Source organism: Macrobrachium rosenbergii, chromosome 4, assembly GCF_040412425.1.
Source record: "Macrobrachium rosenbergii isolate ZJJX-2024 chromosome 4, ASM4041242v1, whole genome shotgun sequence".
In the NCBI taxonomy this organism is placed as follows: domain Eukaryota; kingdom Metazoa; phylum Arthropoda; class Malacostraca; order Decapoda; family Palaemonidae; genus Macrobrachium; species Macrobrachium rosenbergii.
This window is the reverse complement of record NC_089744.1, coordinates 21,945,452-22,089,630: the sequence shown is the minus strand read 5'-3', so window position 1 is coordinate 22,089,630 and position 144,179 is coordinate 21,945,452. Positions and strand designations below refer to the sequence as shown.

General features: G+C 37.0%; 4 protein-coding genes across 8 annotated transcripts; 2 read left to right on the top strand and 2 right to left on the bottom strand.

Moving 5' to 3' along the window:
• Positions 1 to 6,335: 6,335 nt before the first annotated feature.
• Positions 6,336 to 22,515, bottom strand: LOC136831228 (WD repeat-containing protein 43). Its single transcript, XM_067091259.1, has 11 exons — positions 22,359 to 22,515; positions 19,515 to 19,688; positions 17,387 to 17,607; positions 16,716 to 16,952; positions 15,881 to 16,036; positions 13,276 to 13,444; positions 12,865 to 13,008; positions 11,966 to 12,115; positions 9,589 to 9,740; positions 7,721 to 7,968; positions 6,336 to 6,844 (listed from the first exon to the last, which is right to left on the bottom strand). Exons 2-11 carry the CDS (start codon positions 19,683 to 19,685, stop codon positions 6,474 to 6,476), a joined length of 2,019 nt encoding a protein of 672 aa, XP_066947360.1. The 5' UTR covers positions 19,686 to 19,688; positions 22,359 to 22,515; the 3' UTR covers positions 6,336 to 6,473.
• Positions 22,516 to 30,664: 8,149 nt separating this feature from the next.
• LOC136831231 (sulfhydryl oxidase 2-like) lies at positions 30,665 to 129,833 on the bottom strand. 4 transcript variants are annotated; one of them, XM_067091286.1, is made up of 7 exons: positions 129,602 to 129,833; positions 83,370 to 83,494; positions 82,940 to 83,067; positions 81,707 to 81,830; positions 81,389 to 81,590; positions 72,922 to 74,053; positions 30,665 to 31,012 (listed from the first exon to the last, which is right to left on the bottom strand). In XM_067091286.1, exons 2-7 carry the CDS (start codon positions 83,412 to 83,414, stop codon positions 30,922 to 30,924), a joined length of 1,722 nt encoding a protein of 573 aa, XP_066947387.1. In that variant the 5' UTR covers positions 83,415 to 83,494; positions 129,602 to 129,833; the 3' UTR covers positions 30,665 to 30,921. The 4 variants fall into 4 exon arrangements, with proteins under 4 accessions (XP_066947387.1, XP_066947369.1, XP_066947397.1 ...); XM_067091268.1 differs by lacking the exon at positions 129,602 to 129,833 and adding an exon at positions 89,305 to 89,573; XM_067091296.1 differs by lacking the exon at positions 30,665 to 31,012 and adding an exon at positions 58,123 to 60,667.
• LOC136831256 (kynurenine/alpha-aminoadipate aminotransferase, mitochondrial-like) lies at positions 103,694 to 121,689 on the top strand. The gene is made up of 11 exons (XM_067091332.1): positions 103,694 to 104,393; positions 106,900 to 106,967; positions 112,206 to 112,374; positions 113,491 to 113,680; positions 115,437 to 115,556; positions 116,427 to 116,576; positions 118,050 to 118,229; positions 119,067 to 119,193; positions 119,918 to 119,967; positions 120,343 to 120,501; positions 121,249 to 121,689. The coding sequence occupies exons 2-11, from the start codon at positions 106,901 to 106,903 to the stop codon at positions 121,315 to 121,317; spliced, it is 1,281 nt and encodes a 426-aa protein (XP_066947433.1). The 5' UTR covers positions 103,694 to 104,393; position 106,900; the 3' UTR covers positions 121,318 to 121,689.
• LOC136831248 (facilitated trehalose transporter Tret1-2 homolog) lies at positions 127,756 to 140,059 on the top strand. 2 transcript variants are annotated; one of them, XM_067091309.1, is made up of 7 exons: positions 127,756 to 127,986; positions 132,864 to 132,940; positions 133,979 to 134,132; positions 135,828 to 135,990; positions 136,460 to 137,227; positions 137,614 to 137,752; positions 138,744 to 140,059. In XM_067091309.1, the coding sequence occupies exons 1-7, from the start codon at positions 127,968 to 127,970 to the stop codon at positions 138,924 to 138,926; spliced, it is 1,503 nt and encodes a 500-aa protein (XP_066947410.1). In that variant the 5' UTR covers positions 127,756 to 127,967; the 3' UTR covers positions 138,927 to 140,059. The 2 variants fall into 2 exon arrangements, with proteins under 2 accessions (XP_066947410.1, XP_066947420.1); XM_067091319.1 differs by having other exon boundaries at positions 127,833 to 127,986; positions 132,856 to 132,940.
• The last annotated feature ends 4,120 nt before the right edge of the window (positions 140,060 to 144,179 follow it).

Below are 144,179 nucleotides of genomic sequence, written 5' to 3'. Positions count from 1 at the left end.
ATTCCAATTCTACTCACATTGCACTTTTCCTGTCTGAAAATTTACGAAGAATATGAATTAATCATTCATTAATGTAATGATCTTACTCAGAATTTTATGAGGGCAAATGTTATATTGCCTAATTCTGCCGTCTGACCCCCTTCCCTTTATATAGGTCATCTATCAAAAGCTGCAATGCCCACTCCCACCAAATAATGGAATAAATATAAAAAAGAGTGAATGTCGTTAATCGTTTTCATCACATAGAGGTTTTGGAAGCTTTGTACATATCAAGCTTTGATTTTTAAAGGCTTGGGAAGCTTTATACGTATCAAGCTTTGATTTTTAGAGGTTTTGGAAGCTTTTCACGCATCAAGCTTTGATTTTTAAAGGTTTGGGAAGCTTCATACGTATCAAGCTTTGATTTTTAGAGGCTTTGGAAGCTTTACACGTATCAGGCTTTGATTCTTAGAGGTTTGGGAAGCTTTATACGTATCAAGTTTTGATTTTGAGAGGCTTGGGAAGCTTTACACGTATAAGGCTTTGATTCTTAGAGGTTTTTGGAAGCTTTTCACGCACCAAGCTTTGATTTTTAGAGGTTTAGAAGCTTTGTACGTATCAAGCTTTGATTTTTAGAGGTTTTGGAAGCTTCACGCGTATCAAGCTTTGATTTTTAGAGGTTTAGAAGCTTTGTACATATCAAGCTTTGATTTTTAGAGGTTTTGGAAGCTTTATACGTATCAAGCTTTGATTTTTAGAGGTTTTGGAAGCTTTGTACGTATCAAGCTTTGATGTAACCCGTGGCAATAGATTTCATCCCCCTTTGTGCGTGATATCGATTCCAGGGTGTAATTTAACGAGCGCCACACTGGGCACGGGCGGTGGCCTGGAAAAAAATTGGTAGATGGAGCGTGCATGAAACATAAAACATATGACAGGTTATTATAACTTAAGAGTTTAAACGATAAATTGAACTAGTAAAATAGTGGATTTTTTTATGATGCATTCAACACCAAATATGTGCAATTTGATAACCGATTTACTGCATAAAATGTAGATTTTGATAACCAATTTTCTGCATCAAACGTAGATATTGATAGATGATTTACTGAATATAACGTAGATTATGATAACCGATTTACTGCATAAAACATGGATTATGATAACCAATTTACTTCATAAAACGTAAATTTTAATGACTGATTTCCTGCATAAAACGTAGATAATGGTAACCGATGTACTGCATACAACGTAAGTTTTGATAACCAATTTGCTGCATTAAACGTAGATGTTGACAACAGATTTACTGCATAAAACGTAGATTATCATTACCAATTTACTACATAAAACGTAGATAATGATAACCGATTTACTGCATACAACATAGATAATGATAACCAATTTACTGCATAAAACGTAGATAATGATAACAGATTTACTGCATAAAACGTAAATTTTGATGACCGATTTACTGCATACAACGTAGATAATGATAACCGATTTACTGCATACAACGTAGATAATGATAACCGATTTACTGCATACAACGTAGATAATGATAACCGATTTACTGCATAAAACGTAGATAATGATAACAGATTTACTGCATAAAATGTAAATTTTGATGACCGATTTACTGCATACCACGTAGATAATGATAACCGATTTCCTGCATAAAACGTAGATAATGATAACCGATTTCCTGCATAAAACGTAGATAACGATAACTGATTTACTTCATAAAACGTAAATTTTGATGACCGATTTCCTGCATATAACGCAGATAGTGATAACCAATTTACTGCATAAAACAAATATTGATAACCGATTTACTGCATAAAACATAAATATTGATAACCTACTCATTTCATAAAACGTAAATTTTGACGACCGATTTCCTGCATAAAACGTAGATTATGATAACTAATTTACTGCATAAAATCTAGATAATGATAACCGGTTTGCTTCATGAAACGTAGATTATGATAACCGATTTTCTGCATCAAGCGTAGATATTAACAGCTGATTTACTGCATATAACGTAGATTATGATAACCGATTTACTGCATACAATGCAAGTTTTGATAACCGATTTTCTGCATTAAACGTAGATGTTGATAAACGATTAACTGCATAAAACGTAGAGTCAGTGGGCTATAACCGATTTACTGCATAAAACGTAAATATTGATAACCTACTTATTTCATGAAGCGTAAATATTGATAACCGATTTCTTACATAAAACATAGATAATGATAACCGATTTTCTGCATGAAAAGTAGATACTGATAGCTGATTTACGTCATAAAACGTAGATTATGTTAACCGATTTACTGCATGAAACATAGATTATGATAACCGATTTTCTGATTTACTGCATAAAACGTAGATTATGATAACCGATCTGCTGCATCAAACGTAGGTATTGATAGCTGATTTACTGCATAAAACGTAGACAATGATAACCGATTTACTGCACGAACCGCAGATTCTGGATAGGGGTTGACGCATGAAAAGCGTTCATTTTAAACCACAAGGTTTATCGCCCTAAATCATAGATTTATGAGTGACAGATTTTGCATGTTAAACACAAACCTCGTGTGGTTGTAAGTAACACAAAACGTAGACTTCAATTAACGCCCAACGTATAAAAAGACGATTTTAGGCTGTAATCCGGTTTTGATGGCGTGCGCTTAGACTATAAAAAGATAATTTGTTTAAAATTACAACGGAAATTCGTGCTTGCGCCGTCCTTCAGCGAAGTTTAGATGAGTAATTCAGTCACTGAGTTCTTTTTTAACTATAGCATATTCATGCAATAAAAAATTTCGGTAATATGAAACAGACGATTCGGTAAATCTCATAATTATGAACGGTACGTACCTTTCTGAACCACCTTCTGTAGTACGTTCGTGCACACCACGGCCTAGAAACCGAGGTACACCACGACCACGCATACTAATGTAAGGGCCAATTGAGAAAGGCTGACCCAGGACTAGACTGTAAGTTTAAACATGGACTATCGCTATTACAATAAAAGAAAAATTGTTCACATCGGTTTTTTTTTTTTTTCTCTTATAATACGTTTGAAAGTCACTTCAAGCGCTACACTTTTGAATATCGTCTATCATTGCTACTACTGTTGCTGCGATTGATAATCATGAAACACTCAAATTTTTACTGCTCACTTGAATATAAGAATATATCAATGGTTTTCTTCTTTCGAGGCAAAAGAGGTCATAATCCAAGCTAGTGCTTGGTCATGCATGGAGACACTGCGTATTTAGAAATTTCGGCTTTCTGTCGAACTTATGCTTCCTTAGAAAAAATAAATAAATAAAAAAAAGCATCACTCATCTCTTCCAAGACCTTACCTCCATCCATTTTCTTCTCTTGAAGTTCCTGGACTCTTATTTTATACCATAAAATAAGAGTTGTAGGAGTTGCAGGATTTTGTCACTCTCTCTAAAAGAATTCGTTTAAAATGTAAGGCAAAGGCTTTACCGCTTTAACGGCACCTCCGGCTATACATCATGCTATTGCAAAATATTTTTTTGGCTGTTTATTATATACTGTAACGGCTTCCCACGGTTCGGCTCCCGATGCATTTTATTTTGTGCTTCCTTCATATTTTAACGTATTTGTTGTTTACTGTTTTACATACTGAGAGTTTTACTTTTAAATACGGTAACTGTTCATGATTTGCAAAAGTCCTAAATTACCTTCGGGGTGTCTTTCATCCCTCTTAGTATCAGATTTACTAATAGGCCATTTCTCTCCTTGGTCAGCCCGAATTTTCTGATTAGTAATAATTATAGAATATTGCTTGATAATTTTGATTAGTTCTGATGCGATTAGTGTGGCCCAGGATCAGTTGCTCGGCCTTTGACAGGTAGCTAAGACTAGGAATTGCTTTTTACGCTCCCGGTACAGACAAATCACAAGTAGATAAAAGACAATTCTCGGTTTCCAATATGTTGCCGGAATCAGAGCCTGCTTTTTCTTTCTGAATTAAGCTCACCTAATTTGCTTGGTTTTCCAAGGTCTTGCTTAAATTAAGGTATTTGATTTTCTATCCCGTTAGCCTCGGGATTTTAAAAGATTCCTCCTTCCTGTTACTCCGTAAAGAACAACGTGCCAGTGCTTAACTGATTCAATAAGTGATGGACCTACTTGATGGGCATTGCTCTATACTGAATAGTATTATAATTTTCTTACTTCTTCCCCTGGTGTTTTAGAATTTCCGTTTTCCTCAGATTCTATTATACCCTCAAGACAGTGTTTCTCATTTCACGCAACTATTAGCTGTTCATTATTACATGCCAAAAACTCACGTTGCTTTCTTGGAGGGAAACGGGAAGGATATATACTTTTAAATTCCCAAGCTAATGGAACAGAAAATCCAGTGCATAATTTTAAATAATACCCGGCAAAATCACGTGCTTGCAAGATTACGCACTAACCTGTAATTTAAAATCACCAGACCTGTTTGAAGATACACAGAAACAAGGATAGAGTTTTGGAATGAAGCTCGAGTTCACGAGGCTGCACATAAGGAACAGAAAAAAGCACCATGCGGGTTGTCATGGGACTGTTACCTTGGCAACAAAGGAAACCGTGCTAAAAGATTTAGACAAAAGTGCATTGATCACATTCGTTTCAGCATCCACCGTACTTTGCACACTTACAGTATACTGTATATCCGTTACCTAAGAAATCTTGTTTTTTTCTAGATTTTTGAGTCATACCAATGAGTAATGAAATCCAGTAAGTTGCGGTGCTGCTGTAAGAACAATTTGTTATATAAGCGCAGTCGTGGTCTGGCTTAGAAAGTAATTTGGCTGTGTATGACGAGGATGCCACTCTCCTTGCGTCGATTCCACATCCTGATTGAAGATTCATAGCTTTCGATTCTCTTAATAGTTTTATGAAATCGGTACATTGGAAAAATGATGGGGAATTAAGGTGAACCTGACAAACCCTTAGTATGATTAATATTAGGTCTAGGTTACTTGATCCCTCCCCACCTCAAGATCTTATACACTAACTTTTCCTAAACTACAAGCTAATTATATATTGTGCTATTACTAGTCCTTTCTTATTCGTGACTTTTCTGTTGTGAGGTTCAGTACCACATCGTTTTCTGCGAGTTTTGTTCTAGCTGTGATCAAATTAAGTCATGATCTTGCTAATCATGTGGTTGAATGATTGAAAAATTCACAAGTTCATTAGTAGGTGGAAATGGTTTTGTGTTAAGCAGGCTTACAGAAGTTTTATTTCGTAGTTTGTTTCTCTTATTGATCTCATGTACTTCATTCTGTACTTTTTGTACCAGGATGCTTTCCTTAACTGAGCCTGTAGCAATCTATTTTTTCAAATAGTTTTGCAGTTTGGCTAATTATAGTAGTAGTCTGTGTATTAGGTAACTTTAAGTATGAATAAATTAACAATATCAATCATATTAATATATGCTGGTGAAGGCTGTAATTTCTCTGATAGGCAAGATACATTAGATCAGTAATCACTGATCTTGAGGTTAGTGCAGCTTTCAACTGTTGATCATGGCTTTTTCTAAAGTTTGGGCAGATGGGAGTTGTGGGAGCATTTCTTAGCATTATCATTCAGTTTTTCTACTATATTGCACTGAGTAGTTGCTGATGGGAACTACAGTATAATGGTTACGGGAATGAGATATTTGGTATTTCTCAGGGTAGTGTTCTTGGACTACTATTTTTCATGTGTAATCATGTATGTAAGATATGTGGTTTAACCTTGAAAACAAAATTGTTGCATATGCAGATGATGAACTTCTCGTACAGATACCATCTATCAAGTATATACTCTGGTCACTGATTCTTAATGTTCTCTCTGGCATTGCAGTTCAGTTATCCCACTTTGCATGCTTTACAACACTTTCTCTAGTTCTGATCATGCTTTGCACTTAGATCTTTTAAGTCTCTACCATGCACTATATAGTCCTAGACGTGAAGTTTAATCCTTTAGATTGTCTTAACTCTTCTTTTGACAAGCTCAGTCCCACACATTTCTTAGAAGTTTTGTTTCCATTGTACCCAAATTATGGAATGGACCTCCTAGTCCTGTAGTTGAACCCCTGATTCATCTTCAAAGTTCAAAACTAGGGTGCTAATCAAGTTTATTGTTGAGCAGGATTATGAGATCCATTTCATTGTTTGTTTTATTCTATTAATCTTCCCGTGTTCTTTCATTTATATATCTTGTGCATTCTTCTGCTTTTCCAAATGGGGTTGCGGCTTGGCTAATAATAATAATAATAAAAATTAAATGATAATAATAATAATCTAAATACTTTAGGAACTGTTTACAAGAAAACTCTCTTCCATATTAAAATAATTTAATTGCAACTCTTCTCTCATGCTATGGCTGTCAAACATAAAAATATTAAAAATGTTCTGAAATTTTTCGTTAAACTTTGGAAAGAAAACAATCAGGATGTCCACCGGTCCTTTGGATGATCACTCTTCACTGTCACTGTCCGTACCACCATCATCATCACCATTCATATCAACGTCACTGTTTTCACTGGCATCATCCTCATCATCGCCATCCTCACCGTCCTCATCATCATCCTCAGCATTTTTCCTATCCTCTTCGTCGTTTTCACCATCAACGCTCTCTTCCTCGTCTTCATCATCACTGTCCTCTCCTTTCCCAGCTTTATTGTTTAACTTTCGTTTGACAGCTCCAGACTGTGGGTCTGTTTCCATTTCTGATTCTTCATCAGTTGGGCCATTCATCTGATCTATATCTGACAGCTCATCCCAATTGTCCTCAGACTCTGATACACCAATCATTGTGTCCAACACGTCATCTTCATCAGAAGATTCTGAAAGTTAATTACAAAAATATAACATTTGGAATTTAAGGTTCCACAGAAAGTTTTGTACTATACACAGTGATGAATACAATTGGTATGGAAAATGCACTTAATATTCGAAAACTGATGCATGCACATTCATTAATCAGCAGTATGCTACAAGGAATATTATAAAGAAAAAACTTACAAACCCAAATTCCAGTCTTTTAAAAATAATTATCTCCAAACACCATTTTATAAAAGTTGGATAATTACAGCTATTACCAACTTAATATAGAGATAAAGTGACTAAAAACTAGTTAATAAAATGTTCTAAGTGATTGCATTCAATGCATTCAATCCACTATATGGACCTATACTGCAATGTATTTAGAATCAAATGTAGCTTGAAACGGTATCATAAATAACTTATATCACATAATAGAAATCTGCAAAACATCACATCTACATTTTCATCTATCTCTTTTTTTCCATATCTTGGGGCTTCCTACTTGTTCTGCTCATTCCATACTTACATTGTCTTCCAGCCTCTAGACAATACTCTGCCATTCTGCAATATTATCTTCCCCATGTTCTCTGGCCATAAATCTTATTTTAAGGTCACGCAATAAAAAAATAAAAAAATCTTTTTCTTTGTCAGTTGCCATATTTCTGTTGTATATAGTAGTACAGGCCTCATGCACATGTTCTATGGAAAAGGTGAAGTGTAGCCAGTAAATTATGTGCATAAAATCTGCATAGTATTATTGGTAGCATTTGTCATCATAACCATGACTATGGAGTTGAAACTTGCCAACTTCAAATAAAGTTCTACCATAAATTTGAACCTCCTTTTGAGATGACTCCTAATGTTAAAGGATGACAAATGAAAATGAGAGTACATACCATCTCTGTAAACAAGTAAAGCTTCTGGTTCTGTATCCTTCTGTTTAACCTCTTGTTGTCTTGCTGCAACATGTGTTAAAATTAGGTCCAGTCGTGCATGTAACTGCGTCACCTGAGAAAAAGTCGACATACGTGCTGCACTGATGTTGAAGAAGGGTTGCATTAACTCCTGTCGATCAGGGACCGTACTTAGGTGACTCATGTGATGATACAGAACTGATCGTACCCATTTGACATGATTTGCATTTCTGAAATTGACACAATTTTGCTGTAGAAATTTTTTATCTTGAATTCAATCTATCATGTAAAAGTGTATTTATCATAAAATACACCTTTACAGTTTAAAAAATTTAATCTAAAGTTCCTACCAAGTTGTCTAACTTCCATAACTTCACTTTCCTCATATTTCCACCTCTCATTTAAGATCAAATCCTTAGGAGACCAAAATGTAAAGAAATGTTTTAACCAACCTGCTTTACAGAACAACAGAACCCACAGGACTCCTTAAAGCCTAATAAACAATTCTGTGTATTAAATTCTACATAACATACAATTCAAAAAAGGGTCTAATTCAACAAGAACACTAAAAAAAGTTCCTTTTTTGTCAAGAACACTTAGAGGATATGTGAATGAGTGTCAATATGCAATTCCAAGAATTGTGCAACAAGATCATGTGGTGTAATGTGATGTGTTGTACTACACTTGAAGTAAAAACTATGGTTATGCTGGGTGATTTAACTTAAGGGGACAGTAATAAAGAAAAAGATATAGTAGGTTTGGAGTGAATGATAACTAAATATCCTATGGAAACGTATTATTTGAAGGGAATGGCTGTTGGAAATGCAGTGCGAGTTCAAATAATCAATGTTTGTAAGTATACCTGCCAGACATGGTGGTGACAAAAAATGTTATATTACGTAACAGTACAGAAAATAAAAGAATACCAATGATTTCAATAGTGAGGAAAGGTTGTTGGAAGTATAGCTGCTTATCACTGTTAAAAATTAAATTTAGGTACCTTTAGTTGGTGAAGGATCTGAAATGTGGCTTTGAAAGTAAATATCAGTCTGACAGAAAAGGTGAGAGCACTATGTATACAAAAGTGGATGAAGTATAGGCTAGATGAAATATAGGTTAAGATAAGATGCAAAGGTGATAGGAACTAATGGGGAAATTTCTGCTTCTCAAAGGGGGAATGGATAGTGACCCTTGCCTGGGTACTGTAGATTACACTAAAAGATTTTTTGGCATGCACTAAAACGAGAGGAAGCTTTTGACACAACTGACAGAGATATTCTAACCTTTCTCTTCATCACATCATCATATGCAATTTAAAGTCTGTAATTACAATGCCTTATAATTCTGTATGTTACTAATTCTTTGCAGAATTCAATCAACCTAGTTGTACTGCTTCTGTCATTTTTATTTTTCATCTGCTTCCTACAGCATTCTTCAATGGGCTGACCAACTCAAACTTTTTTCTTGCTCTAATATTCACCCCCTCACATAAGACAAATCCTTGGCAATCTGGTTTAACTCCTGAATATGTTTAGAAGTGGTTCAGCCAGATGGAGGGAAAAGAGGATAAGGTGGTGAAAAGGTGTATTTCTTATCTAGCAGCAAACTGTGCATTGTGTGTGCATGTGAATGAAGTTCTGCTTATGAACCTTCTTTGTGAGTGAATGAAGCAACAATGTTTAAAATTTTTCTGCACAGGAGGTTCACCACGGATCCAAAAGTCAAAATAAGAATTAGGCAGCCAATAGCACTGCATCTTGAGCCAACCATATATAATAAAAAGCAGCTTTCTGTCAGAAAAAAACTTTACAACATAACACATCTCCCATGTAAACTCTAAAAATACTTACTTGTGACCTTTTCCCATTATGGCAACTGCTAGCTGTTCCAAGAGAGGAACAACTGCTTGGACAGGAAGCCGTCGAACTGTCTTGTTGATGGCTTTCAGATCACCACGGTCAAAAACATTTCTGAGAATATTCTGGTCTTTACTGTGCAATCCCTGAAAATAAAAACATGATTAACAGTTGAAGAAAGTCCACTTCCATTATGCACTTACATTAATTTTCATTGTCTGTCTTGCTGAAAAAGATTTAATACAACACAGGCTGTTTAGGACGGGGGTTCTGTTCCTATGCCACGTTGTAAGCTGAAAATCGTCATAAGCTGAAAATTTTTCGAAAATCGTAAAAAATCCTAAGAAAACCTTACTTTTAATGCTTTGGGTGCATTGAAAACGATGTAAACTGCATTTTTATTGAGTTTTTCATCAAAACAACCTCCAAACTTTTATTATTCTGCTGTTTTGTAGCCATACTTCTTGTTGGATAGGCGTCGTAACCCCAGAACATGCGTTGTAAACCAAAAATAATTTCTGATGAATATATTTGAAAAGCGTCATAACATCAGAATGTTGTAAGCCGGACCTGTCGTAACCCAGGGACTGCCTGTATATACTTTTACTTTTTTCAGTACGTAATAATATCCATTTTCGTATTTAATACCTTTTTCGAAGTGTATCCAGGTAAAGATATCAAATCAAGCTTCTTACATTTTGGTTAGATGAGGATGAAATGCTTAAAATAGCAATCGCTTACGTTTTTTTTTTTTTTTTTTTTTTTTTTTCACACTATCCCCTTGAAAGACCTTACTGCAGCATGAAAGTACTTCACTTTTATAACCACTTCTACAGTAAACATCCAATCATTTGACAACTGACTCGAGGGAAAATCCTATTATTTAGCAAATTTAAAAAATACTGTAATCCCAATATATTTTTTAAATCACTTACACAACTTACTGTTAAACAAAAAATCTGGTCTGCCTTGACCTGTTCAGTCCCATGATAATATCCACGAATAGCAAATTACATGTAATTTGCAGCTCCTGTATGCAATTGTTTGGTGTCTGTTTAACTCTCTTTCTCTCTTGTGTTGTGTATCATTATTCAATTTCAAGTTTTGATAAATATCCCATAATAGAGTGATTAATATACTTGTTTATCATCAAATTTATTCAAGGTTTCAACCCATGATATGAAAATACATAAATTCATGTAACTTATGTTTTAAACTTTGTAAGGAAATCATAAATTTCTATATGTCACACCAACTAACAGTATTGCTATAATGCATGTTTAATAATCTCTCCGCACACACAATGTGACTGAAATGTTTACAAAATTCTTGTGTGGAGATTCCAAAATGCAGGTACAAAATGCTAGCTATTTCCTCAGAATAAATTCACCAAAACAAATGCTCTTATATGTTCCCAGTACTTTCTTTTTAATTTATAATATGCCTAGGTGTGATGCTGCACCAATTATTATTATATTAAAACAGCTTGCATAACCCCCCCTCAAAACTTACAATGAAATAATGATACGGAACAAGAGAAGGAAGACAAAATGAGACAGTGTCACACAACTGCTACACTGACTCTGGGGGTATCATGTAAACTATACGACTGGATCAGTTACTTACTGGGACGCAAGATTCCCAAAATGTCTGTTATGCATACTCAATATTATATTTGTATATTTAATAATTAATATACAATTTATTTTTATATTACTTTAGAGTAATGATATTGGCATAATGATGGCAACTTAACAGACTTAATGGATGATGGAATTTTAATCAGCAAAATCCATAAGATTTACAGTTTACATAATAATTATTAGAATAAATCACACATCTATAGAGACAGAACTCACTACAAGCACCAGAAGAATTAGGAAGGTCCATACCTCCTTGTGGGGAACCATAGGATGGGAAGTTGTAAATGAGTGGATATTTGTGGACATGGAAGCACAAGAAAGACAAGAATGGTGGAATTTCACAGAGGTCCTTGCATTGCAGAGCATTCAAGAAAATTACTTTATTTTTCCTTCTCAGCTAGTTTTCTTCTATCCTTAACTAATAGTTTTGCTTTGTTTTCTTACCGTATATTTAAGTATTGAGTGAACACCTATACAAAACATATACTATATATAATTATATGCAAAACTGATGAAGTTTAACAAACACCCAGATAGCTGTACATGCGAAGCTTAACAAGTACTCAGATGGCAATACATGCCAAATCTTCCATTCTAAATGCTAATTTAGGAAGACAAGTTGTAATTTTACCTCACTGGGTATCAATACATACTCATTTCACAGTTGATCTCAAAATTTACTTAAAATTACTTCTTGGAAGTATCTCAATCACACAAGCAAGGCCTACCTGTAATAGTAGTTGAGCAAAATCATCTGTCCCAGAAAATGATGTCCCTTGTGCACCTGAAGTATCAAGGGCAAGAACATTTAATCTTTCTTCCATGGGCAGAGATGCTACATTGTCTTCATCACCTCTTTTTCTCTTTGCCTTCCCTTTCTGTACAAAGAATAAAGACAATGATTAAGAAAATTCTAAATATATATTTTAATCTATAAATGCAAATCTCTAACACCACCTAATCTACTGGAATGCCAATCTACTCTGCCAAAAGCAGACCCGAACAAATTTACAAAATCTCACGTTCTGGTACAAGGAAACCAAGGAAGGTATTTTTGCATTTTTTGCTTAATAAAATCTGTGTTGAGCTCTAGTTCACTTGAAATAAGATTTCAAATACTGAAAGGGTGGATTTTTCTGCAGACTAAATAACAGAAACAATACACAAGTGTGGCATTATCACTTTTACTTTATTAATTCTAAATTACAAGTTATTACTACTCTAATACAAACGGGAAAAAATTCTGCTGAAACAAGGATAGATTTCCCAGAAAAGATCTCCACTTCTTCCTTTACCTCTTAAAATATGAAATACAATAATCATAACCAAGGAGATTTGCTTCTAAAATGCCAAAATGTCCTCTAAGCTTAACTGTATACAGTAGCTCATCAATTTTTTACGACAAAGCCTCATTTTCAAAACTCTTTCATCACAACCACTACATGAAGTTTCTCATAATATATGATTATGATAAATTTCCCAAGAATAAAATGGCTTTCAAATTTCTGAAAATTCTAAAAATAATTAGCAAATTTTCTGAAACTCAGAGCTCCTGTAGTGGCTATTCTTAAAATTCAAACTTGAGGATGGCAGACAAAAATTGTAAGTTAACTTCTAAAACTCTCACCTGAGCAGGAGCACTTTGTATTGGTCCAACAAAAGTTGCATCATCTGGAACAGTTGGGGTTAAAGTTTTTAACAAACTGAGTCCTTTTCCTGGTGATGGTTCGGCACGAATGAACTCTTGTTCTCCAACTATCTTTTCTAAGGACTGGAACAAAATGAGACGCCATATATTTTTATTGTATGAATCAACCTCTTAGCTATCATAAAATATGTCAAGAAAACAAATAATTTTCATAACCAGGCCTTATTTTCTTTATACAATAATATAAATTTGATAGAAAAAAATCATTTACCATAAAAACATGACATATTACTGTTAACAATACAGCTCACCCAGTACCACCACATATAGAAATCCTTCCCAAAGTACTAGTTTCATTTCCCAAAAACGAGAATACATGAAATTCCTTACCACACGCTCAAATATGAAGATGGATGATCTATTATATACTATGATGATGCTTGATTCTGAATCATTGCAGAAATGCGAAGCAACTATGGGAATTACACTTTTCTTATTATCTGACATGCTACAAATCTGCAAACTACCTGTGCTCTTGACAGCTTTCCCACCTTTATTCCTGAAAGTAAAAACAGCCGATACAGTAAGTAACCAAACAGTATTGATGATGAAATGTTAAGATCATCAAAATTAATTTCATACGTTGTTCAAGGTGTGCAAAGGAGGGAAGAAGAGCAGTCCCTCGTTCAAACAACAGATATTGAAGCAGTCTCAACCTGCATACAAAATCCTCCCATGGCCATAGATCCTTGAATCGTGAATATTTTAGCAATCACTCCCAACTCTCATAATAGTAATGCAGTAACATCTGCATGTATAGACATGTGCAAATGATATCAAAGGAGAAAGAACATAACTATTGTAACCCCAGTTATCGGCGGGGTTCCGTTCCCAAAGGCGTGACGATAGCTGAAAATTGGTGGCAAGAGCGCCGATCCCTGGTTATCAGCGCTGAAAATCCAGTTATCGTCAGCGCTAGATAAGCACCATAAAACCAGATCGCCGATAACTGGGGACTGCCTCTATACAATTTTACTCAATGTGTATACCTTATACATAAAGATACTAAACATACAATTTCTTTTTATTGCTACTATGCATCACTGTTGTTGATCAGTAATTTTGCTTGTTCCCAAGTGTCTAGTTATCTACAATTCATTCTTCATTCATAGTCACTATTCTCTTTTTATTGTTACTACTATACATCACTGTTGTTGATCAGGAATTTTGCTTGTTCTCAAGAGTCTAGTTACCTACAATTCATTCTTCATTCATAGTTACTGTTCTCTGAATTAGTTATTTATCAGCCATTGATTTTCTTTTCTCTCATTCATCCAATATTTTCGTATGTATATCCTTTTCATCTCTACCTCTCTCTCTTACTGAAGCAAATCATTTGTCGTCGTCATCATGTTTCCATTAATTACTTTCACATATTAATTTTATTACTGTTCTTAGAATTCTTTGTTTTCTGTGTTGTGTTGTGCTGTATAAGCTTGCTTTGTCATTTGTCTAATGAAAGTGCTTATGTATTTTTGTATAGTTGTTTAAAGTGTACCTGTTGAGTTTTGATACGTTCCGACATTCTATTACTAAGGGCCATAGCTACTCCGTTCAAAGCTGAATGGCTTTCTTCAAAATGGATCCACGTTCCAGTACACAGTCTTCACTCGTGCATAATCACTTGTTATCTTGGGGTATCCTATGCACTTGTTCAATTTATAATTATTATACTACAGTACTGCACTCTGGGTATATTTTTACTGAATTACAGTTGTGTACTTTACTTCTTAATAGTCAGGAAAACTTCTTATTTCAGCTCTAACTTTGCTTCTTGGACAGTCATTTCTAATATGTCTTATATTAGATTAAACTCTTTTATAAACAGATAGAAGGTACACTGTCTAGCTCTTGCAGGATTGTTCTGATCAGATTTCATACCTTCTGGTGTTCATTAGTTATGAAGTCACCTGATCAATGGTAAGCAAAATTCTGGGGCACTGCAGCATTTTCTTATCTTAGTACTTTATATTCATATTTAAAGCAATTCTGCAATGAGCAAATACATTTCATATTTACTACCTTTAAGGATACTTCTTAAATACCTAAAATTTGTATACTGTATTTTCATATTTTTTGTAAAAAAAAAATCCATATATTTTCAACAAAAAATTGCTTCCCAAATAAAGCTACAGTTCCCATATACTTTCCATGTGTCATCGTGTATGAATCTTGTAATCATATTAACAATTAACTTTTAGGCATTTTCCTAGTTTATTAATTATAGTGGTGTCTATCATACACCAAATTTTCCCTTGAATTTGTCACACAGATAATTATTCCTTTTAATGATGACCATCCTAACAAAGTTTTCCACAAGGATACAATTAAAGAATAGATGTAATCTCTTGAAGGCTGTTCTATTGTTTACATAGATAAATGCAAAGTTACCTGTGCCTTTAGGGTTGTTAAACTTCTGAGGTTGCACCAACCACCAGGAATAAAATGCAACTTAATTCTTTTACCTCAGTTGCACATGCCATCATTCAACCTCTAGAGATGAGGTGGCAAACTGTCCAATTTTACCCTCAATTTATGTTTTAAGGTGCAATGACAACCATTTCCATGTTTATGCTGGCTTCATCAAGATCATGATATGGCTAAAAATGGAATGGAGAAAAAAGGAAACAAAGTCCAAGTAACCTTACTTGGCTATCTATATTAATGAATAGATATCAAAAAGGGACATGACATAGTCTGATGTACCCTCAGGCGCTGGCCAGCTTTTTACAAAGTCTGTTTTTTCTGTTTGTGGAGATACAAGTACATGAAATAAAATTCTGTATGAGAAAAAACCACTTTGTATTCCTACAAGTCACACAATTATAGTTTTTAGCGGCCCTACAAGTCACACAATTATAGTTTTTAGCGGCAACTGAAAAACTTACTACCGTCAAACGTACATCAATTGATTTAAAAGCATTTAATCACTTACCCATTCAAGTGATGTGTAAATAATACTAAAGCACCTTTTTGAGTAGTAGCTGAGAGTGCCACAGTATTATTGCTTAGTTCACTCACGGCCATATTCGTTATAGTGTCATTTACCATAAAACTACAAAGAGGACTGTCACTCGAACTACTAGTTGACCTAAAAAAAGAAAATGGAGAATCAATCAGCAATATAAATTCCAGCAGATAACCTTTTAGGATTTAATCATATGATAATTTTTGCCATAAAAATATGTGTGAAAACTTGACATAAATAACTGACATCAATAAGTACCATAAAGACAATCCTTTCGTCTGTCTTTACATTGCAATGCATCAGTTGTTAAGAACATAAAATAACTGCTGAAAATTTTAAAAAAATATTTGTGATCAAGTAATCACTCTGTCAGGTTCTTTATAATTCAAGATTAAAGGTTAAAAAAAAAAAAAAAAAAAAAAAAAAAAAAATAAAATAAAGTGCACACTTCCCTTCTTCATCTTTTCCATTTTAATCAGATGATAAACTGTGGCCAACAAATTCTCCAATGTGGCAAATCAATTAATTAGTCATAAACACTGCAACTAAATAAAGCAGGAGTTGTGATGACAAGGTAAGCATCACAGAAACAGATGAACAAAAACTATAGGCCACATAGCTTGGTCGATACAGGAATAATAACACGCAATGCAAGGGGTCTTCAAAATATAAGCAACATAAATCAGATAAAATGTATATAAATCCAATGCAAATTTTGTATGGATTAGACAATTTGCTAGTCGTCAAAACATACATTTACCACAGCTGAATAACTTGTGTACTTCATATCCACTCCACTTACCAGGCGTATATAAATCGATCGTCTAAAGATGATGACAAAAAGTAATGACCACCAGTCTTCTCTTTCATGCGAATCTTTAGTAGCTGTGTAACTGGAGACAAATGTCCAGTAAAATTATTCTTTACTTTAACTTTTCCAGACTCGTGTCGATGCAGTACCTCAATTTTACGGTTGCCTATGGCTATCATCTTCTTACCAAACAAACAAATAGCAGTGCCTTCACAAACTTTATCTAATCTGTAAAAAGAAAGGTAATTAGCTGAGATTACACTGTAAAGTAAATGAATCTTTTAACTAATATGTCAAAATCTAAAAAATTAGGTGTTGTCACACTGAAAAAATGAAAACCAAATAAAAGGAATGAGTGGATAAATAACAATTTTCAATATAAAATGACCAGCTGTCTTGGGCTCTTCACATAATTACTGGTTAACAAGGATCTGGAAATATTTTGTCATGCTAACCATAAACAAAACAATCAACAAAGGCTAAAAGTTCGTTTTATCTTCCATAAACTTATAAGTGCCAAAAATTACACAGCTTAGTTCACAGGGAACTACTTTCTTCTAACACCCTAATATACAGCATTTACATTCCCCTACTGGAGTAAAGGACATTACTGCAACAAAAAAATGTTTACAAGAGCATTGCTAAACACCTGAAATACTCACACATCTTTCTTTCCTGTTTCAATATCCCATATGATGATGGTATTATCTCTTCCTAGGGATACAAGCCTGTCTGAACTGAACCAAGCAACATCCATTACAGCCTGATGTGATGAATGCTCAAATGTAGCTTTAACTTCTGATTCCTCTGGACTGTACAAAAGTACTGTTCCTGCTAGTGTCCCCATGGCTAACAGACTATGGCTGTCCTTGTTCTTCCCAGCCTGTTAATTACGTGTAAAAACATATATTAACTCTCAATTAAAAGCTACAAATTAAAACATGAACTGTTGAGACTATAACCAGTTACTGAGAGAGCTTACTGAATAAATGAAATGAGGAAAGAATAAAAAATTAAATTAAAAGAATAAAAAATTTATCATTAACAAAATATGACCAGTTAGTACACCATTAAGTAGACAAAATTCACCTCTTTCAATATATATTAACAAAAACAATGGTAACAATAAGTTAGAATAAAATAGGCAGTATATAATAAAAGCAGAGATAGGAAAGAGGAATAGGGACCAGGAGGTTTATACAGTCACCACCCTACTTATGAACATTCAAGTTACAAACATCCATAGACACAGACACAGTCAAGTTCAAATTTTGCTCTGTGTGCCTATTCTCTTAGTAAGAATTTTTGCAATGAACAGAAGAACATGAGGAAGAAGAAGCTGTTCCTTTAACTACTTCACTGATTATCGCGAGTATTCTCGTGATTAACTACCATGTATTCTTCTTACAATCACAAGAATGCTCATTCATACTCATAAATATTCCTACTTATGTTTATCTTCCCGATGTAACTTATTCTATGATGAATTCCTATTGCTATAATTCCTCTCTCCATAGGAAATGTTTAATATGTATTTTTTCAACAGATGGCAGTATGCATTGTTTACTTTGTGAACTTCCAATGTCAGACGCTGCTCCTGTGAAATTTTCTCCAAGTTCATAACTTTCAAAGCATGGAAAAAAATACAAAATTTCGAATTATGCACTACATATTAAAAGTCAACTTAAGAACAGTTCAAGATACAAACAGCCGCCCGGAACGTAACTCATTCGTAAGTAGGGTGGCGACTGTATAATTGTGACTTTCATACTTGGAGGACACTGGGAGAAATCTGGATTTTCATAAAAATAAACACAAGGGCAGTGAACATAAAAAAGAAATAATGTACTAAAGTAGCTGTACACTGCTGGGATAAAAATCATATGTTTATTTCAGAGTAAATCAATTCACAAAAGTAATGAAACTAAAAAATGCAAAGTAACAGATGGGGCACTTACACACTCATTACCCAACAACAGCAGAAAACACAACAATCTAGTAGCTTAGATAACAACAACAAATTAGCTTTAAGAGTCAAGCCTATTGGATCTAGTCAGCTGGTCAAATGGGGTGCTCATTTTTATACTGCAGACTGCTGAAAACCCCCAGATTAAAATAATGCAATGGATTAGCAAGGACTCCATGGAGGTATACAATAGCTCATGGACAAGAACAAGGGCTAGAAAATATATAAGGGTCACTGGACTGAATACATCACATGGACACTAAACAGATTATAGCAGGAGCTATAAAAAAGCTACGAGCAATATTCTGTAGTGTTCATTTGTAAAAACGTGTACTATACTCTATAACAAGAAGAAGACAGAAACACAACTTTTATGTACCAGGCCATTTTCTCCTATTATCAACTGGAACAATAATGTTCCTGGCCTTTTTATCAATAACAACAACAATAATAATAATAATAATAACTACACAACAGTACAGTAATACCGATACTGTACGAAAATTTAATCCATAAAATATGTTTCAGATTATTAAAAAAACCCTTTTATATTAATGAAGTTTCCTTTAATTTTGGATTCATAACCTAATTTTTTCATTACAATATCTTTCCCAACAGTGCAATGTCACCTTAGCTAAACAAAGTGAAATCCTGTTTCCTTTACATGAAAAAAAGAAAAAAAAATCAAAGAAATGAGATAACCTCCTGAAGACCTATAAAATATTTTAAACTTTTTTTTCAAGTAATACCCATTTTGCCAAAGACACACCAAAAATACTTCCATCTTATAAATGAAACATGGTTGTAATCTTTGTAAAACTTACCTTAGGAGAATATTTGATGCATGAAGTGGTAGCTTTGAGGTGCTCTGCCGGCTGATATTCATGCGCAAGAGCTCCAGAAGTTGTGTCCCAAATTCTCAGGACACCATCTGGTCCACTGTGTGCTAACTTTTCCCCGTCAGGGGTGAAACTTACTAGCTTTGACTTGGTCATCTCCTGTGAATGCAAAAAGTTCCATTCAAAGTATCATAATGAAATTATGTAATATTGTATATAAACAGCAGGACAGGTTATTTTAATTTCATAAGAGCTTATAGAAAAAGTGAACAACATGTGACACAGAGGCATGGAAGTAGAAATAGTAGGAGAAGTTACAATAAAAAAGTACAAAATATATAAGAAACAAGGTTAATGAGATTCAATAGTATGATACCTCATTAAAAACCAAACTTAAGATACAAGAACTGATACAAAGCAAAAGGGTCCTAAATGTTCATATGTATATAGGAATGAAACATGAAAACACTTTGTATCAGAATGTGAAATTTGAATAGATATCTAAGATATCTGAGGCTGATAATTTCTGCAATAACCTTATGCTGAAAACAGTGGTAATCTAATAGCAAATATATTTGCTTCCTTAGAATAATCATGATGAAAAAATGGAAAGATTTTACTGAAGGACTCTGGAACACAAAATAATAAGAATAAAGCAGCACATGACACAGAAAGGATAGGGAAATTTTAGGGGCTGTTACAAAAGCTTACCCTCTACAGTCATGAAGAAGACTATCAACCAAAATATGCAGATGTGTAAATATCAAAACTTAATGTATAAATAGATGTAGAGTGGGAAAATGCAAGCAAAGATGCAACAATGAAATTGGAAAAGAAACTTTTAATACACAGCACTGACCATTCAAAGTCACTTGCTAAGCAATACGAAAACCTAAGCATTTACAGAAACAGGAAAAACTTATGCTATTTGTAAAAGTTACTTTTACATGGCCCATCAAGTACATATGTAAAATATACTTGTTCTAATAGTTTTTTAAGCAATTTTGTTGAATTTGCTCTTCATTTCTGGGGGTCACTGCAGATCAGGGGTATAAACCTATCTTAGAAATGGTGAAAAATATAGGAAATCCTTAGAAAATGGGGAGGGATCCAGACCCTTCCCTGGCCAGGTCAGGGTACAACACCCTCAGTAAGGTTTGGTTGTTTTGTGCCCTTTTTAGCAAAGATCATTACTTATTCCATAAAAAGTTTATGAATTAAAATTCAACATTTGGCTATGCAATACATAAAATTTGGACTCTGCCATCACCATCAAGTTGTCCTTTATTAGCCTACAATTCATTCATTAAACATAAGCAGCTTTGCACAGGCTATTTAAGCTATTATAACTTACTGCTTACCATGTTGATGTAATACTACATTTTGACTTGCCCTTAATAAATTTTTAAGCATCATTATTATTTTGTCTTGGAATCCTTCCTTAGCTATCAAGCTTTTTGCCAAAAGTCCAAAAACCAATATTCCTGATGTAATTTTAACCAAATGATGCAAAAAGCACATTTTTGGAACTTTTTAAGAAAGATTTTCCCTGAAATGTCTTGTCCATTGTCCTGTAGTTTCTATGATGTACAGTATTTCAACAGGGATGCATTTTATTCAAATCCCAACTTAATGTGACTGATTGTATAATGCCATGCCATGACCTGGAGGGGGGGCAGTGCCCTTGGTTAAAGTTAGGTTATAGGCTAGGAAGGTTATCATAGGATGTATCCCTTTTAAACTGTCTCTGGCATACTATTATAATGGCTGTGGGTATAACTGAAAAATGCTACCATGCCTCTCTGGTCCAGTGACTACCAACTTACATGCACATTGTTCGCCATGTTTAGTACCAGCCCCTTGGGGGTGAAAGTAGAAACATACACAAAAGATGGTAATTATCATCAATACAGAAGGCATAACTATGAACAAACGCATAAACAAGAGGTGGGTAGTATGCAGAGTAGGGAGACAAGGATATTCAATGTTACTTGTGAGGGGGTTGGGGGGCAAAGCATACAGGCCAGGTCAGGGCACAGCACCCTTAGTTAGGTTAGGAAATTGAGGTCTGGTTAGGTCAGGACACGACATTCTAGGAAAGGTTAGGATTTCTCTAGGATTTCCCACACCTAACCCCATCTCCCTACTCTGTACCCACTCCCATAAGGTGATAAATATTTCAGTCAGCGTCTGGCTACCAGGCTGCGGCAGTAGTCTTTAGTTTTACACTGGCTGTGACCCATAAAAATAACCAGGAATCCTATAATAGGCTGGACACCCACTAGCCTAAGACTTATCTGTTCAAAAATAATTAGGCTTGCCTAAGATATATGGAGGAAAAAGCTGATCTATACATGAAATCTAGTCTACAGGCTCTACATACTGTAATTGACAGTGAAATAGGGGCCGCTGGATGGACCTAGCACGTCCTAACGGCAGGACTTCAAGATAAAACAATGTTGATAATTATGAATCCAACAAGAATCGAGTCAAAAATGTATTAGGTCAGCACGGGGAGCATTGTTATAATAGGTTTATCCTAACAAGCCTCAGCAAGGCTGCCCAAGTTCAACGCATAAACCATAATAAAGAACAATTAAGTTGCGGTGCCAGAGTTCCAAAATTACGTAAAATAATACACAATCAAACGTTACATCCAAATATATAGAATTTCTGATGTAGTAAACTTACGTTACCCTTAACCGCACTGTCAGATATGACGGTGGGCTGGCCATGTTACAACATAATGTTGCTGTATATAACTTTTAAGGATAAACACTTAACCTCCCGAATTACGTATTAATTAAACACTAATCTGAAGGTACTTACTAAATGTATCAATTTCTACTTGTTCGACTCATGTGTACACGTTTAATAAACATGCGCACGTGCAATTCGACACTATTTAGTTACCACACCACAAGTGTATTTACGTTAAGCAATCGAGGGTTTGCAGCGTACACTAGAGGAAAGCATTGGCGACAGTAGTAGGGGAGGACCTATGTGACGGCTCCCAGAAGCGTTGTAATTTTGGCAATGTTCCCACCAGTGCTTATTCAATTTTTCCTTTTCTTATATAGCCAACCTTCTCTCACTTTTTATGATTAATATTCGACTGTTTCGAAGTTATTATTGTTCTATTTTTTATGAAACTTGTTCATTGTATGCTTTATTGGCTGATCTTTTTCCTTGATTGTCTTCAAATGTATGATAAAGGTCGCTTGTCCTCCGAATCTGTGTCAAGGATGTTTATTGATTGTTGTTTCCATTGGACACAATGTGTCGCAGGTATTGTTTTAAGAATTATCATTACTTACATAATTAATCTCTTTGACCATCTTCCTCATTCTTGGCTGATTCAAATGATATCTAGAGTTACCTGGCCCTCAGAATTAAATAGAGCGGCAAGGTAAATTAACGGTGTTGAACCTCGGGATTGAATAACCACTTTTTTGGGGTAGTTGCACTGGCTGCTTATCAAAGCAAGAACAGTGTTTTGAAATAAGTGTCATCACACATCACACTATCAAGATTGGGTGTCAAAAATATTTGAAAAGGATTGCTGCGTATAATACAGCCAACAAATATTTATGCATTGAACGTATTGTTATAGGTATTATATCATTTAAAAAAATGAACTGCTCACTCATTCACTTTAAAGAAAAGTAGCATAATCCACAAATTTTCATACCGGGTGGATGTATGCCAAATTCATACTTCGGGGTGACGACCTCTAACTCTCGAAGAGCCTCATGTTCCACCTACTGGATGGAGTCATATTTAATCATTGCAGTCATCAATACAATAGAAGAATTGAACGGGAAAACCGCAAACACAGCACTAGGCTGTCGGTGTCTGCACCTTGAAGTTCTGCATACCCTGGACAAAAAGCCGAGTATAAATACCTTACATGAAAGTGTTCTCCCTACTGGTACTAAGCAGCATGGAGGCTGTGTGTGTGTGTGTGTGTGTGTGTGTGTGTGTGTGTGTGTGTGTGTGTGTGTGAGAGAGAGAGAGAGAGAGAGAGAGAGAGAGAGAGAGAGAGAGAGAGAGAGAATAGATACTTCCCGACACGAGAAAACCATAATATCTAAAAAGGATAACAAGAATCGAATCAGGAAATCAGATGCCATCGGACATCAGAAAGAGAGAAAAGGCTGTTACACCAGCTACACGAGCTGGGGACACAACAGCATAGGCTACACCGGCTGACCCCCGCCCCCCACAACAACGGAACTATAATTGCTTGAACACATTTGAGACGAGCAGCTAAATCATCTTTCAGTCTTTCGCTAATTCTAACTTGCTCTCCCACCAGAAGCACTTGTGCCCCTCTTGCATAGGACTATTATTATTATTATTATTATTATTATTATTATTATTATTATTATTATTATTATTATTATTATTATTATTTCTTGTGCAGTTAGTCCATCCTCATTAATCACAGTTCTACACGATTTTCTGTACTGTCATATCTTTAACTCCTCTGGTGAATGATGAGTGAAGTAAAGGAAATATTTTATTTATAAGTATGAATCTTTCCTAGATAGTGACCCCCCAAGGGTTTTCGGGGGTCGTTATCTAAGACTAATATTTCTTGGGAGTCATTATCTTTATGATATTTATAGTCTTCTATGTTTTCACGGTACTCCCCAACGGGCTTGTACTAAACGCCGCAAAGGTGGATACATACCGGGGTAAAACCCGTGGGAGTCACTATCCAAGAAATACTCATAAATAAAGTGGGATATTTAAAACAATGATTGATAGTTGGACGTAGGATTAGTTAGGGATCGACCTATCCAAGCTGATATGTAATATATGCTGTTAATCTACAAAAAATAATCTATATGTGGAGATTGTATCTTGATCCCCGTCTTTTTTTCTTAAAGTTAGCTTGAACGACAACGTTTTAAAAGACAAGGCCTTATTAAGAAGTTTATGATGCATTCTAGCTTACTTTCGCCAGTGAGCAGCTTTTCACGGAGATGGATAGTTCTAGGAACGAACAAGAAAATTAGCTTATACTCTGTGATTACCACAGTAGGATTCTGATATTCAAATGCTTAAGTCTTTTCACGTGATGAAAGGTTGGATATGGGAAGGAATGTACATACATCTCAGTTTCCCGTTCACCACAGAATGATCTGATAGGTCCCAGCGCTTGGCCTTTGGCCTAAATTCTGTATTCTCCTTTTTACTGTGAGTTTATTTCCGACTCATAGCGCGAAAAGTAAATTACGTTCTTGCTGTATTTGACTCAGCGACATGAACAATTTTAAAACTGCATAAGCTATGCTATATCATTAAAAAAAACCATCATAGCTTCTTTCTCTGTATCTAATCCAACTTTATGTAAGGTCGATGTTTTTGAAAGCTTTCTTCCACCCGGTACGGTCATACACATCGTCCTCTAACAATTACTGTCTCTCAGATCTTTAACAACATCCACCCACCTTCGCTTCGGTCTTCTTCTCGCTTCTTTGAACATTGCTCGACCAGGCACCTCCATTTGCATCATTCTCCTCGCTAAATATCTCATCCCTTCTCATCACATGGTCATACCACTGCATTCTTCTTTTCTGGGCCTTCTTAGATAGTTCTACGACTTTAGTAGTTCCCCTTACTGTTTCATTCTTTATCCTATCCGTTTTTGTCATTCACTCATCCATCTAAGCATTTTCATCTCTGTCACACACAACAGTACTGATAATAATGTGATGAATGGCGTTTTAAACGTTTATTCCTCATTCATTTATACTTATTTGGAATGGCATTGAACACACTAGTATATACCATAGTTATATATATATATATATATATATATATATATATATATATATATATATATATATATATATATATATATATATATATATATATGTGTGTGTGTGTGTGTGTGTGTGTGTGTGTGTGTGTGTGTGTGTGTGTGTATCTTCTTCTTCTTCTTCTTATAAGACTAAATCCACGATTTTGTCTTTATTTATATATATATTCATCACGTTCCATCTTTTCGTGATTCAGTTACACACACACACACACACACATATATATAATATTATGTGTATGTGTGTAGAATCGCAAACTTACCTACGTGATTACATGTGCATAAACATATTTTGCACGAGGCTTGTGAATTCGCCGTGTGCAAAGCAGTGTTACGACATCTAGCTGCAAACCAGATCAGTGGCTTAACACAGTAAATGTTCGCGGGAGCCCGCAGTACTGTGCTGGCTTCGCATGTTATGACTTAGAAAACAAATCCGTGGCGCCGGTAGTCAGCTCACGAGTCACGTCATGTTTTTTTAATTTGTCACTTCGTTGCAACATGTTCACGTTCATCTCCACTGCATGGAAATAACTTAATAGGCAAGTCTGTAACCACTGGTGGGTAAGGGACCTGGTCCCCTAGGCTGCAGTTGTTTACTGTGTATTCATAATTTTGTTTATTAGTTTGTTAGTTTATTGATGTTATTCATTTATTATCTCCTTTCTTATTTTCTCTCTTTCACCTGAAGGCATTCTGTTCCATAAAAGCTCTGCTTTGCAATTTGATAGCCTATTGTGCGCTTAGTTTAGCCATTCTTTGATCACTTTGTTAGTAACGATAGGACAACTAAATATTCGAAGTGGGAAAAAAATTGCTAATTTCTTCTTCCTGTTTCCCCTCCTGGATCCTATGCAAAATGAAAAATATATTTTCACATAAGCTTGCAACATGACAATTCCAATCCGCATTACATTCAATACGTTCGTTTATGCTTCGCTGAAAGGTATTTGTTCGGTCTAAATAACAGCGCTGATCACATTTGTCTTTGTCCTCGACTTTTCTTTGGTATTTCTTGCAAATCATTAATCTTTGCTCCTATTGAAACCCCATGTTTTTGTATTCAGTGTTGTTTTTACATGTTCTGCTCGCAGTTAAATTGTCACTTATTTCGTTATTTAATTTGAGAAACTGGTTATATATAGTGCCCCTTTCCATCTACTCCGTGTAATTGCGTTGCTCCCAGTATTGTTTATAACCAAATTCAAATTCCTACTCGTTTTAATATTCTGGTTCTGCGAAATGAACCACAGCACTCCCGCCTAGAAGAATGTGTAAATAATAATCTCTTTCGTTTCTGTGTCCGTTTTCTAGAAACTTTTTATTGTCCAATTTGGCGATGTTCGATGCTTTTATGTTTTTTTTATGTTGTTAATACGAGATATTACTTTCCCCTTTGTTATCTATAGCTCACACATTTCCTTGTTTCTACTGAAGTTTGATGCTGTATTCTGAGTCCTCTGGGTTTTTCTTTCTCAGAAAAGTTTTTCGTGGGGTTGTAACTAGTATTTCTGGCTAGCTAGAGCCTTCAAAATTCTGTGTTATTTGAATTTGATTTGAGGATCCTGTTGCTCGTGGGCGACAGTCCTTGTTCTCAGATATTCTTTGCGTTAAGGTTACTCTTTGTTTTAAAGGACGGTTTCCGATCAAACACGAAAACTGAACTCTGAGAAAATAATCGTATTGCTAAGCTAATTCAAAAGCTATTAATTCTATAATAAATATTCAGAGGAATCATGCTGAGAAGTGTAAGCGATTTCTGTTTAGTCTGAAAAACCGAACAATCTCAAACTTCTTATTACAAAGGATTTTTAAGGAACTGTGAACTTCTTTCAAGTTTTACAGTGCATAAATTTACTGGCCACTGGAAATTTTCGTACATCATCAGGAACACCTTGATGTATATACTGTATAACAATCTTCTTCGTTTTAACGTGCTTTTTTTCCCATTTTCTATGCGGGGTAAGCACGATGCCTTCTGTACGAAGGACTTTGATTTGGCGTTGGGGTAGGCCGTAGCCTCGATCGGCTGCCCTGCCTGACATCGCTTAGACCCCGGTAATGATGTGTACGTGTATCCCTTTCTCCCAAGCAGCGAGGAGAACTGGGCGGGTAGGTCGACAGTTCGAGACGTGTGAGGTGTCTGTTATGTTTTTAGAAGATTTTGGAGTGGCTTTGTTTATGTGTGTATTAGTCTGTAACACCCATTTGCTTTTCAGCAAACCTATCCGTTGATTACATACGTAATCCCGGGGTGTCTACACAGATAGCAAAGTGTCCGCCTTCACTGACCAGTCGGCTGCGGATTTGAACCCACGCCACGGACCTCTACGAAGTCCTAGGCCGCTGCTCTACCGACTGAGGCTCTATATATACTGTATAACAATGTCGGAGCCAATTTCACGCCAGACTTCAAAATCTGAATATGAGATTCCAATGTCTCCTTACTCGAATGATCCGAAAATGTTTTCAATGGTCCATATGATTTGGTCTTTCACGTCTCACAATGATATACTAGATTTCTGTTTAGCTGTTTTTACTGAAATGTCTTCTTGCGCACAGCAGTTAGCTCTGATAATACCTTGATCAACAGCAGACGTGATTCCGTCAACAGAAATGATAATTCAAGCTAAGATCGCACAAACAAGTTCTGCAGTAAAATATTTCATAGTTGACTGTCATGTCCATGTTAAAATCCTTCTTTTGAACACCTTTATTTTATAACCGTTTAATTCCACATTGTAGACAAAATCTCTTATATCGAGACTGAGCACTAAAATTACTGTGCGACTTTCAGTATAGGCCTGAACCCCGTAGCGGGGTAGTGCCTTCAGTGCACCTCATGCGGTACACTGTAGGCATTACTTAAGGTTCTTTGCAGCGTCCTTCCTTAGGCCCCTAGCTACAACTCCTTTTATTCCTTTTACTGACCCTTCGTTTATGTTGTCTTTCTTCCATCTTACTTGCCAACCCTCTCCTAACAATCGTTTCATAGTGCAACTGCTTTGAGGTTTTCTTCCTGTTACACCTTTAAACCCTTTTTTCAGCGCTGAATGATTTCATGAGTACTAGCGCTTGGCCTGTGGCCTAAACTTTATATTTCAATTCCAATTCCAAAATGGGTCTGAAGATTATTAGGCAAAGAAAAAGTGAAACGCAATTTTTTTTTTTTATTTATTAAGCATTTTTGTATGGAAACAGTATTAAGCCACCTACATTTTAGTTATATAATACCACTATATAGTCTCTGCATGAGGGTTTGGTGAAATAAACTTAATTCTCTACATATATAAAGGGTAACTATTCCTCATACAAAATAACGAATATAAGACGAAGTTTGAGCAAATTGCAAGTGGTTTCACTTGACCATTGTAAGATGAGATAAAGAACAGTTAATTTTACTTCATATTTAACAATATTCAGATCACCAACATGAAAATATATTACGAAGTAAATGCAGAAATTAAATATAATGGTTAGGCTACTTGATATGTTAAAATTATGCTGTTATGCATCAGTGTTAATATATTTTATGATATACAGTAACATGCAACATGAATAAGTGTTTTATAGTGTATCATCACTACAACAAATGTTCATACATTAAAATTCGCACCTATATAATAATTCATTTCATACCACTTCAGTCTACAGTGAACACTTTTAATTACTGTGCTGCTCAAAACCAAACCAAGATTTTACACTCACTACAGCTTGCACAGGTATCACCAATAAGTAGAAGATCATCTTTGGTCATGGTTATTTTCTATCGGTCTAAATTCATCCCATCAGTTAAGCCTAGGCCTAGGTTAAAATCTGCCACCCCACCACACGTAAATTTTGCAATTCCAACTTCATGTAGTTAATTATTGAATGATATTAGAGAATGGCGTGGTTCCACGAACCCTTCAGTGGTTGGAACAAAATTCTCTCAACTAGACTGCAATGGTTTCCCCTTTAGATCAATAGTGCATCCATGAACGTTGTACACAGGCGTGTGCAAGTATGTGAGGATAGCGACTTGCTTCATACTGTCATTACAGAAGATGGCTTCTACATACATTATTAATCATACTGTATATGTATATATATATATATATATATATATATATATATATATATATATATATATATATATATATATATATATATATATATATATATATATATATATATATATCGAAACTCGTTATAGTACAAATAAGCTACCGATTCTGAACATTGAGTTCTTGTCTTACACCACTTTTCGTAAGTTGTTAATCTTTCAAATCTTGATATTTATTATCTCGGTATTCTGGTCTTGTTCATCATCATAATCCTGATTTATATTTGGAGGTCAATCGTAGGTTATAGCTTTATGGCCTCATGAGTTCTATATCGTGACTGGTTTTGAACAGATATGGCTTTAATTTCCTTGAATACCCTAAGGTTTTCCCAATACCAGCTCTTGGAGCGGCGTAATGTATAATCAAAACATCGTTTAGCTACCTTTTAGGCCTACCAAGTAGCATATTTGGTTGTTCTTGATCATTTATTGAAATAAGAAAATTTTTAGAAATTTGCCGAATTACTTCCTGCCACATGTTTAAGTTATTAACTTTCATTCGAACAAAAAAATTTAAAAAGCAAATTTAATATTCTGGCAACTCGTTTGCCTACTATAAAAAAAATCCGTAGCGACCTTTCTACTTGAAGAAATTGTTATAGAGTACAGATCCAGTTTTAATTGATGTTTTAATAGATTATGAATGATTTCATGTAATGTGCCTCTAATTAGGAAGAATTTCCAATTCCAATTACAAGATTCCAAACATATCTAAAGATATATCTGCTCCCAAGAACAGTGATAATCTGGACATAGACATACTGTTATGGTTATAATTAGTATCATTCGAAACTGAGCTGAGCACATTCTCTATTATTTTACTATCCTGTGAAGAAATGACTAAAACCCTTACTCCTATATGACAAAAACTTCCCCCTGTATTCAGTCTTACGCTACGCAGTTAATGATGGGTTTGTTCAAACAACATGGTTCTCTAGTAACAAAAACTGACCTAAAAAACGTATGAAGAAAAATGAATAAATGAGATTCACTAGCAGAAAACTAATCCAGTCAGGTATACATATATATTTTTTTCCTCAGCGAGCGTACCGCTAGGCATTACCCTTCCGGTATCGGCAAATATTTTTGGTGTGAGGTTGCCGGTCCATTCCCTGCCCCATGGATGTTCCAAGATTTACACTGATGTATATACAGTATATATATATATATATATATATATATATATATATATATATATATATATATATATATATATAAAAAAATAGGCATGTCTTAAAAAATTAAATACGGAAGGCTAACACCTAGGCCTAACCTCCTGGGAAAAAATATACATTTATATTGTTATAGACATTAAGAGAATAGTAAGCTTCAACATTACGAGCATTTATGCCTTATGTAGATACCGTAAATACAGACCACGTATAAATGTGAGTATAAGTAAATGAGTGTTTGCATTTTTTACTTTTCAGATGATGGTTGAAAATACCTCTTGTCAATTATGCAACTTCTTCTTCTTTCTTTTCTTCTTCAGCATCAGCAACTTTTACTTGAGGGTCCTCTTGCTTGCAGATCATGTTAGTACCTTGTCTGCATAACGAGTCAAAATTGATTAGTTCTTCTCATTAAGAAAACCGTCTCATCTCACTATTTCAGTTAATTTTCAACATAAATGTTATACCAGGATCACATAAAATTTGATGAAGGTAAATGACCACCAGTAACTTATAAAAAAGAAAATGAAATATCTAAGAGTATATTGACAATAATGTGCAGTCATGCTCTAAAAATTATATTTGAAAATAAGAATCGCTCATCAAATACCACATTGTACTGTTGATTACATTTGTTCTAACTTTCAAATAATAGCAAGACATTATTTTTACAGAGCATGTGGGCTATCACATGTCTAATGAAGTCAAACCATTATTGTCTCCTCGCAATATACAAGGATCATTTACGCCATGCGAAGTTTGAAAAAAACGAAGACAAAAAGTGAAAAGTAACTCTTCTGTGCAGTGATCGTGAGAAAGTGCTTATAACAGAAAATAGAATCCCGTAAGAACTTTTTGATTTCTGAACAGTGTACTGAAAAACTTGTACTACTGCGAAAACTCTCGTTTCTAGTTTTAATAGTCAATACAGTTGTGAATATACGTATTAAACCGTGACGCCTTTTTCTAGAACAGTGAGAAACATTGATAATTATAGATATCATAATTGTGACAGTGATATGAAGTAGGGAACCGAAGGCAGACCACGTTGTCATGGTAACAATTTCTCTGGTCATTCGGTGTCCCTCGCGTTCGCAAACATAGCCCACTTGCCATTACTGAATAATCTTTTGCTCGCCCAGTACATTGTTTTCAAGCCCCATACGTTTCTTTAGGGCTCAGTCTTTGTTCTTTACTGCAGTCACCACTGAACTGCGCCTTTTCCAGTTTCCACCCCAAGAAAAAGTGAAGAGAAGATGAAGATAAAGAACTATCCTGCAAATGTGACGTCATGATGTGTCTACAGTTGTCATACACAAATAGAAAGTGAATGGCCAACCCATAATGCGTTTAAAAGTAATGGTCCAAATTCACTTCTCCCTCGTGTGTTTTTGTTTCCTGTTTTCACCTTCTTTCGACAGATCTGCAAACAAAAGTATATTGGCTGGAAATTGAACACTATCTGCTTACAGAAGCAGACACTGTAAAACAGCAAAGGGAATAAAGCTTTGCACCTCACAAAATGTATGGCACCAGCTGTGTTGGTGAAGTGAACACTGAAGAACAGGGAACCAGGTAAGAACCTGGCACGGGCTCCTGCTCTTTTGATAAATCTGAAAAAATGAGCAGTTTATATACTTACAGAAGCAGAGATTCACGATTTTCTCAAAATTATATGGGTCCGTATCCCCTAAGATATTTTTGTTTATTTACGTTCCCCCTTTATTCCCCCCCCCTTTTTTTTACAATCTCTGCTTCCGTAAGCAGATAAAATGCTAATATTTTCATTGTTTTCCACGATTCAATAAATATTTGATAAAGCTGTGTGCTGATCTTGACTTTACGCAATGAAGTGAATTTGGACCCCTAAACTGTAGGACTACCAAGTTTAAGAGGCGAGTTTTAGGAAATTTAGGCCAGTCTTACAACAGCCTATGCCTTGTCAAAGTGAGGCAGTTCTAGCTGGGAAAGCAACCCAATAAGGAATAGAAGGTAAAAATTTACCCCAAATCATTATTGCATTTCAGACTTGAAGAAAGAAAATATGATTTTCTTGTTTTAATGTGTTCTTTGAAAGTTTCTGACACTCGTTTCGTTTACATAGGTTAGTAATTATAAGAGATTGTGGATCCCACCCACATGTCCTACAGTTCGGGGACCACAGTGGGAAAGCCATGTTTTTGGATGAGGAGTAACTCAAGATGAGTAAAATACAGGTTTTGATTTAACCTAAACTAACCTAGGGAGCTGTGCCCTAACACGGCATCTTCAGAGGCACAATTGTTCCAGATCAGAGATTGCCCACTTTCATTTTGTCATTACCTGGTTATTGTGATAAACTTGGGAAAATTTTATCTTTGCCCTGAGCAGCAGGAAAAGTACCTGTGGGTGCTCATAGATATGGCATCAGCAAATCTTTCCCTTGGACTCTTGTATCAGCATGCTCAGGAAGGTTGCAGTGCAATTTTTGTTGCTATAGGAACAACCAGCTGAGCTTTAGCCACCAGTTGGCCTTGGAGAAGTGCATTTTGCATGGGTAACCCTACCTGCACTCATATTGGTAGTTGCTACGGCACTGGTCAGCACCCTTGAATAGAGTTCCCTTCTACTCTACATCTCTTGATTTATATCTATACAGATACACTGAAAGAGGATTGGGGCACATATCTGAATGGCACGCTTGTCTGTGGTGAGTGGGTGGAAGGTGAACATCACGTGCACATTGATGTTTTGGAAATGCTAGCAGAGTTGCCAGCCCTGTGAGCATTCAATGTACATGGTCACTTGGTAGTGTTGATGAGCAACAACACATGTAATGGTATATGTCAGTAAGCAGGGGGGAAATTGTACCACTTCACTAATGATCTGCTCTCCAATTCCAGGTCCCAGGTGATGAAGGATCCCTTCCAACATCCCTGGGACATTCTGGAGATGTATGCTTTCTGCTGTTCCATCTGATATGCCTAGTGATCAATCGAATGAGGCTGACAATGATCCTGCTGCTACCTCAGTCCCAAGCTGATTGGTTTCCTTATCTACTGGCTGTTTTGGTTGAGGCACCCTGAGAGATTCTCCTGTGGCCCACTCTTCTTGGTCAGCCACATGTGCTGAGGTATCATCAGGTGATACAGTCCCTCCAGTTAGCTACGTGCTTGGAGGTTATCCAGCAGCGTTTGCAAGAGAGAGAGGCTTTTCTTGCAGGACTGTGCAGGAGATGTCAGTACCTGCGATGATCCTCATCTAATGTATACAGGAAAGTGGGCCATCTTCTGCGATTGGTGTTGTAAAAGGGGTCTTTTGGTGTGAGCTTCAATTCAACAGATCGCTGCCTTTTTTGATTCCCTCCCTTGGGGACTTTGGTGGTATTGACACAGACAAGATGGTTACGTCTAGTGTGAATGATAAGGTAAGATATGAGAAGGATCTGGCATCTTGGGCCAAGTGAGCTGCATAATCAAGCATCCAGTCTTAGAGCATGGGCTGTTGTGATGCGACTTCTCCACTCTCCCTTTTAATGGGTGGGGGATATACAGTATAGTTATAATCTAACCCATTATGCATTTTAGCTAGATTGAGCTACTTGGATCACCTTTTGTAGGGTCATACTTAGTTCTCTAAGGGTTTTTCTTTTTTTTTTGAACTAGATCCCAAACACTTCTTGCTCAGGCTGAGGCTCTATTGCTCAGACATCCCTTGCTCCCAAAAGCAAAGTGTAAGGATGGTGAAGGCAGGTGAGATATTACCAAGTTTCTACAACCATTTCCAGTGCATAAAAAACTCTGGCTTGTATACCCAGAAAAAAAAACAATTTACTTTAGGCATTTGTTATTATCTGGGATGAATGTTACTTACAGTTGAAAATTAGCTTACATCTTTATGCTGTTAGGTGTAATCAGCATTCAAAATAAAAAAAAAAAATGTCTGCCTGACCCAGATGGGCTGACCATGAATCACCTGTTTCGCACCAAGTGGTGTTGGAATGTTTGTTCTTGCTAGAATTCTTCCTGCCGTTTCCACAGTCATACATTATTATTATTGTAAATTTTGGTCCATCACAGTCATCCTATTTGACTGGGTGGATTTTATAGTGTGGGGTTCCAGGTTGCATCCTGCCTCCTTAGGAGCCCATCACTTTTCTCACTATGTGCGCTGTTTCTAGTAGCACACTTTTCTGCATGAGTCCTGGAGCTACTGCAGCATCTAGTTTTTCCAGATTCTTTTTCAGGGATCTTGGGATCGTGCCTGGTGTTTCCACTGGCATATTCCATATCCTTCTTATTTCGATTTTCAGGTCTTGATACTTATCAATTTTTTCTCTTTCTTTCTCATCTACTCTGGTGTCCCCATGGTATTGTGACATCAATGAGTGATACTTTCTTGTTGATTTTGTCAATCAATGTCACGTGGTCTATTGGCATGTATCACCCTATCTGCTCTGATACCATAGTCCCAGGGGATCTTTGCCTGATCGTTTTCTATCACTCCCTCAGGTTAGTGTTCGCACCACTTATTAATTACTGCAAGCTAGCTGGTGTTTCTTGCACGGGTTCCAGTGGAGGGCTTTTGCAACTGAATCATGCCTCTTTTTGTACTGGTTCTGTGTAAGCACCGGACATTCGCTTGCTATGTGGTTTATGGTCTTGTCTTTCATATTGCACTTCCTGCACAAATACAAATGACCTAAAACAGGTTGCATTGATTTTATCACTTATAAATATATGAGGCCTTACGAACAAGATCTAACTTTCGCACAGCATTTGCTGAAACTTTCAGTAGATGCTTCTCAAAAGTTAGATGTGAGTCAAAAGTTATACTGTACCTAGAACAGTTAAAGCTTCAGACTTATTCAGCAAAGTTCCATCCACCTGATGGGGTGGGGAAATCTGTATGAGATCTGCTAATCAATGATGTTTTCATTTTACTGGAGTTCAGCCTCATACCCCACTAAGTAAGTATACCTTAGTTTTACCAGACCACTGAGCTGATTAACAGCTCTCCTAGGGCTGGCCCGAAGGATTAGACTTATTTTACGTGGCTAAGAATCATTTGGTTACTTAGCAACGGGACCTACAGCTTATTACTACACCATTCCCTGATCTGGTCCATTTCCCGATTAAGGCTGAGGGTAGCTTCATTTCTCATAAGTGGAGACTTTACTACACCCACAAGTGTTACATCATCGGTATACTGAACAATCTTGTTTTCCAGGCCAACAACCATATCACTTATACTGTATATAGTAAAAATAACAGTGGACAAAGAACACTGCCCTGTGGAATTTCAGACATAACAGGTCTTAGTTCACTAATGATCCCGTCCACAGCAACTCGCTGCTGCCTACCTGTAAGGAAATCTTGAAGTAGAAGCAGTCCCTGGGTTACAGCCTACTCGGCTTACAAAGTTCTGAGCTTATGACACTCTTCAAATATATTCATAAAAAATTATTTCCTGGGTTACAACGCATGTTCCGGGGACACGGCCCCAATCCGATGAAAGAAATGTGGCTCCAAAATGGCAGAATGGGCAAAATTTGGAGTTTTTTTTGATGAAAAACTCAATAAAAATGCAGGTTACATAATTTTCAAGACACCCTAAGGATTAAAAGTAAAGTTTTCTTACAATTTTTTATGATTTTTGGCTTACGACAATTTTTGGCTTATGACGCTGCGTCAGAACATAACCCGTCATAAACCGGAGACTGCCTGTACTGTAATCCTAAAACATATCCACCCACAATGAGATTCTGAACTGAATAAATAAGTGCCTTGTGATTTAATAAATCAAAAGCAGCACTAAAATCTATTTGATTTAATCTGCGCTCAAAACCCTTATTAAGGTTCCCTTGCAAATATCATGTCAAGTCTAAAAGAACACCGCAGGCACCTAAACGCTTCCTGTACACTGTATGCATACTGACTATCAGGTGACAATCCCTTAGATTCCACATACAGTACGTATTTATATAGTGGCTTAAAAACAAGTTTTTCAGCAACTTTGGAGAGCAGAGGGAGAGTAGAGATGGCCTGTAGTTACTGCAGTCTACAGATATGCCACTCCTTGGAACAGGCACTGTATTACTAAGGTTTTGTTCATCTGCAAAAATACCATGTCAACATAAAAATCTATAGAATCTACTAATTTTGGGAGACAACACGCTAGAAACTTTTTGTAAAAAAGATTATCTAGAATTTTCTTAACATCACTAGAGCAAAAAGCAAATTTTGTAAGAATAGGTTCAGGATGAAAAGTATCAGGGAGAGGGACTTCCTCAGCTAATTGCTTAGCTTCAAAAGCTCGATGAAGCAGTTCAGCCTTTTCCCTAAGGCCAGTAACCAATCTACCATCATCTGTTAGTATTGGTGGAATGGAAGAAGAGCCTGACCCAAAGATACAATAGATGATGCCAGGTTAGTCCACCACAGATGAGGCTGAGTAATTCCTTCAAGTTTCCTCTTTAATGAATTATTGTAATTTTTCTTGGCTGTATGGTAAGTTCTACTCGCAGCAAAATGGGTGTAATTTCAGTTGAATTTGGCCTGTTTGTCATGGTAGGCTCATCTACTGTACATGTATCATCAAACCATGGCAGGTCATTTGTCCTAAATTTGAATTGGCCGTACTAATTTTGAATACATGTATATTTTGACTGATTTTCTGCTGAATGGTATTGTGCTTGTTTTCTGTTTTGCATGATGTCATCTACAGCAAGCAGAAATAGAAGTGTTCTGTAGGGACGAGGTTTGTGTAGACCGAATTTATTAGGTTGAGCTTGATATTTGTATAGTGTGTTACCTGTAGGGGTAATGATTGTGGTTTTTCTTGTCATTGTGAAAATTGTAAGGAGATGATTAATCAATTTGTGAAACATTTTAAGATACAAGAGGCTGATAGATTGCATAGACAATTAGGTAAGTCTGGCTATCAGTCTTGGTCTTTTCCTTCTTCTGGAGTTGTTCCTCTCTCTTTTAGCTCTGTCTTTTCATGCTCCCCTTTTGGTTCATGGGAAATAGATAGATAAACTTGATGATATAAGTTTACTTTTATTGTCTGTTAGGCACTTGACTGAGTATATTATGGGTAAGGACTGTAGTGTTCTGCATAGTGATTGACCTTTTTCGGTTTCCCTCTGAGAGAGGCGTCAGGGCCTTTATCTGATGAACCAAAGCATGTCTCAGGATAGAGGTCTGTGCCCTTCAGTGCTTCTCTCTCAGTTGACTGCCATCTTGAAATTGACTCATTCTCTGAAAGATTTGTTTGGTTAAGTGCTTGTTTCAGTCGACTCCGAGAGGTTTTGAGTTTTGCAGAATGAGATGAGACAGATGTTATTCAAGGAGGCAATCAAGCCAGTTTTAGACAAGTCACAAGTTTTGCAATCACCCTTTTCTTGTTTCCAAGGCCTTAAGGGGCAGGAAACAGTATTGGATGTTTCCACACTCAGCAAGTTCATTCATCTGACTACCTTTTCAGTGGAGCCAGTTAGTTGTTCCTACACAAATACAAACCTTTGGTCTTTACGAGTCTAGGACAATTACCCCCCATGGACAATTACCCCCATGGACAATTACCCCCGAGGACAACTACCCCCTAGGACAACTACCCCCCTAGGACAACCACCCCCCTTAATTAAATTGACGTTAATCTCAGTAAATGCAATTAAATAGTTTTTGCTTTTAAGTACAATTAAATAGTTTCTGTCGTTACTTACTCTCTCATTTGCTTTAAGTGCAATTAAATAGTTTCTGTCATTACTTACTCTCTTTAATTGTTCTTAAGTGCATTTAAATAATTTCCGCTATTGTTTGGGATAATTTTTTTCCTAAATGTTTTCAAGCTGACTCTCTCTATTTTCTTTGCATTAGTGAAACCGCTGAGATCCCTTAAGCAACATGGAATTTATCAAAAGTTCTAGAGGAAAAGACAGACTAGTGCTTGATGGATATTTATATGTTAAGCAGAAAGATTTGGCTAATGGTTTAGTGTCGTTTTGAGTGCGAAGAAAGAAGAAACAAAGCCAGTTGCAAAGCTAAAGTAAAAGTACATATGCAGCAAAGCGAAGTTGTCGGTAGGCTTCATAGCCACACCCATGCGCCATCTCAAGCAAAAATTATAGCTGCGAAAACTATCCAAAAGGTCAAGAAGCGAGCCATCGAGACCGAGGAAACACCGCAAGTAATTCTTTCTGAAGCTTGTAGCACCATTGATTAAGAAACGGGAGCAACTCTACCACTGATTCATCATTTAAAACGTAACATTAGACGCCATCGACAACGTTTATCTCTTTCAAGACCGTTGCCTTTAAATAGCCAAGAACTTGTTTTAACAGATGAGCAGACCAAAACACAGGATGGTCAAGATTTTCTGCTTTTCGACTCTGGGACAGTTGAGAAACGAATTCTCATCTTCGGAACAAAGAAAAATTTGGATTACCTAAGTCAAACGTCACATTGGTCGCTAGATGGAATGTTCAAAACAGTGCCTACAATCTTTTCACAATTGTACACAATTCATGCATTGATAAATGATCGTTCAGTGCCTTTAATATACGCTCTTTTGCCTGATAAAAGCCAAACAACTTATTCGAACTTACTGGAGCAGTTGAAACTACTGAAACATGATTTAGCACCAAAGACTATAATGGTAGACTTTGAAAAAGCCATGATTAATAGTTTAAAACTGGCATTCCCGCAACCGAAATAAAGGGATGTTTTTTTCACTTTTGCCAAAGCATATACAGGAAAATTCAGTCTCATGGATTTCAGCAGCGATACCAAGATGATAGAGAGTTTTCCATCGCGATGAAAATGATAGCCGCTTTAGCTCTAGTACCGGCTTGTGATGTTGATAAATCATTTGAAACCCTGTGTGAATTTCTCCCCCCTGAAACATACGAAGTGCAAGACTACTTTGAAGACACCTACTTAGGACGGCCATGTCGAAGAGGACGACGGCGCGAACCATTGTTTGGAATAGAGTTATGGAATATGTATAACAGAACTGCAGATGAACTTCCTAGAACAAATAATGCAGTGGAAGGGTGGCACAGGAGTTCTTGAGCAAATGTTGGTTGTTGCCATCCAAATATTTGGAAGTTTATAACATATATTAAAAGAGAGCAAGGGTTACAACAAATGCATATGGTTCAATCTTTTGCAGGTTTTGCTAGACAGCCATCTCGAAAGAAATATTTAGATGTTTCAGCCCGTATTATTTCAGTTACTGAAAATTATGGAAACAGAGATCTGGTTGAATATTTACGATCTATTGCAATTAAATAATTTTGAAAATTTTTGTTATAAATTTTTTCCTAAATGGTTTCAAGCTGACTTAGTGTCTTCGGGGGGTAATTGTCCTAGGGGGTAGTTGTCCTAGGGGTAGTTGTCCTCGGGGTAATTGTCCATGGGGGTAATTGTCCACCGGGGGTAATTGTCCTGATACGGGTCTTTACATAGGATTCAGCTTGCAGGCACAAACTGGAATGGCCGTTTAACTTTCAGACAAGGTCATTAACTACTGACAGTAGGGGGAAACCCTGTCCACTCGTCAGTCTGCACTCCAACTTGCTTTCGGCCACCGTTGTGCGAAGACGTTTCTGTGCTTCTCAGCCCAACTCCCATCTGCTTTCTTTTATTTTGTTTTTTGTTGATATATTTTTGTATGATTGTTGTATGTATTACAGTATAGTTATATACAAACCCCTCGATCACTGTAGCTCTTTGAAGAGGAAACTGCTGGGTTAGGTGCTGTCCAGGGAAGGACAGACTGTGTATTCGGTTTCCTATTTTATTTTTTGAGGATCCTCAATTATTATCGTATGTCACACTGTGACATGAGTGTAGTAAAGAATCAAACCCGACTTCTTTTTTTTCAGGTGTTGTGGAGGCTGAGGGCATTAGAGAGTTATGAGCCTCTCAAGGCCTCTTGGGAAAGTCGAGTGTCTTTTGAACTTAATGATCACTCTTAGGCTAGAGGGGCTTGCCAGTATCTGCTCTGACCATGCTCCGGAAGACTTATTGGCTATGGTGTCTGCTAGCTGTAGGACTGCTCCTATTTCCTTGGTAACCCCTCATGCAGTACCGGGATTGAGTTCCCAGGTACTGCTGTGTACATCATCTCTGAGTGATGTTCTCCTCTACATGCTGTTGCCGAAGGCATGCTCGGCAGATTCAAGAAGAGGATAAGGAAGCCCTCTTTGTTGTCTTCGTTGTTGACTGCTGTTGCCTCCCCCCTTCTTCCAAAGCTAGCAAGCAAAGGAAGAGGAAGGTTGCCTCATGCTCCCAGGGTGGATGGATCTGGTCTACCAGTACCAGGCCTGGTCTCTCGCTAGTGGAAACCGCTACCCAGGGTTCTTCGAACCCCAGTGTACTGGTACTGGAACCAGTAGGCCTCTTACCCATGCCTTCAGTGCTAGCCCTGGTTTTCGCTAGCAGCACCACTACTTCCGATGCCAAGTGCATGGGTGCAACCACTACCCAGGGCCCTTTGAACCCTTTTGTATTGGTACATGCCCCAATAGGCCACCTACCTCGGCTATTGGTACCATCCCTGGTCTGTTGCCAGCGGTAACGTGGTACTGCTGTTCCCATTGCTGTCCGCACAGATGCAACTGCTACTCTTGGTTCTTCAGACCCCCAGTGTACCGGTACTGGCCCCAGGCCAGTGCCAGCCCCATTAGCCCGTCTGTCAGGGTTGGCAAAGGTCCCTGGTCTGCGGACCCAGTCCCAGCTACCAGCGCGAGCCGGTGAGGATAGGTGAACAGAGAGCATGTAGGTGCTCCTTTACCCCCCAACTCCCGCTCTTCAAGAGAATGGGCCAGGGGTCCTCGGGTGGTGGCCTGGTGACTGGCCTGGTCACTTGGGCAAGGTAAGAATGGGGTTCCCTGCTCAGTCTTCTTCCCTTGTATAAGCCTTGGCTTCTAAGTAGATTGAAGCATGCCCATGGGACAGCCCCTACTCACGTTCACGTCAGCGGGACTGCCCTCCTCCTCAGAATTTTTTCCAGCAGATGGGAGCTGGACAGGTTTGGGGCTTGGGACTGGGAATGTTCTCATTCCCATTCAAGCCCGTGAGACAGAGGCCTATGTTCCTGGTCCGGTCCGCAGACTGGACAGGACGCGCACCTAATGACTAAAGATTGCCAGGGGCTTTGGTGAGTGTTTCTCTTCTACGGAGTTACAGAGGCCTATTGTGGAGCTCATTAGAATGATACATCTTTTTAATGATTTCAAGGAAGAGACGTTATCTCTTCTTGCTCTGTGCTCCCTTGGGCAAGAGGATGCTCCTTGGTTCAGCTGTTCTTGCAAGGCACTTTCTCCACCTCTAGCCTACCAGGAGATATCATCTTCTCCCAGAGAGATTATTGCCATCTTTTAGGTTGACCCAGATCTGACTTGTCTGTGTCCTGATCTGTCTCTAGAGTGTCTCCATGTGGAGGGAGTCTCCCTATTGCAAGCAGAGGTAACGGCACCAGAGTTGACTGCCAGAGCAGCATTCCAGTTAGTCTTGTACATATATATCAATCTTTGGGTCTGTCATTGGCCAAGATGGTTTTTTCCTCGGGCCTCCAGACACCCAAGGGGAATGCAGCCCTCAAGAGACTATTTCTCTGGGAGGTAGTGAGATTATATACCTCCTCCACTTGGCAGCAAACAGCAACCTATGGGAGGCGAGTCACTGTGCTGCTTCAATCTTCTAGGTCTGTTAGTCCTGAGTTGGCTTTGACCCGTGGGGACAGACTGGTTCTTGGGTTCCCCCCCCCTTCTCTTTGTTAGAGGGAGGGAGAGGCCGCATGTGGACAAGCTTCTATGACTTCTCATAGAGGTACCGAGACTTCTACCCTGGTAGAAGATGGAGGGCGTCAGGGACGCAGCAGTTCTTCTCAGTTGCTGCTGATGGAGAAGAGTGCCTGTTGAGCCATTGGGCAAGCTTGGCAGTGGCAAGGAGCAGAAGCATGGGTAGTGGATGTCCATCAGATACAGTTCAGCTACCCTTACAGTATTTGTCATCACTCGCCCTCTTTCCGTCTTTGTCATCACTCGCCCTCTTTCTGGTCCAGAAGGACCTTGCCCCATGGGAAGAGATGAATGCAATGCTCCTGGAAGGCGCTGTGGGAGTCTTCTACCCCTCTTCGCACTGAACCGGTTTGTTCACTAAAACCGGTCCTAGATGGAACAGTCCATTCTGTTCTCAATTCCATCAGAGAGGGCGACTCTTTGCTTTTGGGGATTTGAAGGATGTGTATGTTCAATATCTACCCATCGGTCCTCCCGCAAGTATCTCCTCTTTTCCTTGGTGGGGGGGTGGTGTTCTATTTTAAGGTGCTTGTTTTGGACTCATAACCGCTCCTCCAAGGGTTCACTTGAGTGTTCATTTTTTATCTCTACTTGAGCTCAGATGCACGGGTACATCTATGGAAGTACCAGTGCGATTGGCTGGTCCTGGCGAGCTCATTGCCGCAGTAGTTAAGACAGAGATCAGCTTCTCAAGTTTTTGTCATGACTTTGGTATACAGCAGTGATCAACTTTGAGAAGTCAGATGTCATGCACAAGCAGAGGGTAGAGTATTTGAACATGCTGATAGACACGATATCTCATGTACGAGGCAACTTTCTCTTCCAGCAATTAAAGGTTATTGCTATGTTTTGTCTTCAGTTCTGTGGCACTGTAACTTGAATATCACTCATAACTTATACTATTTGAAAGAGGTCTTCCAATCTTTTGAGCTGGAAGTCCTGAAATCTTATCATTGTTTAGGATGAAATTTGGATGTAGTCCTTAAGTTTTTGATGTTACCTCAGTTTGAGCCTGTGGATAAAGCTTCCCTTAATAACTTAACTTTGAAGGCACTTTTTTTTGTTTAGCTCTTGCTACAGAAAAGCATATTAGTGGGCTTCGAACCCTTTCTGGTATATGGGCTTTGTTCAAGGGAACACATGTCCTTTTCTTCCATTGTTTAGGGCTAAAATCGATGTCAAAGTGAAAGCCCATCCCAGAATTGTGATAGTGCCTAATATACCTGCTTTAATAGGTAATGGGGTGTTAACTTAAAGCACTAAGGATTTACCTGGACAGTTTTAAACCTTTAAGAGGAGGAGTTAAGAATTTATTCTTTAGTGTTGGGGGGCCAAATATGCCTTAGTCCAAGAATGCTATGGCCTTTTTTCCCTGCTGCTTAATTAAGTAAGCACATGCAGAGTTGAATCCTGATTTTTTATTGTTTTTAAAAGTAAGTCTCATGACATAAGTGTCATAAGCACATCTTTTAACTTATAGACCTTTCACTAGAGAAGGTTGTCAATACAGCTCACTGGAGATGTAACCCCATTTTTGCCTTGCGTTAGTGTATTTGTGAATGTCGAAATTACATTTGAGAATTGTAAAGCCCTCAGTTCTATCATCCCATCGGGGACATTTTTTCCTGAACCAAATACAAGAGTAAACTTCCTCTCTCTTGCAGTTTGAGGAGTATGAAGGTACACATTGGTGTATAGGAGTGTAACTTCAAATCTAGAAATAATTGTTGTCTTCAGTGTTGGACTGTTGGTTATGGGCTTTTGACTCTGGCACAGAAGTCACTAGTACTTTATGAGATAGAATCCTTTTTCCCCTGTAAGGATCCTTTGACAAGTATGCTATCAGGAACTTGCACCCTGCTGTGGATCCATTATCTGGTGGTAGTACTTACCAGAAAGGATCACAAAGTAGGTAAGAAAGATTAGAAGCTTTTTTCCACTTTAAAATATTGTCTAAGTGGATGTTTCTTTGGCTGCACAAACACACCATCCTCATTCAATTTGGTAGTCAGCTAACTTTTAATAGTTGGTAAGATCCCTCCCAAATATTGAAAATGTTTATAATAGGGTTAAAGTGGAAACCCACCCAACCTCCTCACATCTTTAGTGGGTGGTCAGGAAGAATTCTGACAAGAGTGTAAATGTTCCAACACTGCCCGGTGGGAAACTGGTGAATATAGATGGTTCATCTGGGTCAGCCAAGCATTATTTTTTTTGTGTATGTTGAGTGCTGACAAACATAAGGGTGCGAAGATGTAAGCTAACTTTAACAGTGGGTAAGTGTCCAGATACTGTACAGCAATATGACAAATTTTTAATCAATTTGTATTTTTCATAACTAACAAACCTGCGGTTTTAACGTAGGGGAGCTTCGGTTCTTATGACATCATCTTGCCTTACAGTGGCTCTCCCCGAGACTGTTTTCAGAGCTACAGTTTCTGTGATGTCATCTCATTTCTCATCGGCTCTCCCTGCACTGTGCTCCTGTGTTCACCGTCTTCCATCCCTGGACTTTCTACATCTGTTTCTTCTGACTCTCGTTCAGACTATCTTTGACAGAGTCAAAGGTGTTTTTCTGAAGAAGTACGGCGGTACTAAGTTGCTGAAATCGAAGAAGAGACGTCAACACCATAGATCTCCTTCCTTGTCTTCATCTTCATTTCTTCTTCTTCTTCTTCGTCGTCTGTCCCATCCATTCCTGTCAGACGTTGGAAGAAGAGGGACTTAATAGTTCCTCTTCACAAGAAGTTTCGCAGGCCCTCATTGGGTTCTCTCTCTTCTTCTCCGGCAGCTGATCCTCGTTCATAAAAACACGTCTGTGTTGAACCCTTAACCAGTTCATAGCGCTTGATATGGGTTATTGTGGTTTCATCCAGGTGTTATTTCTTGTCATCAGGGAAGAAAGAAATCAGGTCCGCAATGTGGAAAGCAACCACTCTACTAATGCAGCCTTTGGACAGTGCTTGTATATAGAACTAGTGTCTGTTGCTAATGTAATGTGTTGTCAACACTGGTACTCTGAGCCTGTACTGTCTAGTACCAGTCAGACTCCATACTGTCCACAAGTACGCAGAGCCTTCCCATGTCTTTTCAGACAGGATGAATGCTCAGCCTGCTGCCCCAGTGTGTGTGGTGAGTGCAGTGGCTCCTCACCCTTGCTTCTCTGGAGTGTGCTTGTGTATAAGGTCCTTGGAATGTGCACATAAAGACTGGGTTTGGATGCAAACATGCACACACCAATCATCTTAGTGGTTCACCACAGACTAGTTTCCCTCACAAGATAGTGCTATACCCACTCTCTTGTGGCCTCTGCTAGTTTGATTTTCAATGAGCATAGGGAGCTCCAAGGGATGGATGACCAGGTTGGAACTCAATTCCATTAACACATTATCTGCAGCTTGGTTTATTTGGCTGGTGCTGGTGGTACTGATCAGTGCTGAATGGTGCATATATAAAGGGTGTTTGCACTGTATTAGAGGGGGATTGGTGAACACACCAAAGGGACTTGGGGGGATTGGTGAACACACCAAAGGGGCTTTCATGTCTCAGGTGTTCAGGGGCAGAGGACACTCCTCATCTGTGTACCAGCATTTTGGAAAGTTAATTAACACTGCTAGTCCTGCAAGCATTCCAAGACTGACGAGTCACTCCTTGCTGTTGTTAAGCAACATGTCCATAGTGACTTACATCAACAAGCGGGAGGAAGAGGACAGTTTCCCTTCAGTTGGCAAAATGGGTACACAGGTGGATGAATTGCCATGTCTTAGAGCCATTAGCCAGAGATATTTCATTGTTGTGGAATGTTTTGATAGGCCAGCTTAGATGCCAGAATATAATAGAATCTGGTAGTCTTTACTTCTTTGTGAGTGGTTAGCTTTTCGAGCTCTCAGAGTCACTGGTGATCAACCTGTTTACCATGTGACTAACAGTAAGCTCTAGGTGTTCTGGTCAGCCTTGGAGGACAGTTCCCAGCACCCTGGAACAGCCTGGACTCCTACACATCTTCCCTCACCTTTTGTCCCACCAGGTGATCAGCCATGTGTTGATCACTCTTGGCTTGGGGCTCAGATACCCAGTTAGTTCCTTGCCAAGTGATTTACCCATTCTGTTGGCTCTTGGCAGTTTTGGCCAGAGAAATTCCTTGAACCCCACTCTCCCATTCAGGGGAAATTAACCGTCTTTTGTGCTGAAACAATAGACTTCCTCTCAGTGGATCATGGACCTCCTGATCTACCTTTGTTGAATCAAGCTCCTCATAATTGTCGTGGTGAAAAGCTAGATGCCTTGAACTGAGCTTTCAGACTGAGAGCATAGATCTTTTGGTTATGGTTGAGCTGTCTGTGCTAGTAAGGAAATTTGATCAATCTTGCCCTCCAAGGACTTTGGCTTCTGGGAGATGGGACATGACTTGTCCTTCATAGCCTAAATATGGCCTCTAACTAAGACCTCACTTGCAGTACAGTAGCATCTCAACTTAACTAACACTTTGGAGTTTTCCTTTCTGATAAGTAACAAAGACCTTATATGGTATAATAGTGTGCACTTGAGTATTTTTAGATATACTGTATTACAGCTAACAGCAATTCCACTAGTTCCTAACCTAATCTATACTGTACACTTGACATTTCAGAGATTTGTTTAAAATGTATGACGCCTAAAATGGTAGCCTTGCAAAAAATAATGATACTAGTGTAGCTGATAAGTACTAAAGTTCATTAAGTTGAGGTGTTACTCTACTGTCGTTCCTTGGTGAAACATATTGGTGAGTACTGCATTGTGGCCCTCTTGTCTGGTGCTTGGAATGTTGGAATTGCTTTTGTGTGCTTTAATTCTTGAGGAATTGTCCTGACTGATGAGACGACAAAAAGCTTTTCTTTCCTCTCTCTGAGACCTTGCAAGAGGCTTCTATGGCTGGTGTGAGCTGTGTGTGCTATGAAAGCAGGACCCGACCTCTCATTTCGGCACCTCTTGCATGTACTAGTAAACACAAGAACACCTTTCTTTCTGGCCCTGTGATGTATCAAATGAGTGTATGACACTTCTGACAAGTAGACAGTCATGCAGTTCAGGTAAATCTCATGAAGTCAGGGAGCGTGGAACTGTTCCTGGCATTTCAGAGTAACTTTTCAGCAACACAGGTGGTGAGGGCAGGCATCTGGTGTATCAGACCAGCTTTATCTCATCCAAACTAAGGGGTATCAGACCACCTTTACCTCATACAAGTACCAACTAAGGGGCATCAGACTACCTTTACCTCATAAAAGTACTAACTAAAGGGTATCAGGCCACCTTTACCTCATACAAATACTAACTAAGGGGCATCCCAAACTCCTTTTTGTGGAACTGTAGTGATTGCAAGGCAGATTGTCCTTTTGGACAGAAAAACTTCTCACCCAAGGTAGTTGGAGAGCTTAAGGCTTGCATTAAATGGTACAGTGACTGGCTTCCCTCCATTCTTGCTCACTGTAGGGCAGCAGGTTTGCCTGAATACATACTGGAATAGGTGCTTACATACTGTAGGGAGCTACTCACTTGAGAAACCAGTGTGAGCTTTGAGGGGTAAGCTGTAATTCCTCTGCTCTTCCTTTTAACAAGTGGAGGCAGGGGGAAGGAGTTTCACTATACTCTGAACCTATCAGTCATATTGGTAAGATAGTTACCTTTCAACTTGGGCGATCCTTACAGGGGTAGCACGTGGTTCTCTGATCTTTTCCTTACTTGAGTGAGGCTTTAGACACCCTCACTCAGACCAAGGCCCTAATATTCCAGCATCCCTGTGCCAGACTGAGTAGGAAGTTGTTGGAATGATTGCTTTCCCGTACTCAACTTTTCTGGCTGGGATTGTGACATTTCTGGGTGGTTTTAGCTTACATTTAGACAGATGGTGACCTACCACTTAAGAGTTAGTTTCCAACATAAAAGGCAATTGTTTGTATTCCTTTAGGAACAAATAAATTTTTATATTGTATTTTTTCTGGGTACTGCAACAACTTACTTTCTCTCATTTCTTGTTAGTGTATTTCATTGCATTGTATGTATTGATGTGTATCTTTACTTTTCTTCCCCCAAAAAGTACAGTACCAAGAACTTACTTTAAAGCAATTTTTGATGATCTTACATGGGAGAATTTAATGCTGCAGTTTGGAAGCCACCATTGGCATCACTTGATCTATAGTAAATGTGTGAATTTTAAATATTCTTTTAAACTTCATTTTCCAATAACCTCAAGTAAGAAAAGCAAGAAAATTAATGGGAACAACTTCCATAACACTGCAGATGTAGCACATGATTTTTGAAGTTCAAATATGTGGATAATGCTCTTTAAATAAAAGGCCAAGGTTAAACAGCAAACTGTTTGTTGACAGGCAGCAGTTAATTACTAGCTTAGGGAAATTCATTTCAAAAAGTAAAAAAATCATGCATCACAGATCTTCATCAGTGACCAAGGGTACTTGGTGTACTAGTTCATTTCAAATCTTCAATCTCATTTCACTTAATATCAATGGTTCTCATGCTTGTTACATGCATCCCTGTGGATAGTATCTACTTAGGAAAGTTAGATGGCCTTATAAAAATTCTGTTGATAAACTTTTTCTATGAATATTGAAAACTTATCAACATTTGATCAGTTTTGAAAACTTAGGGTAGATACTCCAGATATATTTTCTGAAATATCTGCAACCTTATTCAGAATAAAAATTTTGTCTTTTTAATTACTGATGTTGCCAAATTCTGAAATGGTAATAATAAATACTGTACATCAAATGACAAGAGAAAAAAAATGATAATAATAATCAATTACAATAGAACTATATATTTCAATATCACAATCACAGTACATTGCAAATTTAAGTGGTTGAATACAAAACATACAGTAGTCATAACTATACAATTACATGGACGGTGAAAGAGCAACTTAAAAGCTATACATTCAAGGAATGCTTACACACCTCAATATACTAAACAGTATTATGAGTCTACTTTTTGGAATGTATTGTCCTTATTTTTTATAAACCCTTAAAACTTCACAATTATATCTTACAATTAGTGGTATAAAATCTCGCATAAACCTCTGAACAAAATATACAGTAAGTAAACAATAAACAATTACTAAATAGTTTATAAATACCCATTTTATTTCATACGAGAGAAATTTGTATTCTAAGCTTCACTTCAGCCCCAGTCTGAGAATCAGCCTTTATCAAAAATTATTTGAGACAATGTTTATAACTTTTTGGCACAAACTGCAATGGGAAAATCTTTAGAATTCAACACAGCTTTCAGTGTCAAAGCTATCACATAATGTGATTTAAGCCAAAATGAAAGCAACAAAGGAAACTGAAGTAAAAAACTACCATTGACATTTAAACATTCTCTAAGTAATGTAGTAGAAAGCGTAAAGTCTGAATACTTGTGAAAGCCATGCATGATGCATCATATGTGTCATATGTCCGGTTGGGTGTCTCAAATGATCAGGAAAAAATAACATATCTTTCCATGACAGCCACTACATTATTTTATGAAATAAAATAATTTATTTGATGTAAGATAAAAAAAAATACTGAAAGATAATGCAAATAATACGTTAGCATTGTTTCTATTAATGTAAATAGTGTGGCCCAAAGAAAATGTAAAAAACAAAATAGAAATGAGAATAAAAAATCTGACGAGTTCCCATGTGATAACTTAAAATAATGAACCACGTTAAGTAAGAGTAAATAGATTTTATTAAATAGAATGCCCTTACTGTATCATGCATTTTAACAACCTTCTATGACACTTACCTTTACAAGGCATTACGTAATTATATTAAATCTCCTTTGCTTTAAAAATCTAGTAACAAATAAAAATATTTATTGCACGTAGATTATACTTTTCTCAAATTAGTATGTAGTTTATCATTACTTTACTTTGCCATTCCCAGAGAATATGAATACCTTGAATACATCTAATGGTAGGTGTATAACAGCTACTTTCAATTCCCTTTTTCATGAGAAAATGAGTGGAGATATATTAGCAATACTTGTACTATGAATTTTTGCTTTCTAAAGATCACTCATCAGTACATAATATGTTATCTTAACTTGATTAATGAAGACCTGCATTCAAATTAATCTTGAATACTTAAACAATGTTGTTTCAGCTCTGGTAAAATTCCACTCGATTTTCCTGGGATAAATGTTACTTTGTAGCTGAAATTCTCAATTTGTGGCTCTTGGTATTGGTGGTAAGATTTTAACTTCAGTTATTCAGGTACGTCTCTCTCTCTCTCTCTTGTTATAAAACTTCTACACCCAGTCTTTGGTATGCTCTTCTACACCTCCATCAAGAGAGTGAATGCATGAGCCATTCTTAGCTGCTTCTCCTGCAGACACTTGGTGCAAGGGATCATTGCACTTTTCTTAGGCAAGATTATGATACTGGAATTCCTCTCGGTATAACTTTCCTCCATTCTTCTGTCTTGATGGATTTATATCATGCTCTCATAGTGAGAAGGCTGCAGTCTTTGGCAACTCTCTTTATTTTATATGCCTACCTCTGCTTTCAGAATTCCTGCGACAGATATCCACAGTACTGCACTTTTCTTCAGTTCTTCGCTGTCGCCAATATTCTACGTACTTTTCTTCAATTCCTTGCTGCTGCCAGTATTCTCTGCTTGCAAGGTGAGTAGGGTTCTTGCATACTGAAAGACTGGTAAGGTTTCTGTTCCAGATAATTCCACAAGAAATTTCCAGAAAAAATGGATAATTTCACAAGGAATTTCCAGAAAAAATGGGTCTTGTTTGCATCTTTTTTTCCTAATTGTTGAATTCTACATTTATCTTTCCTTATGGAAATTGCACAAGTTCAGCCTATCTGTAAGAAAGGTGACCACTAAAAATCTTTCAACTACTATCATACCGATTTAGTTTCTGTTGTCACTAAGGTATTTAAGATATTATTTAAACTCACTCCCTTAAACAATACAGCTCAACTCTCACCTTCTTGACCATAATTATTGGTTCTTGTTCACTGTGTTGGGTCATTTTTTTTCCTGTATGACTTCAGAGAAGAAATTACTATCAATCTGGACAAAAAAATCATGTGACCAAGTTTGTCGGCCAAAGATTGTGCTATGGCTGTACTCTGTTCTTGTGTAAACTTATTTTTAAATTTTACATTCAGCTACATTTCACCTGTTGATGCTGACTATAACATTTGCACTCTGTGCAGTCGCTAGTCAGGATTTATTTCACCTACAAAACTTTTTATTTCTCCCTCCTTTTTATCCGTGACCATCTCCAGTCAATCTTTTCTCATATTGATACTTCAGGTGATCTCTCAACCTTCCATATTTCTTAAATATTCATCTCTTACTAACTGTGATCTTGTGAATCTATATGAACTGGAGCCCATTAGTACTTAAACCAATCTAGGGCAGTTTCCACCATTTTTCATATCTCCTCTCTCATCGATTTCATTTGTTTTCCTCTACTTAACCATAATTGAAGCTTTCTCCTCTGAATATTTTGGATGTCCATGTTACTCCACACACTAATCTTAGAGAATTCACATAGTTCCAGTTGCTAAACCTACCTGTAAAAAGTCAGGTGTTCTATTTGTTCCTCCTCGGAATACAGTACATTACTTTTAAATTTGAGTGCTTCATCTTTTGTTTTCCTCATTGATAGTTAAGTCTGCAGAATTTCATACGAGCAATGATCCAGTTCTACAACCGATTCTTTTCTAAAGGTGCAATGTCATTCACTTTTCCATTAGGAGAAGAAGAGATATGTCTTTCAAGCAGCCTGTTACATCCATCAAGCTAATTTTTCTGTTTGCTCTGGAAATCTGTAATCCATTGATTGTAGTCTAATTGGCTTTTTTCCATCTATTCTTCCTGCTTACTTGTTCCCTGACTAATTACCTTCCGTCGCTTGTCATACAGGTCTATTGTTTCTTTTATGGTTAAGCTCTACCCATCCTCCATTCCTTCTCTTTCCTTTTTTCGGACCCAAGTTAAAAGGGCTTTTAACTTCCAGCCTCGCTTGCCATTGCACTTGAGAAACAATATACTCTTTAAGTATTGGTGCCACTGTGTTTAATACAAGCCTCTACATATATTATGGGTAAGAATTAACCCATGAATATGAACTTGGCATTAGCCAAAAAGTTAGTCACTGCAAATACACAAAAGTGTTGTTTGACAAGTCTGTATGCAGTCCATTGGTTACACTGGCCAACAATACAACACAAAACTGATGTCTATAATTTCAAATGCATTCCTGAATAATGTAAGCTTTGGCTCAGATCATTTCTAGTCTTTGTGACATGCTATTATTGCAAACTAGAGTAGCAAAGAATCATATCTCATTTTCACTCTGTAAGATGTTTTTCCATTTACACATCTATAAGATGTTCTTCCATTTAAACAACTCAAAATTCTCTTGAAAATTGGTCTTCTGTAATGTCTAATATTCTTTGTACTCAGTACATCTCTACTGTTGAAGTCTTCCAGTTTGAAACACTGCAGCATTACAGCTCTGAGTTTTATTCCATCTTAAAATGTTAAAATGTTTCCAAATATCATTTCATGAAACACTGTCAAGTACCTTTAAAGGGTGAAATTCTTCAGTCAAGAATAACCACGGTAGGAAACGATGAATGTACTGAGAACAGTAAAGCCAAGAGCTAGCCTAATTAAAAGACAGATTGCTCGATGACTGTTATGTTGTTTGCTTCATATGAATTTTAAAATTCATTATCTAACTTCATTTCAGACACCCGGAGCTAAGGTGAGAAATCTTTTACTGTGTACATCTTACAATATTCTAATCATCTTCCAGTAATTATTAAACAAATGATCACTTTAGCTAGAGTTATACAATAATTTAAATTAAAGGAACATGTGGTCTGTCAAGTAAAACAGTGAGTGGAAAATATTCATGAAATGATCTTACCAATATGTAATACTCTCCTCAAAACAAAAGACAAATTCTAAAAACTTTGTTTGCACTTGAATACATACATCTACTACTATGTCATGATGTCGGTATACTATCCCTGACCTGAAAAACTTCCCTATTCATAAAGTTTTCCTAGAAGCCGGATGCTGAGGATGCTGATGTCCAACTTGTGTGAGAACATACTAAATGAATTTATCTTTGATGAAAGGGTCCGTAATTGGCAAATGAGGTTGACCTCCTAGATATAAAGGTCTTGATTTTCTGTGTAAGTACAAGAAACAAACTGGTTTTATGCAAGTAATAACCTACTGTATTAGATGATCATTACTGAACCATTATTTACAGAGTAAAGTATACTGAGATTTAAACACTTGTCAGTGCTAGTAAACTTAAAATAGTGATGGCTCAAGTTCAGTACTATATAAATCATAGATTTGAGATTACAGCACTTCATGACACCTTTTATAACCAGGGAGGTACTTACATGTTGCAACATTACTTTGATTACCAGAAATAAACTTGCAAAAAAGCAAAACAAAAAATAAATAAGCAAAATAAACAAAACAACCCCACCACCATCGCTGACAAGCGATATACTACCTAAAAGAAGGGAATTTTGTACTTTCTATTGTAGAAACAGTTATAGTATTCACAAGATTGTCAGGTCAACTTGAAATTTCAAGCAATTCATTGAAAACAAAATCTATAAAAAGTGAAAATTTCTATAAAATGAGAATCGAATTTCAAACTTCCTTAAAAAAAAAAGAAAGCAGTGGACCCATGTTATGTGTAAAAGAATCTTTGCTGGTGGTAAACGTTCTCACAACAAGTTTTACAAATAGGATAGCGGCCAATAATACTAAACCATTGTTAAAAAAAAATGGGTTCTTGCAAGAAATAATGTTCATGGAATGCTATATTAAAGGCCATACCTATAGCTACTGCATATTTACAAGCTCTAAAAGGTGACAAACCTTTGTGCTTAAGCTTATACAAAGAACAAGAATAATTATATACCTGGCCTATACAGTACTTCATACAATATACATGACTTGTTATTAGCCTTTATGTATTGGGTAAACTGCAAATCATACCTCTCAGCCAGGTGAATTCTAATTCTTCCTTAACAATAATTTTTAACATCACAAAGGATAAGACATGACAAATCAGTTCTGTAATCTACTTATAAAATTAAGTGTTGATGGTTTCGTAGTTTCCTCACATATACAGTGCATTACAGGATTTGTAATTTCTGTACTGCAATACCTTAGAAGCAACACTAAAAAATATTTCAAATACTCGTACAGCAAGTACGAATCTATTAAACATACAGTATACTGTATAAGCCCATTAAATGATGAAAAAATTTATTTTTAAATACAAACCCATCACAGTACTGTAATTGTAATTGGCCCTTTTGTTCAGCACAAAATTGTCCAAGAGTTTCAGCTCCTCTTAAAGAAAAATAATGGCAGTATTGCACGTGTGGACGGATCCAGGGGTCTAATACAACTAAGAGAATCAGTATTCATGAAGTTAGATCCATGAAATGTGAGTAATGGTAGGGGTGGGAGGTAGAAATTAATATTATTGTAATAGGTTTATAATAAAAAAAAATTTGTAAAAAACATTGTTTGTTTTAAACCCATTTTAAATTTAAAACATTGTTTGTTTTATAACCCATTTTAAAATCAGCCCAACTCTCATTTGATGTGGAAAGTACTGACCTACTAAAACCCCCAGAATGGCTAATTGAGACCTTTATAACCCACCTAACTCTCCTTAAACAACATAATTCGAGTCTTTCAAAGACGCAGGAAGCCGTTTTCCAGCAGAAACCTTGTTATGCAAGTCTAGAAGGCTCGTAATTCGTTTACTCTTGAGTTAGCTTGTTAACTTCTGTATCAATCTTGTCAGGGGATTCTAAGTTGGCAGATTCATACTGCCACAGTATACTCTAGAGTGCAATTAATGTAGCAGGTCTGTACTTATCCATTAGATGTAACATAAAGGTGATTAAGTCTGGAGAGTATGTGGGAGAGAATGCCATATACTGAGTAAGAAAGGATGGTTAACCCTTTGTGAGCAGGCTTCATCAAATGATGACTACTTGTAGCTTTACGGCAAATTCTGGGTATCGTCCCCTAACGATCAACATTTCGCGCCATACAATTTGAATGAATGTTGTTGGAAAAGTGTTCAGATTACTTCCATGGACAATAAATGACTCGTGGCAACTCTTACAGCAACTAAAGTAGCTAATTAGTACAGGAGAGAGAGAGATCAGTTTGCCTTGAGATGTCAAGGGAATGTTGTCCACCATACGTCACCCAAGGATGTGTCATGAATATTTTACAATAAATATACTCAGAATTTATTACTGATATTAGATCTTATGTTATGATATTGTGAGAGCTGCAATTAAAATTTTGCCAAAAATATAAATGTTATAACTTGGTAAAATAAGCATATTTTTTATGACTGTCTTGGTAAAGAGATCCCATACAGGGTTGGAAATGTTCACTTTCAATGGTCCATGGAAGGTAAGGAAATTTTTTTATAATTTTTTTTCTCATACCATATGCATATCTTCCTCTTTCCACTGATGTTTTTTCTTTTAAATTGGCCATCCTTAAGTTTAGCCCGGTCTAGGGGTATGCTTAATATATATTTTAGGCCGGACTGTGAGGGTTGTGATGAAGATCTTGAATTTATAGATAGAAATGTCCCTCAAAAAAAGGGTCCATCTGTCCCACTGCTAACATGTGCCAGTTGTGAGTCTTGTGTCAATATCAAGATTAAAGTTTGTACATGAAAATAAGTGAACTTGGAAAAGAATAAACTACTCTTGAAGCAAAAGATCACAATAATGAATACCTGAGGACTTCACAAGAGCAGTGATCATGCTATAAGGACACAAATAATGACTCCTATAGTAGCCTGAGACCCTGGGATCCATCCACACATACACAGTACTTGTGTGCATCATTATAATGGAGGGATTTTTAAGAAAAAATATTTCCATACTGTAGTTACTGATATTTATATCATACATCTTCAAAGTAATTTGTGTTTTTCTTAAGTTTATAACCACAGCTTTTTATGTAGTAGTATTCCTCAGTGCGAGCTAGAATTAGTATTTGAAACTTGGTAAGAAGGTAGTTAACAACTGGTAAGTGGGTGATTGGGAGAACCCCTTAATCATCTTTTATCAGTCACACTCTATGGCATCAAGAACTATGTGGAGTGGCTGAGGTGGGATTATGATAAAAAGCTCTGGTTCGTATACCTAGGAGAAATTCAAGCTACTGTACAGTACTTGAAAAATCTGCGATTTATTCCTCTGGGAATACAAACTATTGCCATTCAAGTGGGGGACTAACTCCTTAGATTGGAGGATAATTTCTCAACTTACTGGCAGGTTGAATATCCACCCAGAATTGCCATGCTCCTGGTCATGATTGTGAGTAGCAAGGCAATGACTTTGTAACCTACTGCAGTATCTGGTGTAGGGATGCATGACTGAAGGGCCCAAAGCTAGAATGAGATTCATCTAAACTCTCACTCTGGGAAACCTACAGAGAACCAACTGCTGCCCTAAAGATAAGATTCAGATAATAGCTTTTATCAATCTCTTCACATACAAAAGGGAGAGCATTGGGAGTCACACCCTATTAGCCAAAGCTCTAAAAAATTCTCGAAGGGAGGGGATCAAGAGATTCTCGAGTCTCTTGTCAGAAATTGACAGGCTCTGAATTTGCCATGAACTCATGAACAAGAATAAGGGGAATCCCAACCTTCCAAGAGGCAGATAAGATGCAAACGGCCATGCAACTTGTCAACATAGCACAATTTGGGGGGGGGATCTTGATTTGAGGCCTCACCAGTGTGCTCTTTGCTACCTCCCACTCCAGTGGCTAAAGCTAATGAAGTGGGCAAGACTGTTGAAAGGTCTCATGAGCTTGGACAACTATACCTCAGTAAAAGTAAGAACAAGGGAAGATTCCCAGACAGTTCTTGTGTCTTGGAAGTAAACAAGATGCTGCTGCTTAGCAATACGTTCAGAGAACCCATGTTAACCTCACTTACAGCAGTGTCCCACACAAAATTGAGTGAATGTCATCACCAACCCCCCAAAAATGAAAGCCTTTATTCAAAGTCTTATAGAACTACTTCACATAGAAGAAGGAAGATTCTGACATGGAAGAAGCTACTCGCATTTCTTCAACTTGCCCCCTCAATTAATTTCAACTCTCCTCAGCTACAAATTCCCACCTGTCCCCATACATAACCTAGCAAAAACATCAAACTGACAAACATCTGGAATGATTTTGTGGCACACCAAAGGGATAATTATAAGTAATGGGTTTGTTGTGAAACAAGTTTTTTTTATATTTTTTTATAACTAGAAAAATACTAATTCCTCTATAAAGTCTCATACATTTTTTCAGGACAATTTTGATGTAATCTTACTTGACACACTGAACCAAGAGAACAGTAAAAAAAATATATGTAGTAACATCATAGGTGAAATGAAAAAGAGATGTCTGGACCGTCAAGTAAATAAAAGCATCTCTACTATAGTGAACCACACAAATTTACGAGTGCATAATCACACACATCTGTGCACAGCAGACTTGGGCCCTCACAATGAATATGATGAGATTTTGAAAAAGGTTTCACACGTGGAAGATGAGAATGAAGTAGCTGAGAGATGTGATGCTCAGGTGCAAGGATACATATCAGTGAAAGTGGCAGGATGCTGACCACTAGAAATTCTCACAAGGTGAAAAAGAAAAGGCATAGATGAAGATCTGGATTCACACAGAAAGTGAAAAAAGTAGGTGACAATATAAAGCACATCTAGCAAGAACTGGATGTAAAAAAGTGAATGGTAAATAATTAGGAAGCTGAATTTTCATGATAGACAATGACAGAAAATGACCAGGATTCCTTGACAAGTACCAGGGTGACCTTATGGTCCCAGTGGTGTGAATTAATAACTGATGTCTAAGTTATCTTCCGTATTATATAACTTGTGAGGAGGCAAAAAATCTTCTTGTGCAACATGAGGAGGCTGGCAGTTTCAAAGGGAATACTGTTATCATAATTAGTTTAACCAGGCCAATGAGCTACAAGTACAATTCTCATAAGGTTGGCTTAAAGGAATAGGTACAGTATTAAAAGTATATCTTTTGGAAATGAACTGCATTAAATTTTCAAGAAATCAAATTCTTATTTCTATGGAAAGGCTGGTGGAACAAGCATCACACAACACTTCCAATAGCCCAAATGTGGCGGAGGCAGAAAAATGAATGTTATGCATAAAGTGTGTGGGTCTTATTACTAGAAATGTGGCCAAAGTTGTTACAGGGTTAATGCCCTATCCCAGTCCTCAAACTCAGCTTAAAAGTTTCATCTGAACACTGTTTCCAAAACTCAGAATGTGGTCATCTCATAGGGATGAAGTTTTTGAATGAAGCCTTCCCTAGATACTGAACAGAATGTGACTATACATTATACATTTTAAAAAATCATTAATTTCATACAAGAGCATTAATGCTTACTAAACAGATGCTGTCATAGTAAAACTAACTACACATGAATTTTAAAAGCTTTACAAATATATAAAAAATGTGCATTATATTTTCAAGTCTACCTTATCCCTATCTCTCTCCAAATCATCTTCTATTTTATCAGAGTGGACAAAAGAGAGCCTTGCTGAAACGTAGAACAGGACCTGGCAGTCTGGCACAAGCAACATACTGGTTGCTTGAATACTGTACTGTATTACTATTTTACTGACATCCTTCCCAAGGGATATTCTGAATTGATGACTCGCCTATATAACCATCTGGTTGAGAAGAAAATATCTTCTTATCAGTACAAGTGATGTCAATTAGTAAAAAAACATTTAAAATTTTGGCAGAAATGAAAATAGTTTATTTTGATGATAATTCAAAACTTCCCGAGGGAGCTTCACATTCCAGTTAAATATTTCATGGAAGATGAGAAGAAAGGTTTTACTACCTGCTTACTAAGCACAACTTGCATAAAGTATGAGAGAGAAAGAGAGAGAAAAAAAAGCATCTGCCTCCATTATTTTGCAAACAAATTTCACACTGATGTCATGTTATGTGAGTCCTTTACATGTTATGAAAATAGAGCAGAATTTATTGTAACCACTGTAACTAAAAATATTTGAAAATACTCCTAGCAAAATACTGTAATGATAACTAATATTGCAGTAGTTTTTTTTTTTAATTTGCCAATAATATTTACCAAACTCATAGGTCCTCATATATAAATGTTGATTTAGAAAACTGGGTCTTAAGGAGAGACCTCAAACACCTTAACACCTGGTTTTTCAACACAAAACTTGTACTTGTACCTCCCTATAATCAGACATTTTTTTTTTTTGACAATTCATCTTTGCAAAAAAGAAATTTTCAACTTCTCACTTTGAACAGTAGACACAAGCAGCACTTGTATTTGTGGCAAGGGTGAACCCAACGTTCCATTACCAACAGTGACTCCTATCACCAAGGTGTTTAGACAGCTTATTTGAAAAGTTAATTGAGAAGAAAACAGGTAATGCCCCAGTAAAGTCAATGAAGAGATTTGGGATGGAAGAAAACGTGGTACAAAAGTAAATATTTGAATGTAGGTGGAGATAGGATATATTAAGTATAAATAAAATTATAAAGGCTATAACAACAGAACTATCATTAACTAACAAAAACTACATATAACACAAGAAGTAATAGTGTAAAAAGTACACCTCTGAAAATGTCAACTTTGGAGTATCAGAAAATGATGGTTTATGCAATATGAAAAAAGTTATAGCTTTTATTATTTCAAGAACCTGAAGGCTCAGGATTAGACCTTAGAATACTTGACAGTTCAAAAAGCTAAGGCTCAGCATTATATCTTAGAATACCAGACAATTCAAAAAGCTAATGATGAATTTGATTTAAACTTGCATTCTCTCTGGAGAGAACTGCCAACTAAGTAACTTGTGCTTTGCTCAACATAGAAGTACATAAAAGGTAATTTTAATTACTCTTAAGCACTAGCTGCACTCGGTATTCTTTTAATCTTCCCTTTAGTCTCTTCCCATTCAGCAGCACAACCCTCTATGTTGCCCCAACTTTCACCTGATAAGTCCCGTGGGCCAACCCTATATAATTCTGTAAATGTGACTGTGTGGTCTGGTTAAACTGTTGTACAATAACAATATACAGTTGCACTTCAGTCTTCACAATATCAAGCTGATCAAGGAACTGGGAACAGCTCACTGGAATAAATGAATGAATTAAATTAATGGGGATTTAAGTACAAAATTTCTCTATACATGATGTTTTGTTCTCTTTCATTTGAAATATGAGAATACAGGTATCAATGAATGCAATGTGGCACCTAATTTCAAAATAAAGGCTACATATGACATCACCCACCCCTTTATTCATTTACTTTCCCTTCTTGAATTCTTAAACTAAAAAGCACAGGTATAAACACACAAATTTTATATACTGTAGAATTGTTCCTCTAAATATGAGGAAGAGAGCTTGCTGACCCCGGTAGACGGGCCACTGGGCTAGAACAAGCGGCCCAGGAAGGCGGGCCACTGGGGCTGGTACCAGTACACCAGGGGTCCAAAGAACTCCGGGTAGCGATTGCACCTGTGTGGCCAGCAATAGGAGCAGCAGTACCACGGCACCGCTAGCGAGAAACCATGGATAGTACCAACAGCCTGGGTAGGTGGTCTGCCAGTACCAGCACACCAGGGTCCTAAGAACCCCGGGTAGTGGTTGCACCCATGTGCTCGGCAACAGGAGTGGCTGTACTGATGGCATGGGTAGGAAACCTACTGGGGCCGGTACTGGTACACCAGAGGTCCAAAGAACCCTGGGTAGCGGTTGCACCCACGCGCTCAGTGATGGGAGCAGCAATACTGAAGGCCTGGGTAGGAAGCCTACTGGGGCTGGTGACAGTACCAAAGGGATTATTCCCAAAGCTACTACAAACTACAGTAGTGGTATCAGTAAAATGTATACTGTATATAAGTAATAAACACAAAAAAAAGTAATCTTTTCTTCATATTAAAATTCGTTAAAACCATGAGTAAGATAGTGTATTCCACAGTCCCACTCTTATAGTACTGTATATAAAAAACTTAGTTCTCCATCTGATGTATTGTCTACAATTGTTTCTTAGTTTTCATTTATGATATTTACATATGAACAGGAGCATAATTTATTTTAGTAAACAAGTTGATACACCTATGATTTCATTTAAAATACTCTGTATCAATGCTAACACAGAAAAAGACGAGATCATAAGCTATGCAAGCACAGGTGTTCCGTAGATACAATACATTCATGTAAACTGGGACATATTTTGGACTAAGTAATCAAGGTCCCTGGACCTTGAATGTAATCACTCAGCAGACTTGTATTTACTATACTGCACAAAAAGGATTTTGACAAAGGAAAAATCTATTTCTGTCACTCGGTGAAATAATCCATTCAGCCCTTATTTCTAGGTAATTCCGTTGCTAGATACCAGAGAAAAGCTAAATGTAAAGCTGGGGTTACTACCCCAGAGCGACTCAAGAAATGGAGTCGTATATGGTAAAGGGTGAGATTGTCACAATCACGGGACCCTGCCCTATAAAGATTCCCAATGTCAAAAGTCCCAACGAGAGAGGTGCTGATACAAGCCCATGCACTACTCGCGGGTTGTACACAAGGCAATACTAGTCGCATTCCATGTTAGCACTCACCCCACTAGAATGATGTTTACCATGGGAGGGAGAGAATGAAAAACAGGGGTGGGTCACTGGGTGACACGGGCCCCTCCCCAGAAATAGATTTTTCCTTTGTCAAAATCGTTTTTCTGGATCGGGGTCCCGTGTCAGCCGGTGAAATAATAACAGAGAAATAAATATCATTCTTATGCTATTAAAGATTTTAAATAGAGACGTTGAAAACTAGGGAGAATTCCACCTGAACATTAGTAAGGTCCCCGAAATTCATGTAATGAAAATAATGTAAGTGGCCACTGCTCTAAGATCATGAGCTTGGAATTGAACCTGAATAGGCTTGTATTAAGAAAATACTTGCTGCCATTGTGTCTGCTATCAGGGAGCAAGTATTTTCTTAATACAAGCCTATTCAGGTTCAATTTCAAGCTCATGATCTTAGAGCAGTGGCCACTTACATTATTTTCATTACATGAATTTCGGGGACCTTACTAATGTTCAGGGTAGAATTCGCCCCTAGTTTTCAACGTCTCTATTTAAAATCTTTAATAGCATAAGAATGATATTTATTTCTCTGTTATTATTTCACCGGCTGACACGGACGATCCAGAAAAACGATTTTGACAAAGGAAAAATCTATTTCTGGGAGGGGCCCGTGTCACCCAGTGACCCACCCCCTGTTTTTCATTCTCTCCTCCCATGGTAAACATCATTCTAGTGGGGTGAGTGCTAACATGGAATGCGACTAGTATTGCCTTGTGTGTAAACCCGCGAGTAGTGCATGGGCTTGTACCGCACCTCTCTCGTTGGGACTTTTGACATTGGGAATCTTTATAGGGCAGGGTCCCGTGATTGTGACAATCTCACCCTTTACCATACGACTCCATTTCTTGAGCTCGCTCTGGGGGTAGTAACCCCAGCTTTACATTTAGCTTTTCTCTGGTATCTAGCATCGGAATTACCTTAATGGCATTAAAATCCATAACATGGTGAGAGAGATATCCCAGTAGACTCATTCCACCCCTTGGAACTTGGCTTCAACTCTGGCATCATTATCAGCTGGGTATGCCAGAGTCAACATATGTTCTTGAGCAAAAGGGCTATCTTGCCAAAGTACTGTACATGCCATTCTTCAGCTTGAGACTAAATTTTAAAAGATCTTAAGGAACTGTGTAGAACACGTCAAGAGATGAGCTAACATGGTAATGCCAATAAGAATGGCATCAAACTCACTGAGACAGTTGGGGATTTTGGCCTGGGCTACATGTAAGAATGTAAAATCCCATAAGGCAAAGAACCCACCTAAACCTATATTTACCAAGATCCCTGCCCCCAATTACCACCTGGCAAAGTTGGCACATATCCTGACACTGTTCATCCTTTAGCTATAACATTGCTTCCTCATACAATTCCTTAAACCTGTCAAAACAACAACTTTGGTGTTATGCCTTCCCTTGATGTCGAGTCCCTGTTCACAAATGTGCATATCCACAGAACCACTAAGCAAATCAAGGTGCACCTCTAACCATCATCACCCAGAAGAAGATGCTTAAGACTTCTTGGCATCTGAATACAGTAAAAGAGGTCTCTTTGGATGACCCATGGGCAAGATGTACCAGCAGACAGACAGACGTTGCCAACAGCCTTGTGTGCTCTTTTTAAACATCTTTATGAGGTGCATTAAAGAAGTCTTCTGGGAGAGGGACACCCCTTTCATCTATTGTTGTTATGTTGTCACCTTTTTAAAGACTGCAAATGAAGACACACTCCAAAGCCTCCAGGATTACTTTTGAAGCCAAGTATGGTCTGTGCTTCATGAAAGACAGGAGTCACAATGATCAAGTTTCCTCCCGTGACATCCTCCTAAGTCACCATGATGGCAACACAATATATGTCTGATGTATGTGAAGACCATCAACTCAGGGCACTGCCTCAACTGTGCCACTGAGTGTCACACGTGAATCTGTCACTCGTGCATAATGTATACTCTTCCACTGCTACCACAGAGAACTTAAGCAGTTTTCCCAACAACTTGTGGTTAATGGATTCTCAACTAGCACTTTCGAGGTCACTGAGAGCTGAGAGGGTTGTAGATCAATGGGTAGGAGCAACAATGACCCTAAAAAGACTACAAGGTTACTTTATTACCGTAACAAAATAAGGATGTATGAGCCATAAAAACAAATTATCAATGGCTATGACTGTCAGGCTGGCATGAGGCAAGTAGAAAATTTGGTGTATAGTATCACTCCAAAATAAATTTCATCTCCTTCTCAAGAACAACACTGCTCATCATCCACCTGAGCTCCAAAGGATAAAGCAATGTACAAACAAATCTGTCATTGAGAGGAATGAGGACCCAAAAACATCATGCATTGGTATAAAAGGGCTCACCAACTGAGAAGACTTGCCAGCCACCTTCAGGGTGATGCCATCAAGAGATAATCATGATAAGCAGCATCTGTTTCATCCTTGAAGCCATATATATTAAAGATATGAAACCATCCAGTAACTTGGAGTATGAAAAGTTATTCGCCTTTCTCACTTTGAAATAACTTAGCCACCAAGACAAAAATATGCCTCTATCCTGGTAACGAACAATATTGGCCATGAAACTTTGAGTTGCAAGCAACAGCTCAAGCTGTCCCAACTTTAAAACATCTCATACATATGTTTTTTATCAGCGTAGAGTAAAGGAGTTCCTCATTAAATCTCAGCTGAACTGTTTCCAATGAAGGAAAATTATGCTTGCTTCACAGAAAATCAACTAGTATTATCTGTGTTTTGTTACTAAATGGTTTGATCTTCCCTACAACTAGACTCATTAAATAACAGGTAGACCATGACCTATAATAGGTGAAGAGCTAAGTACCCATGGAAAGACCTTTGCAGCACTGAATTGCCTTCTCCCATTTCATGTGGATGATGTCAAAAACAAATAACACTAAATTACTCCTGATGCAATGCACAACTAGCGGAAGTATTTTTGAGGACGGTACAAATACCATTATTCACACCATTAAAACACCTGTTTTGATTGTTGTTTGCCTCACTCCTCTGAAAGCTTATCTGGAAACTGGTTGCAATCCTTGATTTAACAAGAAAATCAAGATAAAGACACTACTGCTAACCATGTACTTTAAGTATTTTGGATCAACAACGTTTTAAAATTGCAAACACTGGCAAGAAATGTTTAGGATTAACTTTGAAACATTCCTGGAATGGTAAAAATGGTAATATGACACAGGGCACACCTTCGAAAGTGAAGCAGTCATTGGATATGGACAGCGAAAGTAAGGTAAATGTATGAATTCAGTTAAAAATGGTTTTACCTCAAACATCTTTGGATAATCAAAGGTCAAGCAGTAAAACTTCCAGCTCCTAACTGCAATGCAAGAATGAAGACTTGAGAAAATCAATAGATAATGCATACACAAATGAAGCTTACTTAATTAAAGTAATCTTCAGCTAACTACACTAACAGTAGTACTTTGTGCAGAGACTTGAGTGCTGTACACTAAACTGACACTGGACACCAACCACCCTCCCTCCATGAGCTAAAATTCATACAACTACAATAGCTTAAAGCTATAAACTAGAAATATGGTCTATTGCATGTCTCTGCCCCAATATCATCACTACAGTATTCATTCTCGTCTGTCTACAGATGAAAAGATTGCCTTAAAAAAATCATATATAATGCAAAACAAAAAGAGTGATATTTGGTAGAATTTGCTTATCAAATGGCCATCTGTCATTAATAGCTAACTGATTAAATGTAGAAGACCTCTAAAATTGAAAATAAAGTCACTAAAAATAACCATAAAACCCTCAATTCATGGATTACAAAAGAAATTCTCCAGCTTCTCTGCAGTTTATCTCTGAAACTAAACTTTACTTATCATGATCAGATTCATTTTTGTTACTATAAGTTTTCTATAGCTATAGTTAATAAATTAAAAAGTTCTAAAATAAACAAGTAATCTATTCATTGCCCACAAGGTTACTTGCTGCTAGGCTTAACTCAAATATACCATACACTGGTCCTTAAGTAGCAATGCTTAAGTATTTTAATTAATAAGATAACTTAATCTTGACTATTGTCTACCCCACAGGTTACCCTTAAACACCTAAAGCAATATCTCACTTATAACTTTCACTAGATTGCTTTCTCATCTCCTATGGTGTGTTTACAAATCATGCCATAACTTGAAACATTTAACTTCAAAACATATTCACAGTTACACAATATTAGCATTCATTTAGCCTTAACTGACATTTCACATGGATTATATTACACGTCAACTCAAGATATGAGCAATCACTGATAAATAACCAGCACATTAATAATAATCGTAATATCACATAAACAAGACAGTATATGACATTAAAGCCTCAATATACATAATCCTTAATCACTGCAATAAGAATGGTCACATCTGAATGTGATTTATTATCATTAATAGTTTAACTAGACTGCTGAGTTAGCATTCACAAGTCTCTTAAGACTGACCCAAAGGGTTTGTTCTTAATTTTATATCAATCTTATTTAATATATTGCAACTCCTCAAAAACTTGATAATTAGATACGTAAATTGAAAACGATTCTGAAAAAATGTTTTAAAGGATTTGTTTATAATAACAGATATTCAATACTGTACTGTACATTGTTGGTTGAAAGATGGGTCCTCATTCAAGCGTTGTAGTACATTCTCTGAACTAAAGGACTAGGTCCTGTGGATTAGTCATCATATACCCAAGTTTCAGGCCAGAGGCACTAATTTGAAGATGGGATGATGAACACTAATCCAACAATTAGTATAACCTGTATTCAAAGATATCTTTATTGATTGTTCCCTTTCCAATAAAGAAATGTATATCAAGAACTGTACCAGGAACAAATTCTTGGAGGAGACTTTGTCAGAATCTTCAACATTTTCAGTTTATTCAATTATCAAGTCTTTAAGGAGTTAAAATATGTAAGATCTAATACAGTCATTAACGACAAGTCCTTTTGACCTGTCCTATGAAAGTTAAGAGTTTTAACTTGGTCATCTGGTTTAACTGTTTTCATCTGTTCCTGTCAGATGATGGGTTTTCAAAGAGAACAAATTACTGACAGGAATGGCATATTTGATCTAGCCATGGCAATTGCAGCTTTGGCTGCAATTTTTCTTTTATGATATCTATAATTGCAGGGACCTAACATATTTCAACACTCACACAAACCTCATGTAATTTGTGGAATAAAAACTTAATCATTTGATCAAAGATATTTTTCGTAGTTTTAAAAACTGCACCAAGTACTGTACTGTGGATGGGCAAACATCCCAAATGAGATGGATGAGGATATCTTGACTAATACTATTTTTAATTTTATGGCTCTTTCAAGCACTAATCTTCACAGTTTACATGCCAGATATGTTGGCTAACACGCCTCATGTCCTTGCACTTCCTCCACTTCTCTGTAACAAGACCACAGCCTTCCCTGGTCCTTCATTTCCACAGAATTTTGTCCTGGGCACTTTCTTCTCAATAATTCACTTTGGCAACTTTCCTCTTTTCTACTTGTACTTTTCAATTTACAATAATATTTTCTGGTTTCAAAATTTGCCCAATTCTGCAACTCCACATATTTTACTGGAATCTTTCTCAGCAATAACATTGAAAGTCAACAAATCTCACCATAAAACACTGTATACACAGACCTCTCATTACTGTGAGCACTGTGACCAGCAGAAAATAACTATTGCTGCCTTGCTATCTGGGTAGATATTTCTTCATCCAGATCAAATTAGAAGAGACAGCAGAACTATGATATTCAAAAAAATATAAGATTCTTAATCAGTTCAATGTCCGGGTAAAAATCCTTTTTCTGATGTACTTCTCACTGCATAACAACAGTTTTTGCTGTACAAATTGTGAGGCCATAGACTGCACACCTTTAATTTTTCGCTGACAAGTCAGTAACAGAAAATGGCACAACATGCAACATGAGCAGCGTCAACAGAACAGTTAATCTGTTACTACCAGGATACTGTAGTATTAATTTTAATTTAGAACTAAACAACTGGCATAAGTAAGAATCCAATACTATTTGAATATCATTCTGACAAAGAAATTAGTCTCACTTATTAAAGTTAAACCTACCTGAAAGTTTCAATCAACTGGACCCCATGATAAATAAGATCTTGGTAAAATATTCTAAAATTCATTCAACACAAACTTAAGTGCTCAGTCAGCTAGTCCTAACTTTCTCCAAACCACACTGGCTGTCTATCTATCTTTCATCTGTGCATGTACAGAGATGAGGAGGTATGTATTACTGTACATAAATACTGATATGAAAGATTACAGTATCATTACGAAATTTTTCATTTAATGCCTTATCTGAAGAAAAGCTCACATATGTTTTTCACTTCATATGTTATGTGAAGAAAAGCTTTCTTATAGGTGCAGCTGTCATAAATTATGGGAAAGTACAGCCTAAGTCCAATTTACAACAATACACATTACTGGTACTGTTTTATACTGAAACTTTGTGCTTACCATATAGTCTAATACTTTTGAATTTTTTAATACAGTTTATAACTCGACAGAAAGCTATGAATTCTACACGATACTGCACTTATAAGGGAAAAAATTTCAGTAATTATCTACAAGGAACACTGTACACAAAAAAAAAAACCTATTTCAGAACAGTATTGTCAACAACAGATATTCTTGTGAGGTATAGAGCCTAGGAATGCCTTTCTAAGTTTGAAAAAAATAGATGTAATCATTATACCAAAGGGGACATCCTGTAATAAAGTTTAAACCATGAGGTCACAATAGCCTAAATCATCAATACTCACTGTCCTTGCCCTGAAATTATTTACCTAACAAGGCTGAGGCTGCTTTACGAATTATGCTCATGTGGCTTTGAGTAAATAGCCACACAAGATTTGTGCAGTCCCCAAATTAACCTACACAAAGTTGACAGAATTATTTAAACTTGGATCAACACATTCTAAGCTAACTATATCGTAAAAGAACAGTTGATGTTGATGAATTGTATATACTGTAGGTAGCTTAGGCTAGAATATGATTTTTCTAAGTTGTTTTGAACTGCAAGTTTGTTAATACAATACCATTAATCATAAAAAGCCTTAACAAAGCACATCTATGTGCACCAATATGAAATGTTGCTACTCCATCAGGTACTTCACACACTATTCACTGTGTGTGTCTTGCTCATGTCAAAAAATATTGCCACTCAGCCCAGGGGCACCAGGTGTTTTCTACTGTGCCATTCATACTGTTTTTCTGTTGTGCAATTCATGGCTGAACCTATCATGTATTTTCATCTCACCTCATTTTCATAATGAGATGCCTGGTACTTCTTGAGTTATTTACATTTTGTTCTCCCTCAGCTAGCAACTATTTAGCACTGTTTACATTACTGTAAGTAGCCTGACCCTCTGTTTCCTGAGTTTTTGCAGTTTTTCTCCCTTTTGCCAAATAATTTTGAATAAGCTGAGGGAATTTCAGTAAACTCACTAATTTTCAGCAATGTACCTAGTACTTGTTCTCATTCACCTGGTTCTTCTGGCACACCCAAGATGACAATATTTGATCCTACTCAGGACTCAGAGGTTGAAGATTCTGAAAAGGATGTCCTATTGTGGAATTCCTTTACTGGGTTTAAAATATCTTTAACATCCAGAATCCAGTTAGACATGTGTGAGGCTGCTGTAGCTACCCTATGTAATGAAGGTGATTCTGGCTCTAAGACTTTAAAGCTTCCTCTAGTTATGTTCATGTATTATATTCATACAGACATCATGCTGCTTATGGCTGTCTGTGATTCCACACGAGGGTATGATAGGCTGATGAGCTTGGGCAACTGTCTCTCTTCCTGGTCAACGCTGCAAGAGGCTCTACAGGGCTACTCTTTACAGGCTCATCTCCCTTTGCTAGCTATGGAAGCTACAATCATACTCTACCAACCAGCCTCATAGCTCAAGATCACCTTTCATCCTGGAGCCATGAGGAGACTTTTGTCCCCTATGACCTCTCCCCTCTAGGTCGGAGGGTGCCTTTAGAGAAGTTGGAGGAACTGGGAGTCTATCAGTGTTGAGCCCTGTTGTTGGAGGCTCTCTGCTCTCGATTCTGCTTGCCATGCCTTGACACAGGTCTACCACTGAAGTCTCACGACTCCCATCTATTCAACCCTGTGAAGAGGCAAGTACTCTATGACAAATTTCAGGGGATTTGGTCCAAGGAGGAGAACTGACTGCACAAATACTTTCTAGAACTTCTCATAGTCTTCTATTGACTCCAAACACTGGATTGCTGTGTTGGGGCCATGGCCAGCAAACTACAGAAGGAAAAAAATCAGAATTGTTCTGTCTGTTGGCTGTGAAGGACTCCACTTATGCAGAAATGCATGATGCTACCATTATGCATAAGTTTGTTCCAGTGGTTTGCAACGTTATAGCAGATGCTCTCAGCATGGCAAGTCAAGTTCTCACTTCAAAGTGGTCTCTTCACACATATGTCAGCAAGGCTCTACTCATTAGAGCACTGAATGCCAGACTTCCATTACACTGTTCTCTTCATTCTTAAGAGCATCCTCTGTTGAGACTGCTGAGACATGTTCTGGTGAAGTTGGATGACCCTCATCACTCCCTGTTGGCTACAACAGGAAATATTGCTAGACCTTTAGAAACTTGTCATGTACTATTCCAGATCTCTCCCAACTTGAAAGGTATCTACTGAATCAGTCTTACTCCCACCTGTTTCACCCTCACTGGCATCACTACACTTTCCTGTGTGGTGGTTATCAAGCCAAAGTTACAAGAGACAGGCTTTCCAGCTGTTGCTATGTACGTTATTACCAATTCCTACAGATCCTCTAACACAGTCCTATTCCTGGCAAAGTGGGATAGATTAGTGGTTTGGCGTGACAAATGTTCTTGTCCCCTTGAAGCCTCAGTTCCAGTCCGAGCAGAAGCCTTTGTTTACCTGAAGAAGGACAAGATACTCTCTTCTGGCTATTAAATGTTATTACTTTGCCTTGCCTTTGGTCTTTCTTTCTCCATCACTTTGCCAGATCCATATTTTGAATTGCTGATATAAGCTATCAGAAATGGCTGGTGTCCTGCATCTCTCTCAACCTTTGCTAAGTTTTACCTTTGTGATGTCACTCAAAGATATTTTCTGTGGGGAGGGACTCAGATCATTCATCCTCATCCTCTTCATGACTCATCTTCATTTTTCTAATTCACTGGAGGTGTATGTATTCTGGAGTGCCAGACATTACACCTCTTGTGCTTGGCGAGTGTACTCTCTTTGGTTCATCACCCACTGCAAATCCATTACTTATGGAAGCGCCCATTGTTCAGGAAATCTGGCCAACTCCACCACCTTTTTTCTGGGACTGGACATCTTGCAGTTACATTTTCCTTATCCTGTGCTCATCAACTCTGTCTTCCCTTCTAAATTGTGATTCACACAATTTATGATTAATGGGTCTGTAATAAAGAACTATTTTTACAACTAAAAATTTTGTAATACATATCAATTATGTAATCATAATTTTAGTGTCCTTCTCTTTCCCTCTTTTTTCTGATGGAGGATAACACCAAAGACTGAATGGCACTGCATCATGAACCTGGTGGAGTAGGCTAGGCATGAGCAGTTGGATCCTTCTTTACAACATCTCAAATTGGTGAACCTAAATGCATTCTGCTATTTACGATCAATCATTTGTATAAAAACTTTTGTTATTAAAACAGTGATTTTATTATACTATGTATCGCAACCCAGTGTTCATCATTTATCATATCCTTTTGGGTACTGTATTGTATAAAGTTAAAATAAAAAAGTATGAGTAGTTATTTAGCAGAAGGCTGGCAAGGCTTACTCTACACCAGTTAGCCTGGTTTACTAAACTGTATGATTTGCTATTTATGAAATTTCACACTGGGTTTGAGCAAACTTTTAAATGCTTACCCTAATTCTAGTTAAATATCATGGAGAAATGATAATGAGTGAGAATAAAATTGATCAAAGATAAAGATTTGTAAGAATGAAACAAACAAAAATTATACAGTATTTCTCCCGCTAAGCAAACTGTTCTTCTCGGCCATCCAATACTTCTAAGCGTCAGCAACCTCTCAAGCCCTGAGGCATCTGGATAATACAGACTAAACTGGACAAATTTATGTCCCTCTCCCTATTAAAAAATCCTAGTAAAAAGCATTAATACAATACAGTATGTACAATAATGTAGCCCAAATAAATAACAAAATACTCCTCACATGTTCAAGTATTGCACATACTAGTAGCAAAAACAGCAGAAATGAGAAAAATATCCATCAAGTCAGCTCTCTGTCATAAGTAACATGGCCTAACAGTCATGAGGTGTGTTATCAATTTTCTGCAACAACTTGTGCAAGTGTTGTAAAAAAATATTTAAAAACAAAACTTTTAGAAGTCTAACTATAAGTATCTAAAATTATCAGTATTGACCCTCCACAAGTTTTACCTCCTATTTACAGATAAAAAAATAGCCATTCATATTCAATAACACATAATCTCGAAGATAAATTAACAAAGCAAAGAGAGCATGAACTCTAAAAACATTAAAACTCCAACCAGACATGTGAGCTTGAAAAAGTAATATCTAAAACACGATGCATCAGCAGGCAAAAGATGCACCAACAGGCAGACAAGACTGTGACCCATGGAAGCATCACATTCTAAAAAAATTCACATTCAGAAAAAATATCAGTGTAACTTACGGTTCTTTGTACATCTGTATAAATTTTCTCCTTCTCATCCTGCGACGTATGACAACCACACAGTAGACACTTAAGATGATGACTGTAGACAAACCATACAGGAATACGCACAAGCTTATATCTGTTGTGTTGAAGCCCCAAGATGCATTAAGTGGCTGAAGGGTTTCCTTGTATTGTTCCGACTTCATTATCAATCTTTCGTAACGGTGTTTCTCTAGTGCTCCTTTGACTTTTGCTTGCCGATTCATCATAGGACCCAAAATTGCTTGCGTACCCTTCAAAGACAAGGCTCCTTTGCTATAAATAGCCTTCAGGTAGGTTAAAATTTCCTTCTCATTCATGGAGTCACCATTCCAGCAAGACGGACAAAATGAACGTGTTGGAAACTGTTGCTTTGGATGTTCTGGATCCTCACTTGGATCACCTTTTAGCCGCTTGTTAACCTTGTTGTGGCCACGCCATAACCAAAGTATTCCATCATCTGGAACCTTTACTGAAGACTCTGCATCAGCTTTATACATCTCCTGAAAATGTTGTGAGCAATACTTACAACCAAAAAAGTCTCGAACATACCCATGTATGGCTCGGAGAGGTTTCTTAGCATTAAACTTTTCATTACGTCCATCTTGTAGAACTGCATTAACTGTAATTGTGTGGAAAGTTGTCCACAGTCCACAAGGATAGCCTCTATACTTTGGTGAGCTTCCCCGACATCCTATCCAAGGCTGTTGGTCTGGTAAAATTGAATCTGTGTCCTGCAGAGCTTTTATCTTTTCTGCAAGCGTCTCTCCATGAATGCTCCCAGTCTGACTCAATGTATATTCATGTAACCGTGTCAAAAAGTTATGAACAGCCGGTCTCATTGGAAGATATTTTACCAGGACATCAAGGAATTCCTGAAGAGATTTCAGTGACTGACCTGAGATCACTCTGTGCTGCACAACTTCATGAGCTAGAGCATATCGCACAGCATTCTCTATGTCAACCATGTACACTTGGTCCTTTTTTTCTCCAGTATAAGCAGTATCTGGTAAATCATCCTCATAATTCAATTTATCGCTGTTTATTTCTTCAGGATGTCCATCCCCACCACCTTCCACTTCTTCTCGTTTTGTACTCTCGTCTTTTATTCCTTTAAATGAAAAAAGAATGCAATATGTTTAAGGACAATGATGGGTAAAATTATAACATTTCAGTTTATATTTTACAAATGAAAATATTTCCTGTTTAATGTAGGGAAAGCAAACACAAAATACTAGCTTCTTTCATACTATTGCTCATAACAATTTATAAAGTAATTTTCATGTTTTTCAACAAAAGAATTAGCATTTTACATGTTGCTTACTATGCCTTACAATAAGAACTGTTCACTACCAGTGGGGCAGCAAGTCATTTCAGAGGGAGGGAGGGAGAGCTAACCACTTGTTAAGGAGTAGTCACAGCTTCACTCATTCTAACTAATGAATTAAACCAACAGTTTAGGAGGTTAAAATATCAGGTTGGTTTGCTAATGAAAATAAAAACTTAAAACTGTTTATGCTTCATGGATACATTAAATGTGCTCAGCAAATGCCTATCTTTGCTAGTTCTGGCAATCTTCCAAAATATATATACTTAATCATTACCAATACAATTTATTTACCAAGAGCAACCAGATTCTCTGAACAGCACCAATATGCAGTCAATGTGCCTCACTGTCAAACTTCTCAGTTCCAGAGGTCCTGTATTCCCCACACCATTGGACTGTGGAACAGCCTCCCAGAGGATGTCATGCAATTGGAGCTTCAGAAGTTCAATGCATTACTACCCAAATACTATTCTTCTTGCATTTTGATACATTTTATCTATTAACCCTTAAATGCAGACTGGACGTATCGTAAGTCGACTAAAATTGTCTGTTGGGTGACAGGTGGACGTACCGTACGTCGACTACAAAAAATTTCAACCTTCGGTCAACTTTGACTCGACCGAAATGGTCGAAAAACACAATTGTAAGCTAAAACTCTTACATTCTAGTAATATTCAATCATTTACCTTCATTTTGCAGCAAATTGGAAGTCTCTAGCACAATATTTTGATTTATGGTGAATTTTTGAAAAAACCTTTTCCTTACGTCCGTGCGGTAACTCGGCCGAAAATTTCAGAAATTCTTTCGTCATTTTGTCGTAATTTTTGCACCGTTTTATATTTAGCCGTTACATAAAGTTTTTTATATTAAAATGTGCACAATTTCATGTAAAATACAACAAAAAACAACCCATGGTTGTAGCTTTTATCAGTTTGGAAATATTTTCATATAAATCATGATAAATAAGTGCCAACATTTCAACCTTCGGTCAACTTTGACTCGACCGACATGGTCGAAAAATGCAATTGTAAGCTAAAACTCTTACATTCTAGTAATATTCAATCATTTCCCTTCATTTTGCAACAAATTGGAAGTCTCTAGCACAATATTTCGATTTATGGTGAATTTTTGAAAAAAACTTTTTCCTTGCGTCCGCGCGTGGTAACTCAGCCGAACATCTCAGAAATTCTTTCGTCATTTTGTTGTGACGTTTGCACCGTTTTATATTAGTCGTTACATAAAGTTTTATATATGAAAATGTGTGCAATTTCATGTAGAATACAACAAAAAATAACTCATGGTTGTAGCTTTTATCAGTTTGGAAATATTTTCATATAGATCACGATAAGTGTCAAAATTTCAACCTTCGGTCAAATTTGACTTGACCGAAATGGTCGAAAAACGCAATTGTAAGCTAAAAATCTTACATTCTAGTAATATTCAATCATTTCCCTTCATTTTGCAACAAATTGGAAGTCTCTAGCACAATATTTCGATTTAGGGTGAATTTTTGAAAAAACTTTTCCTTACGTCCGCGCGCGGTAACTCGGGCGAACATCTCAGAAATTCTTTCGTCACTTTGTCGTAATGTTTGCACCATTTTATATTAGTCGTTAAATAAAGTTTTATATATGAAAATGTGCGCAATTTCATGTAGAATACAACAAAAATAACTCATGGTTGTAGCTTTTATCAGTTTTGAAATATTTTCATATAAATCACGATAAATAGAAAAAATTTGACCTTCGGTCAACTTTAACTCGACCGAAATGGTAAAAAACTGCAATTGTAAGCTAAAAAACTTACAGTCTAGTAATATTCAATCAATTACCTTCATTTTGCAACAAACGGGAAGTCTCTAGCACAATATTTCGATTTATGGTGAATTTTTGAAAAAACTTTTTTTATGTCCGCGCGTTACGAATTCATGCATCATTTTGTGATAATATTTTCTCTGTGTTGCTTTGATCGTTTTACAATTTGTTATATACCAAAATCATCGTAATTTAGTGTACAATACAAAGAAAAAAAATAACTCATTAGCTTTTAACCGTTTTGCACACAGCAAGATTTGTATACAATTATATATGAAATTTTTTTTTATGCTGTCATATATTTCAATATTTATATATGATAATGATATTTTTTTGATTTCTGATGGTTGCATACTAAACTTCAGGCAATGACAAAAAAAGGAGCCTAAAATGAACTCTTAATCTTAAAAACTAAGCGTGCTGCAAATTTTTGAAAAAAACTTTTTTTCCGCTTCGGTGCTAACTCCCGAACGCCGCCGGCATATGGCAGACACTTTTGTAAATAGAGGCTCAGCGTTTAAGGGTTAATCTGTTTATTATTTTATTTTTTATTTTTTTATAAGTGGTATCTCTTCTTTCTGTATTTCCCTTTACTTCCTCTTACTTCTTCCTAATGAACACAGTATTCTTTGGAAGCTTGAATTTCAAGTCAATGGCCCCTGCGGGCTTGTTCCATATGAATAGTTTCATCTACTGAACAATAATATTAGTGGTATATGATTAGTGTGTGAAGCTGCTAAAAATAGAACCCTTCCCTCACTTCGTCATTGCCTAGGCAAAATGCAAAAGCAAAGCAATTTCTGTTACCTAAAAAACAATTCTGCTAAGAACAATTTTGTGCCCCCATCAAAAATATACACATTTATTTCATGTGGTATGCAAGTCCAAACTACTGCACTAGGCTTTGGCTAAACTGTACACACTAGCTTTGTAGCTGTGCACTGACAACTTAAATGTCAACATATCTGCATTTCTCAAGCCAAGGAGTCAAGAACTGGACAAATACTGTAAAGGTGTTGTACATTTTTTGATATCTCTTAAATTGAATTTTGAGTGTAAAATACTGTTAGACTAGGTTAGAGACTATGTAGAATTACTATCAGCAGTAAGATATCTAGAAAGTAGACTGATATCCAAAGCATATTTTTAACTATTTTTGACATTTCGGTACAAATCTGGCACCATTTTCAAAAAATCAGCTGAAGTGAGGAAAAGACATGAGAGAGGACTTTAAAATATTGACAAAGTCCAGGAATGAACAAGAACTCAGAATTTTAGAATCTATATTGATTAGATTAAATAAGCCAGCTTTAAACCTTGATGTAAATCAGTTTTATACCATGTCCTAGTTTTAAAACATTTTTTTTAGGTTTTTCTTTCAATTTTTAGACCTTTATTGTATTTTGTAATTGTAATATTTCAGCTGATTTTTCGAAAATGGTATCAGATTTATACCGAAATGTCTTGTATTTTCTCTAACATACAAACCATCGGTCTTTACATAGAAATTACCTTCAGCGCAAGCTGGAGCAGGCTATTCTACACAACAAGGTTGTTCGGTAGTTGAACTACCAGTGGTAGAGGTGAGGGGTACCCTCACCACCTCCCGTCGCTGAGTTGCGTATCCACTTGCCTTATAGGCCAGGTAAGCAGAAAGAGGGGTGGCTAGCTAGAGGTGGGCAGTTTATGTAAAGACCTCAGGTTTGTATTGTTAGGAAAAATACAAATTACTTTAAAAATTTGTCATTTGTTCCTACACGAATACAAGCCATCGTTCTTTACATAGGAAGACTTACTGTTTGGTGGGAGGATCTGAGTAGGCTTCCTAACCGACTGGAGGTTTGCCTCACCTATGACTTTTTCCTGATTGTGCAATGTTGAACAGAGGAAGCAGTCCTATGCCTCTGATCAGGGGAACAAAAGTGTGCTCGGCTGTCAGACTTCTGGGCCTTTCAAAGTAATGGGTGTGAAAGCAACATTACTCTGAAAAAGGCTTGGAAGAATATTGTGTCAGAGGCAACGAAGCTAAGATAAGTAACGGGTTAGTTTACTGCCCAGCCCTCTCTCCCGTTTCTAGAGAGAGGGCAGGATTTGCTTCTATTAGATCATAACCATGAAAAAACAGAGGCTGATCACTCGCCTGCATCTGTGTCTAAAAATCTAAGCTGCCGCACAGGTGGAAAGTATAGCTATATAATTACTTGGTAAGTTAATTATATGAAAACATAAAAGTTCCTGGTCCCACACTGCTCTTTTGCCTGTTAAACAAAATGGGTTTGCATGAAAAATTAAGGCTGACCCTCAAGCACCCTACAGCAGCTACTGCAATTCCTTAGATTACACAAGCAATTAGCCAATTTTCTATGTAAACTTTTTTCTTACTGATTTTTTGCTATCACGTGTTTATAAAGATCATCTTCAGCTATCTGATTGTACTGTATTTACCTATATTTAATAAATTTCATTCCAGAACTATTTGTAGCTCCTTTAGAGAGAGAGAGAGAGAGAGAGAGAGAGAGAGAGAGAGAGAGAGAGAGAGAGAGAGAGAGAGAGAGAGAGAGAGAGAGAGAGAGAGAGAGAGAGAGCATCTGCTTTATATGTATAAACATTTTCATGTCTTGCTAAAGTTACTAAGATAATGGAATAAGCTTGACTTTGATTTTTTTATCCTTTAATGCTAAATAAAAACCAAGCAGTCCTAACTTAACAGTTGGTAGATATGAGTAGTTTTAACCAACCACTATTAAAAAGCCTAAAATATATGATTTTGTTTATATTCAACATAATAAATCAGCCCTTCCCTTATCCCTAGCAAGCATATTCCTGTCTCAACCTACTGAAATCTAAATAACAAAAGGGTATATAGAAATATGACGTTGATTACAGTATTCACTGTGTGCCGTCATGCACACAAATAAGGAAGCAACTCATCAGTGGAAAAACAGGAAGTCATTCATGGCCAGACCAGCCTCCCTCAGATGCAATGTATTCATCCAATGGTGTATTTGCATAAAGTTATATCATATTAAAAGGTAAATGATATTAAACTTTATTTATTATCTACTTGCTATATCCTGTACAACATATTCATGACTTAAAAGTTAATACTAATACTAATGATCAAAACCTGACTTTAAACATTCCTCCACATTACTGTGCAGTTTTATTTATATTTTCATTTGCGTGTCTGAATTTACAATATTGAAACCTAAGCTACATCAAAATGCAATTTACCTAGCACTTTTCTCAAGTCATGCTTTCCCCTGTGTGACACAGTCTATCTGGAAATGCATCCTGCTCCTTTAGTATAAGTTCCTAATCTCTCTAAGTAAACAGACATTAAATCCACCACCTACCAGTAATCCCTATTGCCTTTTCTACCTCCACATTCTTGCCCCACATTCCCTCTTCCATCCCTCGTATAATTTTCACTTCTAAAAATGCTTCTTTCTCCCTTTTGGTGGATTGATTTTAAGAGATATCCACAGTATTATCACATTCAGTATCTTGAACACTAAGATCTATATCAAATCTTGTCTTTTTTTCAAGTAGTGACATTTCATCTCTCTTCTAAGGTCTACAAGCTTATTGCAGTCAGCATTCTGACAACATTCTAACTCGTGAACATGTGCCTAGCAATTATCACCTTTTCAACTAGAGGAAACAACGCAGCTTATCCCATATCATTGTATAAAGTGCTCATAGTAGCAAACTTCCCCAGTAAGCAAAAACAGGTCTAGTATCCCTTAGTTTGGTTACTTACTTTACGAAGCCTTATAATTGTGGGATGACTGTCTGGCACTGTTTAGGCAACCAGTCTTAACAATTTGGTTTAGATTCATTGATCAGAGCTAACAGCCATTGCAGTCTAGAGGATTAATGTTTTATTATGCACTGGGGAACCCCTGCAGGTGGCACCGGTCTTTTCCAGAGGCCCTGTAAGTTCTCGTAGATGTGCATCTTTCATGTTTATGTTTATTCAGCAATTTATTAGGAACTGCTTCTCAAATTCTTTCAGCTTCCTTGATGGGATCTCGCTTCGTTCTGAGGTAAGATTTTCTTCACTGAGTCTCTGGTGCAAGTATCTTCTCAGTCTTCCCCTAAAGGCAGCTTTCTCATGGCTAACTTTAACTAAAGTACCATACATCTTGCTTTTGCTCGGATTTTGGTACAACATCTCACAATTTAAGTAAACAAGTTTCTTTCTGCATTTCTTGTCTGGTCAAGAAGACCTCTGATCAGTCTAGATGATTACAGCCTGTTTCTTCACTTTCCACACAGTTTAGAGAGACTTCTTATTTGAGCCTTTCCATAGTTCACTATACAGTAGATCAGGCAGATCATCAAGTGCACTTATTAGTTTATCATGCATAAGTTCTGAGTTTTCTAACAACCCGTGCCCTTTACAGGAATCTCAGCACTGATTTGATTTTTGGCCAAGATTCTTTTGCTTTCCAGAGAGATGTGATGTGGAGATACGTTTTTCTCGAATCCTTTGGCCTGGTAGTTACAGCAGGACATATTTCTGTTTCAGAAGATATTCTTCTTTGTCAGTTTAATTAAGTTCCAAGTGCACATACTGTTTCATCACGTTCAGCCATGCATTACCTTCCCTAACAAAGGTTCCCTTTAAATTTTAGGTTCCTTACTCTCTTTTCCAAAGGATTTGACGAAACATATCTCTGCATCACATCTCTCGTGAAAGCAAAAGAAGTCTGGCACTTGGCAGGGCTGTGCAAAATCAAATCGAGATGCCTTTGCAAAGCATAGGTTGTGAGAAAACTCAGATCGCTAATTTGGTGCAAGGGAAGAAGATTATCTGTTAATTTCCATGGTGATATTTGGAAGAGATGAAACTAGACATCTCTCAGGAAGGCATCTAGACTGATCAGAGATGGTCCTTGTTACCATAAAAGAAAAAGCAGAACAAAGCTCGATTACCAAAAGCATGAAATGAAACAAATATTTCTTAAATAAGAATAATTTTTTTCGACATCAATCAGTTACTAAAACCAAAAGTGCCCACCTCCTGACTTATTGGTTCAGACTATACAAGCAGTGATTCAGTTAACCACTGGGAACCTGAGGGACCTTATGCATGTGTGTGTGCTTACCTACCAGAGCCAGCTGATCTTTTTTTTCTCCTACGGTTCAATGAAATTTCTGGGATTTTGCATAATGTACGAAAACGAATATCTTTAAGTAAAGCATTCACATAAAGCATTCACATAATGGAAAAAATAAGAACTCTCTAGAATAAACCACGTACTGTGATCTATGACTTGAAACAACTTGCTCTTCTTACCTGAAAAGACAGTTTTGTATGGAAGCATGCTTCGATGAAGATTGAATTTTTTCATGAGCATCTCTGTTAATTCCTTACGAGTCGTTAGCTTACTCTGCTCAACTTCTTCCTTACCACTGTGATCTACATAAATAACAATGGGATATGTGGTGCCATATTTTTTAGCATCATCCTCTGATGCTTCCTTATACTTCAAGGCAACCTGAAAAGAATATTGGAAAGTTGCTTACTACCCAAAAGTAATGACACACTAGGTTGATATGTACAGTAAATAAAATTCACATTCATACTAAAAATTATAAAACAAATCCTACTCACACTTGGATATCCTCCTAAGTCCATAATTACGGATCTTCCTACAAATGACTCCTTGGAATCTATAATCACCAGAACATGTTCAGCACTCGGAGGAACCTCTTCCCATACTTTTGCTAATGATCCCCTGTTGCAAAAAATAAAAGTATCAGGATGTAGTACTTATTCAAATCCTTACAGACATTTACAGTAATGCAAGTATAGATACAGTATATACAAATAAATGAAAATTCCTTATCAAAGAGCTCCAGAACAAGACAAGCATACATCATACATGCTTGACTTGATGCAATGCCTTCCTCTGCACATTAAGCAAACAGTACAGTATAAGAATTTGTTTCAATAATCACCATAACTTTTGCATGGTTGTCATAAAACCCCAGGGGATCTTCTAACTGGGGACAGGACATCACAAAAACTGCCTGATAAAAATTGCTGCAGTAATACCTCTATAAAATATAATTGTTCACAGAGTAAGCCTGTTTTATTTTACCTACTACTGTACTGGCATTTAAATGAATATTCTTCATCCCAAGTGTAAGAACTATGTGTTCTTGCTTCTATTATTTGTGGTTATGACATGGTCATAAAAATTTAAGAGCCTCACTGGTTATAAACTGGTATCAACGAAAAAGTAAACCACTTATTTTCATTAAACTTTCCACAACAAAATTTGTAGAAATGTGCCTGCAATTATTTTCTTGGCATTGTGACATGACCCATTTGGGATGGGTGATTTAAGGTTACTAGTCCAACATGCTAAAAAGGGAAATACACTTATTTTATATTTACAGTTTTCATAATTTTTCTATTTGATAAATTTAAAACTGAGAATGACAGGATAACCTTGTATAGTACTTTGCTTAAAATGTCAGTCTCTGCACACAATATGAATTTGTAGCGAGAAATTCCCATGGGTCTCGCTCCAAGATCAATTACAACGAGGGTTAGTCTCCCAAAAAACTCAATAAATCAAGATGTGTATTATATTTATTGTGAAAATGTTAGGTCTGCAATATGTCTTCAAGTCCTGAAGTTTTTCACATGAATGGCTAGATAAAATATAGGGAGGGAGAGTAGGTATACTTGTACCTACATCAGTTGTTCCCCTGATGCTGGTTTCTTAGTTACAAAATTAGAGCCTTTTTGTTTCACCGCAAACAATATTTAATGCTATTTCACTAGTGCCTGTAACATTTAACCTATTTTAAAAGTTGAACACTCACACAAACTTACTGGTAAGGTAGTAAATTCATCCATGAAGATGATCCATTGTTTGCTTTCTGTTGCTCAACCAGGAAAGTGATTACAGACTTGTTGAGATCTTCTACATTCCGGGAATAAGTGTCTTTTCCCACATCTCCCTGTCTCAATGAATTTGAATCATAATGCATAAGTCCAACTAAAAAGGATTTCAGATACAACACCTACTACAATATACAATACAGTTATAGATAAGACTTTCACACACATTATTTTACCTAAGAACTTAATTTTAAGGATTGATAATAAATTCAAATTCCTGTGTTCAATCTTTTAAAAGTTACATACTGAACGCTGTAAGTGACACTTGCATTGTACACACTAGCATACATAAGGTGAGACCATTAAAAAAGGTATGGCAACCATACAGAACACTATCTAAATGCACATTTATATATCTTACCTTTTTGGTTCTGGCAGCAAAAAGTCTCATAGTAGGATATCCCATGACTTCATACTCCCGACAGATACCATTATTCTCATCAACAGAGCAGTCAATGACCCCAACTTTAATCGTATGCTGCCAGTCTGGAAATAGTTAATCAAGTAAAGTGAAGTGATTCATCTGTGAACAGAAAATTACATTATATGACATTATTTGAACACTTGGGGTTCTGGCTGCACAAACTCATTTGCAATACACACTTTTATTATTGAGCTGGTAGATGAAATGGACCTTTCCAGCTACCAAAGCCACTACAGTACTTTGTTATGGTCAATGGTGGCCCCGCCTGAAAGATATTGAGGGTAAAACCACCATTTCACTTTCAAAAATTCTTTATTACTCTTCCATTAGACAGTTACCTAGTGAAAATAGGCAATAAGATCAAGAAAGAGGGAGATAAGAGGTAACCTAATTTTCCAATTATATATCATTACAGTTAATCATGAGAAAATGCAATTATATTTATAGAAGAAACCAATTCACTCCCAAATCAGATTACTGTACATCACAAATGAAATCTAGGACAGCACTATTATTATAAATTCATTAAGGTGATATGAGCAAAGAGGTCATGATTGAACCGAAAGTGGAACTCATCACTTAAACTGTGTAGAATCAAAAAACGAATGTGACTACAGCAGATTCAGTCTACCATTTTGTTGTCCACATACAAGGAGTCCCATATTATCATTACCATGACACTGTATAATTACCATTATTGTGCTCACCAATTATGTGACAGAAGCAAACGAAAACTGGTAAAGAAAATTTATGTAGGTAAATATAAACAAATATATATATATATATATGTATATATATATATATATATATATATATATATATATATATATATATATATATATATATATATATATATATATATATATATATATATATATATATATATATATATATATATATATATATATATATATATATATCTCATAGTATTTTGGAGGATGTTATCCATGGGTACTAACTAATGCTATACATGTGGAATGAAGTCACTTATACTAATTCAGAGTCTTTTTTCTTCCAGGACTACATTTGCAACCATCCAAGACCAAGGTGATGATGCTGACTGCCATAACCATCAGTAATGCTTATTCCTGTGGCACTGCAGAAAGTGCCAACCTTACGACGGGGTTAGATTTCAGAACACTAAATGTAAACCCAAGTTTAAAAGACGAACTGCATACAATGCAAGTCTTGACCCTTATTAGTAAATTAAGCTTTATTTTTTCTCTACTGATAGAAGAGATACAAAGGTAAATGTTCTCTACTGATTGCACAATTTACTTTTATACTTATAATGTATTTTACTTACAATTCTCAAAAGTTCAGTAGTCATCAGCGCAGTTTGAAGTAAGCTGAGCACATTATGCTTAGGAAATGTCTATATACAAACCAGCTGTATTTCAGTGTCAATATCAAACAATCATACACATTTAATTTTAATTTATGACTATGTTGCCATAGTTTAGATTAATGTACAAGGTGAAACACTGTACTGATACACCTTCAGACCTGTTTCTTGATCTCTTTACAGCCTTTCATTCTTTAGGGTTTATCAAATACCCATGAGACTTTGATCAACCCCACATATTATTAAGTATTGTCAGTTAAATATTATGGCCAGTGGAATGCAGACAACCTGCAAATACCCTGTATATATATGTTTAAACTTATAAACTATGCCTCCATTATGCTGGTTATACTCTGTGCTTTACACACAACAAAGAATAAACCAAAGAGACCTCTCTCAACTTAGGAATATTATTAAAACAGTTTAGACTGCCCTTCTAGTGTTACATTCATGCCATAAATATTGATCTTTCTGCTGTTCTCAATTACAAGAAATGTTTACAGTTTTTGTAAACAGTAAAACAGTAATTTGTGTTGGTCTACTTTCTCTTAAGCTTTTCATGTCATACTGGTGTGATGCAGAGAAAAGATGTTTAAATTTTTTTTTTTATTGAATATTAAGGTACATGGATCATTACTGATGATGAATTAGTTCCATAAACACTATGAACAAGCAATGCAGATCACATGATTTATATAGTAACTAATGTGAGATTTCCATGAGCATAACATTAAGAAGCCAATAAGTAATCCATGATTATTTTGATATAAATACTACCCACACCAAATTGGTATAAAAAGGCCTAATTCCTAACTAATGAGTATTCAGAAACAGAATGACTATTCAAAGCACAAATTACAGTACAAGAATAACATTCAATGGGAAGTTAAAATAAGCATCTTTATTTTACAAGCCCAAGGAACATAATTATAATCATTATGGTAAATTCATCAAAATAAGGAAATGAGAGATATAGGTTGAAACAGTACAAATCAATTAAGGATAAGCCAGAACAGGTTAAGTTCAGACTGACATACACACTTGACATAACCATTTTCTGCTGACAGAGAAACTCCATAGCCTGGATGAGCAGATGGAGGGCTGGATTCTTCTATTTTTTTTTTATCGCATTAGTATCAATTAAAAAGTAACAATTAGCTTGCTAGCACTACTTTGTTACTTTCATCCCTCACCCATACTGAATTTACTATCAGAAATGGTTAAATGATGGTCATTTTGAACTTTTTTTTTTTACAAAGGGAATAAGAGGAGCAGGTCAATAGGTTACAAATTTACTCATAAAAATATTAAGCCTTACATCATATTATAAGTCCACTGCTGTTGTTCTGGCGGTGTTCTGTTACTTCTTGAACACTACGTGGTAAGTATTACGTATCATACTTGTAATGCACACATTACTGTATATATGAACTTTGAGAGATCTTTTTCAGTTTTTATTTACAGAGTTAAGTAATTTTTTTGCTGGTAAAAAATAAACAACAACTGGTGAACTTCTGGATATTTTCTGAATCCTGAAAATTTTGTCCATCTGATATATTAATTTAAGAATGGCTACCTTGAATGTAATAAGTGCTCATGGTGATCTCAAGTGATATCTCTTATATACAAAACGAAGACATACAATGAATCTTTATCTACCTGGAAGTAATCAATTACACTAATAAATACTCCTCTTCTCCAAAACAATTCTTGGCTGACTGAAGACGTAAGTACTGGGAAGAGGAAATGAACAAATCTTTGCATACCACACGCTTACGGTGAAAAATATGCTGTGCAAAATGTTACTGGGAGATGGCATGGCCCTTGTGTGTATGGTTGGCTCAAGATGAATTCCTGTGTCTCACATTCGCTTTTTTAATTTATGATGCTTTAGGCCAGGTTAGGATTGGGTGAGGTTCAAAGGAGGGCAAAGCCCCCTCCCACTGGTCAGGGAGAATTTGGTAGCCTAGGTTAATGGTTAAGAAAAGGCATGATGAATCTTTGTACTTCATTCTATAATTACTGTGTTCTATGTAAGGCCAGGTTGAGGCAGGGAGGGGAAAGAATATTCAAGAGGGAAAACACCCTCTTGTCAGGTAGAACCCATTGCCTGAGGTTGGGTTCAGTTAGGGAAGATTAGATTAGAATGCATAACTGCAATTGGCCTTGTACATCTTAGTTGTTTGAAGTGTATTTTGTGATTGATACCAAATACAGACCTGAACCATGTAGTTTTCCAATTGCTTAACTTGTGGTTTATAATTTTTCAACCATTCATATTGATGTAATTGATTTGTTTTTGGATCCACCTCATTTAAAAACACAGTTTCCCACTGGGGTACCCCCATTTTTGTTGTAAATAAGGAGCTGGAGAAACAAAAACCAGTGGTTTGCACTAATAATGGTCAGAAATGCATAAAACATAAGAAGACCAGCCTCAAAAATATATATTTCAAGTGTCAAGTGAGAAATTAAAGTAATGTAAGCACTTTGGTATCATTTTACTTTAAACCATTACCCAATTTTGGTGTTTTTATGTTGTGAAATCAAGTATCCTTAACATGCTTGGTATGATACCTATGCTCCAACCTAACATAAATTTACCGATTTATGTTGTTATCTTCTTGGATTCTTTCTGAGCTGTTTGTTTATGATAACACTGTCACGGAAGTGGAGCTCCTCCTCAGATTATGTTTGTCTAGGTGCACTGTGGGTAAGGATGGCTTACACACCTGGAACAGTTGTTATTTTCATCAGGAAGTGTGGGTGTGTGGGAAATGATGAATCATCACTAGAACTTTTAAGTGTCATCAATTAGGTGGGATTTTGGACTTCAAGCATTGCTTTAAAAAACCGGCTTAAGTGCTTAGTCATTCTTTGTTGGTGCAGGTGCATAACCCTTGTATCTCGTATTTTTTTCAGTGTTCTGATGTTAGTTTCAGGAACAAATGAATAATTTAAAGAAACTGAAACCTCTATTATCCTATTATGGGGGGCTGCAGTGGGAAACTAGGGTTTTTTATGGGGGGGAAATAAAATAAAAGTGATATAGGCCTACAAGGAGGCAATCTAACATTGCCATAATATCCTACTTCTGCAAGGTCTGATTCTGGTTAAGATAAGTTTACTGAAAGTTTTGTAGTTCGATACATTTTTACTGTAAACCGTAATCATATTCTGGAGTTGAAAATATGATTATTCCTATATTTTAGTGAGTTTTCAATTCTTGATGTTCACTGCAGCTGTAAATTAGTAAGCTAGGCCTACTTTTTGAATCTGGTTCCCTTATATCCTAGTCAGGGGGACCATAGTGGGAAACCAGGTTTTTTTGGGAGGTAGGGGAATACAGAGTGAAGTAACCTACAAGGATGTATTCTAACATATCAATGATAAGTCTGCAAATTCTGATTGTGATTAAGGTGAGGTTTATTGAAGGTTTTTAACGTGACACTATGCATTAGATAACAACCTGGTCACCTAGATTATATTAGCAATGGTTCAGGTGAGGATCTGGTGCCCTATGTCAAGTTAGGTGGGAGGTTTCAAGGGGCAAGGCCTCCTGCCCAGGTATAAACCTGGTACCCTAGGTTAGATTACATGGGACGGGAATAGAAAACTTAGGCTGGGGCCTAAGAGGTCATTCAGCGCTGAAAACGATGAAACAATTGTTAGGAGAGAGTGGGGAGTAAAATGGAAGAAAGAGAATATGAATGGAGGTACAGTGAAAGGAATGAAAGGACGCTGCAAAGATCCTTTAGTAGTATCTACAGTGCACTGTGGGAGGTGCACTGGCAGTACTACCCCCTTATGAGAAGGTTAGTTGGGTATCCAGGGGAGCATACTCCCCAGTTAGACAAGGCCCAAGTGTCCTAGGTTTGGTTGGGTGAGAAGGGGGGGTTGGGAGGAAAGCCCCCCAGCTGATAAGAACCTGGCTTCCTCAGTTAGGTTAAGTTCGGTCCATCCTTGTATTTCCCTCGTTCAGTGTTTTCCCGCACACAATAACTTGTTTCCCTACTGGGGTACCCAGACTTGAACGATACAATGGTGGGGCCCCTAAAAATTCTCGCTTTCTGACAAAATGTGCCTCAGAAATGTTCAAAACTCACTTATGAAAATCATACTTTCGACAAGGAAATGAGATAATGGTTTGAAACAACATTTTCCTATTGACTCTTTAACCAATAAACTGCAGTTCCATAACCTGGGATAATGATGTAAATGTTGCCGTGGGTGGTACTTAATTCGATCTTGGCAGGAAGTTAAGGTAGAAGTTAATTTATCGCACAACAGCCTACGGTAACTTTAAGAGCTAAGATAGGCAGACTAAAGCTACCATATTGTGCTGTAATAGCCAATTAGCTACCTTACGTCTTTTAACCTTGGGACTCGAGTCTTGGCTTAGGTTACAAACTGTCCGGAGAACTATTTTTTTTTTGTTCACTGCAAAACCTCCATCAACCCTAATACCTTTAATAAATTATTATATAAAACTGGAAACGAAGAGAAGGCCAAGTAAGACGGACTCACCTCGAATATCTTTCCCAAACAACTTCCAAGTGGGTGCGAACTGAATGCAGTGGCCGCACCAGGAATTGTAAAACTCGACGATCCAAGCATTTTCTGAGCCTAGCAAGGAGGCAGTGAAATTCGTGTGGTCTAAAATCGACAGTTCATCGGTACTATTATATAACGACGCGGTACTGAAGAGGAAGCAAGAGCACAACTGCAAACAATGGAGGAGAACGACTATTGCACGTCCACAAAACATGGTGCTCAAATGTCAACTGACTGATTCCCCAATCACGTTCTCATCCACCGCCCTGAGTGAGACAGTAGTGTCGCTTAATCTTTATCTGTGCGGGGACAAACAATGATGTTATCTTTCCTTAATCATCATTGTTTTATGCTTTGATTTAAATATAAACTCCACTTTACCACCAAATATCTAATATTCTATTATTAACAGGCACTGTATTTTCCAGGAGGCTCTAATATTTAAAAACGGCACGCGCAAACGTATTCGCTCATGGTGAGAAACATTACTTAATGATTATTGACTCCTTTCAGTAGCTAAATTACTTGTCAACCGAGGACTGTCACTTGAGTAAACAAAACAAAAATGATATTAGAAACTTGTAAATATAACCTGTGCTTATTAAGATTAAATAACTTTAAACTGAATGTCATAAAAACATATTCGTTAAAAAGAGAATAAAGACTTATTCTAGTGTATAAGGTATGCTTGCCACGTTGTACGTATTGTGGCATGAACTTTGTATCGCGAGGAAAACATCTATAAAATCCTGTTTTTCCTACATCTGTTAAGTTGCCACGTTAGTTTGAAGCCACGGCATCGAAGAAACAAGGAGCACCTTCACTTACTCACATAACTGGTTATCCTTCTAGATAAAAAAAAAAAAATATTTGCCTCAATATTCGAAATTCTAAGTAGTAATGACCCACATGCGATGGGTATAAAATAAAATAGACTTTTACTACTATCGCATAACGAAAAAAATTGTTTTATACTTATAAAACTCAATTTGTGTCCATAAATATATTACAGTGTGTGTGTGTGTGTGCGTGTACCGGAGTCTGCGGATAATGAACGTTTGTCACTCTATACAACATACTGTATACGTATGTGCAGAAAGATACAGGGACTCTACAGGGTGGTACATAATAGGTTTATGGTTTTCTCTCTCGACACTGATCTGTCCAGCTTTACAAATCGGCCATGACATTTAAGCTCTGTATTTAATCACCGTTTAGTTGAATTCTTACTCTGACTTCGTCATGAAAGCAAGTAGAAAATTATTTTCCACTGACGTTGGACTTATTATTGAATCCAAATTTTCCTGCAATGGATCAGTGTATACGTTCTAAGAATCTGTCTATCGGTTCTTTTTTCATATTAATTGAATCTTAGAGAAGCTTCTCTTTTGCACTTAAATGGTCCATTTTAATTCCCCCGTGGTTTCTTGCTATCTATTATAATAAGTAATTATCATTAAACAAAAAATATCGTACTATTGAAGGTACTCTAAGATTTGTGCATGTCCTTTAAGAGGACTGAACATCTTTCTGATTGTTCTGCTATGGATTCCGATTGCATAGTTTATGTCTGGGTTAAGCCTTTGCCACATAAATTTCATTTCATAATGACTAAATTATTCTCTCTCTCTCTCTCTCTCTCTCTCTCTCTCTTTGTCTTTGCGTGCGCGAGTGTGAGAAACAATGTTTATATAGTGACAAAAAGAGTATTTTCTTTTTTCAATTCTTTTGCTGAGGGTAAAATATAAGTAAAAAATGGGATTGCACCCTTACGTTTATCTGAATAAAGTGACACCGTATAGGCTTGCTTGCATTTAAACCTTTATATCTACATGCACTTATAAATTAATTCAAATTTAGGGAGAGAGAGAGAGAGAGAGAGAGAGAGAGAGAGAGAGAGAGAGAGAGAGAGAGAGAGAGAGAGAGAGAGAGAGAGAGAGAGATTTCTGATGAGAGAATGACTTGAATTAACTCTGAATAGCGCAGATTATTTAGTTATGTACTAGGAACGGGGAAAATTATTTACGTACTATTACAAGCTACGAATTCTATTCATAAATATATTGAGATCTTAGACTTATCACTGAACTTTAACAAAAACTGCATTTTGAAACTCAAAAATGCTATTATCAATCCTCTTCAATTGCTTTATAAAATTTGTGGCACCATGGGAAGATGATAGATGTTATCTTCCTAAAAAATTTACGACCGAAAATTTATTTTTTGGAGTCTAATATAAACCTTTAAGCAAGTTTATCTTTATATAGAGGCGAATGGTATAGACTCCATTCAAGTTTCAATTGCTAATTTGAGAGATTTTTGATCAGCGCAAGTGTTGGCTGTCTGTATAAATTTTACTTTTACGTCCCATGGCGTAACATATTAAAACTCCTGCACACTTGCGTGTAAATATGTGTTTTCATTTAACGTCAGAAACTTGTGGATGATCACCAAATTAGCTCGAAAAAAAAAATCAGCTATTACATCCCCGGCTTTGGATCAAGGTCAAAGACCATGGCCCTATTCATTTTACTTGTAGAAAAGTACTCTACAAAATATTCTATATGGGCCTATGCATTTTACTTATGGCAAAATATTCTACAAGTAAAATGTAAAGTACTAATTGTAGAATACTTTACGTTTTTGCTTGTAGAATGTTTTGATAAAGAATTAATTTTAGGTTAAGTTAGTCTGAAGTTTTACAATGGACTGAAAATGTTCGTTAAATCCAAGACCTGCACATGCTTTTGTTAACATTAAAACTTGGCCTGGCTTAGCAAAAATGTGAGTGTATATTGTGACGAAATCGTCCAGGATCTGTTCTTCAAATCAAACCTGATATCTAAGTGCTTGTCCCGGAGTCTAGTGCACCATTTATATATGGTGACCCCGGAGTGTCCAGTGTCTGTTCTTTAAATCAAACCTGGTATCTAAGTGCTTGATATTTGATTACCAAACTTACCATTTATTCAACAATTATAGTTACCTCACAAAAGCCAGACACCTGAACCCTCATCACACATACAAGACTACTGATTTCTCTAAAGGCAACAGTGATCCCTTATAAAATTATCAATCATGAAAGAAAGCAGATCAAGTTCGTTAAACAGGTGTGAGGTAAAATAAATATAAGGGCATCACTCCATTAACATTATAAAAGTTCAAATATTTCCATTTATTTCATTTCCCTGGTTCGAGCTCACTTCAATTACTTGAAGGAAAACATCTCACTTACCACTCTATCTCTAATTCAAATCAAAATTACTGGTGGGTCAATGAATGAAACTCTGATATAATATTTTAAATACAAAAATTTATTTCTAAATTCAAAGATTATACATGACATTAACAGTCTCAGGGAAATTTATTATTACTTGAAAAATTGGATTAAATCTGAATTAATCATCAGTCAAAATTAAATCAGAAATGAATTTATTAATTAATCAAAAGGGTTATTCAAGAAGAATTTAAATTGTTAAATAACAAAAATTGATTGAAAGGAAATATACAGTAAGTAAATTAATTCCCACGTGTTAAACAAAATAAGGCAAATAAATCAATCATATAAAAATATGGATACAAAAGACACAGAAATATATACTCTGCAAAAAGATTAAATATAAAAAAATGTAAAGCAAAAATTAAGGCAATAGCAAACACATCACATATATGCATAAAAGAAAAATTCTTCAAAAGACAAAGCATAAAACATATAACACGAAAAAATACTAAAAAAGTGAAAAGGTATCTTTACATATAACCACTGCAGATATTACTTTTAGTGCACTAAAACCAGTAATTATGTTACCAATACCTTGGTACCAAATTGCTTCGTGTTTTTAACCAGGCGCCGTTACACACACACTTAATAAAATACACTGTTCAGATAACTCAGACACATTTACTAAGGAATTAAACAGTTAAAGGGTATGAGTGACCATCGTCTACCAAAATATCAATTACGTTAAAACAGGACATTCGTACAATCCCGAGAGCGAGCGAGCGAGAGAGAGAGAGAGAGAGAGAGAGAGAGAGAGAGACGCGGAGCGGAAAAACGCAGCTCCTTTTCACAACGCTTTTTGGTCTCTGAGTGTCGACTCCTCTGTATGGGCGTCTATCTACGTGGTAGGTCTAACCACAGTGTTTTGATCGAGTCCCAATGGAATGCCTTGTACGCTAATGGAGAAGGTGATAGCCTCAGCAAGTTTTGAATATGGACTAACAACTTACGTCCCTATACAAAGAACAAGGCTCTCAGTCTCTCTCAGCTCGACGCATAAGTCCCTTTTTATAACCCATACAGGGTGTAATCATTTTACTTTCGCTAACTCTTTTATGGTATACACACATCTGAACACAAAATCAAACAGTTATACAACTCGCACATAAACACGGGGAGATTACTGCCTTATGAAAACCACAGCATAAGAATATATATATATATATATATATATATATATATATATATATGTATATGTATATGTATATGTACTGTGTATATATATATATATATATATATATATATATATATATATATATATATATATATATATATGTATATGTATATGTATATGTATATATATATATATATATATATATGTGTATGTGTGTGTGTGTGTGTATGTATATATATATGTATATATATGTATGTATGTATATATATATATATATATATATATATATATATATGTCGTTCATTATCATTACAGACTTCAGTTTAATTATCGTGTGCAGAACAAGTGTCCGAACCAGAGGAATATACAGTTGTCATGCGCCGGGGAAACTAACTTTCTGTGGTAGGCTAAATATCACCTGTGACAGTCTAGTAGGCGTATCTTCACTTATAAATTTTGGCGGTTCCACCTGATTAGCATTCCTTGTTCCTTGCGGTGTCAAGTAGTACCTTTTACATGTTTCTTATTCCTTTTGAACAGTAAACGAAAAGACAGAATTAAATAACGTTGACCGATAATCTCATGCTTGGCAACTGGCCAGTGACAGCCAGGAGTGACGTCATATTGCCTCGGGCGAGTTGCAAAGTAAACAGAGAACCTTTCGGTCACAAAACCACCGTAACTTTCTAAGCTATTGACGGCTTTTCAGAATTGAATGCGTCCAGCTTCTGCACGGATACTCCAGTCTTAATGAAACTTTAAACGTGATGACAGACTTAGGACATAGTTCTGCACGGATACTCCAGTCTTGATAAAACTTTAAACGTGATGACAGAATTAGGACATAGCACAATACACGCGCAGACTGACGAGAATACAAATAGACAATGCAATTTCATCATAGCGTCTGTGTTTGTTATTCTGTAATTGCTATCGTGTCAACCTTAATAGAAGTGGGGATGTTCACACCTGTTGTTCCAAGACAAGTTGTATGAGACAATCTTGACTGGGACTAATTTGCTAGGGGCTAGCGGGATATTTTTAGGTTGTAGTTTGATATCTTGAAAATCAAATGTATTATTACATTCTTGATATTATTACAAATCACATCAGCCAGATTAATATTTTTTATTACCATAGATAACAGTCTACTGCAACATAATGTTACATAATGTGCCACATAATTTTAAATTTTATTTTATACAATGCAGTGAATATTCAGGTTAATGTACGTGGTCTAGGCATAAATTGTGATACAGTCTCCAGGGTCTTATTATGTAATCTATATGATTTGCAAGCATCTGCGTAACACACACAAAAATGTATATATATATATATATATATATATATATATATATATATATATATATATATATATATATATATATATATATATAAATTATTATTATTCAGAAGATGAACCCTATTCATATGGAACAAGCCCACCACAGGGGCCACTGACTTGAAATTCAAGCTTCCAAAGAATATTATGGTGTTCATGTCAACTGTGCACGATGTTTACATTCAGTCATGGGTCTTACACCACGTTTTCTTTTCCATGTTTGCTTCTGATCAAGGCCAAATACACTGTGCATCTGTTGCTTGTAAAATCACGTACCACGCACACACACACATAATAGCCTATGTGTGTGTGTGTGTACAGCATGTATTACCGCGTTTTATTGTCAATTCTAGGGACGTTCAGATTTTGAAAATCCGTCCACATTTAACGAAGTTATGATTTGCATGACCTTGGTACATTAGGTTACAAATTGCAACTCGCCTGAGGTAAGATGGCGTCAGTCTTGCCTGTCGCGAGCAAGATAGCTTCGTAAGCATACTGGTAAAATCTATGGTTCAAATGATCTAGAAATGGAATACGATTTCCCCCGACCTTCATTTCCAGAAAATAAATACTAGGCGAATTTTTCCTTGTCATTTCTTCAAGATAGTTACATCTGATGTATATAAAGAGTTTTAATTGTGAACTGCAGTAACATTTCACAATATACTATGTCTGACAGCAAATTGTAAATAGCATTTATTACAACTCTGCAAATTCTCGTAGAGGAATCGAAAGATGGGAGTTTATCTCCTTAACAAGTAAATGCTTTAAGTGTGCGAATGGACAACGCAGTGTAGCTCTCAACAGCCCACGAGCAAAATACTTTAGGTACACAATGACGAAGTTTAAAGGTGTAGGCTAATACTATAATACTGAGTCTGCTAAGCGTTCGCATCACTCGACGAGAGTGCTGGCGAAGTGTGACATTTGCAAGTCACGACGAAAAGGAAAGCTGTGAGGCGTGAGAGCGGAAAATGGAAAGTTTTACTGAATATCTGCTGAGCGTCCACAATTTGCCTTGTATATCTGAAAGGATAGGGAATAACATCTAGGCTGAACCTGGCGGTGCTAATCCAAAGCTGCCAATACAGTAAATATATTAAACGTAGGTAATTGTAAACAAACAAAACAAGTGAAAAATGTGCCGAAGTTCCTTCGGCGCAATCGAGTTTTCTGTACATCGTATAATCGAGGCCACCGAAAAGAGATCTATCTTTCGGCGGTCTCGGTATAATGCTGTATGATCGGAGGTCCACGAAACTTTAACCACGGCCCGGTGGTGGCTTGGCCTGTATCGTTGCCAGATGCACGATTATGGATAACTTTAACCTTAAATAAAATAGAAACTATTGAGGCTAGAGGGCTGCAATTTGATATGTTTGATGATTGGAGGGTGGATGATCAACATACCAATTTGCAGCCCTCTAGCCTCAGTAGTTTTTAAGATCTGAGGGCGGACAGGAAAAGTGCGGAACAAACTGGAATCGACCGGAAAAACATTTCAAGTTCGTTCAAAGCATGAAGATGGGATTAGCAGTTCCATATAAACCAAAAAATATAAATAAAAATGTCTTCACAATGAATACAGAAGAACATCAAGTTACGCATGATGATGGAATAAGACAGATCTAAACCTCAGGTTTTAAGAGCTGGTTACTGATGGCGTGAAAAATGAAGAGCAATTGAATGTGCAAGTAATGCAACAAGATATGACGATCATAAAAGTGATGGAAAATGTAGAAATATCACTTGTGATTTATTCTGTTATAATAGATTACTCTTAATATAAATATATAAAATTGCAAAGTACACTTTACAAAGTATATACTGTACATGTGCGTGGCTATACACACACACACACACACACACACACACACACACACACACACACACACACACATATATATATATATATATATATATATATATATATATATATATCGACGGGGTAACGAGGGAAAGCACACTATATTTTCATGATTTATCGTGCCGACATTTCGCAACACATCTTGGTTGCATTATCAAGGCTGTAAAAATGCGAACACCTTGAAAATGCACCCGAGATGTGTTGCGAAACGTCGGCACAATAAATCATGAAAATGCACTGTGCTTTCCCTCGTTACCCCGTCGACGTGGTTTGAGCAGTGGCTCCTGTTAATTTAAATGTATTGAAGATTATAAAAGTGATTACTACCGTACTCGAAACAGACCATGTTACCACAGCAAAATAGATGGTAATAATATAACGCAATGTATGAATTTATTTATGCACAAATGTTTAGTTCAAAATAGTCAAAACTGGCCTGTCATTTTGAAAGAAGTACAAATAACAGGAAACTTACCATGGTTTGATGATAAAACGAGTGTTCGGGAGAAACACGAAAGCAGAAAATACAAGGTGGAAACAGAACTCATATGAAATTGTATTTATTAGACTAAGAAATCAGGTGACTGACCCAATGAAAAAAAATAACAATGTGCTACTGTAAAAGTAATATTGCAAGGCGCAGTAGAGACATGAAGAGGCTCTGTCAGTTTGCAAATCATTTAATAAGATTTAATGAGGAAAAAAGAAAGCTGATAACTCTCCCAGAAAGTGAAAGTAAGGGAGAACTTGCCACTGTATTGGCAAATTTATTGAACAGACCTCACTGACAAATCATGGCAGTATAAATGTCTGTCTTCAGGTTCTGTAGGCATTTCTTAAGATTTCCTTTTTGTGGTGAAGGGAAGGATTTTCCAGCTCTGTTTGAAGACCATGCTTCAAAATCTCCTAGAAATATAGAACACAATATAGGATTTTGGCCCAAGGCCAAGCGCTGGGACCTTTGGGGTCATTAAGCGCTCGAATGGCCATTGAGAGTAAAAATGCTTGAAAGGTGTAACAGGAGGAAAACCTCAAAGCAGTTGCACTATGAATCAATTGTTAGGAGATGGTATAAAGTAAGATGGAAGAAAGAGAATATGAACGGAGGTACAGTAAAGGGAATGAAAGGGGTTGCAGCTAGGAGACGAAGGGACGCCGCAAAGAACCTCAAGTAATGCCTACAGTGAACCGCTTGAGGTGCACTGACGGCGTTATCCCCCTACGGAGCCTAATTGGTTTTGGGTTTCGTCCAAATTCTCTTTATGATGTTGGACAAATTTCACAAGCACTTTTACACATTATTTTTCTTTGCTAGCAAGAAGAGTACCAAGGAAAACTAAACACAACATAACCTAACCTCCGTCGGGGGTTAGTGCCGTCAGTTCTCCTCACGTGGGGCACTGTAGGCATTACGATAGGGCTTAACTGTAATGATCACAACGCCCTTTTAACATGTTGGTATCTTCACATTTTGGATACGGTTGTCAATCCGAAGCCTGTGATCAAAATTAATGACCACATGAAGTTGTTTATGGCGTCCCTTCGTAGCTTTTTATTTGACCTCTACTCCCGCTTCCTTTTCCCGGTCTTGCTGTTCAACCTCTCTAACTAGTAGTTATTAGTGCAACCGTGGGGGTTTCTCCCAGTTCCGCCATCAGAATCTTGTTCTTCGTCGCATTCATTTTCTGGAACTCTTCATTTTGCTGTCCAACTCCTTTTCACTGTCCGAAAGTGCCCCAGAGCTGGGCTTGAAAGTCTAAATTTCATAAATGATTCGAATCAAGCATGTGAAAATTATGGAGGAGAAAGGGTTGCAATACCCTAGGCCTGCGGTTAATTAATCAGCTGATAAAATAAATAATTAATGAAAGGCAAATATTAAAAAAAAAAAATACTCACCATGCGTTTTTGTTAAGTAACAACTGAAAATTCAAGAAATTGCCAACTGAAGTTACGTCAGCACAAGTTAATCAGCTGATAAGAAAGGCAGTGGGAAAGATACCGTGCTTATATGAATCGACAGAACGATGTCTGGAGATGTCTGCCACTGATAAGGTTGGTTAGACAGACTTCAGCGAGAAAGTATCGTAATCTGTTCACGTCACGGGAAGCTACAAAATCAGAGAATTAATTTCACGGATAAAGAACTGCCAAGGAATTGAATGGCATATAAAATTTAGGCCAAAGGCCTAGAGCTTGGACCTATGAGGTCATTCAGCGCTGGAACGCAAACTGACAGTAAAAAGGTTTGAAAGGTGTAACTGGAGGAAAACCTCAAAGCAGTTGCACTATGAAACAGAGGTTAGGAGGTGGTGGAAAGTAAGATGGAAGAAAGATAATATGGACGGAAGTACAGTGAAAGGAATGGAAGGGGTTGCAGCTAGGGACCTAGGAAGGGAAGCTGCAAAGAACCTTAAGTAATGCCTATAAGGTGCACCGCGTGAGGTGCACTGACGGCAACACCCCCCCTACGGGTGAACGTTATTATATCTAATAGAATATGTGTAATGCATTGATCCTTTTAAGTTGCAACATTTATCATTGCAGCTCCTTGCCTTAACTCTTGTACTCTTCCTTGAAGCCTTGAAAAGACGAGAACTAGACCTACGACGGAGTAAACTAATCGTTATAAGCTCATCTGCCTTCAGTCAGAAGCAAAAGAATCTCAGTAAATCTTTGTCAATACCCCTTGCCTCTCATTGGTTTAATCGGAATCTTCAGTTACCTGAGGTAATCCTAGGCAGCCGTTCTTCCAAAACTTGAAAGGTAAACTCCATTTTCATCACTTCATGCAGCTCAAAGACCGGAAATCATATGCCATTCTTTGTGACGTCATGTGTAAGAGCTGCGTGAAATTTTCAGTTTCGTGACATGTTATCATAAATCGGAATACTTATCAATGAATCGGCAGCAACTGGGATTGCATATAAATTATCCTGGTTCAAAATGTGCACATTCACCTGGAACCACCCAAAGGACATTAGCCTGAAGAGCAACCTTCTACAGAGCGTATTTCATTTATATTTTTCTAGTGAACTCAAAATCCATTTATAGCTTAAGAGCAGAATGTCTCAGAATGTGTTTGCATTATTATGTAGGCCTATATGACTAGTTGAGTTTGCGCGTCTCGAAGAGAGCCTTCGGTGGAATGGGACGTTAGAGAGAGAGAGAGAGAGAGAGAGAGAGAGAGAGAGAGAGAGAGAGAGAGAGAGAGAGAGAGAGAGAGAGACTATAATACTAACAGTAAAAAGTTTAAAATTTTGTAGCAGACATGTTTCATGCCTTGATTTTGAAGAACTGTTTAGTCGTTAGGTCTAGTTTTGTAAGCTAACTGACTTCGTTGGTAAAACATTTTGGTATTTTTTTTTTTACTAATATCTTGGTCTACCTTGGGAATTGAAATTTAAGTTTTTCCTACGATTTTTTTGGGGGGGCTTATTTTGTGTTTCCCCACCCAGTGCTTTCCCACTGTGGCCCCCAGTAATTGTTGGACATAAGTGCCAGTTCAGTATTTTAATTGCTCATTCCCTAATGAAATCAAAGTCAGAAATGTTCAAAGCACACACTTCAAAACACAAGAAAAATCGTACCTTAAATTCAGGAATGCGATTATGGCCGAAAGTACAAATTTACCGTTAGCTGATCGGTTTGGTTAAAATTTTGCAAGTGAAATTTCAAGTTTAGGAGTTCGTACGGGCTTTCATGTGTTTGAACGAGTTTGGCCTTAAAAATAGTCTTACGTTACTCGTTTTTTGTGGTTCCCTCAACCCGAGGAGAACACGACGCTCTATAATTTTGCTATCAACCACCAACTACCAAAGTCCAAAGCTGAACTTTGCGGCTGCAACAACAAGGGTTAAAAAGATCTCTTCTTCTTTAGGTCTTAAGTAAGGACGGGAAGACAGGCTTGTCAGATTACTTTTAAGTCAATATATCGTGACCTGATTTCAAAGATTGTTTTTAATTAAAATTATCATACTGAATTATCAGATTCCTGTTAATAATATCGCATGTTTTCCTGTCACTACGAGTGCTATAAATAGTACTTCAGATTAACAGGGAATCTTAAGTCAATTACGTAAATGAATATTGATAGATAGAGTACATGTTTTTGCATTGCCTGTTAAGCCAATGTTCTTCACGTAGTTTTATCACTATATATATATATATATATATATATATATATATATATATATATATATATATATATATATATATATCTGTTCCTTTTGCTTTTCCTGCATGAAGTACGTGAAAAGAATTATTTCAATATTAATTCCGTTAATGGAAGGATTATAGTAGGCTTTCTCCCTTTGCGAAATTTGTAAGGAAAACTAATCAGCCATTGGATATCTATTAAATTTATTCAAATACAAAGTATGTACCTCGGCATTAACTTAACAGTTAGTTTCTTCGTATGATTTGTATATACAGTATATTCTAAACTAAATCAATAAGGTTTCTATTTAGTTATAACAAATTACTAATACGCGTCACTAATATGGAAATGCTTCACATTTGTTCCGAGTAAATGCTTACAAAAAAAAAAAAAAAACAGTAATCGTTAGTAAGTGTAAAACTTACCTTTCGAAAAAGATCAATGGATTTGTAACAACTGAATGGACAAATTAAAAATATGCAGCCGTTTAAAGGTAAGTCACGTGACCTAATCTCCTCTTCAGTATTTTTTTTATATTTTCGTCAAGTTGAGAACCATTTTTCACACGGGCAATAAATTACTTTGATTTTTGTTTTATAAAGATTTATTTTGCAAAACACTCTTGCTTATTCAGCATTAGCGTGTGGTAAGTTTGCAGGGTCAAAAAAGTAGTTAAAGCTTTCTTCTTGAAAAGTCAATCAAAATTCATCAGTTGGCGTTTTGGTTTCTGGTCATGACCTTAATTGAAGCACAGGGAGATTCTCCATTTTAATTGGTCAACTCTCTGTGACATTAGTCAGTAGTTTTCTGGTTACACAATTGGCTGAAGTTCAGAATACTATAGAGATTTCCCAGAATCTTATATCACGTTTAATTTGGCTACTTCTAAAGTTAGGTATAGAAAGGGAAAATTTGGTAATATGCACATGGGTCTAATGTTGTTACGGATACTCTAAGTCTATTTAAGCCCTTGTAATGGGTGGGTTGGTTTATTTTTGCAAAATTTGCTAAAAAAAAATGTAAAAACCCGGTATTTCTATAATTATATATATAATACATATAGAATAGAATATAGTATTTATGCCAAAGGCCCAATGAACTCTCTCCCTGCCTTCTCCCACCCGTTCCCTCTCCGCAACGAATAGCTCCCTGACGTTTTACATTTCTGGAGTACGCGTTCACAATGTAGACATGTTCGCATCGTTTGTGAGAGTTCTCCCCCCTAACCCAAAACCCCGAATTCCCACAGTCCCCCTTTACTGTTGGCTAGAGATAGGAGGCAAATAACACTTGGCCAACAACAAACAAACGCGTCTTCTTTATCAGCAGCCCTACAAGTATAGGAAAAACCAATTTCCAAGGTAAAAACAGGCACGGAGTTAATACTTAAAAAAAAAATAATGCTAAGTTGTGCATTACTAATATCACATCATCGATTTAACTACGAAAGAAAACTATTGTTTCCTGTTTCCTCTCAATACAGCAATTACAGTTTTGTTGTCCTAAAGTACTGCCATGGAGAACAAGACTATCAAGAATTTATCTAAATTTACATAACACTGTTAGTCACAGATAATTCTTGGCTTTTCTTACTGTCAAATGTTCCAAATGTCGCCATGATCATTTGCCAGGAATAAATTTACTTGGATTTCAAGAGATGGATAAAGAAATGTCAACAGTAACACGAATATATTGGGTAATGTTGGTCTCCTTGCTATCTTATTTACTGATCACTGGTTGATTTGAAACTACAGGATTCAGGGAGCTCAGAAATGTAAAAATAATACCTGGCAACTATCAATGTCAGCTGATTGTGTGAAGAGCAGCCAAGATTCTACAAAAGCGCAAGGTGGGTATCTGGAGCGGAAGGAAATTGACTAGTCGGCAACTCGTCTCTGCCCTGGCACTCGCCTGCCCAGTTCACGCCCCGGATTTATTAAGGGGGGCCACCGGGGCACGTGCCCTCATGAAAAATAATAACATTAAAGATTTAGATAATAATAACATAAATGGGAAATATAAAAATTAGAAAAAATAAAAATCTACTATTCCCAAAGTGGGAATACTTAGTTTTTCGTTGCATAAAAAATTTTAAAGTAATGCACTATGTAGTATTCGTCCCATTGATAATGTTGTCATTGCCGTTCTTCTATTCGAATATAATACTTCAAGCACTTAACATCGTGGTAATCTACTGTACATCCCAAAATGTTTGTAGGTTATCAATCATCGCATCTAATATTCTAAAGGCGAGTAAATACTTCAGATATCAACTACTGAATTCTAAATAAAATGCGTGCATTATCCCTCTCTCTCTCTTTATATATTTGTATAGTATAGATATATATACATATATATGTATACATATATATACAGTATATGTGACAGGTAGAGATAGCACAAGACACCATAATTTCGTTGTTAAAATGTCAACAGTTAAAATGACCGCCTTCCCGCTTTGACAACTGCCAGATGACGAGCATGGTATAAATAGGGCGGAGCTTAGTGACGTCACTCTCGTGACGTCATAGTAGCCAATCAGGACAAAGGAAAAGTTCTCAATTACCGCTTGTTTTTTATTGTATTTTTTAATCATTGTCAGTATCAGTATCAGGAGTGCAACAAAAAAATCTACACTTTCGTTTACTCATATTTAGGTTTGTGTTACCACAGCGCTTGATGTGTATAACGCTACATCTTTCGCTAGATACCTTGCAGAAGTGACATTTGGCAACGACCACCGGTATCCACTGGTTATTATAACTTATTATTTAGTCAGGTCGCAGTCACTATAGACTGAGAACAGTGAAAGAACCGGCAAGCTTCATTCGTCTGTGATTCACCACTAGTCAAAGTGCGTCCGCTTGTATTACGTGGTACAGTTCTTTTTAGTCAAGGTGTGTGAGCTTGCATTACGTGGTATAATTCTTTTTAAAGTCCTTATGTTCTAAACATCACTGATAGTCTTTTTGCTTGGAAGTACTACAGCTGACAGCGAAGTGTCAGTTGTCAATCTATCCAATGTTTGTTGTGTTGTGAACATCAAGATGCCGATCTAGAAACGCCAGCTCCTGAAAAATCCATTCAAGTTCGATAACCACAATAACAGTGAAGGATTTGGGCGGGATATTCAAACTGCGTTTTATACACAGTTGTCCAGAGGCGCGACAGTTTTCGCAGGCACTGGAAAACTGGGAGGTTTCTTTCAAGACGTGAAGGAAATGCCTGGAAAGATTCGTGTTGATTAAGGTGTCAAAAGAAGAGGAGACATTTTGTTTAACACCTTCATATTTGCAAGTGAGTTGAAGAAACAGCGTCCACCTTATGCATATCTCTCTCTCTCTCTCTCTCTCTCTCTCTCTCTCTCTCTCTCTCTCTCTCTCTCTCTCTCTCTCTCTCTATATATATATATATATATATATATATATATATATATTTCTTTTTCTCATGGAGGAGGTGGAGCTGGCTGGCTAGCTCAATGATATTAGTAGATTAATCCTTCACATAAAACATCCACTTTTCACTTCCATAAAGGACATTTGGTTCAACACTACTTACATTCCAAACTTAGCTTCCAAGTTCCTTCCTCGTCTATTATGCGTACCCTTCTACCTTTCTTGCTTGACCTTTTCTGTGACTCCCCTCTTCTGCCATCTTAACACTAACCGTTAAATTTGCTGCCTAAACAAATCAACCACTTCCGCTCACCCATCAATCACCTACTTCTGTATTAACATTTACAGATCTAACTTCCTGGTTTTCATTTACACCTGTAGCCTTACTCTTGTTCATATGTGCCCCGTGCTTTCTCCTTGTGCAAAGTTTCGAATTCTTCTACTAGCTTTTGCATTTTTTCTTCACTTCCCCCAGTCAGCCAATCAATATGCCATTCATGGTCCATTTTCTTATCCCACAAATTCTCACTTCCGTCTACTGTCATTTTTCTTGAGCTTTCTTCTATTCATAGAAGTCTTAAAAGCTTTCTTCTATTCATAGAAATCTTAAACGCTTTCTTCTATTCATAGAAATCTTAAAAGCTTTCTTCTATTCATAGAAATCTTAAAAGCTTTCTTCTATTCATAGAAATCTTAAACGCTTTCTTCTGTTCATAGAAGTCTTAAACAGTCATGGAAACATAACACATCCTTGCCACAAACCAATGACTACGATATCTTACTTATTCTAACACATTTAGCTTCCACCATAAACGCTTTAAGTTAGCCTCAAAAACTTATCGTAAAGACCATACATCCTCAGCAACTTCCACAGTGCCTATCAACCAGCTTTGCCATTAGATCTGTGTCGGCTCAAGTATGCTACGTTACAGCTTTACCCTTTGTCTTCGAAATTTTCGCTATTCTTCCCTATCCATCTCTGTCACCTGTCTTAATATCCTTAAAATCCTACCATTCGTCTTCCCTGATACACTAAATTATTTTATGTCCTCATATCATTCTTACAGATTTTACTGACTTTTGATTCAAAAGAACGATTATTTTTTCTCCACAACCTTTTAATTGCCACCTTTACATCATCATAAGTCACTAACACAGTCATTCTCAAACTACATAATCCCCTCTGCTCCTGCATCACTCAGCTCTGCCATTTTTCCACCTTTCGTATTCAAGAAATCGAAAAAATACTTCCTCCATCAACCCAGGATTTATCATCACTTACTTCCGATAGCGTCCGTTCACTTGCATTTTTTATTGTGGATCCATTTGGTTATTCGTTTTCCTCTCTACATTTACTCTCTTGTAGAACAACTTTTGTTCCCTATAGCACTTGTTCATCTCTTCCACATTTTCATTATTTGAATGATTTTTTTCTCTATTTTTCGTCTGTACTACCTAATCAATCATCCAGTATTATTCCCGTACATGATCTTCCCTTCTGTGACCCAGCCCTTGCATTCTATACACCTTTCAGTTCCAAGGTTTTCAATCTAGTCTATTTCATTTTCATCCACTTTTTATCAGATGCTCCTATAGCTTATTTCCTGTCTTATCAAATAAATTTTCCACACTTACATTTACGACCATATTTTCACCTCTGATTCCCCAGCCTATACTCCCATCTGTCTCAGCTTCTTCAATTAAATAATGATCAGACATACCTTCAACCACTCCTCTTTTTTCTATCACATCCATTAACAAGCTGCGCCACCTACCTTGTTCTAACATAAAATAATTTTTCTCATTATTCTCTTCTTCACAGATATACTTATTAGTGTCCCTTTTTAAGAAACCATGCAATTCCAAAAGACACTTTCCATTCTCAGTTACCCCTGGAACTCCATACCAACCAATGAGACATGCATTTAAGTCACATAGTACAATCACCCTTTCATATTCCTCAGATCTACTCAGACACAGAATCTTTCATTTTTTCTCCATTCTTGACTCACACACACTCCCTTATCACAGCCTTTTCTCCACCCGTACTGAATCTTGTCCATCTCCAAAGTCATTCAGACACTCTTAAGTGCTACCCATCCATAGCTCAACACCTTTTTTCTACATTGTAGTATAATCACACTCATCCTTTTCTATTCTGGTACACACTGCCCTTTCACTTTCGTCTCAATTTCTGTCCCTGAACATCTCTGTTATACACACACACACACACACACACACATATATATATATATATATATATATATATATATATATATATATATATATATATATATATAATGTGTGTATATATTATATAATATATAACCATATATATACACACATATATACTACATATTTATATATGTTTTATACGAATTTTTGTGACAGAATTTCTCTTTTTGCAGAATGGATTACTCAAAATTCATCTCGAAGATGGCCCTGAATAGGAAGCCCTCAGGAATCAGCGAAATGAGTAAGTATCTTCGAGTCTATCTTTGAAAGGCAAGGGAAACGTGTAATGCTTATTCTTTTTAATTTATGAAACGAATGAATGCGTTTGGTTATTCCGCCTCTCGTTTTAGTCACGGGAATGACTTGGTGGCTAAGAACTGTAATTTGTAAATGTAAGCTGATCTAGAATGTCACTTGTTTACAGAAGAGTGGTAAACCAAGAACCTCAATTGAATTTATCCATTATATATATATATATATATATATATATATATATATATATATATATATATATATATATGTATGTATATACAAATGTATATAAATATATATTTTAATATTTTATATATATATATATATATATATATATATATATATATATATATATATATATATATACACTGTATATATATATATAACCCAAGGCAGGTCAGGGAAAGGCACTGACCTTATGCATTTTATTATAATATATGCCGACGTTTCACAACTCCTCATAGTTGCATATATATATATATATATATATATATATATATATATATATATATCTATATATATATATATATATATATATATATATATATATATATATATATATATATATATATATATATTCATGATGTTGCCTTGTAATACGTATATCCTCCTATAATTTTGACATATTTACTTTTTTCATGTGTTATGTTCAATGATGATGATTGTTGAAGTATCATATTTAGTTTGGCATCAGATCTCAAAAGAACTTGATTAAGTAACTTGATAGCGTAATTTAGAATTGTTAATACAGCTTTAATAGTAACGTAATTTAGAACGAATATCTTTCTTGGTAAAAGCGTAATATGTGAACACGTGTGTGTGTGTGTGTCCAGGAAGGGCTTGTTTCATTTCCGTTGTCATCAGTTCAGATAAGAGCGAGCGCTTTGTTTTGGGGTTAGTGATGACAGCTTGCGAAAACAAACGCCGATTCGTCCCATACGGGCTGAAGACGAGTGATTTCGTGTTGTTGCATGTTCAAGTCACGTACGCCACTTGGAGAGAAAGAATACGTGTCCTGATCAATCACGTCATGTTTTGTAAGATTGCATTCAAAACGTTTTGCTGGGATGACGTAACTTTCCTTCTAGAAGCTTCTCCATTGTATCTCGCACCCAAAACGCTTTAATGACGTCACCTCCCTGCTTCTAGAACTTTTGTATCTCGTACCCAAAATGCTTTAATGACATCATGTAATTGTTTCACGTATTACTGGAATCCTAAAATTTGTTTCATTCTGATTTCTGAGACCAGTGAAGTTGGTTTTCTCTCTCTCTCTCATTCCTAATTAGGAAGAGATTACTTTTAACGTAATTTTATGTGGTCACTTTTAACATTAACTTTTGAGATCTGAATTTAGCAAAGTTATTTAGTTCGTAACGGCGCCTGGTAAAAAAGTGTGTATTGTGTAACGCAGCTACAGCAAGTGATTTACAGAGGTTTTCACAAGTTGTGTAAGGTAACGTGAAATTTTACTTATTGATACCATGGTATGATAAGTTAGGAAGTTGTGGTATGATAAGTTAGGAAATTTTGAACAAGTGAAATCATTATTGATAAATCTTACGTGTATTTTTGTGTGTTTTTCTATTTACAGTTTCTTTATATTTTCACATTTTTTATGTTTGTGATGTAACATTTATTTACATAGTATTGTAAATATTTCTTGGTAATTTAACATTGCATACTTAATTTAACATTGCATAATTTAACATTGCATACTTAATTTAACATTGCATACTTGATTTCATTTATTGAGATTTTCTTTTTAAATCTTGAATAATTCTTGATAGTTTAAATTTTGCTTGATTAATTTAAATTCCTGATAAAGTTTTTGTGAATTAGATTTGTTTCATAATTTAATTCAAGAATTCATTGAGTTTTGTGTTATTTTCAACTAATAGTAAATTTTTCAGATTGTGAATTCTAATTAATTGTGAATTCTAGTTATAAACTTTGAATCTGAAAATAAATTTTTGTATTTAACATTTTTAGAAAAACAGTTTCATTTATTGATCACCAGTGAATAGGATTGATTGTGTGTGCATAAGGCAAAGTGATAAACATGTTTTGTTCTTTTAGTTTTGCTAAAGTGAATTAAGACCAGGAAACAGTTAGAGTTTTTGATGGAGTGATGCCCTTTTACTCTAGAAGATTTCTAGTTTAATTTTTGATACCTCACACATATTCTGATGAACTTAGTTTGATTTTTCAAGTGATTGATAAATAAGTTTTTTCTTAAGGGATCACTGTTACCTTTAGAGTACTCAGTCGTAACAATTAATGTTATGAGAGTTCAGGTATCTGGCTGAAGTGAGGTATATTTTTGAATCTTGAGATTAGTTGTGTAATAACCAGGTACTTGATACGCATCGTGACAATATATATATATATATATATATATATATATATATATATATATATATATATATATATATATATATATATATATATATATATATATATAAATGTGTGTGTGTGCGTGTGTGTGTAATGAAATTATCTAAAAGGAACAAAAAATGACAAATTTGAACAGCTCTGTTTTCACAAACGCCATGACACGTGCACTCAACCTCTTCACAGTTCATGTACACTCGGCAAGGAAAGTGAGGATACAGTTTTTTTAAATCTCCGGACATACAGTATATTGCTCAATAATGCGACATCTGGCAACTTTAGAAAGGGGAGGAGCTTCAATCTTATTGTGTTTGTTTTTTGCTTGACTTCCTATAGCTTTCAATCATATTCTACGGTTCTGAAATCATTGACACTTAAATGCAGTAGTAAGCTTTACAGTATTCATTCAAGTTGTAATTTGCAGCGACAGTTCTGAGCAAAATAAACATTTTCGACATAACCTACCAAGTAACCTTACACAAATGAATTTATGGCACCACACCGAACGGAATGCTTGCATAATCGGAAACGCGATCTTCCATATTGAAATTAAGAGTTAAATTTTAGCAATATCCAGCGAAAAACGTGGGGGACAATAAAGGAACGAATGCAATGTTATGATGAGAGAGAGAGAGAGAGAGAGAGAGAGAGAGAGAGAGAGAGAGAGAGAGAGAGAGAGAGAGAGAGAGAGAGAGAGAGAGAGTTGCTGTTGCGTATGCCTAGGCCTATATGTAGAGCTACTCATTTCATTATTTTTTTTCTTTTGGAGATTGAGCGATACTATATTTGTATAGTATGTTTTAGCAATGGAGCAATGGAGAGAGAGAGAGAGAGAGAGAGAGAGAGAGAGAGAGAGAGAGAGAGAGAGAGAGAGAGAGAGAGAGAGAAACTATGGCAACGCCAAGAAACATCCTATGGCAACGCCAAGAAACATCCAGTTACTTGTGTTTTCCCGCCTGTCGCGGTGCCCCTCACGTCATAGAGAACGCTCTTGCGGAATTAAATAGATTTGGTCAACATACCCTAGCTGTCACAACATTTACTGCCATTAATTCCAGCTGACCTTTAACACCGTGAAATATAAATATGAATGTGTAAAAATTAAATAAATTACCATTACCTCGTGTGATGATGCAATAATAAGCCTGTTCATAACGGAAAACTAGTAAATATTGCCGTTCTGATAAACAGCACTACACCGAGATATCCACACACTATCTTTTAGATCTCTATGAACGAAGTCATCTGAGAAATTCTGATCACTTCGGACATGCATGGTGTTTTTAAGTATCTGAACGTTTTTGTTTTGCAGATTTAACATATATAGTATAATTTGCATTGTATTTTCTTATTCTGGAGTAAATTTACCGAGATTATCTGTTTTCTGTAAGAAAAAAATTAAAATTCGATGAACGAAATCTAATGAAAACTGTATCCTCACTTTTCTTGCCGAGTGTACATCAGCAGAGACATTGTTGCCTCTTTCCAAAACACCGCGATTTTACTTTTACAACAGAGCAGCTGTCCCAGGTAGCCCCAATCCGCTGCACTCATTAACTCACGGAGTTGCTTTTTCCCCACAGGTAAACGAAAGTTGCAATTTCCCACAGGGAAACGGAAGTGGCAATTTCCCACAGGGAAACAAAATGGCAATTTCCCACAGGGAAACGAAAGTTGCCATTTCCCATATACAAGTTGTAATTTCCCACAGAGAAACAAAAGTGGAATTTCCCACAGGTAAACGAAAGTCGCAATGTTCCACAGGGAAACGAAGTTGCAATTTCCCACAGGGAAACGAAAGTTGCCATTTCCCATAGAGAAGTTGCATTTCCCACGGGGAAACAAAAGTGGGAATTTCCCACGGGCAAACGAAAGTCGCAGTTTCCCCACAGGGAAACGAATGTTGCAATTTCCCACAGGGAAACAAAAGTGGCAATTTCCCACAGGGAAACGAAAGTCATTTCCCACAGGCAAACGAAAGTTGCAATTTCCCGCAGACAAACGAAAGAGGTAATTTCCCGCAAGCAAGCGAAAGTTGCAATTTCCCACAAGGAAACGAAAGTTGCAATCTGAATAAGGTATCGGGTGAATCGTTTTGTCCGGAATTTTGAACTAATTATACAATTTAGTTTTTCTGATTTATTTTCGTTTTATTAATCCAATATTTTTTTTCCAATACGCAGTTCATGTCAATTTTTTTTTTATAAGTCTAGACTCTAGACACACTTCTGAGGAAAGTAATTTTCATCCAAGGAATATATAATTTAGGCCAAAGGCCAAGCGCTGGGACCCATGAGTTCATTCGGTGCAGAAAATAATGCTGAAATAATTGTTATGAGAAGGCGGAAAGTAAGACGGAAGAAAGGGAATAGGATCGGAGGTACAGTAAAAGGAATGAATGGGGTTGCAGCTAGAGGCCGAAGGGACGTTGGAAAGAACCTTGAGGTAAATAAACTTGAAAATTTTCTTTAAATTAGAAAAAAAGTAAAAAATGTGTCTAATCAAGGCCACTGAAAATAGATTTATCTCTCGGTGGTCTCGGTATAATGCTGTATGAGCCGCGGCCCATGAAACTTTAACTACGGCCCAGCGGTGGCCTATCCTATATCGTTGCCAGAAGCACGATTATGGCTCACTTTAACCTTAAATAAAATGAAAACTACTGAGGCTAGAGGGCTGCAGTTTGGCATGTTTCATGATTGGAAGGTGGGTGATGAACATGCCAATTTGCAGCCCTCTAGCCTCAGTAGTTTTTACGATCTGAGGGCGGACAGAAAAAGCCGGCACAATAGTTTTCTTTTCAGAAAACTGAAAATGATCTCCCCTTTTCCAGGAACGTATTTGAGGAACGCATCTCCGTCGCTGGTATGGTTGGCATCAGGAGTACCCAATGCCCAGAAATTTCCGTACAAAGAAGCGACCTTTACCCTCGAAGATGGGAAAGTGATCACAATCAAGCCAGACGTCATGGCCACCTGTCTTCAATATGGACCTACTACTGGGTAAGCTTTTTTTCCCTTTTTGTGGTGTGATTCTGAGAGAGAGAGAGAGAGAGAGAGAGAGAGAGAGAGAGAGAGAGAGAGAGAGAGAGAGAGAGAGAGAGAGAGAGAGAGAGAGAACCAGTTTGAAGAATCGGTCGCCGAATAGACTGATGGCTTTTGTGTAGTTGTTAGATTAACCTTACCATAACCCAGCAAGGGGTCTTGATGCAACTCTTTCGAGAACTGCGATTGGAGATTTTACACAATAATCTTCAAGGATGGATTGGTTCTGGTCTGTTCGTAAAGTAATTTGGCGTGCAACGTTACAGCAGCAAAATAAATAAATAAAAATCGATATACTAGAATACATATTCTATCATTGGGCGGCTGTTTAACATTCATGGCAGTGAAGCCTTGAAGCATTTCTGTTAAAGTTGTGCTTTGATTAGAGATTATACATTTTTTTCTCAATTTTATTATATCACTTCAATTGACTCTCCTGTAGGGATTTATAATTTAACTAGGTCTTTTTAACAGCTTGCGCGTTCTCCATTTGAATTCACCATAAGTGTTTCTAGTTCATTTTACAAAAATTAAACGACAGGTCACAAGATGTAAGAGGCCCTCTGTTCCAATCATTTTTCCCGACTTGCAAAGGCTTTCTGGCCTTCAGACAGAAAGGGTTACCCATTGGATAAAAGAAATTAGGTTGATTACTGCATTGCTTTTTTTTTTTTTTTTACTTTTTTGCCCATAGCATTTATTTAGGAAATCGTCTCATAAGAATACAGTATGCTTTTAAAAGCACAAATTTACCTGATATCACTGGGTTTAAATAAATTTAACTTTTGAATAAGATATTCTGTACAATGCAAACATCTTTTGACTGAAATATTTACAAGCTGATAAATGTAGAATAAAAATATTCCACGGACTGATATGTTATCATGTGATAGGCCTACATATAAATGTATAATTAACAATTCTACGAACGAAACCATTGTACATCTGTGCAGATTTCAAATCTGAACCAAAGACCCCTCACAAAAATAAAAATTGATAAACATTAATGCTTTACTTTCCTCCCTGTACTTTATCGTCTGACCTCAGATCCACATTTTCCCAAATCTGTCTCAGGTACCCCCCTCTGCTAAACCAGCTGAGAGAGATGACCTTCAAAATTCACAGTCCGCCCTGCTGGCCCACGAGTGACGTCATCGTGACCCTTGGGTGTCAGGACGGCATGGCCAAGGCCATCGAAATGATTCTGAATCCTGGAGACTCGATTCTCGTCGAAGAGCCTTGTTACTCGGATACTCTCTGCATCGTGAGTTTGAGTCTAACTATTCTCGTTTTCTATTCCCGTTTTCTCTTCCAAGTTTAGACCGAAATCTATAATGAATCTCTATTGTATATGAAGATGCTGAGGTTGTTAAGTACTGTGCTGTATGCTCTGAAGATTCTAAAGTTTGTTACTGTAGGCTGGAAATCTTCAGTATGATATCTATCATCATATATTTGGCTTTTAGAAATAGGGCCTATCAAATTTTGTACATTACAGTGTCGATATTCACAAAATGTTCCCGTTGTATATTAGGGTATTATGTTATGTTTATTTCTAATATATGTTTAATGTTAATCATTTTATTGAATTGAATTAAATATAGAATTTAGGCCAAAGGCCAAGCACTGGGACCTGTGGGGAAATTGACAGTAAAAAGTTTGAAAGGTATAACAGGAGGAAAACCACAAAGCAGTTGCACTATGAATCAATTGTTAGGAGAGGGTGGAAAGTAAGATGGACGAAAGATAATATGAAAGGAAGTACCGTGAAAGGAACGAAAGGAGTTGAATGGCTAAGCTTAGTACTACAGGTTCACTGATCTTGTCAAGTAACCGGAAGAATCCAGTTTCTCGCATTTATCAGCTAAACCTGAAGGAGGAATTTATTTTTTCTCAGGGTTATCAGCCTTTTAATCTAAGCTGCCACATCACCACATCAATACGGTTTTGAAAACAGGTCCTTGGTTTGTTTGATATAGAGAGGTTTTTAAAAGCTGTGATGTTACTTGAACTGCTTAACTAACTGTTAACAAAATTAACCAGAAACAATAAGGGAAAGTCATACAAATATATATATATATACATACCTATATCATATATATATATATATATATATATATGGCCGTGTGGTTTAATGCGCGTCACTGTAGTCCTGAGCTCTTGTCTTCCGTCGTTGGAGTCCATGAGACGACGAACTTATTATCATCAACTAAATAATGCTCCTGCGGGTAACATATATGAAAGTATATTATTTCCGAGGTAGAGTGAATTGGATATTAAAGGAAGTTTGTAGCTTAATGCTTTTATATGAATCATGGTGATGTGATAAAATTCATTCAATATATAGAATCATGGTGATGTGATAAAATTCATTCAATATATATATATATATATATATATATATATATATATATATATATATATACATACACATATTTATTTATTCTGACTGATTCTCTTTACATGTATTATGCAGCATAAAACATGCAGAAAAAATCAGTTAGGGTGTAATTAACACAAACCAGTTTGCCTAAGCACGGCCGGTTTATGCATTCATAAGTTTTAATTCAATAATTGCACACACACACATACATATATATACATATACAGTAGGCCGGGGTTCAATCCCACTGCTCACTGATGGCTCGGATTGCACCACTGCAAAAATCTGGTAGCCCGTCAACCTAACAGTCGGAAAAAACCAGTGTGGTTCAGTAGGAGAATAGGTACCAGCCCTTGGGTTTGGGAGTTAACCAGTGGGCTTAGCGACACACTGGCCACATGTCATAGGCATTGGGATCTGTCCCCCCACTGCCTGTAGGCCTCAGAAACAGGAGATTAGCGCCTGTCCTATGAGCCTACAGAGGCCATACTATTTAACAAAGGATGGTACATCTTTAGGCATTCTAAGCAGCGCAAATATTTACCTTCACTGATCATTGTCTTCGCTGTTTTAAATATATCCCACAAGAGAGGCTCTTTGTGTACATAATTTTCTGTTAAAGGCTGTTATTTTCTAGCTGTCAGCTGTGACGCCTAACTTTCTGAGGGTTGACGCAGATGAGTATGGAATGTGCCCCGATGCCCTGAAGAGGGTTCTTCAGGAGACGGAGAAGAACAACCCTGACAAGATGCCCAAGGTGAGAGTATGTGCTAATTTCTTTTATTTCTGTCGTTATAATGGCTATTTCTCTATTGTACCGGAACTGGAATATAACATTTAGACCAATGGCCAAGCAGTGTGAGCTATGAGGTCATTCAGCAGTGAAAATAATGTTGACACAATTGTTAGAAGGCGGAAAGTAAGATGGAAGAAAGAGAATATTAATGGAGGTATAGTAAAAGGAATGAAAGGGGTTTCAGCTAGGGGCCGAAGGGACGCGGCAAAGAACCTCAAGTAATGCCTACAGTGCGCCGCGCACTATGGGGTTTTGTCTATTGTAAGTCGTATTTGTTGTATTTTGTTCCTTATAATAGTTTAAATTTCAGGACTCTCGGAGATTGCAAGTCATAATCAAAACCACCGAAAATAGCTCTATCTTTCGGTGGTCTCGGTATGGTTCTGCATGAGCCGCGGCCCATGAAACTTTGACCAATGCCCGGCGGTGTCCTAGCCTATATCGTTGCCAGAAGCGCGATTATGGCTAAGGCCTTAAGCAAATTAAAACTACTGAGGCTAGAGGGCTGCAATTTGGTATATGTTTGATGATTGGAGGGTGGATGATCAACATACCAATCTGCAGCCCTCTAGCCTCAGTAGTGTTTAAGATCCGAGGGCGGACAAAAAAAAAAAAAAGTGCGGACGGATAGACAAAGCCGGCACAACAGTTTTCTTTTACAGAAAACTAAAAAAACTTGTTTTGATACTTCTACAGACCATTCTATTCAGATTACGTTTTCCTTAATGGTGGCATCGTTTTCTTCCAGTTATCACTCGCACTTGTAACCTAAAAGAAACTGTTGAGCTGTATGTTTCCCTTTATAGTCTACGGAAATTCTCACTCTCCCAGCTGATGTACTTGGTCCCGAATGCCAGCAATCCGGCGGGAAAGACGATGAACGAGGAGAGAAAGAGGAGGATCTACGCCTTGGCGTCTGAATACGATTTCATTATCTTGGAGGACGATCCATACTATCACCTTCAGTTCGGAGACCCTGAGGTAAGAATTGAATAGAGAATTTGGGCCACAGGCCAAGCACTGGGACCAGTGAGGTTTGAAAGGTGTAACAGGATGAAAACCTCAAAGCAGTTGCACAATGAATCAATTGTTAGGCGAGGGTGGACAGTAAGGTGGAAGAAATATATGAAAGGAGGTACAGTAAAAGGAGGAGAATTCATCATCTTGTCCATTATCGTGATGATTGGTCATCGTTTTGGGAGTTTTGTATCCTCTAATACCTGATAGACTTATGGTGTAGTGTCGAATATTTGACGCTGGCGCGTCTTTTCATGACGTATCTTAATTTTTTTTTTGCTAGTAGATGCTAATGTTAATGGATTATTTCCTTGATTACCTTTATTCTGGGCTATATTTCGAATCATTTTAGATAATCAAACTCCCTTTTAAAGTACCAGTGCGCCTTTTGGATGAATTCTTTCTTGACCTGTCGTATAGGGAAAGGTAAAATGAAGGATATCTTAGGTACACTAGCTTTCTAGAATCAGATAATTTTAGGTTTAAAATACGCCAGTGAGCAGCAGAAGCAAGGAACAAGTGGTAACACTTGTGCAAAATGTCCCATAGACCTAACACACATGATGTTTAGCGCGTCCATTCGCCATCTTTGATGCATTGTTCCCGTGCGTTGGGATGGGTAGTTCTGTGTGTGTGTGTGTGTGTGTGTGTGTGTGTGTGTGTGTGTGTGTGTGTGTGTGTGTGTGTGTTGGGAGGAGGGGAGCATAAGTCGACTTCCTGAGTCATGGGTGGAAATTCGTCAGCAATGCCATTGACCTACCGAGCTCATCAATAAATATCAAAACCAGAAAGCCGTAAATCGCATAGCTGAAATCAGAGAAGATAAGTATCACAAAGATTTCAGGACTTGGAAGTAGTAACGTACTCAATTTTATTAGACCGAACTCGTGTTTTGTGAAAACCGACCGGATGGAATACTTCGTGCATTTAGTGTACCTAGAAGAAGAATCCTTGGAATAAACATTAAAAAATGAGGAATAAAAATGTAATGCCAAACCCCAGATTAGTGATAGTGCACCTATTGAAAGAAGGAATGCTGCAACAGCTAGTAAGTTTCGATGGAACTGAAAAGATTAGTTTGTTAAAGAGTGGGTAAGTGCAAAGACCATCTCTGACAAGATAAACGCATGATAGCCTGGGACCGAGCTAGATTATCTTATTTAAAGTTTTAAGAGTTTTTTGTAATAAAAAAAAAACAATCAATCCTATATACAGGTGAATCAAGGAATCTAGATGAACCGAATCAGTAAATGCTTTTGCTGTTAACCTGTCGCATCATTATAAGTTTTTATTTTCACGTTTGTCTCAGTTTTATTGATTATCATTTACAAGTACGATTGTTCGCTTCTTGTACGAACTTGTGTTTACATTTTTGCTCATCTGTACTGGATGTATTTTACGTTAATGTTACTCCTGCCATTTGACTCTCTCTCTCAGAAACTTGCACCGAGTTTTCTGAGCTTGGACACAGACGGTAGAGTATTACGCATGGATTCATTCTCCAAAATAGTGAGCGCTGGTCTGCGTGTGGGTTATGTCACTGGCCCTGTTCAGCTGCTGAACAGAATTGTGTGGCACATGCAAGCCAGCGTTCTCTGCCCACCAGGAATCACGCAGGTAAGGCAAGACTCAGAGGTATTTGCATCGCTTAGAAGTGATTTTACATTGAGATACCAAACCTATATTTTCTTTCCAGCTGCAATACTTTTGGGTGCTTACACCAAATGTTGGTAATTAGTAATAAGCAACTCCATTAAGTTCTGTTACATTTTAAACTTAATTTGCTAAAGTATATCCTGCAAAGCTTTAAATGTTATAATTATTGGAGAAGGCATGTTAGTACGTGTCCAGAATCTGTAACTGAATGCATTACCCTTAACTTCCTCATTTTACCAATGATTTATCAAGGAAAGCAGTTTATTGGCTTGGTTTTTAATAATTCTAATTTTTTAGGGGAAGTGGGAGGGGGCGTTGCAAGGCGAGTCATTTTCCTCTTACACTTTGATACCAGACCCCAATACTTTTTTACCTGAAATATGTAAAACAAAATCCATTATTTTGACAGAGGTTGCATAACAACAGATACACTGCTTTTGTTTTGAAGTTTGATGAGTAAAACTTAAATTTAGTGAGTAAGTTTAACTGAATGTGAAATCTACTGTTTCCAAACACACTCAAAAGCCTCTACAGAGACTTGTAGAATCTCATAAAGGAAGGACGAAGTCCCAACTATACTTATTGCCACTCGGTGAACAGTTATTAGAATCGTTTTCTCTCTACTGAATAATGGACAGTGTTTTTCTCATTATTATTTAACTTTTTGTCATTGATGTTAGGCTAAACTGCCTGTATTATTATGAGAATTCCTTGCACCCCTAACGATCATTAAATGCAAGATAAACGAAATCATTTTCATTGTTATTTTCACCTTAATTTTGACGTCTTTTACAACAGGTTATGATCAGCGAACTCCTGAAGGAATGGGGAGACGAGGGATTCAGAAACCACATAACGAACCTGAGGAATTTCTATAAGTCACAGCGTGATGTCATGTTGCAAGCTGCGGATACTCATCTCAAAGGTGCTGTACTGTAGTCAGAGATATCAGAGATTTCCGAATAACAAGCAGTGTCGGGAAAAGATTGCATTATAGGTCTATCTATCAGTAGTGGTATTCTGTTCCCCAGAATTTAGAGTGCGGCGGTTATTTCTAATGAATGGCGTAATTACAATAATGGTGATAACAGCTAAGTGGAATGAGAAACTTGAAAAGATGAGGAATGAATCGGGAACGATAGAGAAAAATTTCAGTTACCAGTATTATTGTTTTAACTGATAAGGAAAAAGTTAGGCCTACGGCTCCTTTTTTTTTTATTACCCTTTAAAAGCATGATCTACATGACTTGCATTCTTTATCAACTCATTCTGTTCATATGGAGGACAAACGTTTAATTGCCAATTTTATTTACGACAGTTATGATGGTACTATTAAGAGCTGAGGCTAGGCTGTTTACCAGCTGCCTTCCTTTCATCAAAACTTTTAAAATTTTAATTTTTGCCTTGTTTTTACCACTAAAGTCACTTTGCACTGCTTTTATCACTGAAGTCACTGAGGTTTAGTATTTTTAATTTTTTGCAAATTGCAAGAATAGTTGGTTTATGTGACATCAGAGTGGTAAACTCCTGGGGGAATGGACATTAAAATTGTATTAAGACCTAAGACAAGTATAGGGATAAAGATGTAATTTCCAATACAAGAGAGAACAGTGCTTCGACAAATGAACAAATTATTCTTTAATCTGCAGGATTATGTGAGTGGACTGTACCAGACGGAGGCATATTCGTGTGGTTCAAGGTAATTTTGCCTCTCTCTCTCTTTCTCACTTTATTTCAGTGTTCATGCCACATTCTTGGTGCTATATTTCTATTACTGTATTAAAACATGCAATTCTATCATGACACATATACAGTATATTAGGTAATGTATATGGGACATGTATTATGAAAAACGAACTTTCCAATTTCATATATCTTTCAAATGAGTTGTCTCATTTTTGCTAGTATAGTATACTTCATGTGAAACTGTAATAGCCTCGAAGATACCATCATCAACATGTTTCTCTCTCTCTCTTGTATGTATACTGGATAAACTAGTCACTAATTATAGTTTACAGTCCCTTCTGAGAATGTGATGCATATAAAGTAATAATATTCTCTTCTCTTCAACAAGGTACTGGGCGTGAAAGACACAGAAAATATGATAAAACAACGCGCCGTGAAAAAGGACGTGATGCTGGTACCGGGGAACAATTTCATGTTGGATACAACGAAGCCCTGCCAGTACATGAGAGCTGCTTACTCTAACGTTACTCCCGAGCAGATCATGGTGGTAAGTTCTCTTTATCTATCCCAGTGGTTCTTAACCTTTTTATTACCACGCCCCCTTGCATCTATGAGTAAAATTCCCTCCCAGATTTAAAGGAAAATGGAAAAAAGGAGAAAGAGAAAGGGGTTTCGAGGGATAGGGTGGGAGGTAAATAATTACAAAACGTGAGCCCAACGAGTCTAACCAGACGGGTAGACTATAGGAAACTAACGTTATAAGGCGACACGTTTGCATTTGTTCATAAACGTCTGAATATTAGTTCCTCACTCTCTTGTTAAGAGAAAAACGAATATAATTAGAGAATTTTTAATTTTTCCCCGGGGCTCGCGTCTCCCTTGAAAATTGCTGACGCCCCCCAGGTTGAGAACACTGATCTATTCAGCTCACCTACTGTTCATACTGTGACGACAAAATTAATTTTATTAGTAACGCATAAGTTGAATGATTTGACCAGTGCCTTTTTTAAAATGTCGAAGAATATAGTGTCAGTCATAACGGAAAACACTTTCAATCAGTATAGGTCTAACCTTCAATAGGTCTAATTTTTAAGCCGTCGCGTTGTTGACATTCCATTTCCAATATTTTTGACTGAAGAACTGATATACTTTTTTTTTTAAATAATTAGTCCTTTGTGGTCACTCGTATGATTTAGGTAAGTGCTTTTTGTATAGACTGGAGATAGGTCATCGCATTCATTACATAATTATTACACGTGAACTGATTGATGTAATCCCTTCTTTATGATTTCAGGCTTTTAAAAACTTGGCAGAACTTATCAGAGAGGAGATTGCTCTGCAGGATTCACTGACAACAGCCTAGCAGGGGGGTTCCCAACCTTTTTAACTTCGTTTATTTAAAGTTAAAAATTTTTTTTAATTACTTCCATTGATTCAAAAATGAATTTTTACTGCTTGGAGGTTTATTCCAAGTTACTGACATTCACCAAGGTATATTTTACAAAACTGTCATAGATATTATAGTACTTCAGGGCACGCAATGTATCACAGGTAATATGTTTACATCTTAAGTCAGATTATATTGATATCTAAAAATGTAACTAAGTGAGATTTATTGTTCAGCAAGAATCTAAAACATACGTTTGCTTATTATCAGGTATATTCCTCATTACGTTAATCATGTTGGGATATACGTGGAAAACTACAAAGAAAAAAAAAAGAGAACAAATAAAATTCATAGGAAGCATTAGTTCCTGAATACTGATACACGAGCTAATTATTTCTAATCTTGGACATTAGAAAAACTATAATAATAATAATAATAATAATAATAATAATAATAATAATAATAATAATAATAAAAAACAAGTTTGTGGATTTAGTGAGAACCCTGGTGCTGAACTGCCTAGGTTAGCTTTTCTATATTTGCCTCATCAGTGTTTGCCAAAGCAACTCGCAAGTAGTGTTAAATATATATACCGAAAAAGACGGAAGGGTATTTTAAATTCGGCAGTTAGTCCTACGAAGTGTAGGTGTTTAACTACTTCGAAAGAGCACTGCCAGACCATCAGAGAGCACGGAGGTGCTCGCGAGCACCAGGTTGGGAACCCCTGGCCTAGCACGTTCAGCTTAGACTAAGAGAGCCAGTACCTTATTCAACATTGGATTGAAAAGGACGCATTTTTTGTACATTAAAAAACAGTTTTGGAGTAAAATCAGCTTATTCATGACACATATTTTTATACGAGAGGTCTACGATGGTTACTGAATAAACATAAGTAAAACTACCCTTGGTCTTGTTAGTTTTAATCCTTCATCACTGCCTTTAGCCGAGCAGCGTTGTCTGTCAAGAGTTCAACGGAGCAAAGAGGTTATTTGTAATATTATTTGCTTTGGGACTAATATTACTGTCTTCTTCTTATACAAAAGATGCACATACTTAAACCAAATAGACCATTAAGCGTCTAAGCCAGCTTAAGCGAAAAACAAAAATATAAATCTTTATGAAAATGACAAAAATAAAAAAAGTTTAGAAACAAATATAGGAACAAATAAACAGCAGCCGAGATATAAGTAAGGAAAACGAATGCGGCGACGCGGCGCTTTACAGCTACATTGTTGTCCTTAAAAAGTTGTCAAGTCCAAGAATAATACATCCTGTTTGTGAACTAAGTCAAAGGAAGCATAAAATCAATCTGAATTAGTCTCAAGTTATAAAACTTGAGTATTAGTAGATCTAGAGGTTACGTTCACGATTTAAATGGATATCAGGAAGCATTGGGAACAACAGTGGCTGGCGGATGCATAACACCTCGTTTTTCCCAGGTGGTATTCAAACTGCCTTATTAAATACGCACACAGTTTATTAATATACATGTATGTGAGATGAGGACGTGTTATTACAGGGTAGATGAAAACTGATATATTCAGTGGCTGGAGGCATATCTGATCAGTGTCTGTCGAAGCAAAAGTGAAAATAGACTGATATGTTAATGTGAAACGAAGGCATGACAATGTGGCTTTAAGTGTAATTTAGACAAGCAAGTTTGATAAGAACAAAATGATAATGGCATATAATGAAGTGGATGAAAACTTAGGTTAAAACAGATGGAGGGGATATACGATTTATAAGCAACATCCAAGGGTGTTTATAAAATCAGTGGGGTGTGTTTATAGCTTAGGAAGGTTAGAAGAAGGAATAAAACTGTTAAGTGATGGTATGACGAAACTGAAAGTTACACAAGGTTGAAAAGCAGACGCTTTAAATAACAATAATACAGCAAAAGTGATGTTTGTGTACTTGCATACAACATAATTGATAACAATGTGATACCGTTGAAAACTTCAAGCTAAACCTGAGAAATTACTGTAGATATCAGAAAAATATGCAAAAGAAAAGATGTATCATGAAGAAAATGTAGTCAGGTTCATTTTCCATCGAGTATTGTTGCATATGATGTGCATTAAAACTGGTCGTTCTCCCTCTGCAAAACCAATGAACTGGTAGCAATTATCCCTTTCATTATTTTGTTGCAAACCAATATGTTATCAGTTTTAGCACAAGGCTAGGCCTATAGCATGTATACTACCCTCTTTTCGAAGACAATCCTCATATAAGCACAACATCCTAATTAACAGAATTTATTTGCAAACTGGGGGGTGTTAAGCTTATGAATGAAATAAATGCACACTAGCTGCTCCCTGGAGCAAGTAAAATGCTTGCTCACGGGAACAACAATTTGGGCAGCGTGGCATGATGTCAGCAGCAATTTTGTCCTAGCCTTTGTATGTGTATGTGTGTGTCCGATTTCAGACATTTGCTGGCCAGTGCTGGATTTTGGCGGGAATTCGTCCGAGAAACGGATGATGACGTCACACTTCGAAGATGACGGAAATGGCGGAAAATTTTTCCCGCCATGTATATTCACATGGCAAGAAAAAAACAGCACTTGTAGAATGAAATTTTTATACCAGAATTTTGTATTTGAGTTTTTTAAGCTTTTCTACGTTCATGAATGACTTACCGATAATGGATTACTTTTGGAATTGTGGACCTAGCTGTTGGGCAAAATAACCCGAGACTGTCCTGTGACGACTCACTTTTTTGTTCTAATCTTCACCAATATCTCGTCCGCGGGAGAAGTTTCTGGAGCGTTGTTTAGTATATTTTGCTTTCCTATTGTCTATTGAAGGGTCATAGGTAACCTAAAACCTAATTAACCAAAAATAGTTAAGCATATATCTCACGGTTATTGCTTAAACAATAGAGAAAGCCTGTAAATTACATTCCTGTTTATATATATATTATATACGTATATAGCCTATATAATATATATATATATATATATATATATATATATATATATATATATATATATATATATATATATATATATACGTATATTATATATATACACTAGTTGACCAACCCGGTGCTGCCCGGGAAAAATCTGATGGACTCCAAAATATTTTCCGGCACCTTCTTGTACTGTCTGTCCCTTTTATCCAGATATTACTGTTCTGACTGTCTTTCGGTGGTCTCGGTATAATGCAGTATGAGCCGCGGCCCATGAAACTTTAACCTAGGCCCGGTGGCGGCCTATCCTATAGCGTTGCCAGAAGCACGATTATGACTAACTTTAACCTTAAATAAAATAAAAATTCCTAAGGTTAGAGTGCTGCAATTTGGTAGGTTTGATGATTGGAGGGTGGATGATCAGCATACCAATTTGTAGCCCTCTAGCCTCAGTAGTTATTAAGATCTGAGTGCGGACAGAAAAAAGTGCGGACGGACAAACAAAGCTGGCACAATAGTTTTCATTTACAGAAAACTAAAACCAGTATAGCACTCAAAAGATGATAATCCTTTGTTTAAACATAATCATCCCACAAATAATGAAACCCCTCCTAAGATTCGCAGAAAAAGGATAATTACCATCGTCACCTTGCCTATTCAGAGAGGAAACGCTGCCATAAACATTCTGAACAAGGACGATATACCAGCAAATGACAACTACACTTGACAGCGTGTGTGTGTGTGTGTGTGTGTGTGTGTGTGTGTGTGTGTGTGTGTGTGTGTGTGTGTGTGTGTGTGTGTACTGTCACGAAGTGATCAAGTACCTGTTATTACACAACTATTAAATCCAAAAATTTACCTCACTTCAGCCAGATAACTGAAACCTCATAACAATAATATTACGACTGAACTAAAGGTAACAGTGATCCCTTAAAACTTGCTTATCACTTGAAAAATCAATCTAAATTTATCAAGTCATGAGTGAGTTAACAGCTGTTAAGCAATAAATATACTAGAGGGGAAAGGGCATCACTCCATCAAACAACTATAATTCCACAGGTCATCAAATGGCTTGTAGTCGGCCTACATTGTACATACAACGTAGAACAAATTTCTTTAAATAAAATTTCATACCATATTGTGTTTATATACCAATATAAACTGCGTAAGAAAAATTATTTACATTTTCATGCATCTATAATTTTAAAACAGAATCAATATCAGTCTTGCATAAAATTACAAGGTAATTTATTCTGCTGTGAAATGATTCCCAAGAACATGTACGAATGTAAGATTCTTCCGACGATGATGAAACTGAAGTCATAATTTTACCTTTACTTTTTTATTATTTCCTATGAATATGATAAAATTACTGAACCACAAAGAAACCGATACAATTAACGATTCTCATTCGCACTAAGCTACTAAGATTAGTCTACAAGAAATAAGAAAAAAATTTCTTGAAACCTCGTATTTTTAATTTTTACCTTAGAAAGAAAACGGCGGAATTTTTGAAACAGAAAACGAGCAACACTGTTGATGCCACCAGACCCTGCGCTATCTTATGCATACACATATCACTGATACAATGCCTGGATTTCGGACGTTTCTTAAAATAAATACTTTACCATACAAATACTTACGTCAATTTGAAATTCATTAGAACTTACAATAATTACAGCAGGCGATCGCATCCTATTTTAAACAAGGAAGTTTTATTCTAAGTAGAGGGGAATGACTAATTACCTGATTATATATATGTGTGTGTGTGTTAATGACCAGCCATTCTACTATAAGTACCCGCTTAGAAAAGAAGAAATATAAGAACTTAGTAGACAGGTGCACATTTCTTTTATCAATCAACTCGTGCGCCATATTCCAAAATGTACAGAAAATTTTCGGTCCAGTTCTGAGATGATTCAGAAAATAGTATTAACATCTCTCTCTCTCTCTCTCTCTCTCTCTCTCTCTCTCTCTCTCTCTCTCTCTCTCTCTCTCTCTCTCTTTCAAATAGTGCATGACCATGTGCATTTCTCTCCATGTAAGTAAAACGCGTGTTTGTGTGACAAACAGGCTGATGTTCAGGGGATAGAGGAAATATACATTTCTGAGAAAGTACGTAAATAATGTGTACTAAGCAACACTTGACTAAATAATTTCCAGTCTCAAAAATTGCCCCTACGAGTTAAGGCTGATTCACATTATAACATCATGTCACCGACACATCACGTCACCATCAATCACACGGCATCCACCGTCACTTCTTGTTAAGAATATTTTGACGTGACGTGACGGTGCTTAAATTGCTTAATGCAAGTTTCTAACGCTAAATCTGTGAGGCGCCATGACTATGGGAGGTTGGGCACGAACTGAACGGGATCCTAATGGATGGTGTGAATACAAAACACGGCTGATGGGACGGTGATGTGACGTGGCGTGTAAGCGACGTGGTGGTGTAATGTGAATCAGCCTTAACTCCTAACGAAGCAGTCTCAACGAGACCGTGGAATGATCTTAAATGCTGGAATTTGCGCCTCTAAAACGATGAGAGCAGTTCTCCCAGAGTGTTATGTGTTCTCCATCGGAGCAAAATCAACTACGATATTTTGATTTCCGAAAAAAATAGTACAATTAACTTCTGTCGATCGCAGGGGAAGGAGCATGGCGCCAGAGCCCACACCAGCCTCCCCAACCCATCACCACAACATGGCTAGACTCGTGAAAGAAATCTCTCACAAAATGCAATACAGATAACGAAATCTAACCCACTCTGGGCAAGATAAACCTAGACCTTGAAGAATACGTAAAGGAAATACGTAATACGTAAATATTAGAAGTTCAGCATTAAAGATAACTGTTAAACTAATTAAAATAAACTGCAATGTGACAAAGATACCGTTATCTGTCCGTGGTGGTGTGGAAAAAAAGTTTTATTGAAAAAAAGTAGTCTTTTAAAACTTAAGATGATCGTTACTCCTCGTTATAGATAATATATAGGCGACAAAGAAGTTTATTTTAATTCGTATTTCGAAAAATGAACAAGAAATATATCACCTATTTCTATAGCATTAATTAAATACTTTTAAGTATCTAATTGTGTAATAATGATAAATGTACATCTATCTACAAGTACTGACAAAATAGATAAGGTGATCATATGTAAAAAAAAAAAAAAACGTAAGATTTAGAAAAGAGAGAGAGAGAGAGCAGGGCGGAGTAGGAAGGAGATTAAAGTACCTGGAAATCAAAAGCCCCAAAAATCTTATAAGTATAGCCTCAGGGTTTGTCTCGAAGACATTTAAAGGTCTGTCACACACGTGTCAGTAGCCTGTTTTCGTAAAACTGGCAACAGGGCAGATCTTTAAAAGCCTCGCCAGAGAGATCTATTCGTCGTGGCAAGAGTTATAGTACTATTAAAGGGAGATGACGAGTAGCAAATTTCCTTTGGTATTGAGTAGGCTGACTATGTCTAATTCTACATTGTCTTTATTTCTTTCATTTCAGTGCGTGTAGGCTAAATGGTAACTGTGATGGAGAGTTTACAGAAGCATGTGCAAGAGACAATTAAGGCTATACGACTCATTGCATAAGGGGCAAGGCTCTCCTGCTGTAAAGCTAATCATTTAGTGTGGCCATCACAGCCTTATGATCACGTCGCGACTGCTGCTCCTATCCCTGGCAACTAAGATTAACGGCACAAAACAGAGCGAATCAACATGGGATTAAATATAAAACGTAAGTACTTTATAAGAGACGAAGAAAAGCTGTCAGTAACTTTTTATTACGTGCACAATTCTCTTTCTTCACGACCTTGACCTTATGCTGGGAGGAAATCTCTGCAGGCGGAGGCTTAGATAAAAAAAAAATAAATAAAAATGACATCACTGGGTTAAGATATATTCTCGCGAAGAGAATACATTATTGCAAACTCAAAAGTTCATTAAAACAACTGTGTTTTTCAAACTCGACTGGTGGATGAATCAGCCAGTTTACTCAACCTTGATAACAGCAAGACACCGAGCGCCGGTAAAACGTTTTAACAATTTCGTTAATCGTTAAACTATTGATAACTATCGTCGTCTTAAAACAGACGATGGTAATAGTACGTGCAACGCGTCTAACGTAATGAATTTTTTAAAGCTAATGAAGTTAATTTTTTAAACATAGTACTATCTCTAGCCGCTCAGACCTATTCGAAGACATTCGGCTTTCTAAATTGATTATTTTTGGAAAATATAAGCTTGTTCTTGTTGTGTATAGTTGTCACCTGTTACAGATTTTTAAGAAATTTCGCAAAATGGCATTATATAGCACCTTCCAAACCTGACGGTGCAAAAGTCACGAAGCACACTCAAGTCAATAGGCCTACACCTGAGTCAAGATTTTTAACCTTGTAATTAAATCGGTGACATGACCAATAGTACCTATTTACTCATCATCTTTAGCTTTATTTTTGTCCCTTGTACGTCACGTACCAAGGTCACGTAAACTTACTCTTAAAAAAAAAAAACATATTTGAGATAGCCTATGTCTAAGATATCAACGTCAGTCAAGCGGCTACTGCGCAACTTACACATTGTATGTTAATCTTTGTATTGTCAGGGTCATAACGTTATAATCTGATGCGTAGTCATGTTGATATTGCCATTGATTGCGGGGAGACTGCTTTAGAAAACCTTGTGACACTGACTAAGGGAAAATCAAGACTTCTAAGGCAAGGAATTATTGATGGGTAAAACGCCTCGTTCACCCCAGCTTCGATTGGTAAAATTTCACTTTAAGCCATTACAGCATTTTGAACTTGAAAATACCACTTTCCTATGTTTTAATATGTGCTCTCAACGTTTATGACGTTCGTTTCTTTGGCAAACTATCTAACCAACTACACCTACCCTAACCTAGCCTAGGGTAACAGGTGTGGGATAAAGGTCCTTGTATTTTACTCGTTTTTTTCCCACAAAAAAAAGCTTTCCTGTGATCCCTAAAGTTATAGGATATAAGAGTGGGGTCCACTATCTCGAAAAATATCCTGTTGCTAACGAAACGATAAAACATTCCAAAACATACATTAATACATAAGAAAACGATATCTACATGACCATGCAATGTTGGATTAAAGTAAAATAATACCCATCGATTTAGTTAAAAACTGTCCATCGTCTTCCCCCATCTCCAGATTGTTATAAAGCCAATGGAACACCCACTCCCCTCACTAAACACGATTTCACTATTATCAACCATGCCATTACTTCACCCAGCTCCGTTAAACGACTTCGGTTGACTTCCTTCGAATCACAATTTGGTAGCCATGTTGCTTAGGAAACTTTAGAGAAAAATGAAATAAACTCACCTCATTAGTTCTTTCAGCAACGGCAGACAGTTGAAACTGAGACTTCAGTTCAGTCAAAACTCACTAAAACAACACACTAAACAGATTAATAGCACCACACCAGCCCATATATGTTTCAGTATCCAAGTTATGAACAAAATCATCATAACCACCGGTCAAACTCTGTACTGGAACCTCACAGAAATCTCTACAACGGCCCACCCGCTCTCCAGCCGCATCCCTTTTAGTCTGTACAAAGCTAATCAGACAACACTGCAGGGAATATAGTATCAATTAGTGGTTTCCTTGTTCTGGAAATTAGCATCGGGCGTTTTCTGTTTTATAGGCCTAAATCTCTCTGGTGGTAGGCTACAGGTAACATATATTGCACGGTGCACAAGCTACCCATATTGCTCTACTAAAAAAATAAATCAGAATATTACCAAAGCATAGGAATATAAGAAAAGCATAACTGAAAAGAGAATAATTGTCAGCCGGCTCTGAGAGAGGCACTGAATAACCAAATGGTCCTATAGTGCCAGGTCATCAGACCAAATTTTCATAAATTCAATCAAACCGGAGAGAGAGAGAGAGAGAGAGAGAGAGAGAGAGAGAGAGAGAGAGAGAGAGAGAGAGAGAGAGAGCAAAAACCATTCACTTTTACATTCTGACACGTCCCTCTGCATTTGCATTTCATCATGAGGCAACTTCTTTCCTCTATCACTTTCGTGAATTGACAATATAACACTTTCCCTTATACTAAGTATATATATATATATATATATATATATAGAGAGAGAGAGAGAGAGAGAGAGAGAGAGAGAGAGAGAGAGAGAGAGAGAGAGAGAGAGAGAAAAGAAAACCTTCTCGAACCGAATTTACCTGCGAGTGAGATCTGGGATTCTATAAAGGTCTAGAGAATACATTGCCCTAGACCTTACAGCGAACACCAAAAGAACGCAGTCGACGCTCTTTTATATTTTGATTTAAACTTAGAAGATGAAACGAGGAAATGAAAAAACTTCATGCAATCTGAAACGTCTAGAATATATTATGGCGTCCGAACTTCGAAAGTCTTACCATTAGAGAGAGAGAGAGAGAGAGAGAGAGAGAGAGAGAGAGAGAGAGAGAGAGAGAGAGAGAGAGAGAGAGAGAGTTGTAGTGGAATTATTCAATTTAAAATTCATGAATACCCGGACCCATTCCCTGTTCTACATGTGTTACATCTTTCGAACAAAATCTTCTGACTGACGACAACTAACATTGATTTTAAGTGCTGTGTCTTTATTTATAAGAACGTACTATCTTCTAGTAAAGAAAGAAACGAAAAATAGTAGTGTCTTCAGACTAAAACGATTCAATGGCGAGAAGAAAAACGTCGTTATGTAAGAAGACAGCGAACTCATGATGAGCCAAGTTGTTTAGATCTTAGGCTACGCTTTAAAAGATGCAGCAACACGAGTGGTGTAGTTACATCAGATAGCAACTGAAGCTCGCACACCAAGAGAGAATGGCAAATTGTAAAGGTCATCGCCTCAGGGCAGACATTTAGCTATAAAAGCACGAACATGAAGATAAATGGATTACTAGACATCCACTCAGTGTCAACTATAAACAACAATCACTTCTAAGGATTTTGTTAACAATGTACAACGAAAAACAGCTAACAATTTCCGGTGAAAAATAAAGATGATTCCGTTCACCAAGTGAACTGGACTGAACGTAATTCACTTAGGTTAAATTGTAATAAAAAAATAAAGCCAAACATATCAAGAATGTCAAGTAACATAACAGAATCTTCTCATCCACAAAATTGCATCGTGCATCATCCCCCTGAGAGTTTAGCAGCAGTGACGTAAATTGTTTATATATGCCAACGTAACATTATTCATTCTTTTTCCCAGAGCGAGAGGACATTTTAAATACAAAAGAAAGAACATTTCCATTATGGACGGTAGGAAACAGCGAGCTTGTAAATAAATGCATTACGGTACTTTACAAAGAGTATGACGATAAATTTTTCCCAATACAGAAACTAACTTACCGCTAGTCGCAGTTTCCTTTGGACAAATCGCTAATTTTGCTGAGCTTCATTTCATGTTATTTTAGCGTCGTCAGATGATGTTCTAGTATAATTTTACTATACAGTCTTATTGATTTATATCCAGCCTTTAGGAGGTTTAATAATCTTTAATAACAATTGACATTTGAACTTGCAGAGGTTAAGAATTGTATGGCAAAGGACCATGATTTTTTTTCAGTGGGAAACAAAATTTCCATTTCAAGTTTTCTCTTAGCGAAAACGTTTTCTTCTGAATATCGATATATTGGTCTTCCTAGCAAGATGAGACGGGATAAACCATGCGCGTTAGTCCTATTTGCTGATTCAAGATGAACAAAGCAGCAACGTTCCTGTGAAAATTTAAATAGAAAGGATTATATTACAGGGTCTGGATTTGCAAAGAGTAATTGGAAGGATTTGGAATAGAGAAAATATAGACAATGCTGGCTTTATGGCCGTGACGACATGGAATTGTAGAATCATTTGTGCCCTCTTGTTTCAATGGAATTGGAGAGGTCCTCACTTCGTCCCACATCAGAGACAGAGGAAAAAACCACTCTCTTTGGTATATATTAAAGTCTCCAAGCCCAAGGTGAGGAACCTGGCAGTGTGAAAGAGAAGATAAGTAAACACTCTTGACAAGACGTAGGGTAACTAAAGAGAAGGACAAGCTCAGTGGATTTAATTGAACACTATATGTAACACAGCATGATACTAGAAGTTGAAGGAGGAATTTACAACAATATGACGTTTTAGATAGGAGATTCGAGACTCATAAGCCTAGGCATGGGTGTGTTCATGTCGTACCAAGTGCAACGTTTTGAAATGCAAGCGTGAGTGGTGTTTGGAGTGTGAGATTTTAAAAAAAGGACCAAGTGAAATTTTGTTAGACTTACAAATTTATCATCATAATTAGTGGTGAAGAAATCCATACTTATGTCAGTGCAAATGTATAATTAAGAATATGTATAAAACAAGAACTTTCAAGAACCCGCTCGATTCTCTGGTAAGGAGAGTCGAGTAGGTTCTCGAAAGCTTTCGTTTTATATATATTCTTAATATGTATATTTACACAGACATCATTGTGGATTTCTTCATCATTTTCGTGACTCATTTGGTTGTGAGATTTTTATAAATTACAATTGATAATAACACTGTTTTTGTTGGTGTCTCACCAAAATCTGCAACAAAAGTAGATAATTAATTTATACAGATTTTCAGAGCCTGCTGTCAATGGAAGCAGATATGAAGAAGAAGAAGAGGCTCCAGCTCTGCGTCGAATGCGACGCTTGAAAATGGTAAGAATATGGAACGATATTCTTCATTTTTGCAGCCTTTTTGACATTAAAGGTGGTTCTCTGATTTTTCTCGTCATATGTAAATAGCTGCCGAGTCCTTTGTAGCTTTACAAGACTAGATCATTGTAAATTATGTTAAGTTTTAAAGGCATTTTAGCGAGAGAGAGAGCTTTGTAAGACTAATATCAATGTAAAAAAAATAACGTTTCTTACAAAGACTGTCAAAGATAAGTTTTGTGACTGAGGTGCAAGTTCATCTCCATTTCAGTAAATTACATTAATGTCTTGAACTTCGTCCTCCTGAATATTCATGATAATTCCTGACTGATGTTTATCCCAATCGTGATGTTCGCTATCATCCACGACCATGACCTCTGTCATGAAGACTTTGACCTTGAGTGTTTTGTCAGTTTTTGCCGTTATTTCAATGACCTTACTACTCTTGAGTCTAGACATAAGTTACAGTTTATCCTTTATGCATAGATTCCCATAGGTGCTTAGTGCCGTCAGTCCACCACATGCCGTTCAACCTCTCCAATCGTTACTTCTTAGTGCAACTGTGGGGTTTCCTCCCAATTCCACCTTTAGACCCTAGTAATTCCAGGCCCGTACCCAGAGTTTTTTTTATGGGGGGTGTCGTTTTTCCAAAAACTGGACCTTTTCTTCTATATAGGTATATACAAGATGAAATGCTTGAAAATGTTATTTTAGTTACATTAAGAAGAAAAAGTGGACATGCGGTCTATGCCCTTCTACCCGATTAGATGTTATTCAAAGAACTGATTTAGGTTAACAGAATTTTAATTATAATTTATAAAAGAAGACTTGAAAAAAAAACAAAAGATTGTTATTTATTACTTTATAAGCACAGTTCAGTGAAAAGGACAGTCACAGAAAATATGGACTTCCAGAAATGTTGAGGAGGGGGGGGGTGTCGTTCGACAGCCCCCAACAGCCGCCCCCCTCCCCCGTCCCCGGCACGGGCCTGACTTTATCTTTATTTTCTGAAAATCCCTTTATCTTGTCTCACTCTTTCAGTGTCTGCTGGTTATTGGCGTCGGCGTTGGGTACGCGTCTTCCGGAGGGATGATGATTGCTTGGCCCAACGTGTTTGCTGTGCACATGAGTGAGACTAATTCAACGATCTACGACACCGAAATTCATTTCGACAGCGTGCAGATGGACATGATATGTAGGTGAAAGCTATACAGTACATATATGAGGAAACATTCTCTCTCTCTCTCTCTCTCTCTCTCTCTCTCTCTCTCTCTCTCTCTCTCTCTCTTTCAGTTGTTATTCACACTTACGTTTGTACGTGATTAATTCGATGAAAATGTATGAGCTTAGAAAACAGCAATAACTGCCATCTTATACATTTTATTGAAGTTCTTCATTGGAGAGGTGCGTGGAGCTCTCGGCTAGCACGCTGTTGGCCCAGCGTTCGACTCTCCGACCGGCCAGTGAAGAATTAAAGGAATTTATTTCTGGTGATAGAAATTCATTTCTCGTCATAATATGGTTCGGATTCCACAATAAGCTGTAGGTCCCGTTGCTAGGTAACCAGTTAGTTCTTAGCCACGTGAAATAAATCTAATCCTTCGGGCCAGTCCTAGGAGAGCTGTTTATCAGCTCAGTGGTCTGGTTAAACTATTTTTGTACATTTCATTAATTATATGAAATCTCAGTCACTTTTTCTAGCCTCGTCATGGAATTGCTGCGGCAAGACCTCTTTAAATAGAACATTTCGCGCTGAGAAAACGGTTGGCTGCAGACTATAACAAGGAATGTGTCCATTTTCTGGGTCCGGGTTTCTAGAGTCACCATTAATTCAAGGGGTAGGCCTACTGTCATGGATGGTATATAGTTTGTTTTTATCCCGAAAAAAGCTTACTTCGAGAAGTATTGCAGTACGATCTGTAGGAAAGCTGAGTGAGAGCTGCTGCCTCATGCGTAACTGATTTTGCTAGTAGACCTACATAGCTCTTTTAGGATAATGGAAGCTCTGAGTAACGTCAGGCGAAAAAAGAAAGTACTTGAAACCGGTTAAGAAGCAAAAATTGCATTGCATGTTGAGTTTGTGCCCTCTGATGAGCAGCACTCACAGAAATGTATAAGAGAACGATTCTGGGTATCGCTACTGACGTTCTTGTTTCTTGAAGAGCCTTGTGGATGACTGGCATATTAATAAAGATAATGGTGGGAAATTTATATGTAACTGAATTTTCTCTAGTTCTGAACTTGTTCTGATTCCTCACCAAGGAGACTGGACTGTAGTTCTTAGTCTGGATAAGAGAATGAGGTTTGCGATTTTCGTTTTTCCGAAACCGTGAAGAGGTCACTTCCGATATCCGTCGTCATTAGGACACTGCCCAATGCACAAAGTCCTCAACAGGAATTCATTCTCAGTCCAAGAACTTGTCCCTGAGTATATGGTGATTTAAGTCCAGCAAGAATCAAACTTTTTTTCCTACCTTAAATCGAAATCTTGTTCAATACAGATGCTTCATTAAACTTTTTTTTTTATGAACTTTAAACTTATAAGAATTGAACGCAGTAACATATCAACTTAATGGACTTCTGCACTCATCTTCTACATTATTATCATTATTTTTTGCTTGCCAACCGTTTTAGATGTCATAAATTTTAAAACAGATCTAAATTGAATGGTAAGTGTAAAGTACAGGTTAGTGTAAGTTATGGACTATGTGGAATTGCTGTTAGCTGTAACGTGCTGGTTATAATATAGTTTTTGTAACTCAGCGGACTTTGTTACTTAGCATAATGCCTGACCCCAAAGTGTCTATCAAGTTGAGGTGTTACTGTATATTAAAATATTAATGAAAGTCCTTCTAAAAACTAAAAAAAAAATCTTGTTTACTTCTCATAGCCAGTATGGTCTTTGTGGGCTCAATGCCGGGACACCTTTTGGCTGGATGGCTCGTAGGAACCATAGGGAGGCGAAAGTCGATGATAGCAGCTGGTATACCGACAATCCTGGGCACCCTTCTCGTGGCGCTGAGCTGTAACGCCTACATGCTCATCTTTGGAAGGTACTTATTCCCTATAGTCACTGGAAACTACTGAAATAGCAAATCCATTAAGGGAAGTTGCAGGCAATGCAGTGTGGGGGCTGGAGGTACGAGAGAAACTGTACTAAACACCACCAGTTCTTTCTACTAATTCGTTATGCAGTTAGAAATACAGGACACACAAACACTAATTAAATATTCAGATTTTGACCTGGCTGTGTATCCCTAGCTACCTGACAGTATATAGATATTAGTGATAATACTTTGAGTTATAAGTTTGCTACTGATTTATTTAACAATAAAATGAAAGCATTTTACCAAACAGGTGAACAGAAAGGATGACCATAAAGAGGATTAGATCCTGCATTAGTTTATGTTATGGTGTAGACAGGGCTGTCATCATGGAAATAAACAGACATCATACCTTCGTATAAACAAGAGAGCACTATCTAAATCCAAGCAAACGTTTTCAGTTTTCCTTTCTTTTCAGATTCCTTGAAGGAGTAGCCTTCGGCATGACGTTAATCTCAGCGAGAACCTACATAGTAGAAATAGCTGGTCTCAATTCTCGTGGCGCTGCGTCTGTGATAGTCAACGTTATGACGCAGATAGGCAGTCTTACCGTAATAGGCCTAGGCATTGTGTTCTCCTGGTACTACGTTGCTTTTGTTAGCTGTGGCACTATGCTCGTTTACTGTTGCCTTATAATTCCCTCTCTACCTGAGAGTCCTGCTTACCTTGTAGTCAATAGCAGAGAAACAGAGGCTTTAGCTGTGCTTCTGCAACTCCGTGGTCCCTACGCAGACATCCACGAAGAGCTGAGACACATCAGAGAAATGAACGGACTAAGTGGCAGCAAAAAAGAAGGCTTCAGAGGACTCTTGCGCCCGGCATACTTGAAAAAATTATTGGTCCTTTTCGTTCTGTTCTTCATCGCCAACTTCAGCGGGGTGCAAGTTCTGAAATCGAACACAGTGCGCATGTTGGAGTCCTCTAGCCTGAAGTTCGACAGAAGCGTGAGCGCCATAATAGTTACAGTGGCACTCTTCGTCGGGAACTTCATCATGATGCTGCTGCTGGACAAAATAGGCAGACGCTACTGCCTCATCTCTTCCTTTTGTCTCATAGCTGTTGCTTACTACTGCCTTGGCTCTTACAATTACATAATGGACTACGGTCGCTTGAGCCAAGAACTAGAGGTCGAGAACCTTCCTCCAGTGACGTCGAATGCCACAGTTGCTTACGACAGTGATTCAAGGTAAATTGGTACACTGGGACATACAGTCTAAGTTTCATAAAGGGAACTTTAATTTAATTCGTAACATTTAATCATTTCAGTGCCTTTAATAATAAATCTAAAATCAAGTTCTCTCTTTGTACAAAGAACAGCCACATTTAGTTTACGGTTACATTACTTGCAAATTTAGCAAACCACATGTCAAAATAATCCCCAGGAAGAAAGAAATGGGTATCTTTGATATGGAACAAGATAAAAAAAGTATTTTTCTCGAAATTATAACCCCGTAAAAAAAAGTTTTTCTCGAAATTACAACCCCATAAAAAAAAAAAACCCAGAACGGTTTCACCAGTGCACCATGACTGACACTTACTACATGCATTGGTAACAGATGTATTGTATTTCAGCGTCGGCGCAGAAATCTCAGACTGGTCCTGGGTCCCTCTGGCGTGCCTCTTGTTAGCTGCGTTAGGCCAGTCAACGGGCGCGGGGCCCATCCCATATATCTTCGGCTCGGAGTATTTCCCTGCAAATGTCAGGTCTCAGGTAACTCTTTATTTCATTTACTTGAATCTGATACGAAATTTTGATTTTATTTGTTCTATATCGGCATAGTACTTGCAAGTAATACAGTATCTTTTGCCTTGTCAAGATGTTAGCATCTAATTCTAGGTAATAAATGACAGACTCATCTTCCCCTAAGGTACTGAACTTTTCAGCTTCTTTTTGAAAAAGCAATGTTATTTTTTCTTAGGACAAATTATCCACATCTCCCTAATTCTTCGTTTACACTTTCACAGAATGAGTTGGTCAGATTCTTGTGTCACTGATGAAACACAAATGCGCACACACTCAGTATCTTTCTCTTTTTAATACCATACACCCTCACCACTCTTCATTGCATTGGCATCCGTATCAGTTGTCACGAACTATTTCTAGGCTCATGTACTTCACGTACGTGTTTTACCCTTTGAATTGCGAACTTTTCTCATAACCATTTAATAGTAAAGCTTGACCCACCGTCCGCTTCCTATTTTAGACCAACACTGTTCTACTTCTGTCATAAATCTTCTAATTCTGTCATAAATCTTCCTTTTGTAGTCAAAAGCTCACGATGCGCTTTCTTTGGTAGTCTATACTCTTGAACGCTAGGCCTTTCTATTTGTCTTGAGTCCTGTAAAAGGTGCATGGGCTTTGCAAAAAGACCACAGGGAAGCAATAGACCAGTATCTCTAAGGGTTTAAGTCAGTCAGGAAACATGGAAGTAGTTCAAGCAGGTAACGAATTGTAAAGTTAGGCCATAGAGGAGGGTAGATGGATATTCATGACCACTAAACAAAGTAATCCCTAATATTTAACTAGCCAGCTTGAACTGGCCTAACTCCCAAATTTCCCAGTTAAGCATGAACCTGCTGATTCACTTCTAGCCAACAGCTCTTTTCAGTGTCACCATGTAGTCGTCTGCCATCTTCTAGCTTCTTAATTTTTTTTCACATTTGTTTCCAAGTCAAGTACATGCCCTTCATTTTCTCTGCAGGGAATGAGTATCTGCTCAACAATGAGCGGACTGCAGTCCTTTGCTGTTCTGCAACTCTTCAGTCCTTTGCAAGAAAATCTCACAAGTGGAGGGCTATACTGGGTATATGCTGTGGCAGCAACAATTGGCGTCCCTTACACAATCTTCTTTATTCAAGAAACGAGTGGCAAAAGAGTTGGATAAGATCTGAGAAAATCAAAACCTGTAAAATAGCCGCTGCCTTCCCCAAGTTCTCTCTTCCATGATGCAAGTCTAATAACCTTGAGGGAAACATTTTATTCTTTTTTTTATTTGAGAAGGAGTGAATCTTACGGAAGGCTCTTCGCCCCGCCCGAGAAATCCATTCTGCAAGGACCACTACATTTTTTTATTTACTTTGCAATGACGGGTGAGATGTGATTTGAGTTGGAAGGAGATTCTCCAAACATTTTCTGACCCACGAGTTGTTGAGTACTGTTGTTCATAGTCAAACAGAAGGTTACTTGAGGTAAGAAAACATGTCAGTCATATGAAAATATGTCAGGACTAGATCTGAAACTTTAGAAGAACTAGAACTAAGACCAAGTTATTTAAGCATAAGACTCGGCGATCTCAGCTATAGTCCCTGCCAAGACGTAAAAAGATACGGTGAGTTTTACCGAGCAGGTTGCCGAGAGGTTGGCTGTGCTCAGTGACGTCACACGAAGCACTTGGATGCTGAGCGTCGAGACGACTTACTTGTATAGAGTTCACAGTATTGTTTTACTTAATAATAATATTATTTCTCCATAAACTTGCATATAAAATACAAACTGGGCGTTGGAAATGGAAACCAAAGGAAAAAGCACTTAAGAAAGTAAAATAAACTTTATTTATAATTCATTTAACACTCCCCTGGTACTGCCTTCATTCTGTCAAATGTTTATCAGAAATTACTGCATTATTTTCTTAATGTTTTTAGTACCTTGACTTTGCGATGGTTGTTTCCATTTTGAGTTTAATAGTTGCATTTTAAAGTAAATTCTGCATCTAAAAAAATAACTAATTTCATCCTCCGGAACATCAATATTTTGGTCCTTGAAACTATCGAGAAGAATGGATACAACCATGACTCCCGGCTGCATATTCCCGAGATGTATACTATAGTACATTCACATCAGCCGTGCATTTGGTGCCTAGCGCTGTCCCTTACAACGCTCCTGATTGGCTAGTGGTCAGCCAATCACAGCGCTGGAAAATGGGCAGTGTGCAGTCTCTCTCAAAGCTCCGGAGAGTAAAGATCTCCGCTGCGAGACCTGAGGAACATGTCTTTCAAAAGTTATAACTTTCATTAAACCTCAGTTTTACCCAAAGAATAGTAGTTTCCCAATTTCATCACTAAACATGTCAAGCCAATGGCTGAAGGATTATAATGATATATGAATTATTTTCTTCAATAAACCTAATGGTAAGATATTTGATAGTGAAATAAACAAGACATTTTTAAAGATAAAATGTATTCTTTCATTCCTTACATGGCATCGCAGTGCATTCATCATTTATCGTCTTGTGTCTCATAAAATTTCGTAACTTAAATGTCATGGATGGCAATACTACCTAAAAAGTATGGGTAGGGCTATCAATTAATATGAAAATAACAAGCAAGCGATTAAGAATATTAATATGTGCGGGGATGCACGCAGACTATAGCATATATTCCGGGCAAACAGCCAGCTCTTTACACATTCCTTAGGCCTACTTCTAGAGGAATCTCTTGCTTTCGCTTGTTGTTATTTGGGGCCATACTTGAATGACGCTTATATGTCAGATCTTGCATTCAAGTTCAATAAACGAGCCTAGGATTATGTAATGACTCGTCTATGGCCGTCCGAATAAAGAGGTAACTTCTCTACACGGGCACGACCAGCTGCACTTGACAGTAGGCCTACGGTAGCACCCTATCAGGGGCCTCGATACGGAAAACAATTAAAATGAGTAATTATAGACTACATACATACGTAGATACATAGAAAAGTATGGTATGTGTATGTAACTTTTTTTGTAGGGGAGCGAGGAGGCTCACAATATTAGAAGTGTAGCTGATTGCAGACGGCCATGGACGAGTCATTACATAATCCTAGGCTCGTTTATTGAACTTGAATGCAAGATCTGACATACAAGCGTCATTCAAGTGTGGCCCAAATAACAACAAGCGAAAGCAAGAGATTCCTCTAGAAGTAGGCCTAAGGAATGTGTAAAGAGCTGGCTGTTTGCCCGGGATATATGCTATAGTCTGCGTGCATCCCCGCACATTTTAATATTCTTAATCGCTTGCTTATTTTCATATTGATTGATAGCCCTACCCATACTTTTTAGGTAGCATTGCCATCCATGACATTTAAGCTACGAAATTTTATGGGACACAAGACGATAAATGCTGAATGCACTGCGATGCTATGTAAGGAATGAAAGAATACATTTTATCATTAAAAATTTCTTGTTTATTTCACTATCAAATATCTTACCATTAAGTTTATTGAAGTAAATAATTCATATATCATTATAATCCTTCAACCATTGGCTTGACATGTTTAGTGATGAAATTGGGAAACACTACTATTCTTTGGGTAAAACTGAGGTGTAATGAAAGTTATAACTTTTGAAAGACATGTTCTTCAGGTGTCGGAGCGGAGATGTTCACTATCTGGAGCTTTGAGAGAGACTGCACACTGCCCATTTTCCAGTGCTGTGGTTGGCTGACCACTAGCCAATCAGGAGCGTCGTAAGGGACAGCGCTAGGCACCAAATGCACGGCTGATGTGAATGTACTTTAGTATTGCACCATCCCCGGTTTTTTTGTCATGCCCATAATAAAAGTAGGCTTATTTATATTCTAGAAAATCTCTCTCTCTCTCATAATCTTCCCCTTCCTTTACCAAACAAATAATTGGCTATTTCACACACATGAAAACAATTCTAATAAAATTTTGCCCCCTCTCTCTCTGTATGATAGTGGCCCTATCATACAGAGGCAAACGTTGGTTCGGTATTGCATCATCCATAAATTTTCTTGCCTATGCAACACAGTATTAAACAATTTAAGCCTGCGGTTTCTTGCGTAATCGCTCTGTTGAAAGTGAACCAAATGCATTTGCGTTTTTGGTGTTTATATGCTCACTTCTCCTGCAGATGTTCACCCACTTCCTACACATTTCGGGATCTTTAGGGAAACGGCAAAAGCTAACCATTTCCCTTCCCGTGTTACAGCATCCATAAATAGCACATATCACCAAATACCTCAAGAATTGTCACAAATTTGTGAAAACTCGCGCCACGTGCAAGGGGAAGGTAACTGCTCGGCCTGCGGCTACTGATGTCTCTCCATGTGACGTCATGCGGGGGAGAGTTGAAAAATCGACCTCTGCGTAACTCACCTAATCTTACATCTTGATTCCTACACCGGGAAGTTCGGGGAACTGATTTAGGCACGTATATCTAATGTTACTATTGATATCAGTTAAAAGAATTATACTTTGTAGTGAAATTATTGCAAGTGAAAAAACGAACAACTGTTTATTTCTTATTTAGTTACGACTTTGTTTTTATTAAGAATCGGTAAAAGAGCTCAAATTTCCACTCAAATAAGAGACAGAGCTTACGGAGCATATCTCAACCAACAAAGCCAGTACTTAATATTACATTAATAAGGACAGGAAATTTAACAAAGATCTCTCATTTGGAGGACTGAGCTCTTTTTCCAGACTTGGTCAGTGAGCTCCGTGAGTAAGAAACAAATACCTTTACATGGAAAAGTAACTTAAGTCTAAAAACCATAAAAAGTGAAAAAGAGGCATTAAATACAGGTTTTTTTTTTAAGGTTTTGCTTACACACTTAGAAATATGTCTTGTTAAAGCTTGTTACACAGGCGACTCAGAAGACGGATAATGGCGCAGAAATTTTGCCTTCGCTGATTCACAGTTAGTGTTAAGAAGCAGAAGGAAAACGAAAAGAAAATTCCGTCACTTGCCGGATGGCTGAGCTAGTACAAAAACCAAGATTATACGATCATATTCCCTGCTGAGGTAAGAAAATGCCTAAAGAAGAAGAAGAAAAACACACACTTCACATATTATGTTCTCGCTTGATCCCACTGAATTCAGATAGATATGGAAGGTGTTACCCAGTGGTCTAATGACACTAAACGAGTCAGTTCGTCACTGCAGGGACCCGACTCTCAGTGGAAAAAAGTGAGAAGGATAGATGTCGGGGAGTACAGACGTCAAAGGTATGTTGGGATTCTGGGAAATGAACGAACTTATCACTGTGGCACCACGTAGGTTGTAAGCTTCTCCCATGTCCGGGGGGGAGGGTGTGGGGGGAGGAGGAGGTATCTAATTATTGTTTATTTCCTGAGGTAGTGAAATCCGTATTGCCTTTCGACTAATGTCATCTAAATGGAAAATTGTTCTGTGAGATGATGGAAGTGTTTGCGCTGTAACTGTTAGGCAAACTTGCAGTCGAGATGTGAAATGAGGTTGAGATTTATTTTTATTTCGCCCCGATAGGTAACGTTTCTGGCCATTATGTTTTTCACCGCTGTGAAGTTTTTCATTACACCATGTTTTGCAGTTTCAGTAACATTTTGGTTAGAAATATTGTGAGGCGAACCGGCAAATGAAGCTAGAATCCTTTGTCAGAGATTGGACTTAATTTTCTTTTTTATTCTTTTGTGATGTATATGAATAAGTACAACAAACTTTGTTGAGTTTTCGAGGTGTTTCTCTCCTTTTGTAATCATAATAATTATGTACAAATCGAATCGTTCGGTCTACTTCATCACTGCCGCTGAAATATTGAAATTAATTCAAGAAACACTGCTTCCAAAGAATCACAGTACGCTCTCAGTTATTGTTTGTATGTATATAAGGTTAAAACTGTATGAACTTGACATACCTTTCGGCATGATATTAGTCTTTGGCGGAAGATCTCCTGTCATAGAAGGGTGGGGATGATAAATGGATGAAAGTATGAAGGAATTATATGGAAGAGATATGAATATATATTATATAAATGAAATAACGTTCAGAAGGACGACGACAGGTGAAATAAAGGAAAAGGAAGCAGATAGCAGAAAATAGAAGGAAGAGGTGAACAATAAGAGGAGTTCAGAAATATACAGGAAGTGGGAATATATAAGAGAGGATGGCGTATGTGGTGATAGACCGATTTCAGTCACTCTGCACCAAGCTACTTCAAACTGCCTCACTCGAGATTAAAAGACACCATTTGCTTTTAGAAAAATACCCAGAACTTTCAGGAGCATCTGAATGGATGGTTTTTGATAAGGTGTTTTGCAAAATAGGTTGCCAGAAGAGACGAAAATATGCTAGGATTTCAGGTAACAAATGCAGAAATATATGAATGCTGGGTTATCGCCAGTTCATGTGGAATGCCCAATCAGGTAGGAATTATGGAAG

Bases quoted from the DNA above. Each gene is read 5' to 3' on its own strand.
- LOC136831228 (XM_067091259.1), bottom strand. From the start codon at position 19,685: ATGACCAAGTCAAAGCTAGTAAGTTTCACCCCTGACGGGGAAAAGTTA. The intron at 16,037-16,715 runs GTAAGTGGAGTG...TTCTTTTTTTAG, and splicing joins GATCGATTTATATACGCCTG to GTCAACTAGTAGTTCGAGTG. The intron at 9,741-11,965 runs GTAGGCCTTGCT...TTTTATTTTCAG, and splicing joins TTGCTCAACTACTATTACAG to GGATTGCACAGTAAAGACCA.
- LOC136831231 (XM_067091268.1), bottom strand. From the start codon at position 89,545: ATGTTTTGTGGACGTGCAATAGTCGTTCTCCTCCATTGTTTGCAGTTG. The intron at 83,495-89,304 runs GTGAGTCCGTCT...AACTATTTCCAG, and splicing joins GTTTGGGAAAGATATTCGAG to ACTGGCAGCATACGATTAAA. The intron at 74,054-81,388 runs GTAAGAAGAGCA...TTTCATTTAAAG, and splicing joins ATACAAAACTGTCTTTTCAG to GAATAAAAGACGAGAGTACA.
- LOC136831256 (XM_067091332.1), top strand. From the start codon at position 106,901: ATGGATTACTCAAAATTCATCTCGAAGATGGCCCTGAATAGGAAGCCC. The intron at 113,681-115,436 runs GTGAGTTTGAGT...GTTATTTTCTAG, and splicing joins ACTCGGATACTCTCTGCATC to CTGTCAGCTGTGACGCCTAA. The intron at 118,230-119,066 runs GTAAGGCAAGAC...CTTTTACAACAG, and splicing joins GCCCACCAGGAATCACGCAG to GTTATGATCAGCGAACTCCT.
- LOC136831248 (XM_067091309.1), top strand. The intron at 135,991-136,459 runs GTACTTATTCCC...CTTTCTTTTCAG, and splicing joins TACATGCTCATCTTTGGAAG to ATTCCTTGAAGGAGTAGCCT. The intron at 137,753-138,743 runs GTAACTCTTTAT...TTTTCTCTGCAG, and splicing joins CTGCAAATGTCAGGTCTCAG to GGAATGAGTATCTGCTCAAC.